A 144,179-nucleotide genomic window follows, 5' to 3' on the forward strand; every position below is an offset into this window, starting at 1 on the left:
AATGTGGGTGTTTATCAGGAATAAGGCTTCACCAAGAACTGAATCCACATTTTTTTCTTGGACTTTCCAACCTCCAGACCTGTGAGTAATAAATACCTTTTATTTAGGCCAGACAACATATGATATTTTGCTACAGCAGCCCACATACATTAAGATTGAACCCTTGACTTATTAAGCATAACTGTTTTAAAATTCTAGCCTAATTCCAACATCCCCACCATATCCGATTCTGATTCTGGTGCTTGTTTTGTCTATTCAAACTATTTAATTTTCTTGATTTTTTTAAAATCTTCTGGTGAATTTTCCCTGTAATTTTAAACTTGGTAAAAAGAATTGTGATGCATAGACTTCTAGCAATGTGGTGGTAAAGTATGAGTGGAGAGGAAGCATCAACAGCTTCATAATTAATGTTAGTGTTTTGGCAAATCTCTTTTTATGAATAATGACTTTCACACATGTTTCTCATTTTCTTTTCCCTGCTTAGCACAGGATGGCCAACATGGGCTAGGGTTGAGTATTTTCCATCCACTGGGGCTGGTTAGGCTCTGAGAATCCTCAGTCGTTTAGCATCTGGTGAAATATATTCATAGTTTCTCTTGAGGGGAAGTTCCTGGTAAGTACATGATTTTCTGATGTACTCCAAAGTAGTTATTTTATCTCAGTCCTTGGGGAAGCATGAGGAAATTTTCCACAAATATTTACTGTAATAAACTAGTTGAATTTTTGGAGTTAAAAGTTAGAAATGGCAAACTGTTGAAATCTTTACTTAATATATACTAAATTGATATTCTGTATATAAAGAGAATTGAAAATGAATCTTTTTTGTTTGTTTGTTTTGTATGGTGGAAAAACATATATTTAGAATTAGCCAGCTGGATTCAGTTCAGATGATCCCAATTTTGTTGGCAACGTCCAGAGCATCATAGTCAGGAGCCAGCCGCACATAGGCCTTCTTCTCTCCGTCAGGTCTGATCAGGGTGTTGACTTTGGCCACATCAATGTCATAGAGTTTCTTCACAGCTTGTTTGATCTGGTGCTTGTTGGCCTTGACATCCACAATGAACACCAGGGTGTTGTTGTCTTCTATCTTGTTCATAGCAGACTCCGTGGTCAAGGGGAACTTGATGATGGCATAGTGGTCAAGCTTGTTTCTCCTGGGGGTGCTCTTCCGAGGGTATTTGGGCTGCCGTCGGAGGCGTAGTGTCTAGGGCCTCTGGAAGGTGGGGGATGTGCGGATCTTCTTCTTCTTGTGGCTGTGGACGCCTTTCAGCACCGCCTTCTTGGCCTTTAAGGCCTTTGCTTTGGCTTCGACTTTAGGAGGGGCAGGAGCTTCCTTCTTCGCCTTCAGCGCCATCTTGGTGAAAAGGTGAAAATGAATCTTGATGTGTATGGAAGGGGAGAGGGAGTGGGAAAGGGGAGGGTTGTGGGTAGGAGGGAAGTTATGGGGGGGGGGCATTGTAATCCATAAGCTGTACTTTGGAAATTTATATTCATTAAATAAAAGTTTAAAAAAAAAAGTTAGAAATGGGGGCTGGCACTGTGGCATAAATGGTAAAGTCTCCACCCAAAACAGCCGTGTCCCATATGGGTGCTGGCTCTCCTGGCTGCTCTACTTCCAATCCAGCTTTCTGCTAATGTCCTGGGGATGGCAGCAGTAGATGGCCCAAGTACTTGGCTCCTGCTACCCACATGGGAGACCTAGATGAAGCTTCTGGCTCCTGGCTTCAGCCTGGCCCATCCCTGGCCATCTGGGGAGCAAACTAGCATTTGGGAAACTCTCTCTCTCTCTCTCTCTCTCTCTCTCTCTCTCTCTACCTATCTCTCCATCTTCCCCACAACTGAATATCAAATAAATAAGCAAGTCTGTAAAAAAAAAAGTCAAAAATGATTGTGAGCCCCTTAATCACTAGAAATTCTCTCTTGATGTTTTTCACTTTCATTCATTCAGAGTTGTTCACACTGAGCCTCCAGAAATTCATCAATTAGAGTTCAGGATTTCCTACTCTGGCAATGGTTCACATGGAACCTTATTTTTGGTTACTGGTGATCCTCTTTACACACCAGCCTATCTCTTCATTTATAGGGGCAATCATTTGTCCTGTGATCCCCTTCTCTTATGAATCTTCAAAAATTTTCTGCTCTTTCAGTTAGTTCTGCTTTTCACTTGCTAGATTTGGAGTGATGATTTTCAAGCTTACATGTTAAACTAGAAAGCAGATATTAAGCACATGTACTTTATTTTTAAGATTTATTTATTTGAAAGGCAAAGTCACACACACACACACACAGAGAGAGAGAGAGAGAGAGAGAGAGAGAGAGATCTTTCGTTCATTGGTTCACTCTCAAAGTGGCTACAACATCCAGAACTTGACCAGGCTAAAGCCTTCAGCCAGGTACTCCATCCTGTTTCCCACATGGTTGGCAGGGTCCCAAGTACCTGGCATGTCATCTTCTGCTGCCTTTGCAGATGGATTAGTAGGAAAGCTGAATTTAAAGCAATGCATCCAGGACTCTAATAAGAGATGCCAGAGTCACAGGCAGTGGCTTCACCTGCTGTGTCACAACCGTGGCTGGGGCACATGTACTTTTAATACTTAAAAACTCATTTTAGAAAGTATAAGAAGAAACATACATATTATGTACAAAACCAAAATGGATTAATGAAAAGGAATGCAAAAATGCTTTAAAGTCACAAAAGAAAGCAAAAGAGGAACTGATAGATGACAGCTCATGAATAAACAGAAAACAAATAATATGATATTCCTAAACCCAATTCTATCAACAACCACAGCCAATCCTCCGTCTGCGGCGCCAGCACCCAGGGTTCTAGTCCCGGTCGGGGCGCCGGATCCTGTCCCAGTTGCTCCTTTTCCTGTCCTTTTCTCTGCTGTGGCCCGGGAGTGCAGTGGAGGATGGCCCAGGTCCTTGGGCCTGCACCCGCATGGGAGACCAGGAGAAGCACCTGGCTCCTAGCTTCGGATCAGCATGGTGTGCCGGCTGTAGCTCACAGGCCACAGCAGCCATTTGGGGAGTGAACCAACGGAAAAGGATGACCTTTCTCTCTGTCTCTCTCTCTCACTATCCACTCTGCCTGTCAAAAAAATGTGTAAAATAAAACAAAACAAAAAGTGGAAAAACAAGGAACCAAAGCTGAGCCTGTGAGAAGGTTGCCATATATTATATATTATATATATATATATATATATATATATATATATACCCCACATTATAGGAATATAGAGAGAGAAAAAGAGAGAAAGAGAGAGAGAGTGAAAGAGATAGAGGAGAAGAGAGATAGAAATTACTAATACAAGGAATGAAGAGGCCAGTGTTGTGGGACAGCAGGTTGAGCTGCTGCTTACAACACCAGCAACCAATTGCAGAGTGCCATTTGGAGTCCTGGCTGCTCTGATTCCTATCCAGTTTCCTGCTAATGAGTTTGGAAGGCAGTGGAAGATGGCTTAAACGTTTAGGTCTCTGTCACTCATGTGACCAGAATGGAGTTCCTGACTCCAGGTTTCTACATGATACAGAACTATTATTGTGCATTTATAGGGAGTGAACCAGAAAATTGAAGGTCTCTCCCTCTCTCTCTCTCTCCCTCTCTCACTATCTCTATTCCTCCCTCCTTCCCTCCCTCCCTCCCTGTGTGTGTGTATGTGTGTCTCCCTCTCTGTAACTTCCTTTCAAATAAATAAATATTTAAAGTATTTTTTAAAAGATTTTATTTATTTGAGAAGCAGAGTTACGGACAGAGAGGGAGAGACAAGGAGAAAGGTTTTCTATCCACTGGTTCACTCCCCAAATGGCCTCAACACCCAGAGCTGAGCCAGCCCAAAGCCAGGAGCCAGGAGCTTTTTCTGGGTCTCACACATAGGTGAAGGGACTCAAGCACTTGAGCCATCCTCCACTGCTTTCCATGCCATAGCAGAGAGCTAGATAGGAATAAGGGCAGCCGGGACATAAATCGGTGCCCTATGGCACTCTGGCACCAGAAGCAGAGGCTAGGCCTATTATGCTACTGCACGGACCCGCAAATAAATAAATAAATAAATAAAGCTTTGAAAAGAGAAATAAAAGGAAATATCACCATGAGCTCTATAGATATTAAAAAGATAACAAAGCAATACCATGAGCAAACTGTTTGTGTTATTTAAATGTGATGCATTCAGACTGGAAAACTATGAACTCTCACTCAGTTGAAATATTTCACTTGAATTATTCTAAGATAGAAGAAATGTAATTAAATAATCTTTGCACAGAAATCTATAGGCCCATGTATATATACTAGTGAATTCTACAAACCATTTAAAGAAGAAACAGGCTTTGTTCTACACAATATAGCCTAGAAAATCAAAGACAACTTCCCAAATCCTCTTAATGAAGCCATTATTATTTTAATAGTAAAACTAGAAATCCTCAACAAAATGTTGGCAAATTTAGACTAGTGATACACACAAAACAGAAGCAGGAACAAACATCAAAACTCTACAGCTAAATGGAATATATATGAGGAATGTGAGGCTGATTATACCTTCAAAAATCAATAATCCATGACATGATTATATTAATAATGCTTTTAATAAAATTAAGTATCCACTCATGATGGAAATTCTCAACATATTTGAAATAAAAGATGAATATGTCTTTTATCTGATTAAAGCCATTTGAAAAAACTGCATACTTAACATCATTTTAATGTTGAAAGATTAAATGCTTTTTATGTAGGATCAGGAAAAAGGCAAGGATATGTATTCTCACTTTTCTTAATTAACAGTATTCTAGATGTTCTTTCCAGGTTGTAAAATTAAAAAAGGAAAAGACATATAGATTGAAAAAGAAAGAATATGTCTTCTATTATTAAATAATATGATTTTCTAGCTGGAAAATATTCCCAAGTCTGGGATGTTTGTTTTATATGTAAGTTTAGCTATCTAGTATTCAGTGACCCATTCAAACATTTTTTTCAGTGAAGATATTTGTTATACATGTCTAATACCTGTAATCAGTTGACTTTAAATACAGGAAATTATTCTTGATGATATAAATTGGCTTCCTCCAAGCAGCTGAAAGACCTTAAAAGCAAAACTAAGATTTCCCTGGAGAAGAAGAAATTCTGCCTCAAGCCTACATCACCAACTCCTGCCCAAGAGTTTTCATCTTGCTGGACTGCCCTACAAAGTTTTGACTTGCTTGCTTCCACAGTCTCATGAGTCAATTCCTTAAAATAAATGCAACTTGTTTTGTTTCTCTGGATATCCATGACTAACACTGAATCTAAAAATAAACAACAAACTCATTCAGAAATGAATGAATTTAGCAATGACACAGTATACAAGGTCAAAACACTCAAATCCAACATTTGGAGTCTAAAATTTGACACTCAGTATCATTTTAATAGCTATAAGAAGTGAAATATAAAAATATAAATCTAATAAAAATCTTTTGAAGCATCCACACTTGGAAACTAGTAAAGATGAAGCCAAAGAAAAACCTAAATACAAGGGAGAGACATACTCTCCTCTTTGGATTGAACTGTTCAATTGAACATATTAAGTAAGTTTAATTGAACATATTAAGTAAGTCAAATTTCTCCAAAGTGAGCCTAGAATACAATGCTATTATATTAACTAGGTAACTAGATGTTTTTGTTAATATAACCAACCTAAATCTAAAATTTATATGAGTAAGCAAAGAAAAATATTTAGTGGGAATGCTAAATGACAAAGTCAGAAAGTTAGTTTAGCAGTATCTTGTAAGTTGAAGAATAAACTTGCAACATAACCATAACCCAGCAATTTTATTCTCACAAATGAAACCTGTTTATCAAAGAATTGACTGTATTTCTAGGTAGTCTATCCATAATTGCCAAAATCTGGAAATAATTCAGCAGATGAATGAATAAGCAGACTGTGGTAGCTTTCACACAACGGGATACTGCTCAGAACTATGAAGGAATAGAACCTTGCTGAACGCAACCATATGAATGGCTCTCAGAGGCATTATTTGGAGAGAGGGAAACCAGCTTTAAAAGGATACTTCATCTCTGATTCCATTTAATTGACTGCCCTGAAAACACACAACTATAGAGATGGAGAACTGATAACTGTTGTTCAGGGTTAGGATCAGGAGGAAGATCTGACTTGAATCACGAGAGTTTTGTGATCGATAGAACTGTTCTAATCTCAATGGTAGATGTGGTTATACAAGTGTATGCATGTGTCAAAACTCATAAAAGTGTGAATCAATAAAGGTCAATTTCAATGTACATCAACTTAAAGCATAAAAATAATAAAAATCATTTTAACAATGATATATCCTGAAAAACATAGTCACCTTCATTCCAATCTCCACATAGTTCTGTGTTCTAACACATGGTATAATATAATTGCTTTACATATTTTTTCTTTATTATCTATCTTTCCCATTAAAATTTGAATTCCTTTGTCTAAAGACAGGCATTATTTCCCTTCTTGCTGCTGACATAGTTCCAGTACCTTAAAAGAGCATTGCAAACAGTAGGTTCTCAATGGATATTCACTTAATGAATGAATGAAGGCACATTCAAATATATTAAACGGTTGTTAACATCTTCATTTTAATTAAAAAATAGATGGATAATGGTAGTTCATTGGAGACTGGGGCTTTCTTTTCAAATATGTTACTCAATCATAATAGCAATAAAATAGATAATAGAGGAGAAAGTTGTTATTGTACTTTGATCTTCTTATCACAGTGAACTTTGTGTTGCTAATGTACTTGTATTCTGTATTTATTTCTTAATGGGAAGTTAGTTATAAAAAGTATGATTATCTTGTTATGTTCCATTTTATCAGTTTGTGTGAACTTAAATTATTTAAATGGAACATGGTGTACCAAAATTTGCTATACTAGTTTTTTTTCCTAAAAACCCATATTAGTAGTCTTGGCACTGGCATACCATATGGGTGCCAGCTTGTGTTATGGATGTTCCTCATCTGATCCAGCTCTCTGCTTCAAATTTCTCATGTATTTGCAATTAGGTTATATTTTTTATTATTATTTCATCTTTATATTTAATTTAATAGCTTTATTAAGTTTAATTGATTTTTAATAAATTTAATATATTTAAAATATACAATTTGATAAATTTTGACATTTGCATATACCTATGAAAATATCACCACCCAATGTGTTCAGCACCCTCAAAAGATTCTTTTTATCTTTATGTAAGTTTTCAGTTCAGCTCCTGCCCTTCTCCTTAGTACCCTTTGATCCAGTGACAATTGATCTACTTTCTATCGCTATTGATTTGCTTTTATTTGATAGAATTCTATGTAAAATAGAAACATACTCTATATACTCACTTTTATTTCCTCCATGCAGTTAAACGTATAGAAGAAGGAAAAGTGTTTCCTCTCTACCTATTTTGGATCTTTAAGGTACTGTAAATTTGACTGACAAAAGGTTACCAAGAGAAAGGCAAGTTTATTAACATGTGCATCATGCTTATACACAGAAGCACTGCAAGCTGAGTAATTCAAAAGAGTGACTAGGACCTTCATAACATCTTAACAAGAGAAAAATACGCTTAGAAGAGAGAAGAAAAACGATTAGAATGTCCAGTCTTCTGAGAGCAACTGAGGTAAACATGTGGGGAACACTAATGGCAGATAAGTGTTCATCTTGTGCCCAATGCCAGGCTGTGAATCTTCCCTGCACAGTGCTCATTTCTGTTAGGTAAAGGGAGTTCTGAGAAACTTTCTGCATCTTTTGCTCATTTGACTCCAGCTCAAAACAATTACTTCAAAGTTGAAAATTATGGAGTGGCATATTTTGAGCCCCTACCAGTGCATTCATATTTCATTCCTTTTTTTTTGTTAATTAGTATTCCAATATCTGAATATAGCACAATTTATTTTGTTATTCATCATTGATAATATTTATATTGTTTCCAGGATTTGGATATTACTAACAATGCTGCTGTGAACACAGATCTACAAACCTTTGTAGATCACAAGTTGTAGACACAAGTTGCTGTCCACAAGCTTTTATTTGCTTTGAAGACATATTTATGAGTGGAATGGTTGGATCATGTGGTATATGCATACTGAAATTTCTCAGAAATTTCTACACTCTTTCCTCAAGTTATTGTACCAGAATTCCAGTTGCTCCATATTTTCACTACCCTGAGTGTGGTGATATTGCTCAGTATTAGAAATTCTATTAGGTTTGTATTTGTATCTCATTGCAATTTTAATTGACATTTTACTGATGATGTGTGATTTCATTACTCTTCCTTGTACTAATTATAAAGTACAAAGCATTTTAGAAACTCGTAATTATTCTTCATCAGTATATTCTTAGCTTAAATAAAGTCATTATTCAGTTTGAGAAACTGACTTGTACACTGCTCTCTAATTTCAAGGGTAAATGAAGTAAATTCTATAGTAGAGATTTTTTTTTAAAGAACACTTTTGGTAACAAGGGACCAGCGTTGTGGTATAGCAGGTTAAGGTTCAGCTGTTGCCTGCATGGGCATACCATATAGGCTCCTGTTGATGTACTGGCTGCTCCATTTCTGCGGCAACTCCTTACTAATCTGCCTGGGAAAACAGTAAAAAATGGCCCAAGTCTCAGTGTCTCTGTAGGAAACCCAGATGAAGCTTCTGGCTCCTGGCTTTGGTCTGGTATATCCCTGGCTATTGTGACCATTTGGGGAGTGAACCAACGGATGGAAGATCACTCTGCTACCCTGTCCTCCAAATAAAGTATATAATTCAACAAAGGTAATATATTAAAAATTTAAGCTACCTTTAAAAAAGCTAAGATATCAAATCATGCAATAACTTAAATGTAAAAGATGATAGGTAGATCTTGAAAATGTTTACTACAGAAATAAATGGTGACACTAAAGGATCACAATGCATGTTAGAAAACGGTTGAAAGAAAGCGTGTTGAATTCAATTTCAGAAAAAGTGGCTTTGAATGATGGAACTACATTCAAGTAAAAATGTGCCACATATATAAGTACATTTTAGTTTTAGGAAAAAGAAACTAAGGAAAATGTAGAGTATCAAGTTAGGCATATTGTAGTTTAGGTGAGAAGAAAAAACAAGAAAAGAAAATTTAGGAATTTTCAACATAGAAATGGCAATTGAGGAATGAATTATCTGAGGGATAGAATTTTGAGAGAGAACAGAGGTCCAAAGTAATTTTAAAAGTCAATAAAACATATTATTTCACTGTTCCATTTTTAAAGATCTAGCTCCACATTCCCTCGACTATCATAAGCAATATGAAAAAGAGTCCACTGTCCGAAAGCCAATGTTTTCTCCTTAAAAAATTGTGGAAAATAGACACAAATCTAATTTAATTTTCACTAATATACTGGTACAAAGAAATACTTAACTTACAGGTCAATTAACTACATTTTTCCATTAACAAATTTTTCCCCAAATATTTTATCCCTTTAATTCTTGGGGGCTTGGGAAATAATTTTTATCTTGCAGTGGTATATACTCTAAAAAGTCCAAGGCAAACGTGCACTGTGGACACAAGTTGCTGTCCACAAACCTTCACTATAATTGTTAATGAACTCTCAAATTTTGTATTACCAAATTTTCATTACCAAATTTCAATAAAATATGCTATCTGATACAGATAATTCCATCTTAGAAATTCTTGTTCAACTGTAAATTATAATTAGGAACAGCTATGATTGTCTCTTTGGACAAGTGCTTTCATTTTTGGATCAGTTGTGCCCTTGTGATGTGACTATTGTGAAGATTGCTATAATAAAATGCACTATTTGTGATTGATTGCTGGTTTTAAAGTACCTAAATAATTGAAAGTTAAGTTGCACACCTTCAATTACATAATTTAAAATCAATTTTATAACCAATACAAATAGTACAATTTCCCCATTCAATAGGATGCTGGCCATGTGTTTTTAATAAATTGCTTTGATTGTATTGAGGAATGTTTCTTCTATACCCAATTTGCTTAGAGTTTTCATCATGAAAGGGTGTTGCATTTTTTCAAAGGCTTTCTCTGAATCTATGGAGGCAATCATATGGTTTTTCTTCTACAATTTGTTAATGTGGTGTATCACATTGATCAATTTGTGAACGTTGAGCGATCCCTGCATACCAGGGATAAATCCCACTTGGTCTGGATGGATGATCTTTCTGATGAGTTATTGCATTCTATTGCCCAGAATTTTATTGAGGATTTTTGTGTCTATGTTCATCAGGGATGTTGGTCTGTAATTTTCTTTCAATGCTGCATCTTTTTCCAGCTTAGGGATTTAGATGGTGCTGGATTCATAGAAATAATTTGGGAGGATTCTCTCTTTTTTAATTGTTCTGAATAGTTTGAGAAGAATTGGAGTTAGTTCTTCTTTAAATGTCTGGTAGAATTCAGAAGTGAATCCATCCAGTCCTGGGCTTTTCTTGGTTGGGAGGTACTTTATTACTGATTCAATTTCTGTCTCAGTTATGGGTCTATTTAGGTTTTCTATGTCTTCATGCCTCAATTTAGGTAGATTGCATGTGTCCAGGAATCTATCCATTTCTGATAGATTTCCCTGTTTGCTGGCATACGTCTCTTTGAGGTAATTTCTGATGACTCTTTTTATTTCTGTGGTATCTGTTGTTACATTTCCTTTTTCATCTCTGATTTTATTGATTTGGGTCTTTTCCTTCCTTTTTATAGTTAGTTGGGCCAATGGTGTGTCCATTTTATTCATTTTTTCAAAAAACTAGCTCTTTATTTGGCTGATCTTTTGTAATTTTTTTTTTTGGATTCAATCCTGTTGATTTCTTCTCTGATTTTAATTATTTCTCTTCTCCTACTAGATTTAGGTCTGATTTGTTGCAGTTTTTCTAGATCCTTGAGATGCATTGAAAGCTCATTTATTTGGTGCCTTTCCAATTTCTTGATGTAGGCACCTATTGCTATAAATTTTCCTCTTAACATTGCTTTTGCTGTATCCCATAAATTTTGATATGTTGTGCTGTTGTCCTCATTTACTTCCAGAAAGTTTTTGATTTCTCTTTTGATTTCTTCTATGACCCACTGTTCATTCAGGAGCATGTTGTTCAGTCCCCATGTGTTTGCATATGCTCTAGGGATTCCTGAGTTGCTAATTTCCGGCTTCATTCCACTGTGGTCCAAGAAGCTGCATTGTATGATTCCAATTGTTTTGAATTTGCTCATACTTGCTTTATGGCCTAGTATGTGGTCAATCCTAGAATAGGTATTGTTGCATGTGAATTTTATAAACTTCAACTTTGTCAACATTGTCTCTTTGGTATTTTGGGGCTATATTTAGAGACAGTAGAAATGACAAAGCAATGAAATACATGGTCTTACATAGTCTAACAAGGCGACACATTGTTGATTGCTTTCCTGTGCTTTCTGAGCACACACACACACAAACACAAATAGGATAAATACATTGACAGTCTCATTACAAGGAAGCAATGAAACTTTCTGGACTATTTGTTGGATTTTACCTAACAAATACCAAGGCTTACATAAGTGATTATGGATTTTACTTGAAATAGGTTGCAGGAAAGTTTAGATTAATTTTGTGGTTAATGTTCTACATATTCAGGAATTTGTGTTGTCAATTTCTGTATTATCAAAGCCTGATTTATTTTGAGCATATTTCATATTTATTCTCAACTCTTTGTCTCCTCTGCTTTTCTCATGCACTAATTTCAAATGTTATTATATCTTATTGTGTTTATCCATTTATGCATGCTTTTAGGGAATAAGTAAATAAAATTACTTGCTACATATTGTGTGATATTTAATGACTTTTCTATTTGATAAACTCTGAGGGTATGAGAGAAGTGACTAGGAACACTGAACCAATCTTGGTAAGATGAGTGGAAAAATTATCAAATACTAATATAACTGATTGGAAAAGGAAGATATAAGGAGCAATATGATATACCATGTTGGGTAGAGATAAGTTAAATTGTTTATTGTTAGTGTATAACAATTGATTTGGGATAGTTTAAAAATGTCTTCATGATAGGATTGAATGTGTTCTCTCTGTATTAACACGAAAAAATAAAGTATCAGACGGTTAAAAAAAAAAACCATGATAGTGAGGGAATCACTATTGGCACACTGATCTGCAAAGAGTGGTAGCATTTAAATATCAGCACTGTGCTATATGCGATATTCTTCTTATAAACCTGGTGAGGTTTCAAGTGAATTTACTTGTATAATATTTTTAAAACACTCTGTACAAATATTTTAATTAAATAAAAGAAATACATTTGTTTTTCTTCACAGATTTTGCAGGGTAAGCTTCCTAATAACATCAGATAAAATAAATGATTTTCTTTATTGGGATTGTTATAGTAGGATTAGTTAGTTTATGAATTAATTTGGTCTGACATTTATTAATTTTTTCTATCTACTGGATATGCAGCAGACTATGATGTTTGCAAATACAATAAAATATAGAGAAATTAAAAATAAAACAGCAAATTATATGCTATTGAACAAACATTACCTTAAAGAAATACTTCAATTTGTGCCGGTGTTTTGGTATAGCGGGTAAAGCCACATCGTGCACTGCTGGCATTCCATATGGGCACTGGTTTGAGTACCAGCTACTCCACTTCCTATCCAGCTCTCTGCTACAGCTTAGGAGAGCAGAGGAAGATGGCCCAAGTCCTTGGGCCCCTGCACCTGTGTGGGAGTCCTGGAGGAAGCTCCTGGCTCCTGGATTCAGATCAGCACAGCTCCAGTCCTTGTGGCCATTTAGGGAGTGAACCAACAGAAGGAAGACCTCTCTCTCTCCCTCTCTCTACTTCTCCTTTTCTGTGTCACTCTGTCTTTAATAAATAAATAAATCTTTTTTAAAAAAGAAATACCCAATTACAATTGTTTAATAAATGAAACACAAATTAACAGAATAAACATACACATGATAAAAATTCTTCATAGTATCATTCCATTATATTATTATAAAACTACAAACTATAAAAAAATACAAAAGTATTAGTTTCTTTTTATTTTTTAATAAATGATTATTGCACCCTGGAAATTAAGACAATAAAGTGTTGAAACAATACTAAACCAAATGGAAACAAAAAGCAAAAAAAATCATCTACAAAAGTGATGATTTTCATACTGGAAATCTACAATATTATGATGGACAATAACAACCAAACTCTATCCTACTCGATTAAGTAGTTCAGTTCTTAAAATACGTTGTCATAGGTTTTGTCAAGAATAATTTTTACATTTTTATTCTTGTTTTGTAAATTTTCTCCTTTTTATTGCTTTTCATAAAAAATCAGAATTTTTTTATAATTGATTAATCAAATAATCTTAGCCATTTTAGCTTAATTTCATAGTGCACTACAATCAACTATGGATCTTTTGAAAATTATTTTAATGTTAAATTTTTGGAAAAGAAACAATTGAACCTGGTTAGAACATTTTTCTAATTTTTCACTCCTTTTATTTTTTAATTGAAAATAGCACTATATTTGTACTTATAATTTAAAAGCTTCTGCATTTTCAAATTATATGTTCTTCTTGTGTTTATTATTATTACTTCCCAGTAAAAAGGATACTTTTGTAGTGTCTTATAGTAAAAAATAATTTATTTCAATATTAACAAAATTGGAGTGAGGAAAATAAGTCTGTTGTGTGTTAAAACATCATATAAATAAAGGTATTTCTTTAGGCCTTTGAATAATAACACACACACACACAAAACATGCAACTACATCTGTAATACTTTAAAATCTTATTTCAAAACAATTTAATTTTAAATTGGATTTCTTAAAGAAAAAAATCATGAGTTGCATTTAGTGGTGGGACTTGATTCTTAGCATCCTACTAGTGTGCATCCTATAAGGTAGCAGTCATAACTCTGATGCTTGGGATTCATTATCCTATGAAAAACAAAGCAGCCAGAATCTTTACATCTTGAAGTATGATTAAAACAGATTATGTTTTGAGAAATTATATTGATGAAATTGACATATCAGGAATTCTTTTTTTCTTTTCTTTTTTTAACCTAGAAATCTTTTATTTAAGGTATACAAACTTGATGTATTAAGTATATGTGAATTTAGGAACATAGTGATTCTTCCCACCTTACCCTATCCCCCCCACACGCTCCCAACATTCTTCCTCCTCCTTCTACTATTCCTGTTCTTATTTTTTACAAATAATTACTTTCAGTTAACTTTATGCTCATAAGATTAGCCCTACACTGTTATTTAACAAAGAAAATGAAGGAAAAAAATACTGTTCCTCAATAGTAGAGACAAGGGTTGTTCAAAATCACTGCATCTCAAAGTGTCAATTTCATTTCTACAGATTATCTTTTTGGTGCTCTATTAGTTGCCATAGATCAGGTAGAACATATGGTATTTGTCTTTTGGGGACTGGCTTATTTAACTAAGTATAATGGTTTCCAGTTGTATCTATTTTGTTGCGAATGAAAGGATTTCCTTTTTTATTGCTGTGTAGTATTCCATGGTATACATATACCATAATTTCTTTTCCAGTCTTCATTTGATGGACATCTGGGTTGATTCCATATCTTGGCTATTATGTATTGAGATGCAATAAACATGTGGGTACAGATAACCGTTTCTTATGCTGATTTAATTTCCTTTGGTTAAATTCCTAGGAGTGGGACAGCTGGGTCATATTATAGGTCTAGGGGCCAACAACCTAGTGTCTGTTGAAAGCACTGTGGTAGATGGTTCCTGAGTTCCTCTCCCTGGTAGCTGGGAAGGAGTACAAGTCATCAGATATATGTATTATGAGTGGCATACAACATATGAACTTTCCTTGATCAGGATTTCTTTTAGTAAAGCAGGGCTGGCATTGTGGTGTGGTGGGGAAAACTGCGGCCTGCAGTGCCCGCATCCCATATGATCACCAGTTTGTATCCCAGCTACTACCCTTCCAATCCAGCTTCCTACTAATACCCTAAGAAAGAATCAGAAGATGGCCCATGTGCTCGGGCCACTGCCACCCATGTGGAACACCCAGAGGTAGCTACTGGCTCCTGCTGCAGACTGGCCCAGCCCTGGCTGTAGCAATCATTCTGGGGGTGATTGAGGGTGGAAAATCTCTCTGTCTCTCTGTCTCTCTCTCTCCAACTCTGACATTCAAATAAATAAGTATATCTTTTTTTAACTTTTATTTAATAAATATAAACTTCTAAAGTACAACTTTTGGATTATAGTGGCTTCCCCTCCCCCCATAACCACCCTCCCCCATGCAGCCATCCCATCTCCCGCTCCTTCTCCCATTCCATTCACATCAAGATTCATTTTCAATTATCTTTATATACAGAAGATCAATTTAGTATATATTAAGTAAAGATTTCAACAGTTTGCCCTCACACAGAAACACAAAGTATAAAGTATAAAGTATAAAGAAATAGTTTGAGTATTAGTTATACTGTTAATTCACATAGTACAACACATGAAGGACAGAAGGGAGTAAGTGCACAGTGACTCCTGTTGTTGATTGAACAATTGACACTCTTATTTATGACGTCAGTAATCACCCGAGACTCTTGTCATGAGCTGCCAAGGCTATGGAAACCTCTTGAGTTCGCCAACTCTGATCTTATTAAGACAAGGTCATAGTCAATGTAGAAGTTCTCTCCTCCCTTCAAAGAAAGGTACCCCCTTCTCTTATGGCCCATTCTTTCCGCTGGGATCTCATTCACAGAGATCTTTCATTTAGGACATGTTTTTTTTTTGTTTTGTTTTTTTTTTTTTGTCACAGTGTCTTGGCTTTCCAAAATATAATTCATTTAATGGTCTAAACCTAAAATGAATCCCAACTATTAATTTGAATTATATGGTAGCTATGGATTCTCAGAGATTCTGGCAAAAATTATTAAAATGATAGCATTGTAAACTTTGCTTTGTATATTTCTGATGAACATCAGTGAGGTTTACTGACAGCGTAAAAGATCTTCAAGTTATTGTTGTGTCAAGGGTTTGATAACCCGAGACTTTTGCACCCAGTACAAAGTTTCATATACTTTATGAGGCAGGGATTATGGACACGAGAATATCATTCACCCATTTATCTTCCTTAATGCAGAGTTGACATTTGGTAACATATCAGTAGGTTACAGTGGTCATAAAATCTCAACATGTGGTGAATATATTAGAACTTAACAGGATTTCTTGGTCCAATAGTTCTTCACTGGCTTGGAAAACATATGAGTCAAATGAGCCTTTGAGGCCATATAGTCATCCTAAAATATTCGTTTCTTAGAACTACTGCTAATATGGGTGGATACCAAAAAGGTATCTTTGGAAACATTTGATAAAATCTTGACTGATTACTTAGGTCATGTTTTTGAGATGTTTACTTATAAAGGCTGTTACACTGCTTCAAATAATTTATACTCATTTATTTAAATTAATTTTTAGTAATTGTCATTAATAAAAGTTTTGTCAACTCATTCACAGATGTGAAAGATTAAGAAACTAATGATTAGTTCATGTATCATGAGAACGAATCACTTATTATTCAAACATTTACAGAATTAGAATTCAAAATTATTTTTACAGAGTGCTAGGAGCATTGAGTCTTATATAGTTTTTACTAATTATGTTTAACAATGTAAAAGCAAAGTCTTTTTTTTTTTTAAATTTATTTGACAGGTAGAGTTATAAACAGTGAGAGAGAGAGAGACACCCCCAAAATAGCTGCCACGGCCAGAGCTACACTGATCCGAAACCAGGAGCCAGGTGCTTCTTCTGGTCTCCCACGTGGTGCAGTGGCCCAAGCACTTGGGCCATCCTCCACTGCCCTCGTGGGCCACAGCAGAGAGATGGACTGGAAGAGGAGCAACCAGGACTAGAACCCAGCGCCCATATGGGATGCCGGCACTGCAGGCGGAGGATTAACCAAGTGAGCCACGGCGCTGCCCCAGAAAGCAAAGTCTTTAAGCTGGTTCTTAGGTTCTTGAAGTATTTGCCAAAGAAATATGACTTTATTTTTTATTAAATATTTGTTAAAAATAGGTAAATATCACATTTTCCTGGAATCAAATTAATTTCAAGGTAATGTTTAATCATTATATATTTATATTGTCATTTGTGAAACTGCTATTTCAGGAACATATATGTTAAATAGCCATTCTAGAGAAGTCAAGGTGTGTTTAAATTCCTTACTAATCTTTTTTTTTTTGTTACTTACAATATGTCAATATGTATTTCAAATTCCCAAAGTAAAAACATTATTAACAAACTGGAAATTTTGGTACTATTTTCATGGATGAGATATATTTGAAATTATACTTACAACATTTATAATTATTAAAATTTTTTCAGACATTCATTTTGACTAGCTGTTCTACTTTACATAAATTTTATATTACTGATAAATTTTTGTAGTCAAAATTAAATTTGTTACATATCACATGACTGAAATTTACTAGGCGGCAATCTTATCCAGGAAAGAATAAAAGACAGTTTTCAAATATAACTTGTAAGAGTTTCAAATATAACTTGTAAGAGTTAGAAATGAAACAGCTCTCTCCATGTATCTTAGGCTGTCCAGACGGCTATAACAAAATACTGTAAACTCAGTGACTTATAAACAGACATCTATTTCTCAAAATTCTGGAGAGTCGTACATGTAAGATCGAGGTACTCACATATTCAGTGTGGTAAGACTCCATTTCATAATTCATGTGCATGATGCCTTCACCTTGTGTCTTCACAAGATGCAAGGGGCAAGGGCTCCTGCTCAGGCCTCTTTTATGAAGGCTATAATCCCATTCATGAGGCCTCTATTATCCCCTAATCATCGTCCAGCAACCTCATATTGTGATATCATCACCTTGGGGTTTAGAATTCCAAGAAGATTTTTGGTTAGGACCACAACCTTTCAGGCCATAGCACATACAAGTACAGAGTTCATATTTCAATCCTATAGATTTGAGAAAAAAAAAAGAAATAAAATGTTTCTCATGAAAAAATAGAGTACAGACACCCTTTTTATTTATATTCCATTTTATAATTATGGTGATTCTATTACTCATTTTAAAATATCTTTATTGTTTGTACTTAATTTTATAGGCTTATGTAGTGTATCTATGTATATCATTACCTGAATTGTGAAAATATTTGACAATTTACATAATGAAAGGCTAAAAAGGAAATAGATAATGTACCTAATCCAAAGAGCAATCTCTTGATCTACAGTAGACATACTGAAAATTTCAACATTGGAATTCTAATTCTGTAGCCAATAACTATTATGACCATCTGAGTATAGAAAAAAAAAAAAACTATCCCTAATTAGGAAAATCAAATGTTCACTGGTGGAATGAAGAAAGGTCATTTCTCTTTCATTTAATATTCGAAGAAAGATGAATGGCCCCAGGTGGAAAGGTAGCTATACTAGAGGTGTCCAGAAAACTGAGACCCTCTAACTCGTTACTCCACTATCTTCCAGGAGAGTATTTGCTAAAAAGCTGTCTTAGAGAAGCACAAGTATGTTTGATTTACAGACACAATTCAATAGTGGGGAGGAAGAAGTTTCTTCTTAACAATGTAATGTGGAAGTTGTATGTATGAATTCTGGTTTCATTCTCTTGATTAGAATTTAGTTACATAGACAAAAATAACAGCAATCTAGATTGGAAATGTAGCTTGTAGATGGACCGAGCTGCACCTACTTAAATTGGGGTGATGCTATCATTTAGGAAAAGAAAAAAGAAAATAGAAAATGAAAAATTGTCTCTGCTGTGGTTCAGAGACAAGCAGTGTTTTTCCAAGCCCATACTGTTGCTGTAAAAGTCGACTTCTGAGTGTGTTTTTGCTTTATTCCTAATGATATGCCCAGCTTGACTTTGCTCTTCCAATTCCTGAGCCAGGATTATGATACCTGGCAAATTCATTGCTGAATTGCCCTCGACTCTGGACATTATCCAGTCCTGAGCTAGTCCTCCTTCCTCTATTCTCTCTTTTATAATCACACAACATAGGAACAAATCCTTTAATAAACCTCTTCCACCTTCCTTTTACTAAGACACCCTGCTCTTCTTTTTCTGAATACAGTTGTATTCACGATGGGTTTTGGTTGGTGGAATTTCACAACAGAGAATTACTGTAGAGTTACAATTGCCAGACACTGCTGTATCTGGCTGCATACAATTCATCCTGTGAGGTATTGTGAAATAAATAAAAGGAGGGAGCCACTGTCCTGGTACTTTACATGTTTCCCTTCATGTAAAGGGTAAACAGAAGCAAATGTAGCTTTGATCTGAGACAAGCTGAACTCCACAGTTTAAAATATATTGTTGTGGAGAGAAAGCAAGAGAAGAAATTAATGATCTTGAAGGCAAGAAAATGAATTTGAGTTGTCCCTTTAGAAGAAAAATGATGTCAACTGAGTTTCAAAATATGGATACAATTTATATTAGAAAAGAAAGCAATCAACTTTACAAAATAAGTACAGGTAGTAGTTTAAGTGAAAAAGTGCTTGGTGGATGGGTATATTAGGAAACCAATTGATAATGGGATTTAAGATGAAATGGAAAAACAGATTTTACAGAGCTTTAAATATAAGGTTAAGAAATTTCTTTTTCTACTTCTAGACAATAAATACCACTGGAATATTGCACAATGATTTTCATGAATTGAATTATTTTTTCAGGGAGTCCTAGGTAGATCTACTTTAGGGGAAATAGAGATATTTCAAATAAGTATCATCTGCAAGATCAATTAGTAAACAACTACAGTCATGTAGACCTGAGGTTATACATTATAGCAGCAGAAGAAAAAAGGGAACAGAAAAGGTTGCATGTGAGACAATGAAGAAGAGCATTTGCAGAGTTGATTATGTATAATGCTGAACAGAAAGAGCTGACAATTTGAGCCTGTCTGACATGAGGAAGAGACATTATTGAGGAAGAAGAGCTAGATAAAGAATGGCCTTGATGGGGAGGGTTAGTTCTGTTTTAGATCTGCTGAGGATGAATTGTACAGAAACCAGGACCCAATTCTTTTAAGAATAGTCAAATTTAGAGTTTTTTTTTTTTTTAATGGGGAGTCAGTGTTACCGTTTCTCAGTGAATGATAACCCTGGAAAACCCAGTATCTGTGCATGGTCTGTTATCTGTAAGTTCTTCATATAGCCCTCCATCCTTTAGCCTTTGTAATGATTATCCTTCCTTTGTATTATGCTTTCATTGAATTCCTTTGTATCCAGTGTTTTTTACTAGGCTTCAGGCAGGACACTTGATAACTTGGCTTCTCTTTTTAGGCTTATGTTCCTGACTTCTAGAAGTAATAACTCAAGCAAGCTCAATAACTCCTAGGGCATCCTTCCATTCCTCATCTTATCTCTATGTGGCCACTTTCTTTTTCATAGGTATGAAAAGAAAAGTAAAAATGTTGGTGATTTAGTGTTTTGAAGTACCTCTACATCATCACTGTAAAAATCAGATTTTCATCTTCTGCTGCATTCTAGATGCAAAGAAATATATGCAAATAGCATACAAAATCACATATCTTTTAACCTAAAGAGCATGTTTGATATGCATCATTTAACCACCGTATGTTTGAAATTCCAGACTACGTATGAAGAATTTAAAATACATCACAGCCCATAAAGTGTGCTAATCTTTTCTGATTACACTAGATGTCAATCACCAGCTATCACTCAATTTCAGTCTTGGTGTTCATAATTTTTTTTTGTTTATATTTTTTCTTTTTTTGGAATTTTAAACTTTTAATTTTATTATTCATCAGATTAAATGTGATTTGTAGATACAATTCTAAGAACACAATGATACTCCCTTCCTCCCTACCTCCTATCTTCCCCTCTTTCCCTCCTACACTCCTTCCTTCTCCTTTCCTCCCTCTTTCTCTCCTTCTCTTTTTCACTTCTTTCTTTCTGTGTCTGTCTTTTTTTCTTTCTTTTCTTTTTAGTTTTTGATAAAACATAGTTTAAAATTACACTACGAGGGCCGGTTCTTTGGTGTATCAGGTAAAGCCTCTGCCTGCAGTGCCGGCATCCCATATGGGCACCGGTTTGAGTCCTAGCTGCTCCACTTCCAGTTCAGCTCTCTGCCACAGCCTGAGAAAGCAGTACAATATGGCCCAAGTCCTTGGGCTCCTGCACCTGCATGGGAGACCTGGAGGAAGCTCCTGGCCCCTGGCTTCAGATTAGTGCAGCTCAGAGCATTGCAGTTAACTGGGTAGTGTACCAGCGGATGGAAGACCTCTCTCTGCGCCTCTCTTCTCTCTGTGTAACTTGACTTTCAAATAAATAAATAAATCTTTAAAAAAATTATATCACAGTAAAAAGGCTGAATACTTCACAGAATAAGTACCTTCACAAGTAAAAATCAAAAAGTCCCTAGTTTATTGGAAATATATACAACTACAATAAATAATAATTGAATGGAAAAATGACAATTTCACCCATATATGGTAAATTTTTAAGTAATCATGGAGAAAAAGTATGATAGTATAAAATTCTTAACCATTGGTTTGTCAAAGGTATCAAATGAAGTCTTACAACACTGTATTTGCACACTCTGACCTTTTTTGTTTGTTTTTTTTTTTTAAATGTTAGCTCCCATATGTAAGGGAGAATGTGTGGTATTTGTCTTTCTGGGTCCAGCTTATTTCACTGAACTTGATGTCCTCCTCCAGTTGCATCCATTTGGCTACAAATGGCAGAATTTCATTCTTTTTTATAACAATAATATTTCATTGTGTATATATACCACATTTTCTTTATCAATTCATAATTTTTGTTTATTTGAACTTTTTCTACATGAGCACTAAAATTGAGGTAAGTTTCCTTCAACAGGCTTGGTAACTTTGTAAAATTAATATTGTAATTAAAAGATTTAATTTATATGTTTTCTTTGAAATGAAAATTATTTATTTTAAGTGAAATGTCTTTTCTATTCTTGTATATCATTTCCTTATGTTTACAGTTGTGTATTGTGATTCTAAATATCCATGATCAGATTGCTCTTTTATTTTCTGAGGTGCATTGACAGAATCAGAGAGAAAGGAAGTATACAACAATGGAAAAAATAAACTTTTTATGCAAAAGTCCAGGTCATGGCAAAAGACAAGTGGATTAGGATAAACATCAGGAATTACAAAACTTTTTAAATCACACAAACTTTTCAATTGGAGAGGACAAAAAGTATAAGTTAAAAATATTTTCCAATGTAATGGAAAATACTAAGAATTAACTAAAACATGTGAATGATGTACAATTTTAGTTTAAAAATATGGGAATCAGGAAAAAGATGCTTACTCTTCAAAAAAAAAAGATGGACAAACTCCTAATTATTTCTTGGAACTCATCACAGAACTGCAATTGAAATGATAACAGTCTGAAATTAAAAATTCACTCATTTCAAGTTAGTCAATACTTGGTAATCTTTCAATGCTGTGCAGTTTGTATGGATATGTCAGATGTTAACAGACCCTTGAGTTGTGTCTAGCCTGGGAAAATTGTGAATAGAGTAGTATAATTTTGAATACAAAATTTTCAATCAACTTGTGTGTATCTGCTGGGATGTGTTGCTTCAGATTACATGAAATAAATAGACTGAACCTAATAATTTTATAATATATATAAATTTATATTTATATATAAATAGACGACCTAACAATTTTGAGCCTTCCATTGCACAATATGGTGTTTGTTTCCAGTCATTCGGATCTTCTTTGGCTCCTTTCATTAATATATTGAAGTTTTCATTACATACACATACATAAGTACATATGTGTACATATGCAGATAAATACCGCTTAATATTGTTAGATTTATGCACAATTACTCTATGTTGGTTCTATTGTGAATGATTATCTATCTATCCATTTATAACTATAACCATGTCTATATTCTAGTTTTAGTTTCCAGCTGTTCATTGCTGTTATGTAGGCACTTGACTGCCCTCTGTATGTCGATCTCATATCCTGTGACCTTACCATAGTCACATTGCAGTTCTAGGAGATTTGCCTAAATATAACAGAATTTTTCATATATTTAATTATGTGGTCTATAAATAGAGAATATTCACTCATATATTCTATCACACTGAATTTACATCTCCCCACAGAGGACATTCTGGAATGATCTCATCTTATTGCCATGTAACTTTTCTTTATATATTAGATGTTCTCTTTTATATGCCCCCTGAATCTCACAGTAATTTACACATACACTTCTTTTTCTGTTTAAACTCATATGCTGAGTTGCCTTAAAAGTAGCTAATATAATTTGTGTGACTACTGTATTTTAATATGCATTTCTTTGAAAAGATAGTACCCAGATAATGTGCAGAACTCTGATATTTCAGAGTGAAATTAGACTTTGTCATGATAAAGCTACAATAATGTACATATTAGCTCATATAATTTTCAAAATGTTAAGTATTTTTTAATATATTGTCTAGAGACTTAGACTTTAAAAATTACCAAATTTGCCCATGGTTTCTCATGTATATGTAGTGCACCTGCCAGTTATACCCATATCTTTTACATAAAATCTTTTGTTCTTATTTATTTATTTGACAGGTAGAGTTTACAGACAGTGAGAGAGAGAGAGAGAGAGACAGAAAGGTCTTCCTTCCATTGGTTCACTCCCCAAATGGCTCCTATGGCCAGCACTGTGCTGATTCGAAGCCAGGAGCCAGGTGCTCTCCTGGTCTCCCATACAGGTGCAGGGGCCCAAGCACTTGGGCCATCCTCCACTGCCCCCTCTGGCCACAGCAGAGAACTGGACTGGAAAAGGAGCAACTGGGACTAGAAACCAGAGCCCATATGGGATGCTGGCGCTGTAGGTGGAGGATTAACCAAGTGAGCCACAGCGCTGGACCAAATCCTTTGTTCTTAAAAACTACCTTAAACAAGCAGTATAACTGATTCTATAAATATTACTTTATAAAATAGAAATATTAACAATACATATATTTAAAATTTACTTTTTGTTTATTTGCAAGACACACAGAGAGAAAGGAAGAGAGAGAGAAAGCACTCCCATCTATTGCCTCACTCTCTAAATGGCCTACAATGACCTGGACTGGGTCACATTGAAGCTGAAAGCTGAGAATGCAGTCTAGATCTCCAACATGAATGGCAGTGACCCAACCTTATGAGATATTCATTTTGGTGCCTCCAAGGCTGTCGCTTAGCTAGAAGCTTGACTTGGCTCCAGAACTGGAACTTCAGCTCTGGCACTCTGATATGGGATGTAGTCATCCCAATGGGCACCTTAACTACTGGACCAAATAACCATCCTATAATAAAATTTTGATAATTAAGTTAGTACTATCAATAAGAAATAAATGAAATGTGGACTTTGAAGTACTTAACTATATATCTGTTCTTATGGTTTTGTTAGTCCTTCAAGTTTGATGTTAATAATTGACATAGGGATAACATATATTTAATAATTTCTTTTCATAAAATATTATCTTTTGAATGTTAAATCTTATAAATGTTTTCACATTTTATATTTCAAAGATGTTTCTACCCTGCAGTAAGAATTTAAATTACATACAATGAAATAAAACTGATTTTAATAACATTCAAATAATGAAACACAGTTATGAAAACACAGCATGAATAACTATTTTTATGTTAAGATAGTTCAAAGCTTCTAGAACTCAAAGACTCCAAGGCAGCACAGTTATTAATTAACACAAATTTCTAGGGAGAAATATTTATGTAAACTGCATTCAGGTTAGGACTTACCAATCTCAGAATCACACACTGAACAGAAGTTTATTAAATACTGAAGGTTGATGGGGTGTAATAAAATTTTATGAGTAGGTCAATATATACCTAAGCAATCTACTGTGAGCATTACTTTGGCAACATCACTCAATCTGGAACCACACAGAAACAGAACAGGCTATGAAATAAGGTAAGTCTAAGGATCCAATTACTTTGCTCATGTTTCTAAATATTTATATTTTATTTATGTTAATAATTTTCCATAAATCTGCAATGTTTAGAATAGCAAAATAATGTACTATACATTGTCATTTTAAATATACAATTCCTTGTACTAAAACTGGAAATATATTTAAAAATTTTTAAATATATGAGATTTTTCTTTACATGGCTCTTCATTTGAAATTTTGTCAGATTAAGGTGGAAATATTATAGGTATTATTTAATGGATCTATATAGAAGGAAATAAGTATTGAGAAATATTTTGAAAAGCAGAGGCAATAGCTTTAAGTGTTGGGTAAATCTATATGGGCAGAGTGGTATGCTCCACTAATAAAACATTTAATATTTTCTAACTGATGTTTTAAGTATCAGTCATCACACTATTATCTAATAAAGTCTTAAACATCTTGATAGTAAATATGCAAAAAACAATATTATATTAACATTATATAATTCTCCAAAAATTGCTTAAAATTACTGCAACTATAAATGCAATCACTGCAATCACCACATACAGAATATCAACGATTTAATATTGATTATTTATGAGTGCTCATGGGAATGATGTAATTTTCGTACATTACTTTTTTCTGATAATTCTAAATGAAAGAGTTTGTTTCATGATAAAATGCATATTTTCCCATATAAAAACAAAAAATGTAAATCTTATTACTGGCTTCTTAACATCAAAGTGGGATATTGTTTTGGTGATACTTACACTTACTTAGAGCAAAACAGTAAATGTGATAATGTCATTTCTCACATAACCTGAAGCAACTGATTTTCATTATATATATATATACATATATCTATATATCAATATATCACTTGTTGCTTTGAATAAGTATAGCTTATATACTAAACTTAGTTTCTTTGATGATTACTTTTGTAATATTTGTAGCAACTAAAATGTAATCCCAATCTTTAATTATCCATTCAAATGTTGTATTAAAAATTAGGCTTATTCTTACTTGATGTCAGAACTATTATGATTTTTGTGATAAGATTACAACAATCTAACGAAGAAAATTGATATGTGCATAAATACTAGATTAGATATGTTGTATGCTACGATCAAATGAAGAAAAATTGGTACATCTTGTCTTCAAGAGTAAGAGTGGATTCAAAGAGCATATGATACATGAACTGGGCATTAGCTGCAATACTTAAAAGGGTAGATGGAGAGGTATTGAAAATTGAACAGCAGGTAAGATAGAGACATTATCTAAAATAGATGTTGAAGGGTTGGAGATAGGATGAGAGAATAATTCTGAAAATATTTTGATGGTAAAATCAACTGAAAATATTTTGATGGTAAAATCAACGTGACATGTTGAATGAATGAATGTGGTAGAAAAACATGGGACAACTAGGTGCATACATTGACATAACCACAAGATAAAGGACTACTGTGAAACAAAAGATGTCATATTTTAAAATCATTTATTTGTTAAATAATTTACGTGTAACATTCTAAATGGTACTTTAGTTTATGCTTCTGAATTAAGAATTATGGACTAAATGGAATTAAGGATTTCACAATATTCTTAATTGAAGAGCAGGAAGCATAAGAGATACACAGTCAAAATTAACACATTGTGCTTTAAGATAGTCATTGAATAAAGGTTCTTTTCAATTTAAATTTAGGTATTTTCAGGGGGTGGGTACCATGGCTCACTTGGTTAATCCTCAGCCTTCAGTGCCAGCATCCCATAAGGGCGCTGGGTTCTAGTTCCGATGGCTCCTTTTTCAGTTCAGCTCTCTGCTGTGGCCTGGGAGGGCAGTGGAGGATGGCCCACTTGGGACCCTGCACCTGCATAGGATACCAGAAGAAGCACGTGGCTCTTGGCTTTGGATTGGGGTAGCTGCGGCTGTAGCAGCCATTTAGGGGGTGAACCAACGGAAGGAAAACCTTTCTCTTTGTCTCTCTCTCTCTCTCACTATCTAACTCTGTCAAAAAAAAAATTAGGTACCTTCTATGCTAACTCAGATGTAGAATGTTGTCTTAATAAGTACGCACTTTTGATAGTGTATATTTTATTTGTTTTGGTATATTTTTATTTGTTAACTCATGAAGGAACTTGGAAATCATATACTTCAAACATTTAAACAGAGCAACAACTCCTAAATGTACTGCCCTACATAATTTTTTTCTTTTGTATTCTTTTCTACCATACTGTTGTATAAAAGTAGAGTTGGAATTATATAAATTTTTGGCCTTGAAATCTAAATTATTCTAACTTTGAAGTCAGTAAAATGTGAGTAACATCATCTCCTTCAAGGAATTAAAAATGGTGAGAATTAAGAAATATCTCCTCTTGCAAGTAGAAGGATTTCTTGATTTTAAAAATGCTCTAAAATGTGTGGTGATATTTTTTCACTGCATGTTTTATGTTTTCGTCTTAGTGTACTACATAGTGTGTGTCACCAATTCACTCCTTTACTTGAAATTGCAAATTGTGAATGTGTACTATTTTAGATTATAAACTGACATAACAGTGTGTAGCTTTGTTTTGCAATAAAAGTGTACATAACATCACAATAATTAATCATGGTTTATTGTAATATTTTTGTTTTTACATTTAAAATATATTTTCCTTTTTTCTTTTCTTCAGATGGCCAAGAGGAAATTTTCTGGCTTAGAAATCACTCTGATTGTCCTCTTTGTGATAGTTTTTATAATAGCTATTGCTCTAATTGCTGTGTTAGCAACTAAGACACCTGCAGTTGAAGGTAATTGATATTAAAAACACTTGCACATAATAAAGTTAAGAGAAAGCTACTCCATAATAGCCAGGGATTTAAGAAGACAATCTATATACAATGGGACATGTGAAGTAAATTCTAGACAAAGTGACACAATTACTTCAACTTTTTATTATTTTGCAGTTATTTCAATGAAAAACCATTGTAAGTAAGGAATAAATGTGTTGAGACATTAATGTTCTTCCCTACCTAATGTTGCTTGAGGAAAAGCAAAGAGGCCACAGAAGGAAGTTGTTAATCCAAAGAGGAATAATTGGTTCTGTTGGAAGTGAGATTCTTTTCAATAGTGGGAAATCTAGGTTTTTGCTCTCTCCTTCAAAAGAAGATGGGAAATTTGGTGAATATTCTGTGTCTTGGCTCCCATCGCCTTTTCCTTCACCCTTTTTTAATGAGAGAAGTTTTATTAAAAAAAAAAAAAGGCAGGTAAAGAGAAGGTGAAAAGTGGCTTGTGATATTTAACTATCATTTTCTGAATATTTGTATTCTAACTTAGAGGGGCTGCATATCACACATAATCTACAACCTTTATTTTTATCATTCTCTCTATTCAAATCAGATCTGTAAAATATGTTGCACATTACTTTCTTGTCTAACTGAAGTTCATTTTTCCTCTACCTATTGGTCTTTTGTTTTACCTTCTTTAGTATCTGAGAGCTTACTATGTTGTGAAGCTATCAATTTTATCTTATATAAACTTCCAGACTTCCAGAATAATCTTTATACAGAGTTGGAATTTTTTTCTTGTTATTTCATTTTTCCCCCCATCCAATTACATTATCCTTCCAAAATATTTTCTTCTTCTTTTTTTTGTTGTTGTTAATTTATTTTCTCATTCTCTGCATCCATTTTCCATTCCATGTTTCTCTGTATTCTTTTTTCTTCTATAAATAAGAAATTGCAAATATGGTGTAAATATATAATTTGTTTACTTTTTATTCTGTACTAAGAATTTTTGTGAGCTTTTTTTTCAAAATACAAGGATCTACAGTTTCATTTTAAAATATTATTTGGATTTTTTTTCTTTTGATGCCTGAGGCTTGAAATTGTGAATTGTTTTCTAACACAAAATTAGTTTTAAAGTTTCATTACATAAGAATTCATGTAATCTCTCATGTAAACATAATTTAATTTATATTTTTATTGAATATTTTTCTCCTCCAGAGGTTAATCCTTCCAGTTCAACTCCAACTACGACTTCAACTACGACTTCAACTACGACTTCAACTACAACTTCAACTTCTGGTTCAGTAAGCTGTCCCAGTGAGCTAAATGACGTTGTCAATGAGAGAATAAACTGCATTCCAGAGCAATCTCCAACACAGGTCAGCAGCCAAAGATCTTTATCTTTTAAAGAAATATGTAAATCATTGTATTAATGTAATTGCTCAAATTGTTTCAATTTGATATGACTAAAGATGTAGAAATAAATTAGGCTGCACTTATCTTTTATAGTAATTCAATTCAATTACTAAGCTAATAGTCATCTATGATTAATGTGTTTTTCTTTTGTGTTTTTTAATAATAATTAAAAAAATTTAAGGTGAACAGATTTCATGTATTTCATATATACAGATTTAGGAGCATAGTTGTACTTCCCATCCTACACTCCTTCCCACACATACTCCCACTCTCTCTGCTTTCCGCTCTTTCTTTTAATTTTACAATGATCTACTTTCAGTTTATTTTATACTCATAAGATTAATCTTAAAGTAAGTAAAGTGTTCAAGAAATACTATGAAGAAAGAAACACTGTTCCTCATTGGTAGGAAATGGACTGTAAACAATAATAAGTATTTATTAATTTTATAAGACCTCATGGAATTCTGTCTTCTCAAATCTACTTCAGAAGTATAACATTTGGTAACATGGGATATTTCAGTGAAAAATATCAATGCTACATAAATTATTTGTAATTAGGAAACTAACTATATCATTGGAATATAAAATAACATTTGTTGAAAATCTTTATTTTTAAATTGGGAGCAAAGAGAATTGAGAAAAAAAGAGATACTAAAAACTGTGTGGGGATAAAAGTCATTGAGTATATGTGTGTGTACATATTTTCTCTAAAACATAATTTGCACACCTAAATCATCTTTCTCACTCTAGCAACCACATACAAAATGATTAAATAAATCATAAAAATTCTATTATCCATATTCTAAGTACATTTCTCACTTGTCTAAGTGTCTTTTTACATTTTTAATAAGTAAAATTAAAAATTAGCAAAGTTATTTTAATAATCTTCTAATTTTAAATAGAGTTGTGGACTCTTATGGGAATTAGTTTGTCAAGGATAAATGCATCTTTCCTGCACTTTTCTCTGCCAGTTAAGATAACAATGGGGATTCACAAAATTCAATGTGAGCACAAGTTTCATGAACATGTACATTAACTATAATTCTCTTTAAGCAGATTTTATAAGGTAATAATTTTCTATCACAGAAAACGTGCTAAAATATATACGGAATGAATTTTTTAAAGGCTAACTGGTTTATAAAAAGGGCTAATTTTTTTATTTTTTTTCTCCTTGTGGCAAATTTCAAATGAAATTCTTGTTCAAACTTTGTCATTCATAAGACTTTTTAAAATATTATTTATAATTCACACTTTCAGTAATATTATCTCATGAAGCCCATGAATATTATTTAATAAACTTCAAAAGGTTAATTTTCCATAATGTCATGTCATCATCTGAATCAATGAGTCATCACCTTAAATAAAAATACTTAACTTTTTAAATATGAGAAGCATACAATCTAAATATTATTTGCTACAAACAAGGTTGTTAGGATAAAATTTACCAAATCTTTTCCTTAAGTGGTCTTTAAAAAAAGATCTTTTATTTTCATGTGTATAAGAATGAAATGTAATTACAAAATATTTGTGACTAAAGAATTGGTGGCCGGCCCCATGGCTCACTTGGCTAATCCTCTGCCTGCGGCGCCAGCACCCCAGATTCTAGTCGCAGTCCGGGTGCCGAATTCTGTCCCGGTTGCCCCTCTTCCAGGCCAGCTCTCTGCTATGGCCCGGGAAAGCAGTGGAGGATGGCCCAGGTCCTTGGGCCCTGCACCCACATGGGAGACCAGGAGGAAGCACCTGGCTCCTGGCTTCGGATCAGCACAGTGCGCTGGACACAGCACACCAGCCACAGCGGCCATTTTGGGGGGTGAACCAACAGAAAAGGAAGACCTTTCTCTCTGTCTCTCTCTCTCTCACTGTCCACTCTGCCTGTCAAAAAAAAAAAAAAATGATTGTATTAAACTTGTTTTTTTTTTTAAACTTTTATATAATAAATATAAACTTCCAAAGTACAGCTTATGGATTACAATGGCTTTTTCCCCTCCATAACTTCCCTGTCACCCACAACCCTCCCATCTCCCGCTCCCTCTCCCAGCCCATTCTTCATCAAAATTCATTTTCAATTATCTTTATACAGAAAATCGATTTAGAGTATATTAAATAAAGATTTCAACAGTTTGCACCCACACAGAAATACAAAGTATAAAGTACTGTTTGAGTACTTGTTATAGCTTTAATTCACATTATACAACATATTAAGGACAGAGATCCTACATGAGGAGTAAGTGCCCAGTGACTCCTGTTGTTGACGTAACAAATTGACACTCTTGTTTATGGCGTCATAATCACCCTAGGCTCTTGTTATAAGTTGCCAAGGCTATGGAAGCCTTTTGAATTCACCGACTCCGATCTTTTTTAGACAAGGTCATAATTAAAGTGGAAGTTCTCTCCTCCCTTCAGAGAAAGGCATCTCCTTCTTTGATGGCTGCAGGGGGGAGGGTGGTTATGGGGGAAAAAGCCAGTATAATCCAAAGGTTGTATTTTGGAAATTTATATTTATTAAATAAAATTTAAAAATACAAATCAATAAATATAAGGAAATATACTTCTAAAAAAAAAAAGACCTACATTCTTATTGCACAATCATGAGAAAATGTGGAGACAGTCCAGATGATAATTATAAAATCTGTGGTAATTCTATCTAAAGTGTAATAATTGGCTTTGGGTGATAAAAGAAAATATTGAGCCTGAATAGGTTAAACAATAGCATTATTTTCTCACAATTCTGGAGGTAGAATCAGAATGAGTTTGCGATAAGTTCTCTCTTCCTTCTTGTAGATAATTCTTTTCCTCCAAATCCCAGTTTAAAGCACAAATTTCTAATAGGGTGTAATTAATTCAACTCACTAAATACCTGAATTTGTCTTTCAGTTGAAAGAATAAAAAGTTCATTTCAAAACATTTATTTATTGTAGAAATAGAAAGTTGCAGATCTTGTAATATTATTATATTGTTAATCATCGTTCCTTTTAAAAAATATTTTATCAGACGATTTGTGCACAACGAAACTGCTGTTGGAGACCATGGAACAGCTCAGATATCCCATGGTGCTTCTTTGTAGACAATCATGGCTACAATGTTGAAGGAATGACAACAACAAGTACTGGTGAGAAGTGCTCTCTCATATAAGCCAGTGTGATATATTCTAAATGGAAGAAATGCATTTTAAATTTTACTTGAGAAAAATATCTTAAATAGGATAAAATGAGTAGTATGTATATAAGAATAATCGAATTATAATAATTTATGTTTTACATAATCATATTTTCAAATAAAAAAACTCTCCTTATTTGTAGTAAATTATAAAATTATAATAATACAGAAAATATTTAACAATTATTGGTCTTTATAGTCATGTATATGAACTTTTTCCCTTGCTTAAGGACTTGAAGCCAGGTTAAACAGGAAATCAACACCTACACTGTTCGGAAATGATATTAACAACGTCCTCCTCACCACTGAAAGTCAGACAGCCAATCGTTTCCGGTTCAAGGTTTGTTTGTGTGTGTGTTTTTTTTTTTTTTTTGATGATGATTGTAAAGATTTAAGAATCAAAGACATCTGTCATCATACCTTGCACCTAGAAATACATGTTCCCTTTTGACAAATATTTATACCAAAGAACTAGACATTTGTTCAACTTCTCTGAGCTTGCTTGCTCAAATGTCACATAAGAATAATAGTTTCTCCAGAAACTATTTTTGGATTATATAAACAATGTAACCTGTGTAAAATATTTAGTACAGTATCTTGTAAATAAACACTCAATAAATGTTAGGAATTTTTATTATTTTAACTACAGAATATGATGAAGGATTAGTCTAAAATTTAATTTGAGAAATACGTAATTACAGCTATGTAAATGGAACTTACATTCACTTATATTATTACTGTTATCAATTGTCAGTGTACTAGATAGGTATAATTTGAATTTGGAAGTGAAAACAACACTATATTCTTTGTGTTTTACTTTTTTGGCAACATTTTGCAGGAGTTGTGTTTATTTTAAACAAAATTAAAAATCCCTTTGCAGCTATCTAAGGGATGAAAATTAAAATGCACAGAGAATAATTAAGTCCCAAAAATCTAGTATTCAATAACCAATATTTAGCAATACAGTCATTTATTTTATGTCAGTGAATGTTAACTATTGATGTGATTTTATTTAAGTATTTTTATAACATGCCATTTTGTGTTCCTTAAAAATGTATTCAGGTATCTGTGCACAGCAGTTCAATAATGTTAAAATTAGGTTTGTGACTAGATTAATAGCTCTTCTATAAAACTACTACATATTATTTTGAGCATAAAAATTAGTTTGAACATAAAAATTCAGATTTGTAAAATTGAATAATATTGAACAAGTAACATAAATTTGTTTAAATCTTTGCAGCTTACTGATCCAAATAATAAAAGATATGAAGTTCCTCATCAATTTGTGACAGAATTTACTGGACCTGCAGCTACTGAGACATTATATGATGTACAAGTTACAGAAAATCCTTTTAGCATCAAAGTTATCAGGAAAAGTAACAACAGGATTTTGTAAGCAATTATCTTGTTTTACATTGATATAAATTTAAATAACTAGTCAATTTTATTTTATTGTTATGGAATATGAATATCTTTAAATCAAGACATTTTCAGAAAGAATAAATTTGTCTTAAAAAGGGGATGGGTATACATCTTTGTAATGATTGTAATGATAAGGAGATTTGTTTCCTATATGAATAATATTAGAATAGAAAAATTGGGCCCACCCAAAGGTGAGTGTGGAGAGCCTCTCTAATGTAATTATATTTTTGGATAGCTAGAACTTCTATTTAATTCTGTGTTAGTAACTTATAGGACCAAATTGTTACCATTCATAGATGCATTAATTCCAACAATAATATTACGAAAATGTTTCTATCTATATTAAATTAAATATATATGAATACATTCATTATGAATGTATTTGGGGGATATTGGTATAAGGAATTTAGTACTTTATGAGAATATTTTCAGAAATGCTCTTGTGTCTTCAAGACATGTATGTTAGCAATTAAGAAAATTGATCGTAGCACTTGCATTCATTAAACATATTTAATACTTTTGCAGTTGAATTGCATTAAATCACAAAATACTATGTATAAGTCAGACAAAGAAAGGTAAATTCTGCATAATCTCACTTTTGTGAAATTTTAAATGGCATAACTATAGAAGAAGACTGTAGCATTGTGTTTACCAAAGGCGAGAGGCATAGTGGAGAATGGGGAGATGTTGATGAAAGGGTTAGGTAGGAAGAAAAACTCTTCAAAATCTATCTCACAGCATTGTGACTGTAGTTAATAATAATATAATGTATTTTTTCAAAATTGATGAGAGTAGGTTATATATGTTTGTACCACATAAACACACACATACACACTCATGCTCATATTTACACAGGTAAGGAAGTGGATTGGCTTATTTAATTAGGTTGAATTAATCCATCAGTATATGTCAAAATATCATAAATGTACATGATCATTATTTACTATATATTAAATGCCATTTAACATTTCTTGGAGTACATAGTTTACTCTGAATTTAATCCAAAGTTCTTTCCTTTTTTGTACATAAATTTGATTTTGGACTTAATGTTAGCTTTAAACATTAGATGTGTGGAAGTCGGTACAATATTGTATTTTCAAAACTAAGACCCGGGGCCATCTCTGTGGTGCAACAGGTTAACGCCCTCTTCTGAGGTGCCAGCATCCCATATGGGCGCCGGATCCAGTGCCGGTTGCTCCTTTTCCGATCCAGCTCTGTGCTATGGCCTTGGAAAGCAGTAGATGATGGCCCAAGATCTTGGGCCCCTGCACCCATGTGGGAAACCCAGAAGAATTTCCTGGCTCCTGGCTTTGGATGGGCGCAGTTCCGGCCATTGTGGCCAACTGGGGAGTGAGCCATTGGATGGAAGACCTCTCTCTCTCTCTGCCTTTCCTCTCTTTGTGTAACTCTGACTTTCAAATAAATAAATAAATCTTTAAAACAAACAAACAAACAAAAAAACCAAAAAAACAAAAAAAACAAGACCCTGGAACAGGCCAAACTAACTCTGCTACCTATCAGTTTCTGACTTTCAAAAACATGAATTAATTTCCCCAGTATGTGTCATTTGTGAAATAGAATTGATAATGGTAGTTATACTTTATAGTTTTGTTTTAAGGTTGAGGAGAGAATTTATGTGGAAAAACATAAAAGATGATGAAATGAATTAAGTTGGTTCAATGAACAAGTTCTTTCATGTGATAATTTATACATTCCTAAGGAGTAAACACAGGTAAAAACAGTAATTTCTAAATTGAAATATTCTAGATGATGTTCATATCAAGTCATATTTAGTGGAATTTTAAAATACATGTTTTTAACAGTTTGTTTATTTCTTTCATGACCCAGGTTTGACAGCAGCATTGGTCCCCTGGTGTACTCTGACCAATATTTACAGATCTCAACCAGACTTCCCAGTGAATACATGTATGGTTTTGGAGAACATGTTCATAAGAGATTTCGTCATGATTTATATTGGAAAACATGGCCGATCTTTACTCGGGATCAACATACTGGTGACGTAAGAAACTATCTTTTTATAAATAAAATAAATATATTGGAGCAGATGATAATGCTAACTATTTGAGGCGATCATATATTTGAAAATGCCAATTAAATAATTTGGACATAGTGATTCCAAATTTAGAAGCTTGCCTACCTTAGAGGTGAGGTTTGATAGTTAAATCCTAAATTAGATCAGTGACTGAAAGATTTTATGGACTTTTGAACAGGCATTTCTAGCTTATGAATTATTTTTTTGAACTTTTTTTTGTATATTTCATCCTTTCTTTCTCAATCATCCTAGTACTTTAGCCATCTATAGCTATCCATTATAATTTCAACCACCATGTTCTACATGTCTTTATAGAATACTGTGTCTGCCTTATTGGACATCATCTAGTGAATTTTGTCCTTTTCTTCCTGTTCCATTGCATGCAATAATCTTCCATAACTTCAAACCCTTGCACAGGAGTTTAGTCCTTTTTATTATTACTAAATCTTGAAATTCTTTATAATTTTTACAATATGTTATTGAGGGTTCATTTGAAGTTTCATCTACAGGTACTTCTCCCAAACTCTCATATGCGGTATTCTTTATTTTCTAATTACTTACATATATTTTAGTATGACAATCATCACATTGTATTATTTATGCATTTATTTTCTCTCTTTCTAGAATGAGAGTCTTGATGACAAAAACTATAACACTGAAAATTATTTTGGTTGATGTTTGTAATTTCTTTCTTCAAGTCATTGCTTTTTAATGTCCCTAACTCAGTAAGTGAGTGATTGTTTGAAAGAGGTTCCCTCGTGACAGAACTCACCTATTCTATAAACCTCTGCTTATAGCATCATTATATATATAAAACACCATGTTACAGATCTCCTAGCTATTTTCCATACATTCTTTCCTTTAAACCCCCCTATTCAATCAATTAGGAAATATTTTTCCTGTTCTGTTGTCAGTATCTTTCTATTTTGTCTCTGCCCTTTCAATTCCTCATCAACTTTCACCAAATATACTGCAAGACTTTTATGAGAGTAGACATTATCTTGAAATTGCCTGCAGTGGCTTCGGCACACATGGGGCATAATAGATAAAAGTATCATTAACTTATAATAAGCTTCTAATTAAAATATATTTTTCATAATACAATATAAAGTTAAGTTCTTTATTTAAATAAAGCATATATGTTATAAATAAAGCTTATATGTTATAAAATCATTAGTGTGTAAGTTAGATATGTTTTGTACTACAATGTTTCAGACAGTACATACAATGAAGAAAATTAGTATATACATATGGAGAATAAAATACAGAAACAAGTGAGTGTGTAAAGACCACTTTAATGTATACAATCTTTGTTTTAAATGCACTTCAGAGCTTAATTTTCACATGTTTTTCCTTTTAGCATAATGATAATTTATATGGCCATCAGACATTCTTCATGTGTATTGAAGACACTACTGGAAAGTCATTTGGTGTTTTTTTAATGAACAGCAATGCAATGGGTAAGAACAGTTTATAGGATAATATGTCTAATTAAGGTTTAACTTAACATGTTTAATCTGCACTCTATTCCAGTCAGAGACTCTGTATGTCAGAACCAACTCTGTTAACGATTTTAACAGTGCATTTATTATAAGCAGGTTTTGAAGTTAGTGAGACAATAGGTTTTGCATATCACTGCTTCTCTTTTGAGGAGAGTATGCTATTCTAAGGGTTATAGATACTTTCTTTTCCCTTCAGATCAATACCAAAATACATTCATACAGATGTGCGTTCCATTTCTCATAAATTTCACTTATCAAGAGAAATTAGCGTGCTTCTACAAATTGACATGAGATAGGTCTTTATGGGACTATAAATAAAAATGATTTTTTAGGCTATCAAATGAAAGTAATTTAGAATCTTTTAAAAATAGACTGTCTATTGACCAATTAAATAAATTATAATAAAAATAGCTAAGGTTACAGCAGGAGCTATATATTACATGGAGAGAAATTCAATTACCATTTCTTACAAATAAAAAATTTAAATAAAAATAGTGATTGTAGAAATTAATATGTGATAAAATATTCAGAGAATGTGTAATTTAATTGATTAATTGAACTGCAATTTTGGAATTTTTTTGCTATAAGAAGACTAATTCTCACCTTTTGTTGTACAGTTTCTAAGGAAGCAGGGGAACATTTGCCACTATTTATTAAAGGAGTACATGTGATATCCCCTTACAAGTTTTATCCATAATGAAATTATACATTTCTCCTATCTTATTTATATGTTTAATATATTTTTTCTTAATTACTTAGAGTTAAATAATATTATTAAATAGTTTAAATAGATATTAATTTTTGGTATATAACATGTTACTATTTACATAATCTGTTCTAATTTTTATTTTGTAGAAATTTTCATCCAGCCTACTCCAATAGTAACCTATAGAGTTATCGGTGGCATCCTAGACTTTTACATCTTTTTAGGAGATACACCAGAACAGGTGGTTCAACAGTATCAAGAGGTGTGTTCAGGTTTATTTTATAAAACTATTTTCTGCCATCATTTCATTTAGTGTCTACATACTTCAATAACTAGAAATTCATGACCTATTGCTGAATATATTTAAAATCTTGCCTTCTTTTAATATATGAGTAAATGACTTATCTTATGATTATCTTATACAAGATGCTATTGTATGTCTCTTTTTATTTCAAAATGGCTTCTAGGCATCCATATTCCGAGTACAACTGCATTGAGATTCTACATATTAAGCATTTATTCTTGATCTACTTTTATGTAGTTAAAAAAGGATCTAAGCAGGGTAAAGAATGTATAGGTCATACATCATTTTGATTAAAATCCTGTGAACCTGTGTACAATAGGTAACCAAGCTCTGATCTTCAGAGCTAGAGCAAGTTGAGTTTGAATCATAGTCTGAGCTCATAGATCTTAAAGTTACAATCTAAACAAATCTCACTTGTTAAATAACACTGCAGTTTATCTGAATCTGAGATGAGCTTAGAGAGGTGAGGAATACAATACTTAAATTTTACTTAAATATAAAAATCATGCAACTGTTCACATATATAATTCTTGGTGTTAAGAGAAATGATTTTATTGGTATAAGATTCAAATACCAAGTTTTTTTAAAAATATACTTTTTATTTTAAAGGATTTTTATTAATACATTATATTTCAGGATCACAGCAATTGCATGATAACTTCTATAACACAATTCTCATTAAGTGTCATATTAATGTGATATTAATACAAAGAGAACAGATTCAATGTAGTTCATATATATAATTCTAATAGGATATTTCCCTCCTTCTTTCTCACCTTTTTCTTCCTCCCTTCTATCATTCCTTCCTTCCTTGGAGCTAAAACTTCAAAAAAATGAAAAACCAGAAACTTTAAAAAGAAACAAATGTTGGTGCTTATCAGTATTGCTGCAAATACAGTTTTGTCAAACTTTGTTTTATATTTTTGTTGAATCAATGGTTAAGAATGTTATACTACTATAGAAGACCTCTCTCTCTCTCTCTCTGCCTCTCCTCAATCTGTGTAACTGTGACTTTCAAATAAATAAATAAATCTTTAAAAAAAAGACAAGAAAAAAAAAGGAACATGACTATTAGTTACTCATGCTAAATGTATTTATATTTAAGTGTGAAGTTTTCTTACCAAATGTCCATTTACTTTTAGCTCATTGGACGACCAGCAATGCCAGCATACTGGAGTCTTGGATTCCAACTGAGTCGCTGGAATTACAATTCTCTAGATGTAGTCAAAGAGGTGGTACGAAGAAACAGGGAAGCTCTCATACCATTTGTAAGTAGAATGAAGGATTTCTGGGAATATATGTCTTAAGTCAACTATTGTCACATAAATGTAAATATGGAAATCTGTTAGGGATGTTATGTACATAAGATATATACTGTATATCTGGTATAGTTGAATGTATTGGAGTTTCATAACACATATGATTATGAAACAGATTTTTTTAGTGGTAAAGTATACTTTATTTCCATAGTTAATATCAGCACCTACCTGAAATTTACATAATATTCTGTAGGTTGATTAGGATTTATACTAGAACAGAATACTGTTAACTGTGAACAGAATCACATTCAGTTTTTAAATACACATTTTTATAGACATATATTTTAAAAATATTGTTTAGAAATTCAGAGGTTTTTGTTTTCATTATGATGAATCCCATGGGAATAAAAAACATAATGAATATTTACTCATTATCCCTGAAAAAATGTAAATACTCTTTTAACGTTTTTGTACTTAAGCATTAGGAAAAAATGACTCATAACCAGTATCATTGCTTCTTTCATGAAATAAAGGGGCATAAATTGTTTTATTTTTAATCATTGTACTTATAATGTGAGTTCATGGGACTTAAAAATTCATGCTATTAGTTCTTGCAGTGCTATTTATTGAAAAATTCTCTGATATAATTTTCAGGATACACAAGTCAGTGATATTGACTATATGGAAGATAAGAAAGACTTCACTTATGATAGAGTGGCATATAATGGGCTCCCTGACTTTGTTCAAGATTTGCATGACCATGGACAGAAATATGTCATTATCTTGGTAATGAATGACTTTAAATCAGTAAGATATAGCATTCATACATTTGTAACTTAAAATATTTTTCTAAAGCTTCTTCTTTATATCATTAGGACCCTGCAATTTCTATAAATCGGCGTGTCAGTGGAGAAGCATATGAATCCTATGACAGAGGAAATGCCCAAAATGTGTGGGTAAATGAGTCAGATGGGACTACACCAATAGTTGGAGAGGTAAATTATGATATTCATTAAAGTTATGTAAATTAGATTTTCTATTCTGCAATAACAAAGTTTTGATAAATTATGCATGTGCATATAGGTGTTTGTATATTTCTATGTACTTTCAACTGTCAATTTCATATTCTAATTGTGAAGAGAGGAATTCTAATTTTAGAGAGGACCCACTAAAATAGTTCTTAAATAAATCACAAAACAATTAATAGATGATAACATAATTTTCAGTATTATAAATAAAACTGATATAAACAAAATATACATAACTTACATCATTGCAACAATTCTGAGAAGTCTATGCTGAAAGAAAATGATCTAAAAAGACTTGGATACTCATACACACAAATTTTATGTTTTATATTAACTCTTTACAATAAAATAATGAGATTGTAATGACTAAAATTTTTACTTTGCAGGTGAACAATCTGAACCGTAGATTTTCTAAGATTACAGAGCTAATAAGGAGCAGAGTGAGAAAAGTTCCTAGCTATTGAATGCACATTTAGCCAGTGCAAACATTCTTTGGGGGACAACTTTGTAGGATATATCAAAACCACAGTAATATCTAGGCACATTTAGTTGGCAGTTACACTTCTGTGATTAAGTTGAAAATAATTGTACAAGAAGGAAAAAATAACACTTTACAGAAACATATTTATTATAGCATTATTTACAACAATGAAGAATATCTTAACAATTTCTCATTAGATTCATAAAGCTAAATTTCTTAGTGAAAGAATATTTAATTATTATGAGCTCCATTAGTGTCACATGTTCTCTTAGCTATAGAATCCATCAATATATCTATTTCAATCCATCTATCAATGTATCTTCTCTCTATATACCACAGAATATAATTTTAAGACCTATTCTTTTTGATATATACAGATTAGAATGCCAATATGGATTACTTGGATATAAAACAATATAATTTATTGTAATTTATTTGAAGTTGAAGTTCTTTTCTATTAATTTTATTGTAATTTAATTAAAATATTATAAAATAATTTGAAGAAGCATAAAGAGGCATCAGAGAATATACAGTGTTTACAGCATGGACTCAAGCATAAGATTGCCCTGGTTCACATCACTACCATTGCAGTTGTTAGCGGTGTGATGTTCAACAACTTATTTACTTTCCCTGTGTATTAATTCTTTTATCTGTATGATGGGGATCATTTTAGTACGTACCTCATTTGTATACTTGTGATAGAAATAACACCCACCTTCCGAAGTTACAAAGATTAAATGAGAATAATTATAAAAGCACTTGGATCAATGCCAAGTATATAGTGTGCATTATTTGTTAATTAAAATTAGAAAATATTTTTTCTTGACCTTCTTGGAAACAAATTTCTTTTTATATAAAATAATGTGATTTTTTTATCAGACCAAGACTATTTGGGGTTTCTATCAATTTTTTTTGTTTGTTTGTTAACCTAACCTACATGGATACTCAGAAATAAATTTAGTTGATGCCAAAATACTGGCCTTATCTCATGTTCTTATATTTCTCCAATCCTAAATACTTTATAATCTTTCTTTACTTATACTCTTCTTTCCCAAATGCATCTTAAAGTATGACTGAGGGTATTGTGAATATGGATGGTGCCTGAGTCACATAGACCTTAAAGAAGTGCAATTTTGTAACTTTAATATTTTACTATTCTTAAAGAAAGTAGTTTGAAATTCCCGTTATTTATTTTTACTTTTATTTATATGTATATGTGAATGATTTATTCTAGGTCTGGCCAGGATATACAGTATTTCCTGATTTCACCAGTCCAAACTGCATAGAATGGTGGGCAAATGAATGCAATATTTTCCATCAAGAAGTGAATTATGATGGACTTTGGATTGTAAGTAGTTATTTTAAACCAGTGATTTTGGTCAACGAATGTTTACCCATGAAAATTATTATCAGATATTTTTCTAGGATGTATGGTATCACACTATCATGTTTTAAGGTTAGAAAAAAGCAAAACTAAAACTGCAAATTGAAAATTTCTTCTCTAATAATACATAGTACAAAACAAATTACTTTTCTTTAACTAAGGTGTTACATCTTTGTGACTAAATGTTTATCTGTAAGTCAGTTAATGAGATTTGGAGAAATTTGTATCAGTACACTCCAAAAATTAAGGTCTACAATAGTCAAATGATATGAGTCTGAAAAATCCCTTATATTTTCAAATTTTCTTTTTAATTAACTATGTATAAAATAATCAAAATTGCCAATAGGTTTAGTGTTTTCTTATGAAATAACGGAAACAAACAAAACTCCAGGTTTTTTGAAACATGAAACAAAAATGCTAGTATTTATTAGGCCCTTTGAATGATGTTTTGTATTTGTATTGATTGATAGCCTGCCTTTAAACTCATGATATAAAATAATACTGGAAGGCATTCAAGATTTCGTGTCTTTTTTATGGGACTTATTGCCACATTTAGGGGATGAAGCTATCTGATGATCCAAGAATTCTGTATTATAGAAAAAAAATGTCAGAGAAGTCTGAACATAGAGAGGACAATGGGAATTCTTTTTTTCAAAAATTTTACAACTCTACAGAGTTTTGGAAGGAAGCATAATAAACTTTGTATTGCTGCCTGTATTTCCTCTGGTTGTTTTGATTCATAGGATCCATTGTACTTTCCTGTAACAATGCGAGGCATATCAATATTGAAAAATAATGTTTTATTGTGGTGTCATGGAAGTCATAACTGGTTAGCAACATTTTAAAGATTTCTATAAATGTCGAAATGGAATGAAGATGGTGAGGTTTTAGTTATTGGTATAAAATCAGTGAGATCCCATAGGTAATATATAGTTACTGATAAGAAAAAAAAAAAAACAATTCACACTCTAAACTTGAAATTTATTTTTCATTCAAGCTCTTATTTAATTTATATATTTTCAGCCTTTTTAAAAATCCCAGTTAAGAAACAGTTACATTTTTTAGACAAGAATAACAATTGTAAAGGCACTTTATACATTAAGATTGTTCTGTAGAAGAGAATTCCTTCATCCTTTGAAGACTGAAATACCTTTTCATATTCAAAGACAGAAAGGGATGGGAGAGAAAAAAGCAGCTGAGAAAGGAAGAATTTTTTTTTAACAATACTAACACAGAGCATTTTGACAATCCTTAAAAAACACTACAGGAAAATCTATATATTTTCAAAGTTCACTCAACATTAGCAAATGTATATTCAATATTAGCATTGGATATTCTGTTTGCTATCATTGAATAATTGCTAAATCCTACTTCTTAGTAGTTTCTCTAAATTTTCACTTTCTTTATTTTTCCTGATAGAATGATTACTCAGTGAACAGAAATTTTGTCCTTTAACTCTTGAGCTTTTATTTTTACATCAAATTTGAAAGCAGTTTTATAATTTACTAGATATGTAGTTTTCATGCCAATGTTTTCAAGTTTAAATATTAAAATCATTGCAATATATGATATAAAATTGTTATTGGAAAATAGAGTTTTGCATATAAAGTGCTATACACTAGAATTCTTTTTTCAAAATTTTAGAGATAATCTAATGTTTGAGAAATAAAAACCTACAGACTTGATATCATTAACAGAGGCTGTGATTTCAAAATAAAAAAGTATTAGCCAATATTTTTTAAAATTCAAAAGTCACTTATGTTATTAGAATTTGAAGGCATTTTTGGTAATCATGTTGTTGCTATGGCTTCATACTTAAAAGAATCTAATAAGCAGAATTCTCCAAAGAAATATAAAAATTTAATATATCATTTTTAGAAACTTAGAATTCATTGAGAAAATGTATCCAAATAAATTTATATATACAAATAACTGGACACTAATAAGGCTATACTCTCTCCATATTTTATATGATTCCTAGTAACATTAAATTCCTTTACAAATTCTTTTAACATTGGTACTGTGTTTATATAGGTTTCGTTTAAGTGGGAAAGTATGAAATGCCACCAGATTACTAAACATATTTTTCAGTGGATTTTAAGAATAGTGATCTTGAGAAACATCACTACAAATGGTGTCAACAATTCCTAGATGAAGTTACTAGGAGAACAAGATGATCAGAATAAGATTTTATTTTTGCATTTAAGCATTTCTTTTTTTAAAATTTATTTTTTAAGGAATAAAAATTTCATAAGTACAACTTTAGGAATATTGTTATTCTTCCCACTATATCAGCCCTCCCACCCACACTCCTACCCTTCCTCCTCCACCTTCTTCCCCTTGCCAGTCCCATCCTTCATTAAGATTCATTTTCAATTAACACAGAAGACCAACTCTATACTAAATAAAGATTTCAACAATTTGCACACATACCTACAGAAACACAGAGTTTGAGAACTAGTTTTACAGTTAACTCTCAATACAAATCATTGAGGACAGAGGTCCTGCATGGGGAGTTAGTACACAGTGACTCTTGTTAACTCAACAAGTAACACTCTTATGTATGATGTCAGTGACCACCTGAGGTTCTTGAAATGAGCTGCCTAGGTTTGGAAGCCTTTTGAATCCACAAACTCCGTCAGTATTTGGACAAGGCCATAAACAAAGTGGAAGTTCTCTCCTCCCTTTAGAGAAAGATACATCCATTTTTTATGGCTACTTCTTTCTACTGGGGTCTCACTCACAGAGATCCTTCATGTAGGGTATTTTTTGCCACAATGTCTTGGCTTTCCATGCCTGAAATGCTCTCATCAGCTTTTCAGCCAGACCAGGAAGCTTTAACTTTAAAGGCTGATTCTGAGGTCAGAGTGTTACTTAAAGTGATTGTCATTCAATGAGTCTGCTATGTGGACTCTGTCTCATGTTGGATATTCTCTTCTTTTTAATTATGTGTATTATTATTATCAGGTACTTAATCCTATTTGTAAGATCTGTTTAACACTTAATCCTATATATATGTTCCTTTAACACTTAATATGAACACTTTAACAATTAAGATGGTGTTTTTATCACAAAGTTTAATGGGATTTGGAGTCCCATGACAAGTTTTTAAACTGTACCCTTAGAAATATGTCCATAGGAATGTATGCAGAACTATACAGCTTTACAGTTACAAATTTCCTCCTCCTTCTCTTATTCTCACTCTTATTTTTTACTGAAATATATTTTAATTGACTTTATACACACATGATTAACTCTATGCTAAGTAAATAATTCAACACATAGTATGAAGAAAAAAAAACGACAAAAAAACAAAGAAAATGAAACTGTTCCTTCTTAGTCAAGACAAAGGCGCTCAAATCATCCCTTCTCAAAGTCAATTTCACTTCTACAGATTCTATTTTAGGTACTCTATTAGTTCTCACAGATCAGGGAGAACATATGGTATCTGTCCAATATGGGACTGGCCTATTTCACTCTTTTTACTGCTGTGTAGTATTCCATAGTGTACATATCCCATAATTTCTTTACGCAGTCTTCAGTTAATGGGCATTTATGTTGATTCCATGTCTTAGCTATTGTTATTGAACTGCAATAAACATGGAGGTGTTTTGTTTACTGATTTCATATCCCTTGGGTAAATTCCCAGGAGTGGGTTGGCTGGGTCATATGGTAGGTCTTTATTCAGATTTTTGATGTATCTCCATACTGTCTTCCATAGTGGTTTTACTGAATAAGATTTGAATACCTTTAGGTACAGTGTACTATCAAAGCACTGATGCTTAGAATGTTTTTAATCTATTGGTTGTAATACTGAAAATGCTAATTGAATTCACTTTTACATAATATTAAATAATTATAATGTCATTTAAATTGTTTGGATAAGTTAGAGAAAGGTACTGTGGAATTTTCTAGAGACCAAACTTAGTCAAATTTATATATTTTAGACATATTAATGAAAGGTAATAATATATAAAAGCTACATCTGAAATAAAATGTACCAAAAATAAATAAAAGTGTTTTTCTGTTAGTAGGTTAATAATTTATCTTCATGATTGTCGAAGAAGACTTATTTTGTGAGCTGATAAATGACCATGTTCTGACAATCATATTAACAGGGTTCTATGAAAAGTATTGCTATTTTTTTAAAAGATTTACTTTATTTAGAAAGGCAGAGTTACAGAAAGAGGGAGAGCGAGTGAGAAACAGAGAGAGAGAGGGATCATCCATCCTCTGGATCACTCCCTAGGTGGCCCCAGTGATCAGGAATGAGCAGGAACCAAGAGGTTCATCTAGGTCAACCACATGGGTAGCAGGAACCTAATCACTTGGCCACTCTCAACTCTTTACTACAAAACAAATCAATTTTTCACTAAGTGATTACTGGAAGATCTTCAAACTTTTATGGCAAGTTTGCATAAATATAACACAAACAGGAATAGCAATTATTTCATATATTGCCTGTGTAACTGTTATGTCCCTTTATTAACTTTAGTGACTGTTAGTGAGGCATCACCATTACCTCCCAGAGTTTGCATTAGTGGAAGTTGGAGTCAGAAATTGAACCCAGTCACTCCTATTTGCGATGTAAGTGTCTTAACCAATAAACCTAACACCTTCCCTTCATTTTAATTCTCTGAGTATGGGAAAGTGCATAAGGCAAATATGTTGTTAAATATGTGCTTAGCATATCATAGAAAGTAGATAAATGCTATCAGGGACAGTATATGTTTAATGAATAAATATATGTTTGACATTAGACTCACAATGAGAAGACTGACAAAAATTCAAAACAGAGCAGATTAAGGGACCCATGTTTTGGCATGGTGGGTGAAGCCACAGCCTGGCCCACAGCTGGCATCCTATATGGGCATCAGTTAATGTCATAGCTGCTCCCTTTCCTATCCAGCTAACCCTTGATGGCCTGGGGAAAGCAGTGGAGGATGGTACAGTGTTTGGGCCTCTGCCACCCATGGGGAAAACCTGGAAGAAATTCCTGAATCTTGGCTATGGCTTGCCCCAGCGCTGGAAATTGTGGCCATTTGGGGGAGTGAACCAGCGGATGGAAGATCTTTCTCTCTGTGTATCTCTGCTTCTCTCTCTTTTTGCCTTTAAAATAAATGGGTAAATCTTAAAAATATAAGAAAATAGTAGTTTAATATTTACAATGAACATGTTTTATATATAAATGAATAAGTAAGAATAAGTAAATGAATATATTATGCTTCTTTAAAGTCTCTCAATTCTAGGATATCTGTTTTCTAAAAGATATATCCTTTTTATTTTTAGATTGTTAGCTTGTATTTGTCTTTGAATGAAAGAACATCATGGTTGCCTTAAATAAAAACATTTTTAATTGATCAGAGAGTTTCTGTTTACATGATTTATAATTATTTAAAATTTTCTATTCTTCATTTTAAATCCACTCAGGACATGAATGAAGTGTCCAGCTTTGTTCAAGGCTCAAATAAGGGCTGTAATGACAACACACTGAATTATCCACCTTACGTTCCTGGTAAATAAATTTCATTTGCATATCAAATTATCATTAACTGAGGATAAGTTTCTTAGCTTGTAAATTACATCTTTTTTTAATTTTTTTAAAATTTATTTTACTTGAGAGGTAGAGTTACAGACAGAGAAACAGAAAGATCGTTCATCTGTTGGTTCACGCCCCAAATGGTCGCAAAGGCCAAAGCTGGGCCGATCCAAACCCAGGAGCCAGGAGCTTCTTCCCTGCTCCCACGCGGGTGCAGGTGCCCAAGGACTTGGGCCATCTTCTACTGCTTTCCCAGTCCATAGCAGAGAGCTGGATCCGAAGAGGAGCAGCCGGGAGTAGAACTGGTGCATATTTGTGATGCTGGTACTGCAGGTGAAAGCTTAACCAACTGCACCACAGTGCCAGCCCCCATCATATATTTATAAGTCACAATCTATGGTATAATTTTGAAATCCTGAAACCAATGTTTCTATTCTAGTAAACCAAAACTTTTTCTCCCTTGGATTTTTCTTAAATGTGGTTCTATTATAATGGTTTAAAATGAGTTTATAAATTTATGATGTAATATAGATATGTATTTTTGTATACTTGATAGAATTATTTTTCTAGAAATTCAGTAATCAGAGATAAGAAGAAGAGTATTTACTGAGTTAATATGCATCTAGTAGTTATTCCACGTTCAAAAGGAATGGATAGTGGAACTTAATTAGAACTTAATGAAAGTGCCATCTCTCAATGTGTTTTAAGCTACATAGCACATCATACATAGAGATAAAAGACTAACACGGTAAGATAACATTTATGTTATGTTTTTATATTTTCTGTAAGATATTGTTGACAAACTCATGTATTCCAAAACACTTTGCATGGATGCTGTGCAGTACTGGGGAAAACAGTATGATGTTCATAGCCTATATGGATATAGCATGGCTATAGCCACTGAAAGGTAAGTTAACTTTCATTCAAAAACTTATTTTATATTTATTGTTTAGAAATGTTTTTGTTAATTTATTGATGTAGTAAGACAGTAGCAAGAGTAAGAAAGAAAATAAAGTTAATACAAATATTTTGATGCTAAAATCTTAGGGCTTTGAAAATATCCGTTTCTTTACCAATATACATGAATTTGGAACTCAATTATCGGGAACATCAAGATATGTAATTAACCAGGAATCTTTCTTAATTTGTACATTTAAATTATCCTTCAAAATTTTGATTATGCTTGCAATCTGAGGACATAATTATTTCCTAAGGATGAAGTTTATAATAAGAAGTTTGTGGAAAACTGTATCCCTAGAACATACTCTTAACTCTTTTTCCAAAAAAAAGTTTCCATTAAAGCATAGCATTCTAAGGAGTATTCATCCAAGGAACTTTCTAATGCATTATGAAAATACTTGCATATAAAGGAACATGAGGTATCATTCTTGGATGCTTCGTTAAAGTTCATTAAGTTTCTAATAAAAAAGAAATGAAATTATCTTCAAGATGCAATGACTTTAAACAGCTCTTGTCTCAACAGTTTTTTTTTTGTGTGTGCAAATCATTGAACTCTGAGTATAGAGTTAGTCTTCTTGTGTATAATTAATCTGAATGGATCTTAGTAGAGAATAGACTGAGAATGGGAGAGGCAAGAAGTGGAGGGATTGAAAAGTGGGTGGGAGGGTGGGTACGGTGAAGAATCACTGCATTCCTAAAATTGTACTTATGAAATGTATGGAGTTTGTATTCCTTAAATAATAGGTTTCTTTGGTGAAAAATACAATAACAGAACAAACATTTATTGATTACTTATTTTCTAGCATTGTGTAAATATCCTATAATGCAATTGTTGTTGAAATACAGGTCTTGATATAAATACGAAGGTCAAATAAAAAATGTTGATAGCTAAATACAAACATGACAAAATATCTAAAAATACCTTGGTTTTGCTTTGGAATTATAAACAGAGATTGAAAATGAATATGTTACAACTTATATATAGCAATTTTATTTTAAAAAGAAATATTTTTTCTTAATTTGATTATTTTTTCTAATTTTTTTTTGTTTGTTTGATTTTTTTTTTTTTAGAGCTGTAGAAAGAGTTTTCCCTAACAAGAGAGGCTTCATCCTTACTCGGTCAACTTTTGCTGGAAGTGGAAGACATGCTGCACATTGGCTAGGAGATAATACGGCTACTTGGGAACAAATGGAATGGTCTATCACTGGGATGCTAGAGTTCGGTTTGTTTGGAATGCCTTTGGTAAGTCTATTTCATACAGCACATATAGGGCAACAAATTAAATTAATTGTTTAATAACAATTTTTTTTGGTGAAAAGATTAAAAGGTATATCAAAAAAATCTCAGTGTGCTTTAAAAATTTATGGGAAAATGAGAATATGGATAATTCTTTAATATTCAAAACCTTAGTGTGAGACAGTGGAATTAACAAATTTACTTATTTGAGTAAATTCAGAAAACAAACATAAATATAAACAAAGCACTGAAAAAGCTTTTATGATAAAACAAAGTACCAGATAAGATGATATGGATAAATCCAAATATTTTTGTTATAAAACTAAATGTCAAATGTGTTTATTTAAAAAAAACTATAAAATACTACATTATCAGATTAGAATTAGAAAGATAATAAAGATATTTCCTATACCTAGAAGATAAAAAGATGAGAACAGAGACATATTGAAAGTGAACAAAATAGAAAATTCTAAATGTATGAATTCTGGAAAGTCTCTGATTATATCAAATAAAAAAGTGTAAGATTGATGCCCAAGACTAAACATAAAAAACACATAACAAAAATATAAAATATTTAGGAAATTATAATGATTCATGTATTCTTTCTTTCATAGCTTGCACAAGTAAGATGAACACCAAAAGCTAACCAACCAAACAGAACAGTTGACAGGCACAGACACAGAGAACACATGGACAAACACATGCAATTGTGCATCAGGAAACTAAAAAAAAAGTATCAAATTATCCTTGAGTCAAAAACTAAACTGAATATTAATGGAAAAAGAAAATGAGTCTATAACTAAATGTTAACAATTTTACTTCTTACTACCACCAGTGAAAATGAGCTAAATTAATATTTAGAAAAAATGAAAGCTTAAATTAGAAGCAGAGACTTGTTATTAATGAGTGAAATGCATGAATTTGAATGGAAAGAGATAAAAGAACAAACCTTATGAAAGATTCAGGTAATGAAAATAGGATAATAAATTAATGAACAAAAGAAAGTCTCTGGAGAAAATATTTAAAAAGACATATACAAAGATGATTTTGAAAATTTAACAAAACATATCAACTTATAGGATGTTTTATCAAAAAGAAAATAGGTATTCAATATTATAATGCATTTTAATATAAAATATTTATTACAACCAATCAATAAAACAAAGCAGATTATTCTAGACTTCAGGTGGAAGACAATGCATTTTTTTTAAAAGTACAAAAAAATGAAGATTTGACATACCTGATAAAGTTATAGTAATCAACAAAATGATACTGGATGGTTGATATGTAAATAGAATGGTAAGGTTAAAAAAAGACAGGCCCATGCTTATGTGGGAATTTGTTAAAGCACCAACGCTGTAGTTAAGTGAGGAAATGTATCAGCTATTCACATAGGCAATTGAGTACCCATTTAAAGTGAAAAATAAAATGTGTCCGTTTCTCATACCATATACACAGAAATTGACTCTTGGTATCATGTGTGAAATTTGTTTTGAAATTGAATTTTGTCCATTTTAGAAGATAGTGAATTTATGATGTTAGGTTAGAGGTATAATTAAGTAGAACACAAAGGGCACAAATCATATGGGAAACATAAACTTGACCTCAAGAAAATTAAAACTTTTGTTCATCAAAAAGTATTTTACAAAGCTAAAAAATAAAAAGCATCATATATAGGGAAGTATTTTCCAGGCATATTGCCAATAAATTATTAATGCTCAAGAAAACGTGCATACTGCAAATCTATATAAAACAAGAAAAATTATAAAATTAGTAAGGATGCATAGCAGGTGATTTTATAGATGCAACAAAAATATAAAAATATTCCCAATTTCTCTAATAATGAGAAATGCAAATAAACTTTGGTGATGTAATTAAATTAAAATGAGTTGTCTCAAAAATAAAAATTTGCATTTTGTATAAACAAGTGATAAAAATTAAATGTCAAAAGACATAGCGGTTGGTATTGTGGCACAGTAGATTAAGCCACTACCTGTGACACTAGCATTCCATTTGGGTGCTGTTTCTAGTCTTGGCTGCTTCACTTCCTATCCAGCTCCCTGCTAATGTGCCTTGGAAAGCAATAAAAGATGGCCCACATGCTTGGGTCCCTCACTCATGAGGGAGACTTGGAAGACACTCCTATCTCCTGACTTCAGCACACCACAGTCCTGGACATTGTGGCCATTTGGAGTGTGAGCTGATGAAGGATCTCATTCTCTTGCTGAATCTTCTCTCTCTCTCTCTCTCTCTCTCTCTCTTTTTCTGTGACCTTGCATTTCAAATATATATAATTTTTAAAAGAAATTATAAATAAAGCCATAAACTATTTGGAAAGGTAATGAGTAGTAGGAACTTTCATGTTTTGCCATAGTGCTTGTAAATGATAGCAGTTATCTCATAAAAAGCATATTTCTGATTAATTAGAAATATAATCCTATATATATATATATATATATATCTCATAGAATTTGTAAGGATTTTTTTTTCATTTTATATATTAACTTCAAAGAAGTATTGTAAAGTCATGTAACACTATACAATACAGCACCAAAATAATATTGATAAGATTAACAACATTGCCTTTTAAGAAAAAAACATATTGCAATGCATAAAATGTACCATTTACATAAAGTTAATTAATATGTAACATGATCCTATATATTGTTTATAAGTGCATATGTTTTCATGTAAAAAATAAAGAAAACTTTCTAAAAGTTAAATATTAAATTTATGATAGTGTTTCCTAGTGAGTCCTTTGGTATAGAGTGGGAATATCAGAATGTTATTTGAAATAATTTCTTAAACTCAATACAAATTCACACTTTTTATCTATTTTATATCTTCAAAAATATAAATGAGAAAAATCAATAAGGACATTTTGTTTTAAGAACCAACATATATTAATAACGTAATTTGATCTTTGTATAGTGAATTGATGATTAGGTCACAAGAGAAAATAAATTATATACGTGAGGCTAGGAAAATATATACAGAGACACTGAAGAAAAAAGTATGTGATATAGTGTAATCAGGGCAAGGCTGATGCAAAGATAAAAAAGAAAACTGGTTTATGAAAGAGTATATAAAGACAATAAAGGAGATTTTAAATAATACAAATTAGCTTAGGCATAAAATGTGACATTTTACACAAATGTGATAACCCTAACAGTATGAATAATGGATATATTGTTATTTAGGTTGGTGCAGATATCTGTGGATTTCAGGCTGAAACCACAGAAGAGCTTTGCAGAAGGTGGATGCAACTTGGGGCCTTTTATCCGTTTTCCAGAAATCATAATGCTGATGGATTTGAGGTAAGTATGTTTTGCTGTACTTCTCCACATTTTAAAATAGAGCAAGTCACATTTTTAAGAATACATTAAATTTATATATATGATATATTTTGAAACTTGATATCATAATTCATAAATAGTTGTAAGTCATTTTCTGAAGGCCATAGCTACATTGTATGTTCTTTTTGTATTAATATCACATTAACTTGAGAATTAATGAGAACTGTATTATGGTAATTATGCATTTGTTGTGACCCTGAGAACCTAATATACTGAGAAGCTCCTTTAATTCTTTTTAAATAGTCGAATAAGGAACACATAGTACAAAATGCACACATAACATCAATAACATCAATATTTAATTTAAGTCTAACCATATACAACTATAATAAATCAGCACTACTGTGTTTAATAACACTTTTTATTTAATAAGAGCCAAATCTTTTTGAGTATCGGTATGTAGGTTCAAGGCAATTTTTCTCCCATAAAAATATAATACACTATCAAGAATTTCCAGTTTCAATTTTTCTAAAGAGAAACGACAAATTAGAGACAATTTCAAAGCTATTTGAGTCCAGAGTATTTCAATAATAAATAAATTTGGGATAAAGCTGTTGAGTAAAGCAAAGCTAACACTTACAAAACATTAGTCTTAACAGGTGAGGTAAAAAGTACAAGGAATAGACAGTTCTCCTTTCAACCTGAAGATTCAGCATATTATCATTTCTCACAGTGAATTTAAAAAAAAAAGATATTGGTGTAGTTTACTTAACTCATGAGTCAACTAACACATTTTGGTTAATAACTTTTTTAATGTTCAAACATTGATTGCATACAGAGCATTATCTGAGATGAGTGACAGTTGCTCAGCTCAGTTTCGAAGAGGCATCACAGCCAGAAATGAAGTCCCAAAATGGATATCAGTGACCGCATGATCCACCCTAAAGATATGTTCAAGGAATGTGTGTCCGCAGAGGATCACCATATTAATTACTTTATACTCTATTCATTTCTATTCTCCACATAAAGCAGATGACAAGATGGTATGAGACATACTAGAGATTGCAAGTTGAAATTCTTGTGGAGCGTAAAGGGGAGGGAGCAGAAGAGAGTGGAGAGAACCTTTAGAACAGAGTTCACGCCTGAAATTGTTAAAGATGAAAAGGGGGCCAGTGCTGCAGCTCAAATAGGCTAATCTTCTGCCTGTGGCACCTGCACCCCGGGTTCTAGCCCTGGTCAGGGTGCTGGATTATGTCCCGGTTGCCCCTCTTCCAGTCTAGCTCTCTGCTGTGGCCCGGGAAGGCAGTGGAGGATGGCCCAAGTGCTTGGGCCCTGCCACCCCATGGGAGATCAGGATAAGCACCTGGCTCCTGGCTTCGGATCAGCGCGGTGCAGCCGGCCACATCGGCCACTGGGGGGTGAACCAACGGCAAAAAGGAAGACCTTTCTCTCTGTCTCTCACAGTGTCCACTCTGCCTTAAAAAAATAAAATAAAATAAAAGACAAAAGGGAAAAGGCGGTTTGGTAGGGAGTGTCATATACTTCAGCCCAGTTCCAACAATGTTTTAGTCAGGTCAATAGGAAAAAAATTGACCCATAAAATAATCCTGTATTTCCCAGAAAAGGCCTACATAGTATTGCCATCATGCTTGTTCAATGGTCAGCAGCAGCCAAAGGAAAACATGACTTCAAAATAACATAATACATTCTGGATCTAGAAAGGTAGTAATTTTCTTACCTATGGCAGCAGATCTAAACTTGTGAGGGAGTAAGTTGATATAGCATGGACACAGCACACATATTGGGCTTCATGTTGGAAGTCTGCAGGCAGGCCCAGCAACTTTGTTCCTTGTGTTCCTGAGTCAGAAAACTGACTGTGATTATTCTTTTAATGCTGATGGCAAGGCAGCAGACAGCATGTCCTTAGGAAAACACATTTCAAGCCTTTGCTTTCATGTGTCATGGGTCCTAACATCTCGTCGGCCAGAGAATGTCACTTGGCTGATTATAAACTCAGACTGCCAGTAAGGTACCCTCCACCTTTAGTAGTGAATTCTGCAGTTACCAAGAGAAGATAGGTGCAAGGAAGCATGAAGAAACTTAGAGCCAAGAATTCATCCTACCACTATTAACCACTAAAAACCTATCCATTTCTTCATTACTTCTGTGTATTTAAATGAGAAATTTCCACATTAAAGTGAAACTCAATAAAAGATACAAAGAATTTTAATGAGTTCATGGAAAATGTATATTTTGAAGAAACTTTTCATGGATTTAAAACATTTTTAAACCAAAATCAATTTAGTTTTTAATTATATTATATAATGTGCTTTTTGAAGTACCCTCATGTAACTTAATGAAAACACAAACACTGAAATATTTAGACATTTTGATGATAAACTAAGACTAATGTTAATATTTTATAAACAAGTTAAAAGTTAGGCAACTTGATTTTTAAAAGTAGATTAAAATATTTCTATTTTTATTTCCTTTCTTGTATCAATTTTTTTTTAAATTTTAATCTTTGTTTTTATCACACAGCATCAGGATCCTGCATTTTTTGGACAAGACTCACTTTTGGTTAAGTCATCTCGGCACTACTTAAATATCCGCTATACCTTATTGCCTTTCCTCTATACTCTATTTTACAAAGCCCATGCGTTTGGAGAAACAGTAGCAAGGCCAGTTCTTCATGAGTAAGTACTAAGGATAAGATTCATATCTTCTAAAATGTATTCAAACTTATGTATATATAAAAGAGAAATAAGCCATCAATTTATTTTCTGCTGCTTGCTTTTAAATTTGTATAAACAATTTGATGAATTATGTAATGACAGTACTCAATATAATTAATTTTGTGTTGATTATACAGGATAAAGCTAGACTTGTGAGAACTAGATAGAACTTACAAGGAAAAAAGATAGATAATGTATATACTTGCTAAAGCACACCACATTTACATTGTGAAAATCATCCAAAATATTCATCAAGAGTGTAGAACAGTAGAGAACAAAAGTAAACTCTGATTATCCTAGTACATTGCATCAAAGTAGGGCCTTTTCTCTGGAAATGACTTCAAGACCCATTGAAATACAGGATAAAACTGGAGCTTATAATGAAAAATTTACAAAGAAAAAAGAATATGAGTTATTTCTGATATTGATGAACCTATAAGAGAAAAATAAACACAAGAGTTGTTTATTACAGATAAAATGTAATCATGTTATCTGTGATAGATTTTATTGAACACCAGATGAACGTGTTTCCTGCCTCTCTTCCTTCTTCCCTTCCTTCTTTTCTTCTTCCTTTCTCCCTGCTTCCTACCTCTCTTCCTTCTTGACTATCAGGTGAATCATAAAGGAAGTACAAACTGTCTACTTCAAATGACATATCAACAAGTAAAACCACCGCTAATAGCAGTTATGAGAAAAAACAGAAATGTTAATTGAACAGAGAATTTTGCTAAACAAGTTGTATTGTTGTCTCTTAAATACCTGAATTATTACTAGGTTTTATGAGGATACAAACAGCTGGATTGAGGACAGAGAGTTTTTATGGGGCCCCGCTTTACTCATTACTCCTGTTTTGACACAGGTAGGTTTTAAAACTTTAATAAACACATTGCTTAAAGGGAAGTTTATATAACCAAATTCATACCACATTACAAAATATATGAGTAACAAATGCTACTAATTGGGCTACTTCAAGTTAATACACAACTAATTGAATTTTAAAATGCTGAAAATACTTCAAAAACATAAAAATATTAAGTAGATCCATTCTTATCAAGTAGGTGACATCGAGCTGGGGGTAAGGGAATTTTATAAAATTAGTGTTCTCCAAAAAAAAAAAAAAAAGCTTTATTTATTTAACCCAAGTCAAACTTAGAGTGAACAAAATGAAGTCTCACTAAAATAAAAAAAAAAAAAACTGAAATTTGCTAAATTATAAGCAAAAGAGAACTTTAAAATCAGCGGATAAAAAAAACTCTTGAAAAAATAATGGAATTAATCATGTGGGTCCTATTTAAAATTAATTTTAAATAGAGGAATGGACTTATTCACATTCTCAGTTAGCATTTTATTTATGGTCATACAAACACATGCATGCATTATTTTAGTTAACACCTAAACTAATGTTATCTGTATTTCTTTGATTTTTATTTGTTTATATTATGTTATTATCAAAACCTGATAAAATAGTTCTTTGACTCCAATCCCTGGGAAATACTCAAGGTGAACACATAAAAAGTTTTCTCCCTCCCTAACTATAGAAACCCAACATATCATTTGTGAAGTGTGTATTTATTAAGAATTATAACTTTAAAAAACAATAACATATGCATTATCTTGTTTTAATTTAGGGAGCAGAGACAGTGAGTGCATACATTCCTGATGCTGTTTGGTATGATTATGAAACAGTAAGTACTTTTATATACTGATGGGCTCACAAGCATTACATTTTCAAACATAGATACATGGAAAATTAAGATTTCTGCTATTATAAATAATTTAAAATTTGAAAATTCTGCAAAAAACTATGTAAATACATTTTACATGAGCTAATCTTTAATATGAACTTATATTTCTTTGTATAAAGAGATAGGCATTTTAAAATTGTGGAAAAAAGGGAGTAATTGTAGAAAGAGTAGTGACATACTTGAATACATTTATCTTGTTTTCTGTATCTATCTTAATGCTAGAATAGAGTAGTGAGAAAATATTCTATATTGCATAATATGATAGTTTCAACCATGTGTAAAACTTTTGCTTTTCAACCTTGGATAGGGAAAATAGCAGCATTCATTCACCCTATCTCTTTTTATTATTTGACCAAGACCTCTTGAGCATTCATCCTAAAAAACATTACTTTGCATGCACTTATACTTGCTAGAAATATATTCATTTATTCATATATATCAATATATATCAAATAAATATCATATATTTTTCTAGAAATAATGCTTAAGAAAATACTTCTCCTTAAATATGATTAGATTAAAACAACTCAAGTGGGGTGGGTGAAGAATATTTGAGAAATATTGTAGTAAGGAATAAGTTTGTTTATGTTAATGTTTTGTATTTTTGATAGTGTGAACTTATCTATACTTTATTCAATAAACTGAAAGGAATAATTTTATCTGAAAGTCAGAAAACAATATATTAATATTCATTTAGATGATGTCAATTACTCATGATAAGAATTGTTTCTGTATGTAAATTTTAATTCTCATGAGATGGAGTTCAAGTTCCTCTCTAATAGTAAAAATTGTTTTATCTTTTACAAATTAGGGTGCAAAAAGGCCATGGAGAAAGCAACGGGTGGAAATGAGTCTTCCAGCAGACAAAATAGGACTGCATCTTAGAGGAGGTTACATTATCCCCATTCAACAACCTGCTGTAACAACAACAGCAAGGTACATTGAAAGATTATTAGCTAGAACCTAACACAGAGTTTGTGATCATATTTAACATTTTTACTCAGAATCAAATATCAATTTTAGTTTTCTTACCAGAAAATACTGGACACACAGAGGTAATTATTTATTATTGTTATAAAAAGTATCAAATTATGTGTATATAAAGAGAAATTTGTCTCCTACACTGAAAATTGATTCATATTCTCTATAAAGTATGCAGAATTAAAGACAATCTCTCATTCTTAATAAAATGTTAAATGTTAATACTTGCTACACAATTGATAAAATTATGTCACTTGCTAATATATTTAAATTTTCAATACACGGATATCATAATTTTTAAATTATATTAAAATGTTTTACTTTTAAGCTGATAAAAAAGGTGGATATTTCATTTTAGGTAAAGAACAAGAGATACTCTAAGTTGCTTAGTGATAGAAAAATCTCAAAAACACTTAGGAAAAAAGAGACACTTGAAAGTTCTGATGCTCTATTTTGTAGTTCACTCTGAGTACAAGCGAACAGAGGTGCCATTGAATTTATAGTTTCCCCATGCTCCGCATTACCCGACTTGATAGTCACTTCGCTCTTTACACTACTGTATTGGTGACATTAGCATTACCATATATATATATATATATATATATATATATATTTACATTTTCTTATATGCAATGTGTCTATTCACCTAAACTGTAAGTCTTATGAAACAAGTACGTGACTTTGTACAATTTGATCTCACACCTGTAATGGTGTCTGGATCGATAATGGGTTCTCTAATTCTCATAAATATTTCTGGAGGGTTCAAATTAATGAGGGAATGCGCTTCTGTGAGTAATTATTTTGAGATTCTAGAATTGACTATTCTGAATTTAACTGTTTCATGGCTATGTCCTCATACACTCAGTTATATTACAGTACTGAACCATAGAAACATGCACTTTGACAGCTGCATTCTGGAAGAGAATACTTTTTGTAGAGAACAATTGCCTGGAACATATAGCCTCAGGGATACTAGTTTATGGTAATATGAAACTAAGAAAAATAGTTTATGGAGCATATATCAAATTTATCCTATTATAATTAGCTTCATTTATAAAGATCTCATTATACATTTTAAATTGTTTATGCTGCATTTATAATTATTCTTCATATAAAATGTAGAATGTACGGTAATTTAGGATTATACAAGTTTAATTGTATATTCATAAGGCCCATTTAATTTTTCCTATTTGAATTGGAATATTACAGTATTCCAATTTTGCACCTGTCTAGGCTTTCAAAAAATCAGTATTGAATTTAGTATATTTCTATACTTTATTTTTAAGTATTTAAATACTTTTGCTTTCGTGTAAGAATATTGATAACAAAAAATTCCTAATGAATTTTCAAATACCAATTTATTAATATACATGTTCGTATTTCAATGCATCATTGAAAAACTGTTACATTTAAATTGACTTATTTATAGAATATTTCACTATTATACATTTATTTTTAATCACATATATATCTAATTCTGCTTAACAGTCGTATGAATCCTCTAGGACTTATAATTGCATTAAATGATGATAACACAGCAATAGGAGACTTTTTCTGGGATGATGGAGAAACTAAAGGTAAGTCTCGAGTTGATATACTTTTAAATTTCTATTTTTGTTGATGAAAATTTGAGCTTTGTTGATTATACTTTCTTTCATTTAAAAATGTCTTACATTTTCATTTTTAATTCCTAAATTTTTATATCTGTTTTAGGCTTTTAAGTTCCTTTATGAAATTTATATTGCTATATTAGTTATATATAATTAAACTAATTTTGCCTCTTGATTTGTTGTAAAAATTTGACAAGTACATATATATATATATATATATAACACATTATTTGTCTATTAAATTGAATTTTTAAAATTGGAGCCAACTATTCTCTCTCAAATTTAAGGAATTTCTCTTGGTTCTGTCTTGCTCTGAATCTACTCAGTAGCTCCACCACTGTCCTTATTATATTTAACATTAATTATTGCAGTAGCTCTCTGGCTGTCCCATACGTCCATAGTTCTTGTCAGTCCAGGCTTTTAATTTTTTTTTTATTCACAATTCAGCAGGAAACATAATACCTTCTAATTATATTCAAATTATTACACCTCTGTTCAAATACTCCCATGAATTTTCCATTAACAATTAAAATCCACAGTCGTTATCACGGTCTAGTTGATTTATCAGTCTGTACTTTAACACACACACACACACACACACACACACCTCCCTACTGTTCTATATTTCCTATTCTATTCCAGCACACAGTCCTCAAAGCTCTTTTTTAAAGACCGTGGGACATAAACACACCAAGAGTAAGCTCTCCCAGGATAAAGCACTTGCTACCTAGCAGCTGAGTAAAAGTGGATTTCATCTAAACCTAAAATATTCGTAGTCAGCAAACAAATACCATTACTGTAACACAATTGATAGCATATGGTAAACAACACTGAGGTTACTTTTGTTTGTCAAATTACAATGTATCTCCATATACATTTATTTGTTTATATCAGAAAATTTATATTGACGATTGGCTGTCATAAAGCCAAGCCATTAAAATCTAAAGAATATAATTTAATCAGTCAACTGATATGATACCCATATGTTTTGCACATTTTTATTTAAAGAGTTAAATAAATCACAAATTTCTGTTAATGAAATTTGTTAGTAAACATGGAAAATGTAAAGTTATCTTCAATTCCAGTCTGATTCCAATTTTATTTATTAGGATTGATAAGGATTTTTAAAATTAATATTATTGAAATTGTGTATAAATTCGTAGGGTTCCTTTTCTATTTTGCACACTCTATGTTCTCCAAATTATTTTAACCTTAATCTTCTGTTTCTATTAAACATGTTGATAAAATTTTATTATTTATTTGATGCAGAAAATTATTTTCTTCCTTGTTCCTCATCAATTACAGTTTAATATTTATTTAACTTTTACATGACTTCAGATTCATTCTTTTCTGCCAAAATAAAGAAAAACATAAGTAAAAAGATACAAAATTAAATTGCAGTATGATATATCTTCCTAGCGAAAACTTGATGTTGCAAAGTTTGCTAAAGATATTGACATTGTTCCAAAAAATATATTTACAATGATAAGTGTTTTCCATCTTTGGATTTCTAAAAGTATTATAGCACTTTGAAAAATTAACCAGTAAAATGTTTTCATTAACTTTTCTTAATCAGAAAGAAAAATTCCAAGATTTTACAAATAATTTAAAATTTACTTTAAAAATAATGTGCTTAGAACTAATTAATAAATAGTACTTAATTTTTACATTTCCTAAGTGTTGAAAACCATAAAAAGGCAAAATATTAACATTGTATTTTCATTTAATATTATTTTTCTTTAATTTCAGATACCGTACAAAGTGGCAGCTATATACTATACACATTTGCAGTTTCTAATGTAAGCATTCTCCTTTGTTACAGTGAAATATATATTTTATTAATATCTTGATTTTTTATAATGAGTTTTTGAGGATATTCTCAATTACCTCAGATTTCAGTGGACCAGAATGAAATAAATTGTTAAAGGAAAAAGCTAAGCTTAAATTATGCAATTTAAAAACAAATCGTGCTATTGTAATTTTGTATTTAACTGTAATAGATATGAATTTATGATGATGCAATTTATGTTTAGAAGGCTTTAGATTTCTTAAATTATTATATCTGCTTTTAAGTCACATGTCTTAGGAAAATAATTTCAACATACATGAAAATGTTGTATATGTCACTGCATATTTTGAATGAAGGTGAAATCATATGCATAAAATTAATTTTTGCATAAATAATATAAATAATTTTAAATGTTGAATTTCTTTATATATTCTTTTTGCCAAAGATATTATTCTTCATAAATATTAAGACTAGAATAAGAAGAGGGGTATGTAAGTTGCATCATAAACAACAAGGCATTTCTGGAAAAGAAAATTTATGGCATTTATTCCAAAAAAGGCAGAGTTACTAGTGATTGTTTCAATATATCTTACTTGGATGGTGTGGGAGATATGGAGAGGTAGACAATTGGTTCTTTTCCTATTTCATATCTCTGTTGCTATTTTAAGTTTTGTGTCTAAAGACCTGATAGATAATACTCTGTGCTCCTTTTTTTTTTTTTCCAGAACAATTTAAATATCACATGCACACATGCATCATACCCAGAAGGAACAACTTTAGCATTTCAGACTATAAAAATTCTCGGGTTGACAGAGACCGTTACACAGGTTACAGTGGCGGAAGATAATCAGGCAATGAGTGCGCACTCTAATTTCACATATGATCCCTCCAACCAGGTAAATACAGTCTTTTAAAAATATTTTAACAGTCATATATTCTTATTTTTAACATTATCTAACCATTCAGATGCTTCTTTGCCCCCTCACTTTGATCACGGTTCCCTCCGCCCTCCTTCCCTCTATCCATCCTTCCATTTCTACTTCTGTTAATTCCTCCCTCCCTCTTCTTTCTCTCTCTTCACTTTTTCTGCCAATATTCCACTATGTTAATTATTTATATTAAAGGGACTATAATCTATATCTCTCCTCCTATGTCATTTTGTCTTTGATACCGTTCCTAATACATTTATTACTCCATTCTTCATCTGGGTATTCAAACTTACTAACCTATTCCATACAATAAAAATTCAAAATATTTTGGATTCTTATTCAAGATTCTTTAAGATACTATTTTTATCCATTTACTTAGTCATTCTCCCTGCTTCTCATTTTATGAACTCTGATTGAACCATCAATGTTTCTTTATTTTTCTGACTCAAGTTTTTGCTCAGTTCTTTCCTGTCCTGTAAGAGGCCTTCCTTTAGTCACTTCTAACAGGTATAATAGAGGGGGGAAATGAATCACAGAATTGCCTCTAATTCCCACCTTGCTATTTGTGCTTTTATACATATTAATCTGTCATTAGCTCAGCTCACTTACCTGTGAAATGTAATATGTAAATCATAATTTTTCACTGTATAACAAATTAAGGTATTTGAATGTTAGAGGCAATAATATTACAGAACATGAGAGTAATTTGTTTGCATTTATTTTTCCAGAATTTATACAATTCTAAGTTATTAATAATGTTAGCAAAAATGAATTCTAAATTGTTTGAAAATCAGAACATTGTTTCGTTTTTATTTAAGTCCTAAGCCATCTGGTCCAGTGTTTTCTACTTGATAACTTTTATAATAAGATGCGTTGGTAAAGTATTTTTAATATAGTAAGAATACTATAATTTGTATCATAGTGAATAAGAATAATTCAATATAAATTAAATAATACAAGCCTGAGAAATGTATGAATCTAGCAAAGTACTAAGAGGGTATAATACAAAAATCATTTTTTGATTATATATGTGATATCAATACATATGTTTGCATTTTTATACTTATCTAAATATAAACACAAACATTTGTATAAACAGTAGAAGATATACCTAATTCTACTGTTCTTAGACTGATCTTATATAAATCTCATTCATCAATGTAGAATTATAAAGAAGCTATGAAGATGAAAATACAGTAGGGATATATCTTTATCATATTATCCCCAAAGCAATAATAAAAATAACTTTCCAATGTGTCAATAATAAAAATAATTACATATATATGATTTTAATAACAATAATGTGTATGATCTCCTTTTTTAAAGATTGATTTATTTATTTGAAATTCTGAGTTACACAGAGAGAGGAGAGACAGAGATAGAGATAGAGAGAGAGAGGTCTTCCATCCGCGGTTCACTCCCAATTGACCACAACAGCCAGAGCTGCGCCAATCCAAAGCCAGGAGCCAGGAGCCTCCTCCAGATCTCCCATGTAGGTGCAGGGGCCCAGGACTTGGGCCATCCTCCACTGCTTTCCTAGGCCGGAGCAGAGAGCTGTGATCTCTTATTTTGTATAATGTCATATTACCTCCTTCCAACTTGTCCCTCAAACATTGTAAGCAGTGATAAAATTAGGGACAGAATTAAAGAAAGACAATGTATATTTTTCCCATTCTTTGAATATAGGACCTACTGCATCAAACATAGTGACCACGTTTTTCTTCCCTGTGAATTTTTTGAGGGAACTCACCTATATTTTGTGGACTATGCCTCATACATTATATTAAGTATTTTTTAAATTTATTTTTTCTTTGACAGGCAGAGTTAGACAGTGAGAGAGAGACAGAGAGAAAGGTCTTCCTTTTTCTGTTGGTTCACCCCCTAAATGGCCGCTACAGCCGGCGTGCTGCGCCGATCCAAAGACAAGAGCCAGGTGCTTCTCCTGGTCTCCCATGCGGGTGCAGGGCCAAGGACCTGGGCCATCCTCCACTGCACTCCCGGGCCACAGCAGAGAGCTGGACTGGAAGAGGAGCAACATGGAAGAATCCTGTGCCCGGACTGGGACTAGAACCCGGGGTGCCGACACCGCAGGCGGAGGATTAGTCTAGTGAGCCGCAGCGCAGGCCAATATTAAGTGCTTTAATTTCCACATATTATTCCTTCTCTCTAGCCAGCCCTTTTATGGTGTTATTATCTCCATTTTACAGGGGAAAAAACTGAGAATAATTCAAAACATACAATTTCCACAAATACTCTTGAGGATTAAGTGGCAGAACTGAGAATGACACTCTGGTGTAGATTTAGAAATAATGTCGTTTATCAATCTTTCACTCTCTCATTATTTTCCCACTTTAAGTTCTAGTCAGTTCAGCTAGAAAATGACATTTTCATCCCCTCTGTTTCATTCCTCAAGTACAAGTAAGAATTATTAATGATTTGTGTTGAAAAGTAGTTGTGTCACATTTTGTAAAATACTGAATATTTCAAAAATTGTCCAGTAGTCAGAAATAATCATTAATTTTCTTTTGTTTTTGAAGGTTCTCTTAATTGAGAATCTCAACTTTAACCTTGGAGGAAGCTTCAGAGTTCAATGGAATCAAATTTTCTTAGAAAGTGAAAAGATTACTTGCTATCCAGATGCAGACATTGCAACTGAAGAAAAGTGCGTTCAACGTGGATGCATATGGGCAACGGTAATGAGAATTTTAATTTTAGCTCACAATGTGTTTTCACCTTGGCATTTCAAAGTGGACTTTACATTTTGATTGTGCATATGATCACGAGGAATTCAAAAGCAGTATCTTTGATAGTCAATTCATATTTTTCATTAATTCTTATAATACACAGCCTAGTGAACACTAAGCAAAATGGATATGGAGGTTGCTATCCAAGCCCTTTAAATAGTTTAACTTTATTTGATGAAATAGAACTGTATTTGTTGTACTTTTTTGGGTGTTGGCTGTGGCTGACTAGTCAGCTCCATAATGCGCTATGCCAGTGGTGGACAGTCTTATGGAAGTACTGTCTCATAATAATCAGTTAGAGTGGTGGGTAGTTCTGCTCCACTAAGGAGCAGTTATTTTAGCCATCTTTCCAGCGGAAAGACATTGACTGTGCTTGACAAATGTTATTTTAGCAATGTTACATGAAAGGCTATGGGAAATACCCTTTACTGCTATTTTTACTTTTCAAATTCTGGGTTTTTGGTTACACCATTTTGTCAGCAAAACATTTATTTTATGTAATGTGGAAATTAAATGCATGTCTTAACCACTAAGAAGAATCAGGACATATCTGAGAGCAATGTCCCACAAATGTCTGAATTTACATGAAGAGATATGCCCCATTCTTCTTCATTGCTTGATAAAGCAGTATAATATTTAGCATTAAAAAAGATTAAGTAATTATTGAAGAAAATAAGAAATGAGGAGGAAAAATGTTTCTGGGATCAAGAAGCCAAGTAGTGAAGTATTTTTTTCATTTCTCCAGTATCTTCCTTTTAAATGCTAGGACTTCAATTAAATCAATTATTTACTGCTTTGACTACATATTCATGTACTTCCAATATGTAAATGAATTTACAGAATATTCAGAATATTTTTTTCAACTTTTATTTAGTATATATAAATTTCCAAAGTATAACTTTTGAATTATAGCAGCTTTTCTCCCCATAACCTCCCTCCCACCCGCAACCATCCCATCCCCCACTCCCTCTCCCATCCCATTCTTCATCACGATTTATTTTCAATTATCTTTATATACAGAAGATCAACTTAGTATATACTAAGTAAATATTTCAACAGACTGCACCCACAAAGACACACAAAGTATAGAGTGCTGTTTGAGTAGTAGTTTTATCATTAATTCTCATAGTACAACACATAAGGGCAGAGGTCCTACAGGGGAAGCAGGTGCACAGTGACTCCCGTTGAGCGACTTCCATTGTTGATTTAACAATTGACACTCTTATTTATGATGTCAGTAATCACCCAAAGCCTTGTCATGAGCTGCCAAGGCTATGGAAACCTCTTGAGTTCCCCAACTCCGATCTTATTTAGACAAGGCCATATTCAAAGTTGAAGTTCTCTCCTCCCTTCAGTGAAAGGTACTGCCTTCTTTGATGGCCTGTTCTTTCTGCTGGGATCTCACTCACAGAAATGTTTCATTTAGGTCTTTTTTTTTTTTTTCTTGCCACAATGTCTTGGCTTTCCATGCCTGTGAAACTCTCATGGGCTGAATCTGAGGCCAGAGTGCTATTTAGGGCTTTTACTATTCTATGATTCTGCTGTGTATCCTGCTTTCCATTTTGGATCATTCTCTCCGTTTTAATTCTATCAATTATTTGCAGACACTGGTCTTATTTATGTAATCCCTTTGACATTTAATCCTATCTTTTTGATCAATTATGAACTTAAACTGATCACTTTGACTAGTGAGATGGCATTGATACATGCCACCTTGATGGGATTGAATTGGAATCCCCTGGCACAATTCCAGCTCTACCATTATGGGTAAGTCCAAATGAGCAAGTGCCAAACTGTACATCTCCTCCCTATCTTATTCCAATTCTTATATGTAACAGGGATCACTTTTCAGTTAAACACCTAAGAATAATTTTGTGTTAATTAAAGAGTTCAACTAATGCTATTAAGTAGAACAACAACAACAACAACAACAAAAAAAAACACTAAAAGGAATAAAATAGTAAGTGTTCCTCAGTGGTGAGGACATGGGCTGATCAACTCATTGTTTCTCATAGTGTCCATTTCACTTCTACAGTTTTCTTTTAAGTGCTCAGTTAGTTGTCACCGATCAGGGAGAACATATGATATTTGTCCCTTTGGGACTGGCTTATTTCACTCAGCATGATGTTTTGCAGATTCCTCCATTTTGTTGCAAATGACCGGATTTCATTGTTTTTTACTGCTGTGTAGTATTCTATAGAGTACATGTCCCATAATTTCTTTATCCAATCTTCTGTTGATAGACATTTACGTTGATTCCATGTTAGCTATTGTGAATTTAGCTGCAATAAACATTGAAGTGCAGACAGCTGTTTTATTTGCCAATTTAATTTCCTTTAGGTAAATTTCAAGGAGTGGGATGGCTGGGTCATGTGGTAGGGCTATATTCAGGTTTCTGAGCAATCTCCAAACTGACTTCCATAGTGGCTTTACCAGTTTGCATTCCCACTGACAGTGGATTAGTGAGCCTTTTCCCCCACATCCTCTCCAGCATCTGTTGTTAGTTGATTTCTGTATGTAAGCCATTCTAACTGGGGTGAGGTGAAACCTCATTGTGGTTTTGATTTGCATTTCCCTGATGGCTAGTGATCTTGAATGTTTTTTCATGTGTCTGTTGGCCATTTGGATTTCCTCTTTTGAAAAATGTCTGGTGAGGTCCTTGGCCCATCTCTTAAGTGAGTTGTTTGTTTTCCAGTTGTGGAGTTTCTTAATCTCTTTGTAGATTCTGGTTATTAAACTTTATGGGTTGCATAATTTGCAAATATTTTTTCCCATTCTGTCGGTTGCCTCTTCACTTTCCTGACTGTTTCTTTTGTAGTACAGAAACTCCTCAATTTGATGTAATCCCAATTGTTAATTTTGGCCTTGACAGCCTGTGCCTCTGGGATTTTCCCAAGAATTCTTTGCCTGTGCCTATATCTTGCAGGGTTTCTCCAATGTTCTCTAATAATTTGATGGTGTCGGGTCGTAGATTTAGGTCTTTAATCCATGTTGAGTGGATTTTTGTATAAGGTATAATGTATGGGTCTTACTTCATCTTTCTTCATGTGGAGATCCAGTTTTCCCAGCACCATTTGTTAAATAGAGTGTCCTTGCTCCAGGAATTGGTCTTAGATCCTTGATCAAATATAAGTTGGCTGTAGATGTTCGGATTGATTTCTGGTGTTTCTATTCTGTTCCATTGGTCTATCCATATTACAGAATAATTTAAAACAATTCATCTTAAACTTACAAATAACATTTTTTAAAAGTACTTATTTACTAGAGAGAGAAAGGCAGTGAACCATCTTCTGATTCACTCTCCAAATCTCTGCTATTGCCAGTGGTGGGCCCTGCTGTAGCTGGGAACTGGGATGTCAGTCCAGGTCTACTATGTGGATGGAAGCAATTCAGCTATTTCAGTAATCACCTGTGGCCTATCATGTTGTACATAGCAGAAAGTTGATAGGAACTATCATTAAGAAAATAAACAGGATGACTTATGGTATTATAGAGGAAATGAAAATGGCCAGTGATTTATCTCTGAGGGAGTCACAGACTTTCCAATTGTCTATAGTGAAAAATATCCCTGTTTCTATTTTCTATCATTTTATGCGCTGTGGTGTTTTTTTCCTCTTAGTTACAGGGGGAGAGAGAGAAATATATATATATATATATATATATATATATATATATATATATAGAGAGAGAGAGAGAGAGAGAGAGAGAGAGAGAGAGAAGAGAGAGAGTGTGAGCTATGTACCATATGGTGGTTCACTCCCTGGAAGAACTCAATGGCCAAGGTTGGGCAAAAATGAAACTAGGAGCCAGAAGCTTCATTCAAGTCTCCCAAACATCAGGCAGGTGTGCAAACACTTGAGCCGTCATCTGCTGGTTTTCCCAAACCATTACCAGAGAGCTGGATTGGAAATAGAGAAGCCAGGCTCCTGAACCAGCTCCTGTATAGGATGCTGGTGATATAGGCAATGGCTTAACTCACCATAACACAACACTGGCCATTTGAATGCTGCATTTGGAATGAGCACAATAGTAATTTTTTTAAGGTTTATTTTTTGAAAAAGAGGAGAAATGGAGGTGGGGATAGGGAAAGTTCTTCCAACCACTAGCTTACACCCTAGATGGTTACAACGGCCAGACCGTGATGATGCCAGGAGTTGGAAGTGGAGAAGTTGGTACTCAAATTGATGCCCACATAGGATGCTGGCATTGCAGGCAGCAGAGTTACTGTGCTACAATGCCTGCCCCATCATTTCAGTTAAGAATTCCTTTAAACTGAGAGTGTGAGTATCAGACACTTAGAAACTGAGTAAGCTAAGTGCAATAGAATTTTGTTTTTCCTTGAAAAAAAAAAAAAAGAATCCAAGGCCTAATGCACTCACATTTCAATATCATAATGCTCCAAATGCATCTATATTTTATATTTGGTTTCCATTTTCAAGGAAAAATCATATTTTATGTCATTATGTTTGCACTCTATGCACAACACTGAAGTTGGGAGATCAAAGAACATCCCAATTTAATCAGATTGTATCTCTTTTTCTGAATAACTTTTAGAAATGTGGGGCTGGGATTGTGGCATAGTAGGTTGAGCCTCTGTCTGTGACACTGCCATCCCACATGGTTCTTGTAGAGTCCTGGATGTGGAGTTTCAACTTATCCAGCTTCCTGCCAATGTGCCTGTGAAAGCAGTGGAGGATAGTCCAAATGCTTGGGCCCCTGCATTCATATGGGGGACCTGAAGGAATTTCTTGGGTCCTGGCCCAGGATCTGTCCAGCCTCTCTCAGTGTGGTCATTTAAGAGTGAACCAGCAAATGAATGATCTCTCTCTCTATCTCTGTACATCTCTCCTCCTCCCTCTGTAACTCTTTCAAATAAACAGAAAATAAATCTTAAAAAAAAATTGTCAGAGAGGCACAGGGAAAGAGAGAAAGACAGACAAAAAGCTCCTGTCCAGAGGTCCATGATTCAGTTGCCTACAATAGCCGACAACCGTCCAGGTCAAAGCCAGGTTATGGGAACTCAATTTAAGTATCACATATGGGTGGTAGGGGCTTCAGTACCTGAGCCATGATCTGAAATAGCAATAGCAGGCATCTGGGAGAGAGAACAGAGGGAGGACTCAAACCCAGTCACTGACATGATGTGTCCTGCCTCGAATGTTGACTAAATAGTGATGCCAAACATCTGGCCTTAAGGTCCTTTGAGTGTCTTATATAACTTCCATGAAGGACACTGGGGAATGTAAACAGGAATAATGCTTCTCTCAACAATATAATGATTTTAGGAAGATGTGGAGAATAAAGTTTTTAAAGCAATCCGTCTTCAATGCCATAGTTTACCATTCTTTTCCATAGTTATCAGTTGCTGTCTCTAATCAGATCTGGTTTGGGGACATGTTCTTATTTTAAAATTGGTCAGCATATAATTGGTATGAGGGCTAGTCACAAAAGAAAGATTGATATGGTATCATTATAAGCGGATAAAAAGGACTCTAAGCATGTACCCTTCTCTTTTTTTAAAAAAAAGATTTTATTTATTTATTTGAGAGGTAGAGTTACAGACAGTGAGAGGGAGAGACAGAGAGAAAGGTCTTCGTTCCATTGGTTCACTATCTAAATGGCCGCAATGTCCAGAGTTAGGCCAATCTAAAGCCAGAAACCAAGAGCTTCTTCCAGGTCTCCTATGCAGGTACAGGAGCCCAAGTACTTTGGCCATCTACTGCTTTCCAGGCCATAGTAGCGAGCTTGATTGGAAGAGGAGAATCAAGGACTAGAACCAGTGCCCATATGGGATGCTGGTGCCATAGGCAGAGGATCAATCAATTGTGCCATCGGGCCAGCTCCAAGCATGTGCCCTTCTGAGGCTTGTTATAAGGCCATTTTTGTAGTCAAGACGTAAAGTTTATATAAAGAGTAAAAACAGGCAAAGGATAAAAGTTTATGAGTTATAGACTTAATTTTTGGAAAGTCAGTATGATATATTTCTGTTATTTGAGTTGAAAAAATTGTGCTTTATCACTTTGATGTTTATTTATAGTCAAAATATAAATGTTCAATGTAACATTTTAATGTACAGTGTCTAATTGCATAACAGATGTTTCATGTTGTGATTGTTGTCCCATCCTAGTCTTAAACTATAACGTTTATAACTTCATACCGTGTAAGTAAACATATGTATACCATATTTTTTGGAGTTAAATATTATAATCATACAAATCCTGGCAATTAGTGTGTACTGTCTTTTTAGAATACTGTGAACCCTCGAGCACCAGAATGTTACTTCCCTAAAACTGACAACCCTTATTCAGTTAGCTCAACTCAGTATTCACCGACGGGTATAACAGCTGACCTTCAGTTGAATCCTACAAGAACCAGAATAACTTTACCTTCAGAACCCATTACAAATCTTCGTGTGGAGGTGAAATATCACAAAAATGATATGGTACAATTTAAGGTATGCTTAATATTCCAATGCTTCATTCATTTTTTGAGACAAAAAATTTTAGATGCTTGGATTAGATACATGGATTTTCATTGCTGTACTAGAGTTAATAATTGCCTTAATTAATTTCGATTCTATAACATTTTTTACACAGCTCATAGCTAGGTGTTCAATAAATGAAGTTTTTTTTATTTTTTGCTAAATTTGAATAAATGCACAGTTGTAATTTTAAAAAAATAAATTTAAATTCCTGTTAAACAGAAAGTCACTTAGATTACATTATAGCGGTCTGAATTTTCTGGCTAAACACACAAAGGAATACAACTTAAATACTCTGTTTCAGATTTGCAATTAGCAATTTTTCTGTTTGTTTCAATAACGAATTCCAATGAATCCATTAAGAAACCTATTGGCAATGAAGACAAAGATGAGCAAAATGACCAAATGTAAATACCTCAAAAATACTTTCTTGTATACTACTATTCACCATTTACAAGCTGAAAAGGTGGCAAATCCCACTAGCAAAATCAAATGAACAAAAAATTAAACAAAAAGCATTAAAAATAAAAAGTATAGGAATCTGTGAACCGTCCAAAAGGGAAAAAAAAGGATCAAAAGTGCTGATGGGTTTTAAATAAAAAATAAAAGTTCTAAAAAATCTTAAATAAGGCTAAATGCTATTTTAGAAGCTAATGTTCTTTACATTAATGTATGCTCTTAAAGTATTTCCATTGAAATTACCTGAAATAGTTTTTGAGACTTTGCAAAGTTCATCTGGTAAAATAAATGTAATGTAATGATGAATATTTAAAAATGAGCAATGAGGATGATAAGAAAAAAATTAGTGCAATTGTAGTATTAAGCTGGAATTAGAATTGCCCAAGTATTGACATTAGATGTCACACAAACTTAACAGATGCATGATGGTACTTCAAAAAAATTATAGAAAAAATGAATTGAAAACTAAATTCCTCTTGATGTAAATCATTTTTGGATATATGTATATTTTTTCATAATATTTATTTTTCATGAACTTTTTGAAAGGTCTCTTGAGTGTGTATATATGCTCATACATAAAAGCATTACAATATGTATAATTATATATATAACATATGTGTACATATATATAAAGAATTAGTGGAAATATTGTAAGCTTCAGAAGTTAATACTAAAAGTATAGATTATAGAATAATTCATATAGAAAAGCGTCTACCTCAAATTATATGCTGAATCAAAATTTATTCAGTCACATGAAAAAACAAATGAAACACAAGTTCTGAAACAAGATTTAGAAGCATATTTATTTTATATTTTGATAGTAAGAGTCTTTCAGACCCCAGTTACAAAAGCATAAATGTCATAGATAAAGCTATATACATTTTCTCACATAAAAATTAAACATGCTGCCACATTAAAAAGCATGATTAAAAAAAGGAAAATGAGTAAATATCTAACAGATTGGACATAAGAAAATCAATTTCAACTCAGTCAAGAAAATTATTAAGATTTCATAAACATTCAACAGAAGAAATAAAAACTTTACATTCATTAGAGACCAAAGAAGAAAGGAAAAATTCAAATACGGGAAAACATAGGTATTGTATGATCATTTCTCATCAGCAAGAAAATATACTCATGCTTGTCTTAAAGATGAGGATACATCCTTGGAAATGCACCCTTAGGCAATGCTGTCACTGTGTAAACAGTGTAGATTGTACTTAGAGTATGTGTAAGAAATCACTGGGCAATGTAATTTGATTCTCCACCATCAAAAATGTGATCTGCTATTGACAAAACTTCATTATGTGAGAATAAATGTAATTAATAATTTAAAAAACTTCTTTTAGTTTAATATAAATTAATATTAGAACATATATTTGTGAGAATATCAATTAGTACATTAAGTCTGGAAAATGATTTTCTAAGAGATATCAAGAGCTTTAAAATATTAGTGCATTCTGACCCATATACCATCACTATAAAAAATTTTCTGATGAAAGAAAGACATGAATCAACATAAGTTAACAATAACATTTTTTGCAGGATAATATATATGGTAAAAATACTGAAATAACTTTCATGTCTGTGAAATGAGAAATAGTTATAGTGTATCTGCATAATAGAATATTTACCTATAAAAGTTTTTATGGTTTCTTATTGTATGGAAAATGAATCACAAAGCATTTTTCAGTAGGCACAAAAAAGGAAAAGTCAGTATGTATGACCCTATTATAAATGTGTACGTGGAATTCTATATAAATATATGGGATATTTAGTAATTACATGGACAGCAATTCTAAATATTCTTGTTTGAACCATTATTCATGTGATTTTCATAGTTGCATGTTATTTTAGCTATAAGAGAAAATCATATTTATTTTGATCATTTCTGTGCAATAGATTTTTGATCCCCAAAACAAGAGATATGAAGTTCCAGTACCACTAGACATTCCAGCCACTCCAACAAGCACACATGAAAACAGACTTTATGATGTTGAAATCAAGGAAAACCCTTTTGGTATCCAGATTCGACGGAGAAGCACTGGAAAAGTTATGTAAGTAATTGAATTCTCTGATGTGTACTTTTTAATTTTAGCTTTAAAAGAGAAAAAAATTCAATTGTTGTCAAAGCTTTAACTGTGCTAGATTAGCCTGACACTAAAAATTAATAACTTTTGTGTTAAATAATTGCCAATTTAAAAATTTCTAAGTTAATATTTTCTGCACCAGATAGTGATGAAAAAATTAACTCATAAATCTAGTCTTACATTTTATATTGCAATAAATAAATTTAAAAGACATTGCATCTTTATTTTCACCAAATCATATTAAAATAGGCTTTATTCTTTTTATTTTAAAATTTTATTTTGTTTTTAACAGATTCATTATAGTTCATAAATACAATTCTAAGAATATGATATTCCCTTCTCTTCTACGTATCTCTTCTCTCCCCCTCTCCCTCATACCTTTCTCCCTTAGTTCCTTCCTACCTACCTTCCTTCCTTCCTTCCATCTTTCCTTCTCTTTTTTCTTCACTTTTGAGATAACATATTTTAACTTTATGTTTGCTCCACCAGACAATAAGTTTAACAAGTTAAGAAGTAGAAAGCAAAATGATCCTAATTTAATGGAAATAAAAGCAACAGCTATAAGCAAATAATTGTATGGAAAAATGATTATTTCACCCATATACAGTACATTTAAGTAATCACAGATCATTGACACTATAGTAGTATAATATTCTTAACCGTTAGTTTGACAAATATATAAAACAATGTTTTATGAAACTATATTTGCAGAAATACTGAACACACAGGTAATTGTTTTTTCTTGTCTTTTTGTTTTTGCTTTTTTCTTTCTTTCTTTTTTTTTATTTTAGCTCCCACATATAAGGGAGAATATGTTCAGCTTATTTCACTTAATATGATGGCTTCTAGTAGCATACATTTTGATACAAATGGTAGAATTTCAATCTTTTTTATAGCTGAATAATTTTCCATTGTGTGTGTATATATATTTATATATATATACACCACATTTTCTTTCTGATTTCATTTACCAGAATAATCTTTACTGTTTTAATAATTTTGTTAATATGATTTTTGTTCAAAAATGAAACATTAAGTGATTTTGTAAAAAACACATTACTGGTGACTGGCTTTATATATTGTTATTTGGATAGCCTTATTCTCTATCAAATAATTTTCCAAAATAATTAATATAAAGGCTCAGTATGTTTCAGATGATTTGAAATACCTACATTTCTTATCCCTGCCAACTTTATTTTCTTTTTCTTCCTTTTTATTTTCTTTTTGCAAAAACTTCAGTAAAAATATATTCTATGTGTAAAGCAATTCTTCACAAACAAAATTTTTATAAATACAAAAATGAAGAAAACAAATGTAAGCAATAATTTGAGAGAATTTGAGATTAAAATTAACTTACAGTTCATTGTAGAATTAATTTATTTTTATACCACTCATATAGAAGTTTATAGCAATTATCTCAAGGGAGCAGGAAAATGAAGATCTTTAATTTCTGGGTCATACATTATTGAGCCAATTATAATTTTATAGTAGTTTTATTTTTTATGTTTTATTTTATTTATTTGAAAGGCAAAATGATAAAGAGAGATGGAGAGACAGAGAGAGAAAGAGACATTCCATTTGCAGGTTCACTCACCAAATGGTTGCAATGGCTGGAGCTGGGCTGGGTCAAAACCAAGAGTTTGGAACTCCATCTGTGTCTCTCACATGATTGGCATAGTCCCAGGTACCTGGCCCATTTCCTGCTGCCTTCCCAGGAACATTAGCCAAGAGCTTGACTGGAAGTGGAACAACCAGATTCAACATGCACTCATATGGGATGTGGGTGTCACAGGCAGTAGTTTATGCTTTCTGTACCACAACACAGGTCCCTAGTTTTATTTCTAAAAGCAATACTTGTCAAACGAAAAACATATTATCATATTATTCATATTATGATTCAAAATGTGGGTACATAAAACATCTTTAATATAGTCCTTAACTTAGCTAAAAGAAAAATGTATTGGGGTATTTTTTAATTTTAATTTGGTATCTTTGTATAATTAGATACGTAGGGAAGATTATTGATTTTTAGATCAGCTACAAAAGAATTACCAGTATTATTTATGATACTACAACCTATATTTTTATAGTAATGTGATTGTCTTGCTTTGTTTTTCAGTTGGGATTCTTGTCTACCTGGTTTTGCTTTTAATGATCAGTTCATTCAAATATCTACTCGCCTGCCATCAAAATATATATATGGTTTTGGAGAAGCAGAGCACACAGCATTTAAGCGAGATCTGAACTGGCATACTTGGGGGATGTTCACAAGAGACCAACCCCCTGGTGTAGGTATCAATATTTGACTACCCCATTAAGCCACTAAGACTGTGATTGAGACCCAAGTCTCCCTGTGCAGAAGTGTTGAAGTGTATAATTACAAAGCAGTTAGAGATCTCCAGAACTGCTATGAAAATCTATTGGACTCCAGTGAGAAACAAGATTATGATCCAGTTGCTCCACTCTTCTGGCTGCAATATTCTCTGTCATGTCTATGTTTCTTCCTATGTTTTAGAAAATAATTGCCTAGGGCCGGCGCCGCAGCTCAATAGGCTAATCCTCTGCCTGTGGTGCCGGCACACCGGGTTCTAGTCCCGGTCGGGGTGCCGGGTTCTAGTCCTGGTCACTCCTCTCCCAGTCCAGCTCTCTGCTGTGGCCCAGGAGTGCAGTGGAAGATGGCCCAAGTCCTTGGGCCCTGCACCCCCATGGGAGACCAGGAAAAGCACCTGGCTCCTGGCTTTGGATAAGCACTGTGCACCCGCCACAGCATGCTGGCAGCAGTGGCCATTGGGGGTGAACCAACGGTAAAGGAAGACCTTTCTCTCTGTCTCTCTCTCTCAGTGTCCACTCTGCCTGTAAAAAAAAAAAAAGAAAGAAAGAAAAGAAAAAGAAAATAACTGCCTAGAATTCTCTTATTTTTACTTCTTGCTTAGTCCCAACTTTTTCCTTTGTAACCCACAGCTAAAGTTTTGTGTTTGAGTCCAAACTGCAAGTTACATCTTTAAAAGATGTTTTTATATACTCATGACATTTTTTTTCAAAGTTCTGTCTCATTAATGAAACAAATCATGTATATTTAATGCATTGGGCAATAAATAATATTAACTATAATAATTTCAGATATATTCTAGAAATACATTTTTATAAAATCATTAGCTAATTTCTATATTTCACTTATACTATATTCTTAAAAGATTTATTCAGTAACTAACTTTAAACATGGGTCCTACCATACCCATTTTATAGTTTTTGGTCCTAACGTAACTTTTACCTGTATCATAATAATCCAAACTTAAGACATCTTATTAAATGCTGTTTTCATTTAGACCAACTTGAACGAATATGTTTTATGAAGTTGACTTTTAAAAACTCACCAACATTGAGATTTCATCAAGTTAATATAATCTTGATTTTTAAGATAAAGATTTAATTTCATATGTTAATTAACTAGATGGAACCAAATGTCAGATAATAGTCTCAATGTTTTATCAATAAAAATTATTTTTATAAATATTCATAATCTGAAGGTATTTTCTGGAAGTTTGATCACATTAACAACTTTGAGAAGATTCTATTATGGAAAAATAAGTGTCAATTTATACATAAATTAAGACATATAACCTCTGGAAAATAACTCAGTTATAAGAATGCTAATGCCTTTTTATAATACTTAATGCATCGACATCTGTCTTACATATATTTTTTTTAAATTTCAGTACAAACTTAATTCCTATGGATTTCATCCTTATTACATGGCTTTGGAAGATGAAGGCAATGCCCATGGAGTTTTGTTACTGAACAGCAATGCAATGGGTAAAACGATCATTTGTTGAATATATCATATTGTATGACATTTGACATTCTAATAAATTGTTACCTTATATACTAATAGAAATGGAATCATATTTTGAATTTCCAGATGTTACATTCATGCCAACTCCAGCTCTAACTTATCGTGTAATTGGAGGAATCTTGGATTTTTATATGTTCTTAGGCCCAACTCCAGAAGTTGCAACCCAGCAATATCATGAAGTATGTCAGCATATTTCTTTTTTTAAAACATAAAGTTTTCTTTATGATGTAAAGTAATTCTTTCAATTAACAAATAAATATTTTTTAAAGGTAATTGGCCATCCAGTCATGCCACCTTATTGGGCTTTAGGATTCCAATTATGTCGGTATGGATACAGAAATACTTCAGAGATTGTACAACTGTATGAGGGGATGGTGGCTGCTGACATACCCTATGTATGTATAAACTTTTAAAAACTATTAATTTGAGTTCATAAAAATAAGAACGATTATATTATGAAATTGGTAATGATGTTTAGTTTTTTATTAGCACTTTATGTATTGGGTATGAGATTTTCATACAAGGCTTTAATAAACTTTTAAGGACAAGTTGCAATAAAATTCCTTTCTTTTTTTCTTCTAAGGTCTATGACCTTGATTTGTCCTCAGAAAGTCATCATACTTGCTTCTCCTAATAAATTTTGAGTTCTATAAGTGGTCAGGCATATTCTGTATATTCTTTTTAAGTTAGAGAATAATCCACAGTAAATTATGTGAATTGATATGATGAATTACAGCAATGAGTTTAAAACAAAACTGGGTACTTTTGCCCTGGAATAGGTAATAGTCATAACCTGAAATGCAAAACGAGCAACTTTGCAAAATGTTCTCTTCATTCAATGTTCAGAAAAACAACAATTCCATGGTATACACAAATAATCAGAGCCTGTGATTTTCTTTTTAGTAAAATTAAGAAATAATACAGATTATCATGATAACACTAAAACATTGAAATATAGAATTCTTGGTATATAAGAGCCAATTCTAAGAAGAATCAGAGGGATTTAATCATAATACATTGTTACTTATAGTAGAATTCAATTTATTGTTAATGAATGCATTGTTATGAGAAAATTAATTGCATAAGTTGATGACCTAGAAATATGTAATGTCAACTAACAAAAGATATTACTAATTTATTTTTATGAGATTTATGAGATTAAAACTTCAAACATTTGTTAGGCTAATGTATTTATAGTATCTATCTATAAGCAATACTTTGCTTATTTAAACAATGTTATTCCAAAAATGATGAAAATACAAGCAGAATCATAATAACTGAAAGATTTGCTAATATTCATTTTTGCCCATATTAGGTTTATGTGAAAATATCTTATATATATTTTATATTTCCTCAAGTAGAAAATGCCTATTCCTATAAAAACAAATTGCCAATTAACATAATTATTATAAATCTTTTTTATCCTTTTTTGTTTTGTATCCTTTGGAAATGAGTAAAAAACATTGACTATTTTAAAAGAATTTTCATTTCCAAATCAAAAGTGCTAAATGAACTACTAAGATAACAAAGCATTTATATGAAATTATTCTTAGAATATTTTATGTCTACATACTGCTTTTACTCTTTGAGCACCAAATTACTTGGTTGCTAATTTTTAGGATCAAGTGAAGAGGAACTGATATTTTAATATTGCTGCCACTTTTAAAAGCATGACATAATATAATATGCTCACTTTTTGATGTTTCTCACCCACTGCCACAATTCTTATATATTCCAGGATGTTCAATACACAGATATTGATTACATGGAAAGGCAACTAGACTTTACAATTGATGATGAACACTTTCGTGATCTTCCTGAGTTTGTTGATAGAATAAGAGGAGAAGGAATGAGATACATTATTATTCTGGTCAGTAGTTATATTTTGTCTGAGTCATATTATCTTGATTTTATTAATTCTTCTATAATGGACCATGAGGTATTTCAAGATGGCAAATACATAACTTTGGATTCTACTCACAAATCTAAAATTTTCTTTCTTTACTGTTTTGTTTTATTTGCGTGGACCACTGCCAGCTACCTTTGTTCTTGACCATGTACTTAGAAATCTATCTAAAGCTGGATGTCAAAGGCATGCTTTCTAGTTATCAAAAACTGCCATCCATCTGAAGACATGATCACAAATTGTTGATAGATTTTCTATTCCAAAGCAATTCTCAGGGATCACCACTGCTGCTTTTCATATTTAAAAAAACTTCCCTCTAGTAAGAGAGACTAATTTATCAATGAATTATAGAAAGTAAGCTAGGCAGCCAGAACTCACATCGGAGAATTGAAAACAAAACAAAATAAAAAACAATAATGTTATTTGAAATTGCAGCTAATGCATTTTTTCAAAATTCGTAGAATTTCTTTTTTTTTTAAGCAAGGAAGAATACAATCTAGCCACAATACTTTATATCATTTCTCAGTTCCTGTGATAACACTATTGATGTGTAAAAATGGAAAGTCATGTTTCATAATTGCAACCGAAATGTCTATATTTTTTTACAAATAATGTTTTATATTTCATTTTAATTTTAGGACCCAGCAATTTCAGGAAATGAAACACAGCCTTACCCTGCATTTGACAGAGGGGAAGTTAAAGATGTCTTCGTCAAATGGCCTAATACCAATGATATTTGTTGGGCAAAGGTACTAAATTGATATTTTGAAACAGAATACATCTTAAAATGAGGTTTTGTTGAAAGTATTAATTTCATTAGAAAATATTGGAAATATATTTGGAAAGACAAACAAAATTGCAATTATTTGATAACAAAAAATATGCTCTCTTTGGATTCAGTACAAATTGCTAGCCATAAAGAAAATAATTCATACAAATCATACTTTTATATATCATGTATTTTATTCTTAAATTGTATTATATTTTAGTTTTTTGTTGTGTTACAAAATTCCTATTAGTAATATAGCTACTTGTTATTCTATACTGCAAGAATCATTTAATCAATTTTACTTCTCTAAGGCATTTAATTAATAAAATAACAACTTTTTTTAAGAATTGTTCTTATATTCTTAACTTGAGCAAAAAATGTATTTCAATGCAGTTTATATAAGCAATAATATTTAGGTCAGAGCACATGAATATATTTTAAAATATCTTGATTTGATTTTCATAAAAATAATCAAGGAAAAAATTGAATAGAATGAAAAAAAATCCCACAAAATTCCAAACTGGTAGATATAATTAAATACATAGACATTCTTATTGGATCTTGGATCAAAATTAAGACATTAGTTATAAATGTGGTGAAATTCAACATAGTTTATACATCTTTAAATTAGTCACTCATGGAATCAATGTTTTTATAATTATATTATAATATAATTATTATATATATTTTTATAATATTATAATTATATGTTATATTATAAATATATAATTATATTATAATATATAATTATATTATGCTAACATTGAGATAAGCTGGGTGAAACTTATGGATAAATTCTAGGTACAATTTTCACAGATTTTCTGTTAAATCTAAGAATACCAAGTAAAATGATAAAAATACAATAGAAAGCTACCATGATAAAATTAGTGAGATATAATATTTTAGGAAACATGTATGTATAGAATACAGCATTTTGGCATAAAGGACACACTTTTTTTTTCATCTTACCAATGCCTTGTTCCATATTTCTAAATACTTTCTCAGATTTCTGCCTCCTTTTCTGTTTCTTTACAGCACTTTTCCCTAAGAGCAATTAAGCCTTTGTAAATCTTTAGTGTATGGGTAATTATTTGTTTACTTTCTGACTTCTACCATTGAGACCCAAATTCACAGATCTATCAGCATGATTGAATTTAAGCTCTATTTGATTTTTTTTCTGATTAGATGAGAAATAACACATTGATAGATATGAAGAAGAGGTGGTGAGTTGGTAGAGAAATGAGGGTTTAGTGCTGAGAAACAGTGGGATATTTGCCCAGCATGACATTTTCAAATCATATCTTCAATATCCTACAAATAAAAGATACTTGTTTGTAGTTCTAAATCCTGGAGTTATTTTAGAAACAATTCCAACATAGAATATTGCATTATATTTCATATTAGAACTTTTTTTATAAGATTAGTTTTTAAAATCAATAGCTACCAAAAAATTTGGTGATTTGTTTTCCAATATGTCATATTAAAGAGTAGGGTTAGTATAAAGAATGGAAAATAGTCTGCAAATGGTACATATGCATAAACACAAAGTGAAATAAATAATTGAAAGGACTAAGATCTGAGTATCTTGATTCCATAATATGGCTCAAATGCATCTTTATATTTTATTTACATCACAAGCACTTCATAATTAATTTATTCTAAACTATTTTTTTTCTGATTTTTCTTTCTTCTAGGTTTGGCCAGACTTGCCCAATATAACAATAGATGAAAGTCTAACTGAAGATGAAGCTGTTAACGTATGTTTTATGTTGCTTAATTATGTAACTGAAAGAAATTCAAAACTGAGATTTAATGATCATTTTGACCAAGAATTCAACTTGAATATTTTCCTTAAAAAAGTAGATGGCATATTCTAAATGCTCTATATCAGAAAATATTCAGATCAAATTTAACTACTTTTTAAATAACAAACCGTGTCATCACTCTGTTACTTGATTATATATTTTATGTCATTTAGTTTAAGCAATATTTCATGTTTTTTATTGAGGCAGTAACACTTAACATGAGATCCACTCTCTTAATAAATTTTTATGTGTACAATATAGTTTTATAAACTAATAGAGACAATGTTGTATAGCAGATTGTTAGAATTTATTCATCTTGAAGCATTAAGTTTTTGATTAGTGACTCCCATTTTTGCCCTACACATAGTCTTGGGTAACCATCACTTTGCCCTCTGTTTCTATGAGTTTGGAATCATGCAGTATTTGTCATTAGCAGCTGGCATATTTCATTCTGTTTAATATCTTCAAGGTTAATTTAAAAAAGCAAAAAGTAATGAAAAAGATATTCTGTGTAAATGAGCAGAAAAGTAGAAGACAAGATCTGGCGCAATCCTTATTTCTAATTATTATTGTGTTCTGGAAACTCTAGATAGAAAATATTCATTGAATATAATCCCACTAAACCTTCCCTCCTTGTGAGAGAACTATAATCATTGGATAAGATGGTAAAATTAAGTCTCCTTTTAGTTAAAAAATATCCATGTAATATATTCCTAAATCTCCATATTTCCTACTCTTTGTACTTTCTCTATACATATTGGTGTTTCATAGCCCATTCATAGAGAAGACGATTCTTGTTTTTACTATGTAGTCTTAAAATGGACCAAGCAAGCATTCAGTTTATACCATATTTTGGTGGCATCACCTATTGATTTATCTACATAAAGATCAATATTTTGCTAACTCACCCTTTGAAACATGCATGCATTGACTGGCAAGTAGGCAATTTTCATGGTAGTGAGTATAATAAACATCTCTTATTTGCTGAAACGGAAGGGTTGGAGGTGACAGAGAAAGTGAAGCAGTTTATTAAGAAGGAATGATATATTGATTCAGAGAGTCAGAAAGCTGGGTAAACACATTTAAAATTTATTTGTGTTTTGATTGAGAGAGAGAGAGAGAGACGTCATCCACTGGTTCACTCCCCAAATGCCTGCGCGTGGAGCCAGGACCTCAATGCAGATCTCCCATGTTCATAATAGGAATTGGACTACTTCAGCTAGCACCTGTTGCCCGCCAAGTTAAACATTAGCAGGAAGCTAGAATTGGGAGCAAAGCCAGTGCTTGAACCCAGGCACTCCGATATTGGATGTACGTGCCCAAGGTAGTGTCTTTACTGCTGCACCAAATGCCCAAACATCGTAAATGCATTTTTAATCAGGAAAAAGTGACTCAAATATAGGCTTTCTCCTCCCTCGCCATGCTTCACAAAGGCAAATGTACACTATGGGGCTCAACAGATACCAAGCTAGAACTTCCAGGAAGCAATGGAAATATATTGGTGTGCGATCTGAACTGCTTCTTGATTGTCCTCACAGGAGCATGAGGCTGTTCTGTCCTCTCTGAATATTGTCTGTGTGTTTTGAGCCCTCGCTGCAGCTTAGGGTGGTTAGCAGAAAACCACATGCATGTACGTAATGAAAGTTGAGATCAAATGGCCTTGATTTTAGTTCACACAAGACTTGTTCATCTGAAGTATTTATATGTTTCTTTTTTAGACAGGTATGATTTCCCTTAGGATTTTTCTATATATTAACCTGAATTTTGGGTTTACAGGCTTCCCGAGCTCATGCAGCTTTTCCAGATTTCTTCAGGAATTCCACAGCAGAGTGGTGGACGAGAGAAATTTTAGATTTCTACAATAACTATATGAAGTTTGATGGCTTGTGGATTGTAAGTAAGCTTCAAAAACCTGATCTCTTAAGTTATTTATCATGTAGTGATTATGTAAAAATTTATTTGACTTTAAAAGTATCAACAAAATTTTTTTCTGTGAAAATGAGCCTACTCCTTTGTTTTTTCCATCAAACTTTATTATACTAAAGATTGCTAAACTACAGTTTCAACAGTTCAATTTCTGCATGTAGATGCTCTTTTTTGGATATTTTCAACTTGAGCAAGGAACCAAAATACTATTTAAGCTAACAATAAATATCTATAAACCATTTATTTTATTTTAATTCAAACAAAAAAAATCTCACACTAAAATAGGTTTTGTATAAAAAATAACAAACTTTTATAAATTTAACAACATTGGCTCTCAAACAATTTCCTTATTTTAGTTTAACTTTAAAATTTGGTAGTGTAATTTTGGTAATATAGAGATAGCATTAAAAAGAGATAGAATTTAATGAATTTAGTTTATCACAAGTATTTAATATATGAGATTTTATAAAATACTTCTCTGGCTGTGTGGAGGTGACATTTCTTACTCTTGTTTTTTCCATAATATATTTATTTACTTTTTATTTTAAATTGAAGAAAGAGTGCATAAACCACAGTTTTTTCAAAAAAAAAATAGACATGAGTTTTTTGATGTATGTATTTACATACTTTAAGAAATTATTTTAAAAATATCCCTGAGAATATATTGATCCAGTGAAGATAAACTTTCAAGGTGGAGGAAACTACCTTTACATGGTTACTAGTTTATGTATCTAGATTATTGTCCCTTATGTATGACTACTGAGATCCCAAGTTATATACATCATAGAGATAGATACTCTGGAGTTTTCTGTGTTTGTAAAATCCATTTTGTGGTTTTTAAAACAAAAATAATTGATTTCAGGCTCTAGCAGGAATGGAAGGGAAGGTGGTGTTAAAACCTGCGCACCACAACATGAGTTTAATTTTTTCTTGGAAATTCAGAAATAAATTGCTTTTATATCTACAGTTCACAATACAGGGGATAGATGACATTTTATATTCCTCAAAGGGAGGAACTGATTATAAAATTATAAAATATGTATTATAAAATTATAAAATTGTAAAATTATAAAATATGTATTGTAAATTTAAGTGTTTGATTACTTTTCTCTGTTTTAAGGATATGAATGAACCATCAAGTTTTGTGAATGGAACAACTACTAACGTATGCAGAAATACAGAGCTAAATTATCCACCTTATTTCCCAGGTACAATATTGTTGTTATGCCTTTGACATTATCACATTACTATTACTATTAATATATACATACCTATGATGTATAGATTATGAATAACATTCCTAACTTTCACCACCTACCCGCACACTAGACTATACCTTGACCCATCTCCAATTATATTTAACACTATATTGAGAGAAAAATAAATACAGGGACATGCTTTAATCTATATGAAAATATTTTATATTTATTTGAAATTGTTAGTTTGATTTTCTTAAAATTTGTCACAGTTTGAATTAATTTTTGTAGGAGTGAGTGTTTGGCACAGTGCTTAGGTACATCCCATACAGAGTGCCTGGTTCAAGTCCCAGTTCTAGCCTTTACAATCTAACTTCCTGCTAGTGTGTACTCTAGGGGACAGCAGGCAATGACTAATGTACTTGGTCCCTGCCACTCACTTCAGGGACCCACATGGAGTTCTGGTCTCCTGGCTTTGGCCTGACCCAGCCCCGACTTTTACTGGCATTTAGGGAATGATCCAACACATGGAAGATCTTTCCGTCTTCTCTTTGTCTCTCTGCCTATGAAATAGAAAATGAAAATGAATAAGTACAAATAAAAAAATTAGTTGTCTTTAGTCAGAATGAATGAAAGTAAAGTAACAACTTCCTGAACTATGAGAGAAAGGGCTGGTCCACCAGCGTTCATGTTCATTCTCTAAAGTAGGCAGAAAACCTAATTTGTTATTAACATGGAAAATGACAGCAAAGTTCCAAAAAATAAAAATGAGAGATTTTAAAGTGAGAAAAAATGAATCAGAAGACAGGGTTATGTCATTTGTCTTGTTCTTAATCTCAAAGCTTTATATTGCCAGATGCAGTTTTTATAAAAATCTGTTTTGTTAAAAAATTTATTTAAGGTATCAAATTTCATGTATTTCATATAAACAAATTTAGGAACACCTATCCTCCCTCTCGCCCTCACTCCCACCCTCCTTCCTCCTCCCTCTTCTATTCCCACTCTTAATTTTTACAAAGATATATTTTCAATTTAACACTACACTAAGTCAAGAGTTCAGCAAATTGCTCTTTTCCACCCAGTGCATAGACATTTAAGAGTATACTTACTTTAGGTCTTTGTTAATTCATAAGACTAACTTACATTTGCAGATCAGCTTTGCATTTATAATTAGTATGAACAAAGTGTCCAAAATATTCAATAATTATTTTAAAACAATTATTAATGTTGTGTCAAAATTATATGTAGTGGGGCTGGCACCATATGGGCACCGGTTCGAGTCCCGGCTGCTCCACTTCTGATCCAGCTCTCTGCTATGGCCTGGGAAAGCTGTAGATAGATGGCCCAAGTCCTTGGGCCCCTGCACCCACACAGGAGACCTGGAAGAAACTCCTGGCTCCTGGCTTCAGATGGGCGCAGCCCCAGCCCTTACGGCCAATAGGGTGTGAACCAGCAGATGGAAGACCTCTCTCTCTGTGTGCCTTTCCTTCTCTCTTTGTGTAACTCTGACTTTCAAATATCTTTGAAAAATCTTAAAAGATTATATGTAGTTACAAGTTTCCATTTCAATATAAGGCATTTTATAATACATTAATTTTTTTCATTGATTCTCCCCAGAACTTACAAAACGGACAGATGGATTGCATTTCAGAACTATGTGCATGGAAACTGAGCATATTCTTAGTGATGGATCATCAGTTTTACATTATGACGTTCACAATCTTTATGGATGGTCACAAGCAAAGCCTACTTATGAGTAAGCAATGTTTGTAATTATCCTCTCTGAAACTTTTTTGTTCTTGTGCTTTTACATTTAATGCTATGTATTTTAAAAGTCAGTGATCTTATCTGGTAGCCCTTTTCCCCTAATTGTTCTCTGAAATTTACTTTTTCATAGAAGTTAGAAATATTTTTGGGAGCAAGCATTTTGGCATAGCAGGTTAAGCCCCAGCCAGCGACCTCGGCATCCCATATGGGAGAGAGTTTGTGACCCAGCTGCTCCACTTCAATCCAGCTCTCTTCTAATGGTCTAGGAAAGCAATGGAAGATGGTCTGGGTGCTTGGGCCCCTGCCACCTATGTTGGAGACCCAGAGGAAGCTCCTGGCTTCAGTCTGGACCTGAGTACTGATAATTGTAGCCATTTGGGCAGTGAACCAGTGGGTGGATAATCTTCTATCTCTCTCCCTGTCTATCCTTTCTCTCTGTAATTCTGCCTTTCATATACATAAATGGATATTAAAAAAGAAGCATTGATAATATCAACTGATATATTATCTGTATAATTTTTGTATCCATCCATTTATCTATTATTATTATTATTAATTTTCATCCTATTTTAAAAAGAATCCTGGGCAATTTTTATTTTGTTCCCTGTCATGTAGCCAGTAGAGTATATTTAAAACAGTAGTTGCTCAATAAATAGTGTTGAATAGATGAATGAACAAATAAAATATAATTTGACGTCATTAAGACATTAAAGCTTGGTTAATTCTATTTAAATCAGCTAGCAAATGACAGTCTTTCTGAATGATCTGGTGGTTCTAAACTTTATTGTTCATATTAATCATCAACATGTTTTTTTATTTATTTCAAGTTTTATTTATTTATTTGAAAGGCAGAATTACGAAGAGGGAGAAGAAGAGACAGAGAGATCTTCCCTCTGCTGGTTCAATTCCCAAATGTCCAAAATGGCCAGGGCTGAGCCAGGCCATACGCAGGTGTCGGAGGCTTCATCCAGGTCTCCCACATAGGTGACAATGGCTCCACCACTTTGATCACCTTCTGCTGCTTTTCCCAGGCCATTACCTGGGAGCTGGATTGGCAGTGGAGCAGGCAGGACACAATCAGTGCCCATATCGGATGGTGGTGTTGTAAGACTAGACTTTTCTTGCTACATCACTAGTGTGGCCCTTCACATCATTTTTAAGAAACTCACATGAGGCCAATGATGATTAAATATACACCATTGTTTGTGTATCTAGTCTTTATTATTGCTGTCAAAGAAAACTTCCTTCAATGATAGAAATGTTCTATAATTCTGGATGTAGCCAGATATGTCTATCGAGCAATGCTGTTAGTATGACTCAGGAATCAAATTTTAAAGTTTATTTAATTTTGGTTAAATCATTAATTATGAAATAAAAGGTGACTAGTGGCCACCACATAAGTCAGAGTAAATCTAAACCACTAGCTATCGATTGCACATTGTTCACCTGGAGATAGTTTTTCCTTCTCCTCTGCTTCTCCTCCACCCACCTCCTCCTCCTCCTTCTTTCTCCTTCTTCTTCCCACCTTCTCCTTTCTCCTTCCTCCTACTTCTCCACTTCCTCCTTTATTTATTTATTTGAAAGGCTGAGTCACAGAGAGAGAAGGAGAGACAGAGAGTGCTCTTCCATCCATTGGTTCACTCCCTAAATGTCCACAATGGCCGTGGCTGGGCGAAGCCAAAGCAGGAGCCAAGAGCTTCATCTGGGTCTCCTACATGGGTGCAGAGGCCCAAACACTTGGGTCATGTTGCCCAGCTTTCCCAGGCACATTAGCAGAGTTGGATCATAGTGGAGCAGCCAGGGTTCTAATCATGCCTATATGGGATGCTGCCATTGTAGGCCAGTGACTTCACCCCAGTCCCCACCTGGAGATTCATAATAAACGCGGATTTATTTGGTCTATTCTATTGTGTCAAAATCTGGATTTTAAAAATTTCTCATGGTTCTAATTAGCATCCAGGGTTAAAAGACAACATTGAAGTATATGATTGAAGTTGGTAAAAGATTGGAAAGCATTTTGGAGGAAAAAGTATGGATAAAGTTTCTCACATTATTGCACATGCTAATCTTATCTTGTACATGCTTATCGTCCCTACTACCTAACTTTTAAACAACCCAGAATAGATGCATTGAAAAAGTGTTTCGTGAATATATGACTACAGACTTGTCAACCAAATCCCACAGTAGGGACCCCAAGCTGAATCAGAGTGGAAGGGTCAGGATAAGAACCACTTTGATCCATGCTCCTATTAATGCACCTGGGAAGGCAACGAAGGCTCAACAACTTGGGCCCGTGACACGTATGTGGGAGAACTGGATGAATTTCTAGGTTCCTGGCTTGAGTCTGAGCCAGCCCTAGGTGTTATTGCAGCTACTTTGGGGGTGAACCACTGGATGAAGATCTTCATCTCTCCCCCTCTGTCTGTTGCTCTGCCTTTCAAATAAATAAACAATTTGGAAGATAATTATAATATATTTAAAGGATTAGACTTTAAAGTTACATTGTTGATAATGGTAAATGATTTTTCAAATAAATATTCTGTATAAAAATTTACAGAGGAGATTCTTCCAATAGGCACTTAGATTTTCCTTAGCAGAAATTGATTATGAAAATGCTTTCTGCAGAATTCTATTTAATAAGAAATCTGAGGAGGCGTATGTTCACTTATTAGTTCTCAGCATTGGAAAAGAGTTTTTGTAAGCCTAAGAAGCCAGAAAAAAATCCTTCATGAATATATATTTCTTGTGAGTGAACATATTGAGAATTTGAGATGGTCTTGCTTTTGTAAAAAATTTATGTTAATTAAAACAAGTTATGCTTACAAACTCGAAATTTATTTTCATAGTTTTCATATAGGTTTTAGATCATTGATTATTTTATTTTTTATAGAAGTACACATTTATTTCTTGTTAAATGTCAGTAAATATTTGAGGTATATATTGAAATAGTTATACTCTTAAGTAGGCTGGTCCCTTTAAATTTGTTGCAGAAAAATTAAACAATGAAGATAGTTTTCTCACATGATCTTTTCAAAGATGCAAGTAGGAAATTTTAAGTTAATGAGTATAATGTTGTCTCTGTTGAATATATCATCTATGTCTCTTTAGACTGATATTTTCAGTCTCTTGTATCTTTATTTTGAGATATTCATTAGTTTTAAAAAATCTTTGAACTGAAATTACATGCCAAAGTTCTATTTGGCTAATTAGTTAAGTTTACACTATATATCGAGTTAGCTTGTATTCATTGAAAAAATGCATTAAAGCCATTTAATATCTGCATAATACTCTGGAAAATGTTCAAGAGAATCATATTTTTTCATGCCCAAGATGTTTTCATAGTATAGCAGACAAAACTCACATATAAAGTATTAATTGTAATAAGATTCAATATAAACACCATAAATCAAACACTTTCTCCATGCAGTGGTTATGAGTAGACATATTTGGTGAAAATACCGTATTGGAAGGGGAGAGGGAGCAGGAAAGGGGAGGGTTGCGGGTGGGAGGGAAGTTATGGGAGGGGGGAAGCTATTGTAACCCATAAGCTGTACTTTGGAAATTTATATTCATTAAATAAAAGTTTAATAAAGAAAAAAAATATGTGGAAAAAAATACCGTATAGGTTAACAAAAACTCAGAATACTTTTTCATATACATCAGTGCCTTGCAGAAGACAACTGGCAAAAGAGGGATAGTTATTTCTCGTTCTACATATCCTACTGCTGGGCGATGGGCAGGACACTGGCTTGGAGACAACTATGCACGGTGGGACAATATGGACAAATCGATCATTGGTATGTGAGAGTCTTCATCTCCATTTTTAGTCTTTTGAATTTTTCCTTTGATAACCACTTATGCTGTTGCTAGTTCATGTAACTTATACATTTTCAAAATTATGTGCTTCTGTTCTTGAGTTTTACAAATCACAGAATTATGAAAAAACACTGGCCCAAGAAATAAGATCAAAGATGTTGTGCAGAAACTATGCTACTGGTTTATTTTAAAAATAATTTTATTGTTTTTTTCAGTTTCTTGATGGAAAGGGCAAGAGCTAGAAAAGAGAACATCTAGAACTACAAATTAGAAGGGAATAGAAATGATGGATTCTACAAAATAATCATTGAGAGATGCTAAAGAATATTTCAAACTAAATATTTAAAGAGATGTTGTACAATGGTAGAATAAATTATAAGTAAGGCACTATGAATATGAGTGAAATTGACACTTTGGGCCGGCGCCGCGGCTCACTAGGCTAATCCTCCGCCTTGCGGCGCCGGCACACCGGGTTCTAGTCCCGGTCGGGGCACCGATCCTGTCCCGGTTGCCCCTTTCCAGGCCAGCTCTCTGCTGTGGCCAGGGAGTGCAGGGGAGGATGGCCCAAGTGCTTGGGCCCTGCACCCCATGGGAGACCAGGAGAAGCACCTGGCTCCTGCCATCGGAACAGCGTGGTGTGCCGGCCGCAGCGCGCTACCGCGGCGGCCATTGGAGGGTGAACCAACGGCAAAAGGAAGACCTTTCTCTCTGTCTCTCTCTTTCTCTCACTGTCCACTCTGCCTGTCAAAAATTTAAAAAAAAAAATTAAAAAAAAGAAAAGAAAAGAAATTGACACTTTGAGATGATTATTATTTAAAGTCCTTGTCTTTGCTCCTGAGGAATAGTGGCTTTTCTGCTTGCTACTTGTTGAATTGTTTATTTAGTGGAGGATTAATCTATGATTACAAAGTAAATTGAAAGCATATAATTGTGAAAAATAAAAGAAAAATAAGACAGGAAAGAAGAGAGATGATGTGAGCCAGGGAGGAGGGAAGTATATTTATGTTCTTAAAACTGTATATATAAAATACATGAAATTTGTTCCCTTTATATAAATAAAAAAATTTAAAATATACTATCATTTTAAAGAAGTAGGTAAATTTCTGTTTCATCTTTAGTATTAAAAATCTTATAATGAATAGATTTGGGACTGGCGTCATGGCTTACTTGCTTAATCCTCTGCCTGCGGCGCTGGCATCCCATATGGGCGCAGGGTTCTAGTCCCGGTTGCTCCTCTTCCAGTCCAGCTCTCTGCTGTGGCCCGGGAAAGCAGTGGAGGATGGCCCAAGTGCTTGGACCTCTGCACCCGTGTGGGAAACCAAGAGGAAGCACCTGCCTCCTGGTTTCTGATCAGCACAGCACTGACCATAGCGGTCATTTGGGGAGTGAACTAAGGGAAGGAAGACTTTTCTCTCTGTCTTTCTCTCTCACTGTCTATAACTCTACCTGTCAAATAAATACAAAAAATAATGAATAGATTCAAGATAAACAAAGTTTATAAATATTGTTTAAAAAAAGAACCAGGAAATCAAATGTATTCTATTTTATTGAAGTGATTGTTTCCTAGAGAATTTAATGAATAAGAATAGTTAAGTTTATTTCAAATAATAATGAGTTATTGTTAAATAACTACACAAGCAATTTCTTTATTTTAAAAATGAAACTGGGAAAATCCACTACCGATACATTGTGCCAGTACGTTTTCATAACAGACTGTGCTCCTAGTATATCATCATGCAAGTGTCAAGGCAGCTGACTGTGTTCTGTTTTTATAAACATTATTGACACTATACAGAAAATAATATACAATAAGTAAGAAAAATGTACTAACAGTTTTAAAAATACCTCACTTAATTGGAGGTGATATTAAAAAAGTTTTTTTCATTACTAGAAATAAAAAAAATATATGAAATAGTAGTTTTTAAATTTTTTCCTGTTTTTTAGGTATGATGGAATTTAGTCTCTTTGGAATATCATATGTAAGTAAATTTGTTTCCTTTATCTTCACAACATATAATATAAACCATTGAACATGTATTAAATGTAACAATATCTTTTAGACTGGAGCAGACATCTGTGGTTTCTTCAATGATTCCGAATATCATCTCTGTACACGCTGGACACAACTTGGAGCATTTTATCCATTTTCAAGAAATCACAACATTCAATTTACTAGAGTATGTAATATCTACATTTGATTTCTTTTTTCTATCCAAATTTAGAAATTTTGGAATAGAATGTGCTTTAACCTTCTGATTTCCAGATCAATATTTTGAATCTGCATATTCACAGAAGATATCTAAATCCATTACTTTGAGATTTTCTGATTGGAAGCATAAACTCCATTATATATTAGGGTCCATGACTGTATGTTTACTGCTGTCCTATATAATTTTGAAATAGTAAAGGAAAAAACTTATGTCCTGGAACTTTATTCAAATGGTAAAGAACAAGAAAGAAGTCAGATTCAACTAAATCTTGAGAGTTAAAATAATTTGCATGAATGAATGTAATAGGAAGATTTACAAGACAAATCATAAAACAATTTGTTGAAATGCTGAGAAAATACAAAAGGAAAAGAGATGAGAACAAATTTCTGTGTGGTGGCACATCTATGCACTTTATTAAATTGTCTAAAGAATTTTTAGAGGTAACACTGAAAATCAGGGAAGGTATAAATAATTAGAAACAATATCTAAAAAAATCTATTCTTTGTGACACTGAATTTCAGTGGAGGGCAGATAAAAGACAAATTAGCAACATGCACATCATAGAAGAATTGAAAGTAGAACTGATCTATGAAGAGTGGGTTCTAAAATAGTTACTGAAATGTCTGCCACCTCTAGGAAATTTTAGTTAAAATAAAAGGAGGATATAGAAGGACAGAGGAAAGAAGGCAGGATGGAACACTTTTTGGAAGAGTTTGGGAGTTTGGCAATAGAGATAGATATAATTTGATGGAATAAAAATACTTTAGTAGGAAAAAATACTGTCAACAGTGCAATATAGAAGGCTGTAATATCAGGGAGTAAGGCAGGAATCTGTAAAAGCGTGGAATGGCATTAATTCAGCATGTGTTTATTGAAAGTCTACTACTTAGTACTTATAGTCTGTGTCCTAGTTATTCATATAGTCTAAGGATGATAAAAGATGATATACAATTTTATATATACCTACAGCCACACACGCACGCACACACACACACACATACATTTACATTTAGATAGGTAGATAGATAGATAGATAGTATGTTGCATACAAATAAATGATGTATAAGAAGGAAGAATAGAGTGGCTAAGGATGTAGAGACTGATGAGAGTCTTGTTTTAGAAGGAGGGGTTTGGGAGGTCTAGGATGAATTGACAGTTGAGCAGAGAAAATTAAGATAAATAAACACAAGAGTAAAATTCAGGTGGGAAAAATATGAAAACCCTGAGATACTAATGTGGTTGGAGTTTCTGAGAAAAATAAAAAGAAGGATAGGGCCCAACGTTGTGGCATTGCACGTTAAATGTCCTGACTGCTCCATTCCTGACTCAGCTCACTGCAAATGGCCCAGGAAAGCAGCAGAAGATGGCCCCTGCCATCCACATGGGAGAAGAGGAAGAAGCTCCTAGCTCCTTCCTTTGGCCATTGCAGCCATCTGAGAAGTGGATCAGCTTATGGACGATCTCTCTCTCTCTCTCTCTTCATAACTCTAATTTTCAAATAAATAAGTAAAATCTTAAAAAAGAAAAAAGTAAGAGAATTAGAGATTTTTTAAATAAAAATCTATAGATCATAAATTTACCTATCAGTTTAAATATGTTAATATTATTACATTTATGAATGTATGGCTTAGAAGTCAATTATCATGCATCAAAATGTTTAAGCAAAATAATAATAATGAAGTCAATAAGCCACAAATATGGTTTTTGCTGCTTTCTTCTTACTTGACTTTGAATTTAGTAAGAATTAAATCACATAATATTTCTTGAACCACTTTTACTTTCAAGGTTTTGCCTATTCTAACACTACATATACCAGTATTAACAGTCAATCATCATTAAAACTTCCTTATTCCTGAAATTGATAAAAATTGGAAATTTCAGAAATATTATTATTATTCTTTTTATTTTATTTATTTATTTATTTATTGACAGGCAGAGTGGACAGTGAGAGAAAGAGAGAGACAGAGAGAAAGGTCTTCCTTTTGCCGTTGGTTCACCCAACAATGGCCGCCATGGCTGGTGTGCTGCAGCTGGCGCACTGCGCTATTCCGAAGGCAGGAGCCAGGTGCTTCTCCTGGTCTCCCATGGGGTGCAGAGCCCAAGCACTTGGGCCATCCTCCCCTGCACTCCCTGGCCACAGCAGAGAGCTGGCCTGGAAGAGGGGCAACCGGGACAGAATCCTGCACCGAAATACAATATAGATCTAAAGAGCCTCAGTCCTGTTGACAGCAACAAAAAGTATTTCTCATTAGAATTATATGATAGCCTTGTTTAGGCCTCTGGAACAAATTAATGTATTAAGTACTAATCACTTTCTGTGACTATTATTTTCTAATATGTGCTGCAATGTTTTACAGACTCAAACACGTTCTCTATTTTATTCAATATTCAATCTCTTCTTCTTTCTTTATTATTAATTCTTCAGTGCCTGAAGAATTTTTTTCCTGAGCACATAAAATGTGCCAGATCACTATGATAAGCTCTGAGTGTTTGCTTATTTCAATACACTTTTATAGAATGCAGCTTTCTTTTCTTTCTTATACTTCTCACCTCCAAAACTGAGTATTGCCAACACTGATGATATAATTGCCATCTATTAAGATGTGGACTCTATTTTGCATATTCATCCACAGTAAATCAAATCCATAGGCTTAATTTTCATTATTCTCATTAAATCCTGTGCCTTCTTTCTCTCTTTGTTTTAAAGGGTAGGGTATCATTGCTTAAGATTTTTCTGAATAAAGTTTGCACTGTATGACAATGAATTAATATAATTTCCTACTTTTTCCTTTAAATATCTATATGCTTGTATATTATGATTAAATAAAAAAAGGAATTTATGACTATTTTATTTTTCTTTGTTTCAGAGACAAGACCCTGTTTCTTGGAATGAAACTTTTGTTGAAATGACAAGGAATGTTCTAAATATTAGATATACTCTATTGCCTTATTTCTATACACAACTGCATGAAATTCATGCTCATGGTGGCACTGTTATCCGACCCCTGATGCATGAGTGAGTACAAATTTTTTTTCTACCACAAAGAGATAGCTTTCATTTATTTGAGTCTTATAATGTTTCACAGTCCAACATAGAACTTTTTAGATTGGAAATTTTTTGTTGTTATTAGCATTCATTTTGAATTAATAAAAACTGGTTACAAAAATAAACCTACTAATAGAATAATATATGCCTTTAATAAATGAAATAATTTATTATTGAAATTAATAATTTCTTAAAAAATAGCTACTGTATACCAGCCTTGAATCAGAAAATTACATATATAACTACATGGAGTATTTTTAAACATTTCTGGGGATAAGTCATGATATTCATCACAATTTACTTAATTGAAGTTTACTACAGTTATGTAAATCTACAAAATATTGATGCCTTACTGTAGAAGTTCTTCCCACCTCTTACTAAAGGTATGGAAATAGGTTCCCTAGACCAGTTTCAGCATTATTCTTGGAAATTTGTTTTAGATTTATCCCTTACAACTTAAAGTGAGGGAGCAGATGTTCATATCAGCAGTTAAATCCTACATCACATGTCTGGATTGGATTTCCGGCTCTGGCTCCTAACTTCAGCTTCCTGCTAATGCAAACCCTGGAAAGAAACTAGTAATAGCTCAAGCAGTCAGGTACTTCCCACCAATGTGAGAAGATTGGATCATGTTCCTAGTTCCTGGCTCTGATCCTGGCCCAGCCCCAGCCACTACACATTAAAAGTTAACAAGTTGATGAGAGCTTCAAATTATTAACTTATCTAGTGTAATCCTTTCTTTATTTCTGATAGCATTTGATTGATCTCCTTTCTCTTTCACTTATAGACTTTCCTCCTTTTCTTAAGTTCCTTTAAATGTCCCAGGAGAGCTATGGCATTGACTCTGGACTGAGTCTTCAATTGGAAGCATTATTATTAACTATGCAGATTCTTGCTCTATTGAGAATGGCTAGAACTTTGCTTTTTGGGTTGTTGATAAAGTAGTAAGCTGAGCAGTCCAGTTCAGCATTAGTGTCAGATTTTAATACAATAGAATTTTAAATAAAATCATTTAAAAATAAACTTTGTACTTTTATTTCAATTGAAGAAGAAATGTGAACATTTCATTGTGACTATTCTCAAATGATACAAGAGATTTTATGTTTTCTAGCCATTTATATATAATATTTGAACACCTGATAACATATGGAAGCAACTTTAAGGCCATGAAAACCACTATGAGAGAGCTCTAACCTGAGGAGGATAGACAAACTCTAAAGTTAACAAATCGAATTCTTACAAGTTTCGTAATTCCTTTTCAAAATGTTCAGTTTGTGTTTCCTAGTTTTTGTTCATATACTAGGCGAAGTTAACATTTGCACTTCTATATTGTCTCTTCCAAGGCTATTTCTTTTAGTTACCCTGTGTTCTATCATAATTATTTGCATTTTTCAGGAATATTTATTCAGTTATATGTAGCTATACTCATAAATTATTACACTGTGCATTGAAATCCAAATGATGAGATTATTCTCATGATTTGGTTTTCATTTTTAAATATCCATTTATTTATGTGAAATGCAGTGCTACCGGGGTGGGGTAAGGGAGAGAGAATAACAGAGAGAGAAGAGAGAAAGAGAAAGAGCAAGTTTCCATCTGCGGGTTCATTCCCCAGATGACTCCAGCGGCCAGGATTGGGCCAGGTTGAAAAAAAAAAAATAGAGGAGTCTGGGGCTCCATCTGGATTGCCCACATGGGTGGCAAGGGTCCAAGTACTTGGGCCATCTTCCACTGCCTTCTCATCTGCATTATCAGAGAGGTGGATCAAAAATGGACCAATCAGGACTTGAGCCAGAACCATACTGGATGCCAGCATCTTAGGTGGTGGCTTAAACCACTGTGCACAACATTGGCCTCTGTTTTTCATTTGCTTCAAATTTATTTATTTCTTCAAAAGGTAGAGTGACTAGAGCGGGGGGAGGGAGAGAAAGAGAGAGAGAATCTCCACCTGGATCACCTATGTGGGTGTCAGGGGCCCACGGGTTTGAGCTATTATCTACTGGCTTCCTAAGCACATTAACAGGAATCTGGATAAGAAATGGAGAAGCTAAGACTTGAACCCAAACTCTAATATGGGATGCCAGTATTGCAAGTGATGGCTTGACCTACAGAGTCACAACTAGCCCCTATAATTTGGTTTTCATTTTAATCCAAAAACATAGCATCAAATTTAAGTTGAATAGTGTTTTATGGTATCCAGATGAGATAATATTATTTGATTTATTTTTTTCTAATTTTTTCAAGGTTCTTTGATGACAGAACAACCTGGGACATATTCCTACAGTTTCTGTGGGGTCCAGCATTTATGGTTACCCCTGTGTTGGAACCTGTAAGTCCTACTATTATTTTGCTCACAAAATTGTTTGTTTGTATTTATGTTTTTAATTATTGTATCTTTAATTTTCAGTATATGACTGTTGTACGTGGCTATGTCCCTAATGCTCGATGGTTTGACTATCATACGGTAAGTATTTAGGGAAGTCTGGGGACTGACTGATCAGAAAGAGGTAACAGTTTGGATGCCCATTGGTAGTAACCAATGCTATATTTGATCTACTTGCTATTTGAAAACAATAAAATATGTCTTGCTAATTAGAGCTGAATCAAGTTAACACACATTGAGAGTTAATTTATTCTGCTATAGTATGTTATCAGGTCATTGATTCATTTTTTAGAAATAAAATGCAAGTGCACATTGTATACAGAAAGGTCATTCCCCTTTACTGGATATGCAAAGTGATCATTAAAACTAAAGCACTCCCTCTGAGAATAATGTGCATGACAACTCTAGAACAGCTTTTGTGACCTTTCAAAAATCCATACACATTCTGCCTATGAGTTCCACAGAAACAAATAGCTATAAATCACTTTCAGAGATAGCATAAGGACCTAGATTGAACTAGCATGACTTAAGGATATGCTTTAAACAGCATGTTTTCCAGAATATGTTTGCATATTTAATATTTCATAAATCACAAAGTGTGTCATTTGATCTTATAAATGTGCCACCTCAAGTATCAATGTTACTTATGACTCCATTTCTGGCCCTCCTGATTTTGTTTCCATTTCTCATTTTCAGGGAGAAGATATTGGAATCAGAGGACAATTTCAAGATTTTAACACTCCTTATGATGCCATAAATCTACATGTTCGTGGTGGTCACATCCTACCATGTCAGGAACCTGCTCGAACCACATTTTTAAGGTAAGTGAACTGTTGTTGAGATCATATTGAACCATTATCAAGATGATATTAAAATCTGTGATGCACCATACTGGAAATGTCAGGAATTAGGAATGGTCTGAGATTTGACCTGCTTGTAAGCTATTAAGTTAGCCTGTGGCATAGCACAAAGCAGCAACTTTCCGTGAATTTCAACATTCCTCGGTCCCAAAAGTCCCATGGCAATGAGATGGAGTAGCCCAAGTAGATGCTGCACGGGCAGCAGGTTTTGTCACAGCCAAGGAACCCCAAGTTTAGGGAAGCTTTGTATAATGTATAGTTTATTAGTTAACATTCAATGACTCTAACTAAAATAACAGGAATTACTAAGGAGGAAATAAGGTTTATATCAGCTTAGAGTTTTGGAGAGTCACAGTTCAAGATCTTACAGCCCCATGAGTCTGGTGTCTGATGGAGAATGGCAGTGGTGGAGCCCATTTGGTTAACCAGAGCCAGAAAACTGCTGGACCACACTTGGCTTGCATAATCAACTCTCTTATAAGGATTGCCTTCTTAGGACAAGCCCCTAGTGACCCTAAATATTTTCTAAAAGGTCTGCTGTCCAAACAAGACGGTTAGTAAGTCTCTATCCTTAAACCTTTATGTGGATGGATAACATGCAGAAGCAATGACAAATGAGTAACTTGTGCCTTGAATGACTGCCTCCGTTAACCCATCTTTTTTCTGCCTGTGATATGTGAAAAAAACCGTGATTTACTTCATGAAAATATAGTATTTTATAAACCTCTTTTTCTTTTTTAAGATTTATTTATTTATTTAAAAGGCAGAGTTACAGAGAGAGGTGAGGAGAAACAGAGAGAGGGAGATCTTTCATCCATTTAGTTTACTCTGCAAATGGCCACAATGGCCAAGGTTGGGCCAGGCCAAAGCCAGGAATGGTGGCAGGGCCCAAATACTTGGGCCATCTTACACTGCTTACCCAGGAGCATCATCAGAGAGCTCTATGGAGCTCTATGGGAAATGAAACAGACAGCTTACCCCTCTGCTGGCCCCTGATCCTCTTCTTCAATACTTTACTTTTAGAGCACTTTTAGATTCACTGCAAATGTGAGAAGAAAGTCCATAAAACCCCTATCCCATCTGGCACATTCAGTTTCCTCCAGTATTAGCATACCCCAGAAGCATAGTACATTTGTTACAAGCGATCAGCCTACATTGACACTGTTACATAAGGTCTGCAGTTCATATTAGGGTTTACTCTCAGTGTTACCTATTCTGTGGGTTTGGGAAAGTGTACCATCACAGATGTACAGTTTCACTGCCCTACACTTCTCCTGTATTCCATTTATTTATTGTCCTTTAATCCATTGTATCTATTGATCTTATTACTATCTCTATAATTTTGCCTTTCCAGAATATCACATAATTGGAACTGTACAGTTTGGAGCCTTTTGCTTTCTTTTTTTTTTTTCCACTTAGTAATAAAATTTAAAATTTCCTGCATGTGTTTTCATGGCTCAGTTTTTAGCACTGGATAGTTCCTTTTTAAATCTCTTTATAAACATTCAGTACTGTTCCTTTCCACCTCTTTTCTGTTTCTTTTTCTCTGCTTCCATTTACCTGTCCTGTGATATATTTCTTTGCTCATTCTAATCCATGAAAATATAGCTATCTATTGATAGTATCACCATTCTTTTAAGTTAGTAAGTCTCCTGGTGTTTACAGAGGAAGCTGACCTGTTTCTTAGAGGACTTGTCCCATAGTAAGATAAAGAGTAACCCAGATGTCGTATTTATCACCAGTCTTAAGTAACCACCTGGCCAGTAGTTTCTTTTTTGCATGAAGACAGTCCAACCTGCTGTACCACAGCACCAGTCCTGAGACAACTTTTTATTTGTTACAGTGGATAATTTCTTGAGATCAAAAGACATATAAGATATATTCTATCAAATAAGAAATAAATTATAGTTCATATCATTCTTATTAATGTTTTTAAAAGTAGAACTTTTGATTTTCTTTATCTAAATCGGTTTGCATTTTTTGTAATTATGTTTATTTATGTTCCTCTGGTTACTTGCATATATGAAAATACCTAGCTAGACATATGCTGTCATACAAACATAAGTAAAATTATATATTTCTTTTTTAAAGTCGACAAAAGTACATGAAGCTCATTGTTGCTGCAGATGATAATCACATGGCACAAGGATCTCTCTTCTGGGACGATGGGGACACTATAGGTAAGTGTTCTTTTTGGCAGATAAATGTAATTGATGCCATACATATTCTTTCACATCCTATTTTTGTACTTTTGAAGTTTAGTACAAAGCTATTAATAACATTCAAAGCCAAAAATATCTAATAATTAGTTGGATCAATTTAAATTGATAAACAGTGCCACAAGCATTTAAAGACTCCCTCATCATCCTAAATATAACTAAACTCTATGGTAGATATATAAATGATTAAGAGATTTATGCAGGCAGGGATAATAAATTCATTGGTGTTTTCCTTCCAGAAGCTAGCACTGTGCTTTTCATATCACTGATATTTGATGCGTGTAAGTTCCACTCAGACGGACCCCCACTTTTTTTATTTTTTTTCTTGGACAGGCAGAGTTAGACAGTGAGAGAGAGAGAGACAAAGAGAAAGGTCTTCCTTCCGTTGGTTCACCCCTGAAATGGCTGCTACCGCTGACGGCCAGCGCGCTGCACGGATCCAAAACCTGGAGCCAGGTGCTTCCTCCTGGTCTCCATGCAGTGCAAAGCCCAAGCACTTGGGCCATCCTCCACTGCTTTCCCGGGCCACAGCAGAGAGCTGGACTGGAAGAGGAGCAACCGGGACAGAACCTGGCACCCCAACCGGGACTAGAATCTGGGGTGCCGGCACCGCAGGCGGAGGGTTAGCCTAGTGAGCCATGACGCCGGCCCAGGACCCCCACTTTCCATGTGCACGTATCCATGCACAAGGGATTCCTCTAATACAAGGAGGTTGCTCAGAAACCAAACTCAAGAGAGTATTTCTCCATATTTTGTAGCTATTGATTTTGCTTATATGTTTATTTTGGTGTTAATATTAAGGATTATTTTTACATGAGAATGTACCCTTGAAACTATGTTTACTCCATCCATGACTATTTCTAAAGACCTGTCAGAACTGCTAAAGTCCTAGCCCTAGCTGTGTATGCTCATTTGTCCACTGGCATTAGAAGTATCTGGGATAGTTTGTTAATAATACAGACTCATGGGGTGGGGCAGCATCCAAATTTCATTAGTTGGAGAAGAAACCCGGGAAACTACCTTTGAGCAAAATACCCTGGGAGATTCTTATGTTGCATGCAAACACTAGTAGTGAGTTAAGATTACTGACTACTATTACCAATGCCATGTCTACTAGGACTTTGAACCAGGATTTTGAATATTTTCATGACAAAAATCTTAGTCATTAAGACTAACATCTGTGCACAGCTGAAATTCTTAAGAGTGGGTCACTATATTTTAAGTAAATTATATATCCAAGATAACAGAATTTTCATTAATGCTACAGACATGTATATATCTCATTTTTTCAGATAAATATCCTGCAAGCATAAAAAATAAGAATCTATTAGTAACTGATCTCACTAATATATGGAGTGTAAAAAAACTTCTCATGGAAGTTGAGAGCAGAATAGTGGTTACTGGAGGCTGGGGGAAAGTTAAGGGGGAATGCACAAAAATTATCAAAGGTACTAAAATATTGTTAGATATAAGAAAGTGGTTCTTATATTCTATTGCACAGTACACTAACTGCAATTAGCAATAATATGCTGTGCATTGCAGAGAAATTGGAAGAGGTCATATTGAATGCTTACACAATGATAAAATGATAAATATTTGAGAAGATAGATAAGTTTACTCTGACTGGAATATTACAGGACAATTATTTGTGTCAATTAAATATCAAATCAATAAAAAAGCATATATTAGTATAGAGTATACATCAGCAATTTGACATAAGAATCACATACTATTGAGCAAGTTCCTTGGAAAAAGTACAATCTTCTTCATATTTTGTGATTCATAAGGAAAGAATCAACTTCTATTCTTAGAAATGCTTGTCTTTAGAGCTCAGACCTTCACTTACACATTAAGTGAGGTTCTACAGACTTTGGATGTAGCCTTTCTGTCTCACCTGGGCCCAATATTCAGCATTCACATTAAATTTGTTGGAGATGAGTTTTCAGAGCTATAAACTTGAGATACGCATAATTTGCATCCTTGTTTTTGATCTTTGACTCTTGCTATTCACCAAATTGGATTAGTTCATTCTAACAACTAGGGAGACACAGCTTTCCTTAAAATACTTGCTACAGCTCTTCCTATTAAACCAAGATACCTGTGAAAGAACTTGATACTTGCCCTTATTCTATTAAAAAATCACAGCAAATTTATTTCTTTAAATCACTGCAAAGTGATGGGAAAATTAAGATATTCCTCAATTACCTCTTCATGCAAGCATACAGAATTTTCTGGGCAATTATCTCTGTTTATTTTGTTATATATCAATATCTCAGTGTGTTTTATATATGTGTGATGATTTCAAATAATTCCTTGAAATCTTGAGGAAACAGCAACAACCATGCACAATTGATTGGTTGTTTAATTTATTAGAATCTTGTAAGAGATTCTGAGATTTCTCTCAGAGAAAGCATGCTAATCTAGGTGAAGGCACATATATAAATTGATTCTTCCTTTTAAACAAATACATTCAAATATTGTAGCATAATAATAATTTGCTGACAATTTATTTCAAAGAAAATCCAACTATAGCTCAAAATGAAGTTGTCTTAAATGTATTCAGTAAGTAAATTTTGAGCATTCCAGCTTGCAAATTGTAGCCCAGTAAAATGTTAATTTGTCTTATTTATTCTAATGAAGTAGAAAAGTGTGTGTCCTTGACTAAGATTATATCTGGTGTCTTCCTCTTATTCATTAAAAGTAACAACAAAACTGATTATAATTTTTGGTAACTCCCATTTTTCTTTTTATCCTATAATTCTAAACTTAGAAATCTGTTCTTAATAAATTTATGCTAAAATTGTGTATTTAAAAATTGAAACTATAATAGTTAAGGCATGTTAATGGCAATAAGCCCTGTAATGTATGTTAAATTAACCACCCATGGATTAATATATTCATGGAAGGAGTTTTGGGGCAAAATATCAACTTTAGTATAAGAGAAATCAATTACAAATATTTTCAGTAGATTAATTAGTACAGTACAAGCATATATATGTGAAGATGGGCATTAAAATATGCTGCCTTTTCGGTGTTACCCCAATTACTTGTTTCAGGTATTCATTTTACTCCACTTTTCCCTTTCTATTTATACACACTTATTGGTTCTTTTCAATATAAATGCAGTTACAGAAATCAAGGAAACTTGAACTTGATTCCAATCATTGGCAGTTATAAGTTATTTTCTTTTTGGCAATTTCTTTGATCGCTTTGGGAGTCATTTGACTCCTCCATAATTGGAATAATAATATTATTAAAGCAGTTGTGACATCCTTAGAATTTGATAAATAAAAAGTGCTTAGTTTTTGCTAATATGTTTTATTAAAATTGACTTTAAATACAGCAAGATTATACTTTAAAGAGTTAAGGAGGGGTGGCGCTGTGGCGCAGTAGGTTGATCCTCTGCCTGTGGTGCTGGCATCCCATATGATGCGGCTTCTAGTTCCAGCTGCCCATCTTCCAATCCAGCTCTCTGTTGTGGCATGAGAAAGCAGTAGAAGATGGCCCAGATGCTTGGGCCCCTGCACTCACGTAGGAGACCAGGAAGAAGCAACTGGCTCCTGGCTTCAGATCCGTGCAGCTCTGGCCTTTGCAGCCAACTGGGGGATGAACCAATGGAAGGGACACTTTCTCTCTGCCTTTCCCTCTCACTGTCTATAACTCTACCTTAAATAAAAGCAAACTACACTAATATTTCATCTTGTTCTTTGGAAATAAAAAGGTACTGCCTTTTCTCTTTCTACAGATACCTATGAAAGAGACCTGTATTTATCAGTACAATTTAATTTAAATAAGGTATGTATAAGTATTTAGATGTAATTGTATTAATATTTGAAATTTATTTCATGTTTGCTGTATAAAATGCCACATTTGAAGTATGAGTAAACAATTTGCTTAAATTGTTAAAGTATACTTTTACATATTTTATATGTATTAAAATATTTTAAATATATTTGAATTGACAGAAATACATATATTTAAAATATCTTTGCAAATGAAGGGTTTAAACATTTCTTTTTATTTTTATAGACAACTTTGACAAGCACGCTATTGAAAACTGGTTACATAAATAAAAGTGAAATAAGACTTGGATATGTCCATGTATGGGGCATAGGAAACACTTTGATCAATGCAGTTAATTTAATGTATAATGAAATAAATTATCCACTTGTATTTAACCAAACCCAAGGCCAAGAGGTAAGTGACATAATGTCTTTTAATAAGGCTATTGAAAACATCTACATAGACTGATATTTCTCAGCCCTAAATATAAATAATTATGAAATATGATCATACACATAAATTCATTTTCTTTAAACTTCTATATTTATCTCCATGATATTATCCTTAACAACTTGTTATACGAATCAATCTAATGATATCTATTTTATAATTATCTTTATATCATCAAAGTAAGATTAAATGACATGATACCTCTAAATCACCTCATTGTTATCCATATTTGCTAACTGTCAAAAATATTTTTGAAAGTAAAATATCTACATTTAAACATTAAGCAGTTTCAAAGTAAAGGGGTTACTGTTTAAATCAAGTGATCTTATATAACAGATAAAGAAACTGAGTCTCTGAAAATGGAAATTAATTCTTTAAAAATAAAGAACAATCATTATTAATTAGAAATTATTTAAAATTAGAAATCAATTTTGTTATGTTACTCATTGTTGAATCAGAACAATAAAATGAGAGTTTCTTTTATATATTCCTTGTTCTTCATTTACTATTAGAGTGATGTAAAATAAAACATAACTTAATAGTAAATATAGCTGAACAAGTCAAATAAAATATTTTAAAATGTCACTTTATTTCATATTCATTTTGATAAAATATGTAACATAAAAGAAATTTTTTTCAAAGTTTATTCCAGGGATTTTAAACATATTCACACACACACAAAAATTAAGATTAATTTATTTGAAAGGCAAAGTGAAATGGGAGAGACACAGAAGGAAAAATCTTCCATCTTCTGATTCACTCCCCAAATGTACCCCAACAGGAGAAGCTAAGCCAGTCCAGAGCCAATAGCCCAGAACACCATCTGGGTCCCCCCCTTGGGTGGCAAGAGCCTAAGTACTTCCACTGCCTTAGCAGGCACGTTACAGGCAGCTAGATCAGAAGTGGGGTAGCCAGAACTCAAACCCAGGTAGTCTCATATGAGGGATGCAGGCATCTGCAGTTGCAGCCTGAGTCCACTGTGTCATGTTGCCCACCTCGCCCAGCCTACACACACAGAATGCATTATAAGAAAAAAGCATTTGATGAAATTTCATTGCTGCAATGGTTTCAAAAGATTTTACTTCAACCTATACGAATATGCAGTTTCTTCTAGTGCCATAAAATGAATATTTATGAGCCCCTGCAGTTTTTAAGCCTTCACGGATATGTAGGGAGAGGAATGAATGGTCAGTTTATTTTTCTATCCTGATTTCCCTTCTACATATAGTTGTGGGGACTTTATACAATGATTTAAGTGCTCTATCACTAAAATTTTAAAGACATTTTCCTAGCAAAGATTATGCCTACTTGATTTTTATACAAGGCATTATATACAAGAGCTATGCGTTTTAAGTGTTGCTTTTTATTTTTTTAAAGTTATTTATTTATGTATTTAAAAGCCAGAATTATACAGAGAAGAAGGCTGCACTAGCTGATGCTGGGCCAAGCTGAAACCAGGAGCCTTGTTTCTGGGTTTCCTTTGTGTGTGGCAGGAGCCCAACCACGTGGGCCATCTCCTGCTTTCCAGATCATTAGCAGGGAGCTTGATGGAAAATGGATCAGTGGGACTTGAACAAGCACCCACTTGGGATGCTGGCATTGCAGATTGCAGCTTAACCTGTCATACCGCAGTGCTGTGTCCTGCTTCAAACAGTTGATAAAGGAGCTAGCTTAAGTTTTGATGTAGAATGGATCAATTTTAAACCTTGCTAATAGTAATTAAGACAATCATTTAACTTCTACCTTTTAAACTCACCACTGTAAATGTGGTAAGTTGATTCAAAATTTCTGGGCATTAGTGAAAATTAATTTTATAAAGCATTCAGGAGACTTGCTGATGTGTGCCAGGCAACAACAACCAAAAAAGGTCAATTCTCTTCCTCCTTGTTTTGCATGTTTGATGATGGAATCCAAATGTTCTGTGCTAAAACATAGAAAATCATATAGGTGATTGGGATTATCAAAAGTGACATCTCATGAAATCATCATATCATAAAATTATAACAGATTTTTGAGTAAGGATGCTTACTTGATTATCTCCATGCTTAACCATTATAAAGTCTGAGATTATCTACAGGGAAAGAATGTAGCACATGCAAAATTAAAATCTTGGGAAGGGAATTAAGTTCGCCGAAGCTGTTTTGAATTAGGAATGAGAAAATACAGTTCTAAACCTAAACTTTGAGTACAAATGACTGAATTCAAATAGAAGATAAGAAAACAGAGATTTATGTAGTATAGTTATAAATAATTCCATATTTAGGAGTTATATGGAAAAAGTAATGAAATCAAAATAATTGGTTTACCGTCTGTTGGTAGCTACTGTACCTCCCTGGATTTCATTTCCATCACCTCTAAAATGGAGAGTTTAGGATGAGAATGTTGCTGGAACAGTTGCGAACTCTCCAGAATAAAAATTTCATTACAATAGAAAGAAAAATGAAGCATACCTTATTTACTTAGACAATATATTTAATGGAAATATTATTAGTTATAACAACAACAGGAAATGTGTTTTTGATTAAATAATTAATTATCATTTTCCTTTTCTGTAGATATTAAATATTGATCTGACGGCACATACTGTTACCCTAGATGACCCAATAGAAATCTCCTGGTCCTGAAGATCACTATGAAGTTCAGCTGTCAAGAGGAAATTAATACCTAGATTTAAGTTTCATAGCACTTATAATTTGTCCAGGTTTCTTATAGTCTATAAAATATAATTTTGTAACATTTATCTAAATGTTTTTGAACAGTATACATCAATAGTAATGCTAATTTTAGTATACTAAGTTGCCAATTATTCTCTATTTAAATATGTTAATTTAAATAATTATATCTGTCCATTAAGTATCTGCTAAAAGTGTAAACTAGTTATTGAATATGTATGTGTGTGACTAGGATAAAATTAAAACCGCTGATTTTTAAATTAAGTGAAATTGTATGTAATTGTAAATTGTATACAACATTTTCCTTAAAACTTAGTAGATTTAAGTTATGTAACAGCTGTTGTCACAAGATTGAATTATTTCTTGGTATGTGCACATAATGAGAAAACAGAAAATAAATGTATTTAAATATATAAAAGATGCATTTTTAATTTTTCTAAAGGAATTTGTTCTATTTGGTTTAGAACACTTTTATGTATTGCTGAAGACTGCCAGCTTAAAAAAGAAACATTTATTTCTCAGAGTTCATTAGGCTGAAAAAACCAAGATCAAGGCACCTGAATATCTGGTGTCTGGTTAGCCCATCTTCCTAGTTAAATATCCTCACATGGCATCAAGAAAGATAGGAAGCAACTTTGCTTCTTATTCATGACCTAATCATCTGCACAAGGCACTATCTCTAGAAACCAGCACATTGGAGATCTAATTTCAACAAAGGAGTTTAGTGAGGACACAAACATCACTTCAAATTTTTCTACAGCAGAAACCAAATTTTGTTTTTTTAGCTTTGTTTTACAAACTGGACAAAGATATTACTATTTATTCTAGTTAATTGAATAGATCATCCTAAGTCATTCATTCAGCTTGGAAGACTCTCTAACTTATGGTCTAGAATAATTTTTATTGGCATTTTTGGCACATAGTTTGCTTAGAATTTACTTAATCAATTTGTGCCTTTATATAATTCTTCTCTAATTAGAAAATTAGATTATAATGGAATACAAGACAATTCATAACTTGGAATAAAATGATCTGGCAAAATAATAAAAATGATAATAAAAATCAAGAACACAAATAATAACAGTAAATTTAAGTTATTTCTGAGAAATTCTGTAGTAATTGAAGGAATTGACAAATAGAGTATTAAAAACTAGGTGCTGATAAGGAATCCACAATTACTGCATGTTGGATTATAAATAAGTCATAGTCATTTTCACAATCTGTAAAATTTAATTTGTGTGTTTATATTCATTCATCCAAAGTTCCATTTGAGATGTTCCCAGAGTCATACAAAGAAATATGAACAGACTTATTCATTTCTTGTTATCGAGTATTAAAATTATTAATGACTTGACTGCAGTCAGTCTTGGCTTTAATTGCTGGACCATGCTGTTTTTCTGTAGCATGTAAATACTTGTCAACACAACACCATCAGACAAGGTCATCTTGCAACTTCCACAGAGCAAGAGAAAAATAATTAGACCACACTTTAATCACAACTGAGCAGAAAACAAGACACAAAAATACTAATCATTAATTACTCTGTTGGTTTATGAGAATCCTTTTTAAATATCATTAAAAAAATTATATCTGTAAGCAGATGTAATCCTTCCCACCTCCTTGAAAAGAATACACAAAAATATCCAAATCAAAATTCGAGCTGATTGCTGAGACCATGAAACCCAGAGCAAAGCTGTGCTTTTTTAAACAGTCCCCCAGTCAGCTGGCACAGGCCCAGCTCTTCTGAGACACCTCCTAGCATTCTCTCACTGAGGCACTCCATGTTTTCCCAGGGTTTTCTCTCTCTTCACAGTCGATAAATAACAACTTCACAACTTCTGATAGTTTTTGAGGGATAAACTCTTTTTTAACATTTTATTTATTTGCATCATTTGAAAGTGAGAGCAATAGTGAGCAGGGGAGTATTGGGGGTGGGGAATCTTTTATCTGCTGGTTCACTCCACAAAATACCTGCTACAGGCAGGGCTTGACCAGGGCAAAGCCAGGAGCCTGAATCTGCATCTGGGTTTCTCACATGAGTGGCCCAAACCTGTGAGCAGCCTCCCAGATACGTTAGCAGGAAGCTGCATGGAAGTAGAGTAGCCTGGACTTGAACAGTCATTCTGATAAGGCATGCTGGCATCCCCAGCAGTGACTTAACCTGCTGAGCCACAATGCCTGACTGTGGAAGCAAAGAAGTAAAAATTAATAAATTATCTTTCCTGTTAGATTACTAACAATAGTATCACTTATGGGGTCCTAAACAACTTTGTAACAAAATATGTTGGTTCTTGTGATTAAATTCATTAAAATATGTTAGTTTAGGCCGGCGCCGCAGCTCACTAGGCTAATCCTCTGCCTGCGGCACCAGCACTCCGGGTTCTAGTCCCGGTCAGGGCACCGGATTCTGTCCTGGTTGCTCCTCTTCCAGTCCAGCTCTCTGCTGTGGCCCGGGAAGGCAGTGGAGGATGATCCAAGTGCTTGGGCCCTGCACCTGCATGGGAGACCAGGAGGAAGCATCTAGCTCCTGGCTTCAGATCTGTGCAGCGCGCAGCTGGAGCAGCCATTGGGGGGTGAACCAATGGAAAAGGAAGACCTTTCTCTCTATTTCTCTCTCTCACACTGTCCACTCTGCCTGTCAAAAATTAAAAAAAAAATTATTAGTTTAGATAGCTAATTGGCACTATACCATTATTAATACAGCAATTGTAGTAGTTTCAATGTCATATTTCAGACATAGATTATGGAGAATTCCAAGCTCATTTCATTAAGAGGGGGTAGATTACATGTGCTTGAGAAGCTGTCAACATAGAAATGAGATTCTTACACTTGTCTCTCTCAAACAACCTGAAGAAATTCCTATTTCAGTTTGGTGCTAGTGTATCACTATGTAATATCCCTAACAGACATACTTTATTTTCTCTTGGTAAGGAAGGACTGGCTTATCTTGGGAAGATTAAAGCAATCTGTAGAAACTTCCTTCTGCACTAGTATTTTTATTTCTGTGGGACAAATCATCACAAGTTTAGCAACTTAAAATTATTTCACAATTTCAAGGGATCTGGATTCTGAGAATAGCTGGGTTGATTCCTCTGTTCAGGGTCTCAGAAAGCTGTAAACAAGGGCTGAGTTGGATTATGTTCTTATTTTTGGAGAATGAACTGGGCAAGAGTTCACTTTCAAAGTCACTTACATTGTTGGCAAAAGTCATTTCTTTGTAATTGTGGAATTTAAGGCTTTTCTTCTTGCTGGTATTTATATGGAGACTGCGCTTGGTGGATACTGCTCTCACCTCCTCAAGGCTACCCACAATTCCTTGCCACATGTACTTCCTTACCCTAAGGAGTAAGGTGAACCTTCAGTGAGTCTGCTAGTAGAAGAGAGCCATTTATAATGTAACATAATCATGAAAATTACCTCCCATCAACTTAGGCATCTGTTAATTAGAATAAGTCTTAAGGTATTGTCCACATTTAAGGAAAGTGGATTATAGAAAGGCATGAATGCCAGCAGATGAGGAACTTGGAGATCATCTTAAATTCTGTTTATCACAACCCCAAACTTATACATGCACCAGTTCTTGTTGCAGTCATAAAGCAATTTTTCCCATTGGTTATAAACTCTTTGTTTTTTTTTTTTCTTCCTTGCAAGTTAAGTGAATGGGCAGCAGTTGGATAGTTTATGGTTTTAGTCTCATCTATGACATCTATATATGATTATCTTACAGAGAATACAAGAATCTTCTTCTAGTTGACACAGCTGGCTATAGAAGAAGGTTTGAGCATAAAACCTTATTGTCCCATAAAATACCCATTACCTAACAAAGAGATGAGTCAAATGTATGCATATTATAGACTACCGTTCATCAATTTGAAACAACAGTAAGATTTTATACATTGTAACCTAGGCTTCACAATCATCCTCTTAAATTAAAAATAATGTAATACTGATGGATTTTTTGCTTAATATTTTTATATCATTTTAACTCCCTCATGCAAAATAATAACACAATTTTTACATATACTCACCAGTGAAAAAAATCTAAGAAAGCAGAACTGAAAATACTTAGCTTTGAGAAGATGTGCCTGACTGCAGAGAAGAATGATTTTGAGGAGGAAAATTAAAGGAATAATATGAAAAGATTTATGAAACACACAAACTTGCACAAACAATATTGTAAATAATGTGAATTACAGAACATTTCCTTAGTCCATTTCAATTGCTACAACAAAATAGCCTAAGTTTTATGACTTATAAACAAGAGAAAGTGTTCTTTCACCCCTCTAATGGCTGAAAGAGAAAGAGAGAGAGAGAGGAAGAGAGAGAGAGAGAAGGATAGAGTGATGCTCCCATCCTCTGGTTCATCACCCAGTCGCCTCCAATGGCTAGGGCTGGGTTTGGCCCAACCAGGAGTCAAGAATTCAGCCCAGGTCCTCCACGTGATTGGAAAAAATCTAGTCACTTGAGTCATCACCACTGCTTCCTGTGATCCACATTGGCAGGTAGCTCCTGCTGGGAGCCAGAGTTGATAATCAAAAGCCAATACTCTTTTATGCAATGTGGTTATCTCATTAACTAGGCTAAAGGTCTACACCTTACAAAATTCTCAATTTTGAATGTGCACATTGAAAAGTGGAAATGTAAGGTGGATGTTGCGGCAGCACAGGTTAAACCACTCCTTAGGACACCTGCCTCTACTTTCAGAGTGAATTTTTGAATTCTGGCTGCTCCACTTCAAATTCAACTCTTGGTTAATATGATGGAGCTGATGACAGCTTAAGTACCTGAGACCCTGATACCCACTTGATAGACCTAGGTGCAGCTCCTGATTTGGCTTCGACCTGGCCCAGTCCCAGCTTTTGGAGCCTTTTTGGAGTGATCCAGTGGATAAAAGATCTGTTTCCCACTTTGTACGCTGTTCGAATCAACCAATCAACCTTTCAAAAATGTAAAAAATAATAGGTAAAATTAATTTACTGAAAGTCAAAGAACTTTATATATCCTGTTTTTATATAATATGTAATCAAAAAAAAAAAAGGGGGCCAGCGCTGTGACTCACTTGGCTAATCCTCCACCTGCGGCACTGGCATCCCATATGGGCGCCGGGTTCTAGTCCTGGCTGCTCCTCTTCCAGCCCAGCTCTCTGCTGTGGCCCAGGAAGGCAGTGGAGGATGCTTGGGTCCTGGAACCCACATAGGAGACAGGAAGAAGCACCTGGCTCCTGGCTTCAGATCAGTGTAGCTCTGGCCATGGCAGCCATTTGGGGGGTGAACCAACAGAGGGAATACCTTTTTCTGTGTCTATCTCACTGTCTATAACTACAATGATTATCACGTTGGACAGTGAAGGTAGAAGAAGAAAAAAATTTGGTTTCTTATTATTTTGTTTTTTCTATGGCTTACTCTTAAAAAGAGGATTTTTTTTTTCTTAACAACTTCTCCAATGGCTTTAATTTATTTCCCATTATCCATGATTGGGTTAAATGTTTATGTGGTGCAGATCCAAGATGATGGAATAGTGAGGACGCACACTGATAGTCCGGGAAAAGATAGGTTAATGAAAGTGGAGTTACAGTAGTCTCAGGGGGAGGCTCGGGGAAAAAATTCCAGAGGAAACTCTTTCAGATCTAGTGGATGTGACACGGATGACCTGCAGGGAGAGCAAGGATGCCTACGGCTCCGGAACCCAGCAGCAGAGTCTATGCATCTGCGCTGGAAGGGGAGGTGAGCTCAGTAACCCGAGACATTGGCGGGGAATTGGTTGAAGCCCCACTGGGGAAAGTTCACCAGGCTAACTACAGGAGAGAGGGAAAAAAAAAAAAAAAGGACCGTTATAGTCTCTCTCTGCCCACCTCACAAAGGCGAGCAAGAGACAAAGAGCAGGCACCATTTTGCACATATGTAAAAAGTGCGCGACCTCAGGGCTATGCATGACCTCAGAGCTGTACCTGCCCTCAGTCAAACAGAAAAACCTGACTCTGGGCAGGTGAAATAACAGAAGGTTAGGACTTAGTGAATGGGTGGAGCTAATGAACTGAAGCGGTGAAAAAAGAGACAGTGGTCGAGAGAACTCATGGAGTTCACGTGAACACTCTCCAGAGATGCTACAATTCGGTAACCTTGGCAACCCTGTGGGAGACTGAAGGAGAATTTGAGCCCACACTGAGGGCAGCACAGATTCTTTGTGTGGTCCTTGGGGAAAAAGCAGACGAATGATACACCCACAGAAGCCAGAGATCGGAAGCTGACTATCTTCAGTCCCACTCAGCTGTGCAGTATTACTTCCCTCCTGAATCAAAAAATGAATAAATAAATAAAGAGAGAGAGAGAGAGATTTACCACGCCTAACCCGAGTGTGTCACTTTTGGCACACCATTAACCCTGAAGAACCAAGCAGTGCTCTCTGGCCACACCCATGTCAAGTCTCAAGCCTCTAAGGTTCCTCAAAAGCAGACAATCCACTTAACACAGTTATAGTATAAGGGAAGAAGAATTCAAAGAATATCTACACAATGCCAAGCAACAAACACAGAAACTGAGGGAACAAGAACAAGGAAGACATTATGACACCCCCAAAAGAACAAGACACCCAAGCAAAGATTGTGAAGATGATATGGAAGAAATGCAAGATACGGACTTCAAAAAAATCATGATAAGAACATTTAGAAATTTTCAAAAACAAATTCTTGAACTACAGAAATCCTTACTGGACAGGATAAAAAATCTCTCTCATGAAAATGAAATCTTAAGGAGGAATCAAAATGAAATGCAGAAACTAATAGAACAGGAAAGTATGATAGTGAAGATAAATCAAAATGAAATGAAGAACTCAATAGATCAAATGACAAACACATTAGAGAGCCTTAAAAACAGAGTCAGTGAGACAGAAGAGAGAATATCGGACTTAGAATATAGAGCACAGGAAATTATACAGTCAAACCAAAGAAAAGAAGAGGAAACTAGAAATCTAAATAATATTGTTGGGAATCTACAGTATACTATTAAAAAAACCAACATTTGGGTGCTAGGAGTTCCTGAAGGCATGGAGAGAGAGAAAGGATTAGAAGGCCTTTTTAGTGAGACACTAGCATAGAACTTTCTGGGTTTGGAGAAGGACAGAGACATCCTAGTACAGGAAGCTCATAGAACCGCTAGTAAACATGACCAAAAGAGATAATCACCACGAAACGTTGTAATGAATCTCACCACAGTGAAACAGAAAGAAAAGATCCTAAGATGTACAAAAGAGAAATGTCAGATTACTCTCAGAGGATCTCCAATTAGACTCACAGCAGACTTCTCAGCAGAAACCCTACAGGCTAGGAGGGAATGGTGAGACCAGCCCAGGTGCTAAGAAAGAAAAACTGCCAGCCCAGAATATTATATCCTGCAAAGCTCTCAGCTGTGAATGAAGGTGAAATAAAGACCTTTCATAGCAAACAGAAATTGAAAGAATGTGTCTCCACTCATCCAGCCCTGCAACAGATGCTTGAAGATGTGTTACACACAGAAACACAGAAACACGGTTATCAATATGAAAGAAGGTAAAGGAAGGAAACCTCACAGCAAAAGATCACAGGAAGTTCAAAGCATATGTTAGAAAATATCTTCGTGAAAGTTGCAGGGCAACATTAGTACTTATCAATAGTCACATTGAATATTAATGGCCTCAACTCTCCAGTTTAAAGGCACAGATTGGCAGAATGGGTTAAGGTACAAAACCCATCTATTTGCTGCTTACAAGAAATACATCTTTTCAACAAAGATGCATGCAGACTGAAAGTGAATGTCTGGAAAAGATATTCCATGCCAACAGAAATGAGAAAAAAGCAGACGTAACCATCTTAATATCAGACAAAATAAACTTTAACACAAAAACTGTTAAGAGAGACAAAGAGAGGCACTATATAATGATTAAAGGATCAATTCAACAGGAAGAAATAACATTATCAGCAGGCACCATGGCTCAATAGGCTAATCCTCCACCTTGCGGCGCCGGCACACCGGGTTTTAGTCCCCGTCGGGGCGCTGGATTCTGTCCCAGTTGCCCCTCTTCCAGGCCAGCTCTCTGCTATGGCCCGGGAGTGCAGTGGAGGATGGCCCAAGTGCTTGGGCCCTGTACCCCATGGGAGACCAGGAAAAGCACCTGGCTCCTGGCTTCGGATCAGCGTGGTGCGCTGGCCGCAGCATGCCAGCCGCGGCAGCCATTGGAGGGTGAACCAATGGCAAAGGAAGACCTTTCTCTCTGTCTTTCTCACTGTCCACTCTGCCTGTCCAAAAAAAAAAAAAAAAAAAAGAAAAAAAAAAAGAAATAACATTATCAATGTGTATGCACCTAATTACAGGACACCGGGTTTATTTAAAAGATTTGTTAAGGGACTTAAATGGAGACTTATATTCCAATATAATAGTACTGGGGGACTTCAATACTCCACTCTCAGAAATAGACAAATCAAACAGACAGAAGATCAACAAGGAAACAGCAGATTTAATCAACACTATTGCCCAAATGGATCTAACAGATATCTAGAGAACTTTTTATCCTACACATAAAGAATTTATGTTCTTCACAGCAGTACATGGAACCTTCTCTAGGATTGACCACATACTAGGCCGTAAAGCAAGTCTCAACAAATTAAAAAAAAAAATTAGAATCATACCATGCAGTTTCTCAGACCATAAAGGGATAAAGTTGGAAATTAGCAACTCAGGAAGCCCTAGAACATATGCAAACACATGGAGATTGAACAACATGCTCCTGAATGAACAATGGGTCATAGAAGAAATCAAAAGAGAAACCAAAAACTTTCTGGAAGTAAATGAGGACAACAGCACAACATATCAAAACTTATGGGATACAGCAAAAGCAATGTTAAGAGGAAAATTTATAGCAATAGGTGCCTACATCAAGAAATTGGAAAGGCACCAAATAAATGAGCTTTCAATGCATCTCAAGGATCTAGAAAATCTGCAGCAAACCAGACCCAAATGTAGTAGGAGAAGAGAAATAATTAAAATCAGAGAAGAAATCAACAGGATTGAATCCAAAAAAATATTACAAAAAATCAGCCAAATGAGGAGCTGGTTTTTTGAAAAAATAAACAAAATTGACACTCCATTGGCCCAACTAACTAAAAAAAGAAGAGAAAAGACTCAAATCAATAAAATAAGACATGAAAAAGTAAATATAACAACAGACACTACAGAAATAAAAAGAATCATTAGAAATTACTACAAGGACTTGTATGCCAGCAAACAGGGAAAACTATTAGAAATGGATAGATTCCTGGACACATACAACCTACCTAAAATGAACCAGGAAGACATAGAAAACCTAAACAGACCCATAACTGAGTCAGAAATTGAAACACTAATAAAGGCCCTCCCAACAAAGAAAAGCCCATGACCAGATGGATTCACTGCTGAGTTCTACCAGACATTTAAAGAAGAACTAACTACAATTCTTCTCAAACTATTCAGAAAAATTGAAAAAGAGGAATCTACCCAAATTCTTTCTATGAAGCCAGCATCACCTTAATTCCTAAGTCGGAAAAATATGAGTATTGAAAAAAATTACAGACCAATATCCCTGATTTACATAGACGCAAAAATATTCAATAAAATACTGGCCAATAGAATTCAACAACACATCAGAAAGATCATCCACCCAGACCAAGTGGGATTTATCTCTAGTATGCAGGGATGGTTCAATGTTCACAAATCAATCAATGTGATACACCACAATAATATACTGCAGAAGAAAAACCATATAATTATCTCAATAGATGCAGAGAAAGCATTTGATAAAATATAACACCCTTTCTTGATGAAAACCCTAAGCAACTGGGTATAGAAGGAACATTTCTCAATACAATCATAGCAATTTATGAAAATCCCATGGCCAGCATCCTATTTAATGGGGAAAAGTTGGAAGCATTTCCACTGAGATCTGGTACCAGACAGGGATGCCCACTCTCACCACTGCTATTCAATATAGTTCTGGATGTTTTAGCCAGAGCCATCAGGCAAAAAAAGAAATTAAAGGGATAAAAATTGGGAAGGAAACAGATGGATAGACCAATGGAACAGAATAGAAACACCAGAAATCAATCCAAACATCTACAGCCAACTTATATTTGATCAAGGATCTAAAACTAATCCCTGGATTAAGGACAGTCTATTCAATAAATGGTGCTGGGAAATCTGGATTTCCACATGCAGAAGCATGAACAAGAACCCTACCTTTCCCCTTACACAAAAATCCACTCAACATGGATTAAAGACCTAAATATATGACCCTACACCATCAAATTTTTAGAGAACATTGGAGAAACCCTGTAAGATATAGGCACAGGCAAAGACTTCTTGGAAAATACCCCGGAAACAAAGGCAGTCGAAGCCAAAATTAATACTTGTGATTGCATCAAATTGAGAAGTTTCTGAACTGCAAAAGAAGCAGTCAGGAAAGTGAAGAGGCAACTTACAGAATGGGAAAAAATATTCGCAAACTATGCAACAGATAAAGGATTAATAACCAGAATCTACAAAGAGATTAAGAAACTCTACAACATCAAAACAAACAACCTACTCTTCAGTTGGGCCAGGACCTCAATAGACATTTTTCAAAAGAGGAAATCCAAATGGCTAACAGACACATGAAAAAATGTTCAGGATCACTAGCAATCATGGAAGTGCTTATCAAAACCACAATGAGGTTTCACCTCACCCCAGTTAGAATGGCTCACATTCAGAAATCTATCAACAAGAGATGCTGGAGAGGATGTGGGAAAAAAGGGACACTAACCCACTGTTGGTGGGAATGGAAACTGATTGGCCCACTATGGAAGTCAGTCTGGAGATTCCCCAGAAACCTGAATATAACCCTACCATTCAACCCAGCCATCCCACTCCTTGGAATTTACCCAAAGGAAATTAAATTGGCAAACACAGAAGCTTTCTGCACCTTAATGTTTATTGCAGCTCAATTCACAATAGCTAAGACCTGGAATCAACCCAAATGCCCATCAACAGAAGGCTGGATAAAGAAATTTTCGGACACGTACTTTATAGAATACTATACAGCAGTAAAAAAAAAATGAAATCCAGTCATATGCAACAAAATGGAGGAACCTGGAAAACATCATGCTGAGTTAAATAAGCCAGTCCCATAGGGACAAATATCATATGTTCTCCCTGATTTGTGACAACTAACCGAGCATCAAAAAGGAAAGCTGTAGAAGTGAAATGGGCACTATGAGAAACAATGACTTGATCAGCCCTTATCATCACTGTTGATGTACAATTTAATGCTATATACCTTTTAGTATTTTTGTTTGTTCTACTTAATACAATTGGTTGAGCTATTTAATTAACATACAATTATTCTTAGGTGTTTAAAGTTAACTGAAAAATGATTTCTGTTAAATATAAGAGGGGAAAGAGAGGAGGGGATGTACAATTTGGGACATGCTCAAGCTGTATTGCCCCAAGTGGTGGAGTTAGAGATGTGCCAGGGGATGCCAATACAATCCCATCAAGGTTGCAAGTACCAATGCCACCTCACTAGTCCAAGTGATCAATTTAAGTTCACAATAGACCATAATGGTAGGTCTAAGAGTCAAAGGGATCACATAAACAAGACTAGTGTCTGCTAATACTAACTCATAGAATCAAAAAGGGAGAGAATGATCCAACATGGGAAGTAGGATACACAGCAGACTCATAGAATGGCAGATGTCCTAAACAGCACTCTGGCCTCAGAATCAGCCCTTCAGGCATTTGGATCTGGCTGAAGAGCCCATGAGAGTATTTTAGGCATGGAAAGCAAGACACTCTGAAAAAAAAAAAAAAAAGACCTAAATGAAAGATCTCTGCAAGTGAGATCCCAGTAGAAAGAAAGAGCCATCAAAGAAGGAGGTGCCTTTCTCTGAAGGGAGGAGAGTACTTCTACTTTGACTGTGGCCTTGTCGAAATAAAATCAAAGTCGGCAAGCTCAGGGAGCTTCCATGGCCTTGGCAACTCATGACTAGAGCCTGGGGAGATTGCTGATGCCTTAAACAAGAGTATCAATTTGTTAAGTCAACAACAGGAGTCACTGTGCACTTACTCCCCATGTAGGATCTCTGTCCTTAATGTGTAGTTCAATGTGAATTAATGATATGACTAGTTCTCAAACAGTATTTGGCACTTTGTGTTCTATGTGTTAGCAAACTGATGAAATCTTGACTTAATACGTACTAAATGGATCTTCTGTATATAAAGATAATCGAAAATGAAAAAAAAATTATGTGTTTTTTTTTTTTTTTTTTTGTGGGTTAACATCACACAAATCAGGAAGTCACCACCATGTAAGTGAAGACAGCAACTAACTTCATGGGAAATAAGGCAATCTATGAAAGCTTACGAAGAAATCAGAGGAGACTGCTTACTGGGTATGTAAGTCCATTGTCTCCTGTAATAGTTGATGAGTCTGAACATCTACCTCTCTCCCTATCAATCATACGGCTTATTTTTTCATTGCATTTCTCATAATTTTTCAATCTAAAAATCCTTATTTTTTATGTCTTCCTGGAAGTATTTGCATTTTTTTCTTTTCAACAGAAAATACTAATTTCTTAAATACCTTCACTGTATATACTATGTTATTTTATTTTTGTCAGTTAAAACTCCTTGAACATTACATATATTTTAACTTTTTCTACTAGAATATGGACTGATAGGAAATTTCATTTTTGCTTTTTAAAATTTTTATCAGTAGATCTTAGAATATGTTTCAGCACAGAGTAAATGATAAATAAATATTGGCAAATAAATTAATGATTCATAAGACATAAAACAATATAGAATTAAATGACAGTTGTGTTTGGATCCATGCTAGTGTTTTATAGATATTAAATTTTGCAATTTTGGAAACAATGGCTGCAATGGATAGCATTTGAGGCTGCTTTGATGTAGACCTACCAGCAGAAACATGCTCATTGTTATACGCAGTTGCATTTTACATCAGATAAAATTAATCACTGATGGTTATAAAAAATTTCCATTTATGCTTCGCTACCTAGTTACCTTATGTCAGTGTATTTTATTTATTCTTATTTATTTTGAGTTGGTATTTACTCCTTCATTTCAGTCTCATTGATAATCTTTTTTTAATGATTTATTTATTTACCTGAAAGAATTACAGATAGAGAGAGACATCTTTAATTTTCTGATTCACTCCCCAAATGGCTGCAATGGCCAGAGCTGGGCCAAGCTGGAGCCAGAAGCCTGAAACTACATCCAGGTCTCCCATGTGGGAGGCAGGTCCCCAAGTACTTAGATCATATTCCACAGCTTTCCCATACTCATTAACAGGGTGCTGGATCAGAAGTGGAGTGACCAGGACTTGAACTGGCGCTCATATGGGATGTCAGCATCACAGGCAGCAGCAGCCTAAGCCCCTGAACTGCAATGCCAGAACCTGATTAATAATATTTAATATTTCTTATAAAAATGTAAATTTCAACACATTCTTTCTGTTTCTGTTTGTCTAGAAATGCATTAAATTCATCTATACTTCTGAAAACTTTGTTGCATGTAAAATTGTTATTGATGGCCTTTTTCTTTAGACTTGAAGAAACCTTTTGGCCTTTATGTTTTCTAACGATAAACTAGTAATTCATCTGATTAAAAATTTATTCTCGTGATGAGTAAGTTTCCTTTCATTGTTTTCAACATTGTTCTTTGTCTTTCCTTTTGTTTTTTTTATTTTTATTTTAATTTTAATTAGTTTTTTTTAAACTTTTATTTAATGAATATAAATTTCCAAAGTACAGCTTATGGATTACAATGGCTCCCCCCCCCATAACTTCCCTCCCACCCGCAACCCTCCCCTAACCTGCTCCCTCTCCCCTTCCATTCACATGGAGATTCATTTTCAATTCTCTTTATATACAGAAGATCAATTTAGTATATATTAAGTAAAAATTTCAATAGTTTGCACCCACATAGCAACACAAAGTGAAAAATACTGTTTGAGTACTAGTTATAGCATTAAATCACAATGTACAGCACATTAAGGACAGAGATCCTACATGATATTTTTTAAAAATTAATTTTCTATGCAATTTCCAATTTAAAACCAAGTTGTTTTTCTTTCATTTTCAATTATCTTTATATACAGAAGATTGATATTTTAATTAATTTTAACAGATTCAGTATGATTTCTAGCTACAAGTCTAAGCCAGAGCGGTGCCAATCCAAAGCCAGGAGTCAGAATCTTCTTCTGGGTTTCCCACACAAGCACAGGGGCCCAAGGACTTGGGCCATCTTCTACTGCTCTCCCAGGCCATATCAGAGAGCTGGATAGGAAGTGGAGCAGCCAGGACTCGAACCAGCACCCATATGGGATGCCAGCATTGCAGGCGGCAGCTTTACCAGCTATGCCACAGTGCTGGCCCCACATTATTTTGCAATTTACTATATTTATGCTGATTTAGAGTTTAGACTCCTTAAGATTTCAGTGAATTCCTAGAACCCGAATGTTTGGTTTTTTAATAGTATCCTGTAGATTCCCGACAATATTTTTTAGATTTCTAATTTCTTCTTCTTTTCTTTGGTTTGCCTGTTTCCTTTCCTGTTCTCTGTCTTCTAAGTCTGATATTCTCTCTTCTGCTTCGCCCATTCTGTTTTTAAGGCTCTCTAATGTGTTTGTCATTTGATCTATTTTATTCTTCATTTCATTGTGGTTTTTTGTCACTATCACAGTTTCATGTTCTACTAGTTGTTTCATTTCATTTTGATTCCTCCTTAATATTTCATTTTCATGAGAGAGATTTTCTATCTTGTCCATTAAGGATTTCTGTAGTTCAAGAATTTGTTTTTGAGAACTTCTTAATGTTCTTATCAATTTTTTGAGATCCGCTTCTTGCATTGCTTCTATCTCATCATCTTCATAATCTTGAATTGGGGTATCTTTTTCATTTGGGGGCATCATAGTGTCTTCCTTGTTCTTGTTACCTCGGTTTTTGCGTTTGTTGTTTGGCATGTTGGAGATATTTGGTTTCTTCACTGTGGCGTTTTTTCTTGTTACACTATGGCTCTATATTAAGTGGACTGTCTGCTTTCAGTGGAGCCTTAGAGGCTTGAGATGAGTGTGGCCTGAGAGCTGTGTTTGGTTCCTCAGGGTTGAGGGTGTGTCAAAGATGACACTCCCAGGTTAGGCGTGGTAAATCTCTCTTTCTTTTTTTGATTCAAAAGGGAAGTAATTCCGCACAGCTGAACGTAATTGGAGGTAGTTAGCAGGGGAATGATATACCCACAGGAGCCAGAGATTGGAAGCTCTTTCCCAAGGACCACACAGGGAATCTCTGCTGCCCTCAGTGTGGGCTCCAATTCTCCTGCAGTCTCCCACTTGATTGCCAAGTTAGATCCTAATCTCCTGTTATTTCACCCCTCCCCCCAGAGTCAGGTTTTTCTGCTAGGCTGAGGGCCGGTGCAGACCTGAGGTCGCCCTGCTTATGACGTATTTCCAAAATGGCGCCTGCTCTGTCTTGCTCGCCTTTGAGGGGTGAGCAGAGTTCCTGAAGGCATGGAGAGGAAGAAAGGATTAGAAGGCATTTTCAGTGAGATACTAGCAGAAAATTTCCCAGGTTTGGAGAAGGACAGAGGCATCTTAGTACAGGAAGCTTATAGAACCCCTAATAAACATGACCAAAAGAGATCCTCACCACGACATGTTGTAATCAAACTCACTAGAGTGAAACATAAAGAAAAGATACTAAAAGGTGCAAGAGAGAAACGTCAGATTACTCTCAGAGGATCTCCAATTAGACTCACAGCAGACTTCTCATCAGAAACCCTACAAGCTAGAAGGGAATGGCGAGACATAGCCCAGGTACTAAGAGAGAAAAACTGCCAGCCCAGAATATTATATCCTGCAAAGCTCTCATTTGTGAATGAAGGTGAAATTAAGACTTTTCATAGCAAACAGAAACTGAAAGAATTTATTGCCACTCATCCTGCCCTGCAAAAGATGCTTAAAGATGTGTTACACACAGAAACATGGTCACCAATATGAAAGAAGGTAAAGGAAGGAAACCTCACAACAAAAGATCACAGGAAGCTCAATTTCTCTTTGACATAGAATTAAACTCAGATGCTCTGTTAAAGCAATGTGTTAAAGTACTCTAAAAACAAAAAGCAATTCAAATCAATTGGCAATCTACAAAAAGAGTTAAAGATTTTAAAAGCTATTATTAAAATTGCTATATTGGTCTATTATGCTATGTTATATGTGTGTACATATTGTATGTCCACATAGGATATTTTATTAAGAGTTTTATTTTAAATGTCTTATAGATAAGATTGTCCATAAATTTAAGCTGCTAAAATCAATCAAAGATATATTTTAATTTGTGTGACCTGAACCTGTGTATCATATGTTTTAAACTTGTTGGTAGAAAGAAACTAAAAACATTTTCTATGGTTGTGCTTAAGTTTACTGGCTAAACAAACTACACCATGTTAGATATTTAAGAGGTGTTTTCAAATACATGATTCTTAAAATTTATAGAAGGCATTGGACCTTCTGGTAAATGTTTTCTTAAGTTGTTATCTAATGGTTGAAACGGTTTGCTAAGTATTCATGTAATATTGCTATTGTCAGCAAGCGATCTAGGACTTGCTCCCTCATTTCTCTATTCTAAGCCCAACTTGTTCTTTCATTTCTCTATTCTCTTCAAGGTAGGAAACTAATTCTATTATGAAGGAATCTGTAGGATGCACAATTTAATCTTTAGACCTTATAAAAGAGATGGCTAACATTATTCTGTAATAGCATAGCCAAAATAAGAACTTAAATAATAATCTCATAGCTAGATTCACTTCGCCATCAGCGAAGTATACAGTAAGTAGAAAAAAGCTCCCTTTCAGACCAAAGGGAAAGAAAGTTTTAAAGTGAGAATATAATTTTCCTCATGGGCATTGTCTACCTTAGAAAAACTACTACAGAACATGCCTGTGACTATAGACTTGTAGTTCAGGCCACCGAAGATTAGAGATGGGACTTCGGCACTCCCTTGACTTGCATCCTCTGGTCTGTTCTAACACAAACCAGGAGGAAAAGAAAGCTAGGCATCAGAAGCAATGGGTGGCAGGCCTATTGCTGGCTGATCTCTACAGTGATCTGCCCTCAAGGAGACCCAACAGGCCAGTCCACTGCAGTGCTTTCAATGTGGTAAGCCTGGGCTTCAGCAAAGTCAGCTTGTGAAGAGCCCTGGCAGCTCTGCCAAGAGTTGGATCACTGGAAATGGACCTGCCCTGGATTCGAAGGATGCCCAGGTCAGAGCCACAGATCTTATTGGCTCTAAGCTGAAAAGCCCTTCACTCAGCCCAACTTCCAAAGTGACCACTGCAGCTGAGGGTATGGTCAAGTAGGGTCAGCAACATTGCAGGCAGAACTGTCAATTTCTTGTTAGAGATGCCCCCTGCCTTTACCTGGCCAGCTCTCCTCCCAGGCCAGCCAAGTAATGAAAGTCAACAGAGTGCCTTCCCCTAGGAGGTTCACACCTCCCTTAGGATATACCCCATGCGAAGAGATAGATAGGTCTGGGCCTCTTAACTTACAAGGCCTAAAGCCCACCAGATTATTATCAAGCCCCTTCTATCAGGTTCTATTTGCCTCTCAATCAGAAAACTTAATTGTAGCTTAGACAGCACCTTTCTTAGCTCCTCTAATAATGACTCTGTCCTTTGTTCTAGACCCTGTCTAGCACACTTGGGCCTCATTCCTTTGTAATCATAACCTCTACTCTACCACCAATGGCTCTACTCCCAACCTGTGTGTACCGATGGTCCTCTTCCCCACTTAATACTGTATAATTGTTCAAACCTGGTAAATGCCACTCGTAGGATCATTGGTTACTATCCTCACTCTGTCTTTTATGACCTTGTCTAAATATGATCAGAGTCGGCAAACTTGGAAGGCTTCCATAGCCTTGGCAACTCATGATGAGAGCCTAGGGTGGTTACTGGCGCCATAAACTAGAGTGTCAATTTGTTGGGTCAACAACAAGAGCCACTGTGCACTTGCTCCTCATGTGGGATCTCTGTCCTTAATGTGCTGTACATTTTGATTTAATGCTATAACTAGTACTCAAACAGTATGTTTCACTTTGTGTTTCTATGTGGGTGCAAACTGTTGAAATCTTTATACTAAATTGATCTTCTGTATATAAAGAGAATTGCAAATGAATCTTGATGTGAATGGAAGGGGAGAGGGAGCGGGAGAGGGGAGGGTTGTGGGTGGGAGGGAAGTTATGGGAGGGGGAAGCCATTGTAATCCATAAGCTGTACACTGGAAATTTATATTCATTAAATAAAAGTTTAAAAAAAAAGATATCAGTGAATTAATATTAATTATTTTTACATATTCATTTAGGAAATCCAGCATTGGTTCTTTTGGAGAGTCATTTTTCACTAAATACATTTTTACCTCTCTGTATGAGCATACTTTCAAATTTCTTGTCTTTTTTTTTCATTTATTAAACTTTTATACATTTTATACATTTATACATTAGGTAAAGATTTCAACAGTTTGCCCCCATATAGCAACACAAAGTGAAAAAAATACTGTTGCAGTACTAGTTATAGCATTAAATAAGAGTGTACAGCACATTAAAGACAGAGATCCTACATAATATTTTTTTAAAAAATTAATTAATTTTCTATGCCATTTCCAATTTAACACCAGGTTTTTTTTTTCATTTCCAATTCTCTTTATATACAGAAGATCGATTCAGTATATAATTAGTAAAGATCTCATCAGTTTGTACCCACACAGAAACACAAAGTGTAAAAATACTGTTTCAGTACTAGTTATAGCATCATTGCACATTAGACAACACATTAAGGACAGATCCCTCATGGGATGTAAGTACACAGTGACTCCTGTTGCTGACTTAACAATTTGACACTCTTGTTTATGGCGTCAATAATCTCCCTAGGCTCTAGTCCTGAGTTGCCAGGGCTATGGAAGCCTTTAGAGTTCGCTGACTTTGATCTTATTCTGATAGGGTCATAGTCAAAGTGGAAGTTCTCTCCTCCCTTCAGAGAAAGGTACCTCCTTCTTTGATGGCCCCATTCTTTCCACTGGGATCTCACTCACAGAGATCTTTCATTTAGGTCTTCTTTTTTTCTTTTCCATGGTATCTTGGCTTTCCATGCCTACAATACTCTCATGGGCTCTTCAGCCAGATCTGAATGCCTTAAGGGCTGATTCTGAGGCCAGAGTGTTGTTTAGGACATCTGCCATTCTATGAGTCTGCTGTATAGAGTTGTGCCGATTTTTAGCATTAGAATGTGAAAACTAGGGAAATCAGTTGATTCTCCCTTGTATTTGTTGTTGCTGGAAATCTGTTTCTTCATGTTGTATCATGATTGTTATTGACTTTCTTGTACTAAGTGTGTATTCTCTGTACGGTGTAACTACTGAATTGTCTGCTTGTTTAGCTTAACTGTATGATAATGATTGACCAGAAATATCCTTAAGTACTTTGCACCCTTTATCAAGAGTTTTTGTGTATGTTCTCAAGTACACCTTCAACACTGCAACAGTTTACCACTTTGATTTATCCCTTACTGGTTCAGAATCTCAAAGTGAGGCAGAGGTGAGAAATTAGGGCTTCTTCATGTCTTTTGGGGGCAGGCTCACAGCTGTGCACAAGCACAGTAGCATTGCACATGTGTGTTGATATCTGGGTATCTAGGAATATGTTGGAGTTTCTAAAAGTCCCATGTAGACATCCTATTCTCCAGCTCTTTTAAGCTTTTTTGTCATATATTTGTTCCAGTTGCTACTGCTATCTCATAAGATGTAATGTTAAACAATTGTCAGTGAGGCATTTTTGATGTATATCTTTGTTATAGTGTTTTTGTTACTAACAAAAACGAAAAACAAAACTCTGAACCAGGTGAAATTGTGCCAGACCCTGTGAATGTTCTCTTCTAGAGAACTGCGGAATGGTCAAACAGTATTATTTTCCTGAGGATTGGTTTTCTTGGGGATTTCCAAATCAGTATGTTCTTTAGTGGTTGCTGGGTTGCTGTTTTCCACAGCTAATTGCAGAAACACAGTGCTTTAAAAATTGAGTAAGAAGATATTGTATAGGAAAAGAAATGTATTTCATGACTTATTTTTTAATTTTTAAAGAAACACTAAATTTTCTCTTTGCTCTTCCTACAATGATTCCTAGTGCACAGAAATCAAAAAGCAGGCAAGACCAAGGAATGTTAACATATGACCAGGTTATTAGTTCCAACACTGAATTCATTTGTGAAAATGCACTCAATTCTACATTTAACTCATTTATGCATGTTTCTACATATATACGTCAATAGTTACTAAAAACTGAAGATTTTATTAAGATAAATAGAAAGATATTTGCTGGTTTATATTTAATTCCTATGTTTGTTCCTTGGAAAATCTCTTTCTCACTATGTGAAGAAATCCTAATAAATAAGTATAATATTCTAAAACAGTAAATGTTACATTAAGACAAAAATTATTCTACAATGATAACTGTAGTAATACATACTTACAATTTCTCCTCAAACTATACAATGGCGTATACGAAGATATTGATGAGCTTTCTTTTTATAAATCATTTTATTTCCATTATGTTGATTTTTCTGAAATTAAACTAATAGTTTTCTGCTGGTCTCTCTTCATGCTCCAGTGATGATCTCATTAATTCTGTCAGTTTCATGTATCCTTTCAATGAGATCGACTATCATTTCTGTATGTCCCATGCATTTTGGGAAGCTCAATTCCAAATTCATATTTTAATTTGCACATGAGATGTATTTCATATTTTTAAAGCATATTTTATATAATAATACTATATGACTCAAAGGGAAAATACAGTAAGTGGTGAAATTAATTCTTCAAATAATTGGCACTATTGTCTACCAAGCAATGTTTTATCTTCTTATAAATACTACTCTTAATTTTCTCATACATGAATTCAAATCTATTTGTAAACTCTTTGATTTGCCAGCACTCTTTAAGTTACTGAAATGGCTAGACTGGAATGTGTCAGCCTTCTCAAAGTCACTTAGTCATAAACTGTACATATAACATCTATTATTCATAATTCATAAAATTAATGTAACAGGAATTCCAAAGGTCACTGAGTATTTTCATTTTACCATTCCTCTGTATAAATTTATTTGATGGAATTGGTTAGATTTCTATAGACATATCCTTGAATATTGTGAGGCAATTTTCTTGTCTTATAGTCTCTTCCACCCCATCTATCTAGCCACATCTGTATTTTGGAATACAAAATACAATTTTAAACTTTTTTTCTTTTAGGGGCTTTTTTAAAAATAAGATTTATTCTATTTATTTGAAAGACAGAGTTAAAGAGAGAGGTAGAGACAGAGAAAGAGGTCTACCATCTGCTGGTTCACTCCCCAGATGGCTACAATGGCTGGAGCTATGCCAATTTGAAGCCAGGACCCAGGAGTTTCTTACAGCTCTCCCACATGGGTGTAGAGGCCCAAGGACTTGGGCCATCCTCTACTGCTTTCCCAGGCCATATCAGAGAGCTGGATCAGAAGAGGAGCAGTGGGGACTGGAACCCACGCCCATATGGGATGCCGGCGCTTCAGGCCGGGGCTTTAACCCATTGTACCACAGCACCAGCTCTTCCTTTGTGGGCTTTTAAAATTGATATAAAGAGAACAGATGTCATTGCATTATGTGCAATTTTAAGCACATAATGATACTTCCCACTCTCTCCTTCTTACTCTCTCCTTCTTCCTTCCTTTTTTCCTTTTAACGTTTCATTATAACATACTTTTAATATAATTTATCTTTTTTTAAAGATTTGTTAATTTATTTGAAAGCCTGAGTTACACAGAGAGAGAAAAGGCAGAGAGAGAGAGAGAGAGAGAGAGAGAGAGGTCTTGCATCTGATGGTTCACTCCCCAACTGGCCACAATGGCCGGAGCTGTGCCGATCCAAATCCAGGAGCCAGGAGCTTCTTCTGGGTTTCCCACGTGGGTGCAGGGACCCAAGGACTTGGGCCATCTTCCATTGCTTTCCCAGGCTACAGCAGAGAGCTGGATTGGTAGTGGAGCAGTCGGGTCTCTAACCAGTGACCATATGGGATCCCGGCACTTCAGGCCAGGGCATTAACCCGCTGTGCCACAGCTCTGGCCCCTTAATATACCTTATAATTACAGACTCAATCCTCCACTAAATAAAGAATTCAACAAGTAGAAAGTAGAGAGACCACTGTTCCACATTATGGATAAGGATTATTTCTTTGCAATAACTGTCAACTAATGAAAAAGTGTTTCTTAATTAACCTCTCTGCCTTCAGTATCCTCATCAAGTAAGTTACCACTACATTGAACATCACCTCCAGATCAACTATTCTTAAACCACAGTAACATCATTCACCATTTTCTCCAGAATATACTTGAAAGGCTTTCCATTTATTTCCAACATAATTAAAATCTAATACTGTTAGCCTTTAAGAATATTGTTCTGGGACTGACGTTGAGGTGGAACTGATAAAGCTGCCACTTGTCATGCTGGCACCCAATGTCGGCAACAGTTTGTCTCCCGGTTGCTCCACTTCTAATCCAGTTCCCTGCCTGGGAAAGCAGTGGAAGATGGCTCAAGTGTTTAGGCTCTTTATAACCACATGTGAGACCTAGAAGAAGCCCCTGGCTCCTGACTTCAGCCCTGCCCAGCCCCTCGCCTGGTCCAGCCATCTTGGGTGTGGACTAGCAGATGGAAGATCTCTCTCTCTCTGCTCTCCCTCTCTTTATGTGACTCTGAATTTCAAACAAATAAATAAATCATTTATTTTAAAAAAAGGAAGAAAATCATTATGCAATCTGTGAAGAAATTATGATATAGTGACCATCAGAATTTCAGCTTCTGAATCCATATTTTACCAACTACCGTATTTCTTGTTACAGATTACACTAATAATTAAAATATAAACTGTGATTTTTAAAATATTATCTCAAGTTATTTCATTAACGTTTAACTGGTATGTAATATCACCACTGTCATGCTATAAATGAAAAAATAATAAAGAGAAGGTAAAATAACTTGCCAAGGTTATATAATTAGAAAAAAAATATCGATCTGATTGTAAACACCACATATTTTATCCATACACTGTACCACCTTTGCTAAGATTATTAATCTTCAATTTCCATAAACGTATATGGGGATTAGACTGTTTACCCAGTTTATTAAGAGTATATGAGTCACTTTAAGTGTAGAAATAAAATGATACTCAATTATTGAAAGCTATCTTTTTATATCTGAACCTGCTCAGTCTTCTGAGCTTATTTTCAGGATACTCAGTTACCATCGTGTTTGGTGGGTTTTTATTTATCCTCTTTTTCTTCAACTTTTATATAATAAATATAAATTTCCAAAGTGCTACTTTCGGATTATAGCAGCTTTTCTCCACATAACCTCCCTCCCACCAGCAACCATCCTGTCTCCCACTCCATCTCCCATCCCATTCTTAAAGATTCATTTTCAATTACCTTTATATACAGGAGATCAACTTAGTATATATTTAGTAAAGATTTCAACAGACTGCACCCACACAGACGCACAAACTATAGAGTACTGTTTGAATAGTAGTTTTACCATTAGTTTGCATAGTATAACACATTAAGGACAGAGATCCTACATGGAGAGTAAGTACACAGTGACTCCAGTTGTTGATTTAACAATTGACTGTCTTATTTATGACATAGGTGATCACCTGAGGCTCTTGTCATGAGCTGCCAAGGCTATGGAAGCCTTTCGAGTTCACAAACTCCGATGTTATTTAGACAAGGCCATATTCAAAGTGGAAGTTCTCTCCCCCCATCAGAGAAAGAACCTCCTGCTTTGAGGGCCAGTTCTTCCCGCTGGGATCTCACTCACAGAGATCTTTCATTTAGGTCATTTTTTTTTTTTTTGCCAGAGTGTCTTGGCTTTCCATGCCTAAAATACTCTCATGGGCTCGTCAGCCAGATACAAATGCCTTAAGGACTGATTCTGAGGCCAGAGTGCTGTTTAGGACAACTGCCATTCTATGAGTCTGCTGTGTATCCTGCTTCCCATGTTGGATCGTTCTCTCCTTTTTAATTATATTAGTTAGTATTAGCAGACACTAGTCTTCTTTATGTGACCCCTTTGACACTTAATCCTATCCTTATGATCAATTACGAACTTTAATTGATCACTTGGACTAGTGAGGTGGCATTGGTACATGCCACCTTGATGGGATTGAATTGGAATCCCCTGGCATAATTCTAGCTCTACCATTAGGGGTAAGTCCAAACGAGCATGTGCCAAACTGTACATCTCCTCCCTCTCTTACTCCCACTCTTATATGTAACAGGGATCACTTTTCAGTTAAATTTAAATGCCTAAGAATAATTGTGTGTTAATTAAAGAATTCAACCAATGCTATTAAGTAGAACCAAAAAATACTAAAAGGAATAAAATAGTAAGTTGTTCCTCAGTAGTCAGGACATGGGCTGATCAAGTCATTGTTTCTCACAGTGTCCATTTCACTTCTACAGTTTTCCTTTTGGGTGCTCAGTTAGTTGTCACCAATCAGGGAGAACATATGATATTTGTCCCTATGGGACTGGCTTATTTCACTCAGCATGATGTTTTCCAGATTCCTACATTTTGTTGCAAATGACTGGATTTCATTTTTTTTACTGCTGTATAATATTCTATTGAGTACCTATTCCATAGTTTCTTTATCCAGCCTTCTGTTGATGGGCATTTAGGTTGATTCCTTGTCTTAGCTATTGTGAATTTAGCTGCAAGAAACATTGAAGTGCAGACAGCTCTTTTATTTGCCAATTTAAATTTCTCTGGGTAAATTCCAAGGAGTGGGATAGCTGGGTCATGTGGTAGGGCTATATTCAGGTTTCTGAGAAATCTCCAAACTGTCTTCCATAGTGGCTTTACCAGTTTGCATTCCCACCAACAGTGGATTAGTGTCCCTTTTTCCCCACATCCTCGCCAGCATCTGTTGTTAGTTGATTTCTGTATGTAAGCCATTTTTTTTTTTTTGACAGGCAGAGTGGACAGTGAGAGAGAGACAGAGAGAAAGGTCTTCCTTTTGCCGTTGGTTCACCCTCCAATGGCCACCGCGGTAACGGGGGTGAGGTGAAATCCCATTGTGGTTTTGATTTGCATTTTCCTGATGGTTAGTGATCCTGAATATTTTTTCATGTGTCTGTTGGCCATTTGGATTTCCTGTTTTGAAAAATGTCTATTGAGGTTCTGGCTCAGCTCTTAAGTGGATTGTTTTGTTATTGTGGAATTTCTTTTTTTTTTTTTTTTTTTTTTTTTTTGGACAGGCTGTTAGAAAGTGAGAGAGAGAGAGACAGAGAGAAACTTCTTCCTTTTCCGTTGTTTCACCCCACAAATGACTGCCAGTGCCGATGCTCTGCGCCGATCCGAAGCCAGGAGCCAGGTGCTTCATCCTGGTCTCCCATGCAGGTGCAGGGCCCAAGCACTTCGGCCATCCTCCACTGCCTTCCCTGGCCACAGCAGAGAGTTGGACTGGAAGAGGAGCAACCAGGACAGAATCTGGCGCCCCCACCAGGAATAGAACCCAGGGTGCTGGTGCCGTACATGGAGGATTAGCCAAATGAGCCGCAGCCCCGGCAAATTGTGGAACTTCTTGATTTCTTTGTAGATTCCGGTTATTATTCCTTTGTTGGTTACATTATTTGCAATTTTTTTTTGCATTCTGTAGGTTGCCTCTTCACTTTCCTAACTGTTACTTTTGCAGTACATCTCAATTTGATATAATCCCAATTGTTAATTTTGGCTTTGACTGCCTGTGCCTCTTGGGTCTTATCCAAGAAGTCTTTGTGCCTGTATCTTATAGGGTTTTCCAATGTTTGATGGTGTTGGGTCGTAGATTTAGATCTTTAATTCATGTTGAGTGGATTTTTGTATAAGGTGTAATGTAGGGAGGGATCTCATTTAAAACATATTTCAGGGCAAACATTGTAGCACAACTGTTAAGCCACTACATTGGATGCCCACAACCGTTATTGGAGGGCTTTTCAACTCTCAGCTCCACTTCTGATTCAGTTTCCTGCTAAAGTGCACCCTGGAAGCCAACATGTGATGGCTAATGTACGTGAGTCCCTGCTACCCCATTGGGAGACCAGAATGAAATTTCAGGTTCCTGGTTTCAGCCTGACCCAGTCTCAACTGCTGCAGGAATTTAGGAGAGAATTAAAAGATGTCTACCTCTCTCTCTTTCTCTCTCTCTCTCTCTTTGATACTTTGCTTTAAATAAAGCACACACACACATTTCAAATATTTCTCCTTCATTTTTTTTACAGTTTACATTAGAAATTCTCATATAATGGCATAATGAATGAAGTAATCCTTCTATTTAACTGATTTTTTTTTTACTTTCTACTTAAATACAATTATTCACAGAAACATGCTTTTTTTGAATTGTTTATATGGCATATTCTTAATGCTTTTTTGCAATTTCCAATGATCCCACAATATTTTTTTTTTTTTGACAGGCAGAGTTAGACAGCGAGAGAGAGAGACAGAGAGAAAGGTCTTCCTTTCCCATTGGTTCACCCCACCAAATGGCCGCTACAGCCGGCATGCTGCTGCCGGTGCACTTCACTGATCTGAAGCCAGGAGCCAGGTGCTTCTCCTGGTCTCCCATGTGGGTGCAGGGCCCAAGTACCTGGGCCATCCTCCACTGACTTCCCAGGCCACAGCAGAGAGTTGGACTGGGAGAGGAGCAACCGGGACACAGCAGATCTCTGAGTTTCATAACATTTTTCTTGTGACCTCTTTTTTCTGTTGCTCATTGTTGTCACTGAAAAACTTCATGGATTTCCTTATAATAATTTCAATTGGATTTATATTAGAAAAATTGTCTGTATATGTGAGAATGATAATTATACTGCTCAATTAATTTACATTCAATATATGTATGAATACTCCCTCTAAATAATTTTAGATTAAAGAGATTACAACAAAACAAAAATATAAAAAATAAAAGGGATAATTAATATATACATGTAATATTAATATGCAGTATGTAAATAATGTGGTTATTTCAGGTTTTTTTTTTAAATTTGTCCACATATACTACAAGAAATTAAATCCTATTCATGTCTCCTGATTAGTAGAGACTACATAATTAGAATTAGTGGATGGCTAGAAAATAAATTTGAAAACATGTAACAAAATAAGGAAAAATAGATTTGGGGGGAATTGAAAAAGTCATGTCAGATAAGTATTAATGACGCTCTTCTGGGAATAAAATATTGTATAATTTTTAATTACATCAATGTGGTGAGAGTAGCTACACACCGCCTACAAATGACTTTTTTCGGAAGATCATTCAGCTCAGCCAGGTGGGAGACACAGTGTGAACTTTATGAAAAGGTGAAGAGGAGACTGACAGGTTGTCTTCTTTGCTGCATAACAATTTTTAAGGATGTATGTTTCAACAGTAATGTAGGCTATATAACATTAGGGAAAGAATTTATTTTTTATTAACACATAATGTGTTTTATTTTTTCCTAGATATAATCTTAAATTCCAGAGATTTAATGAATTGATGACCTAATCAATAAATAAATTGTCTAACAATCACTCTGAAGAGTATGTGCAGTATCTTTTTGGGGGGAAGATTGATTTTATTTTTTTTAAATTTCAACAAACATTAAAAGTGTACATAGTTATTCAATATTATTGCTGTCTCAATACAGGTATCTGCTGTGCAATGCTAGTCAGGGTGAATATGTTTCTCTCAAGCATTTAACCTTTCTTTATGTTGAAAACACCCAAAATCCTATCTTTTACCTTTCTTTTTTTTGTATAAAAGATGAAATGCATCAAGATACTGTATAGAACCTTACTATGCAATAGAACCCCAGAACTTCTTATACCTATCTAGCTACAATTTAGCCCCATTGTTAATAATCTTTTTCCCTAACTATTCTTCTCCATTTCCTTTTCCAACCACTGGTAACCACCATTACACTTTTAACTTCGATGAGGATTCCTTTTTTTTTTTTTTTATTTACTCCACATATGAGTGATAGCATGCAATATTTGACTTTCTATGGTTGTTTTGTTTCACTTAAAATAATGACCTCCATTGCATTCATCCATGTTGGTGCAAATAAAGAGCTATCTTTTTTATGGCTAAGTAGTATTTCATTGTGCATATGTAGCATTTTCTATAAGTATTCATCAGTGGATGGACACAGGTTAGTTGCATTTTCTGCCTATTGTGAAGAGTAATGCAGTAAACATCTTAGCATCTTATGATTAGCATGTTTGCAGTTGCCTGTACATAGGCGCTTAAAAGTTTGTATATGCTCCAAATGTATCTTTCATTTTTTTCTCAAAATTTAAATACTTGTTTCTTTTGATATTTCCTTTTAAAGAAATTACTACAATTTCTCTTTCAGGCTTAATTAAGTTAAAAAAATTGTTCAAAGGCTATTCTTTCAAAAATATCTTCCCTTTTGTTCCTTGTCTGATTATCTTTATATGTTATTTTAGTTTGAATTACTTTTTAAAATAATCGTAGATTTCTCTAGATAGCTATATATAGGTTTTTCATTTAACTTGACATACTATGTAGGACTTGGAACTATCAACTTTTCAATCACATAATTATTCCATTAATCACTCAGGGCTTTCACATCTTTATACCTCGTTTTGCTCCTACCATCTGTCTGGTTAAGAATTTTCCCCTATGACTTCATATCGTGTTATTCATGCTCTTTTATGTTACCTTAGTAAATATTCTAAGGGTTTTTGTGTAACTTTCTATTCACTCTAGATACAAATATTGGCTTACTTGTAATGTGAATATTAACAACATCTATTGACCACTTAATTACATAATTTTACTTTAAAATGAGACTATAATAAAACAGATCAACTGGAAAAGAAAACATGTTTTATTATACTTTAGTATATTTATCAATGTGGACTTTGTACTTAACATCAACTGGTATCTCGCTTCTTAGTAAGTTTGGAAATAATGGTAGTTCACTTAGGTCAAATTCATACTTGAAATATACTAATAGGATATAACATAAAGCAAAATTATAATCACATTGGGGAGATAATTATCTAAAACTATTCATCTAATAAGATGTAATGATATTAACCACATGTATACTATTCAAGTTAATCTGCTACATTCAACTAAAACATAAAATTCATTACCAGTTCATACAAGTTACAGTAAGGAAAATCTTTAGAAATTGGAAATGAGATTATATCAGAAATCAACATGTAAAGGTTCAGAGCAAATTATTTTAAATTAAAGCCTTCATACGTCCTTTTTTCTGTCAAAGTTATTCCCTTCTCTTTTACCCTCCTCTGAGAATCAAAACCTTCTGGTTCCTTAGTCAGTGAATTCCTGTACCATCAACATCTCCTAGAAGTGACACTCCCATGCATTTTGTTGCCCTTAGTCAAAGCTAGGTTGGTCCCTGATGTCACTTCAAACTTCAGCAACTTTCAGGGCACGTCACTGCCATGGGCTTCCCATTCATGCATTCAACTCCCTCCTGGTCCTTGTCCTTATTATTTGGACACCTCAGAAGCACAACAAAAGTGATTTTTTTCCCCAAAACTGAGCTAATGATCTTGTTCTCTCTCTAGCTCAACTTTAATTGCTGAATTGGCTCCCCAGTGATACTTTTTTAAATTTTATTTTGGAATGTGATAGTCCCATTCTCCCAGTAGTTCACAACAAATTTGAGTAGTCATCTTTGACAATAGTTTCTCCTTTATCCACCAGATCTAACACATCACCAGATCTGGTCAATGCTAGGTCCTAGTCTTTCTAGGCTGCATCACCGAATATTCATCTCCATCACACCCATGGCTAACATGGACCAGCATGGCTAACATGGACCAAACTAATCACTCTGATTTCATCAGTTTCCTCAATACATGCTCTCTCCCTATCTTTTTTTCCTTAAAGAAGGCATTTTTTTTTTTCCCAGTAAGACATGGGCACAATGATGGTACTGCTATGCTTATCCTTCAATGGTTCTCCCTGTCTTGGGGAAATAAGTGACTTAACATGAGACTGAGAATCTTCTTGATCTGGCGCAAATCTAGCTCTTGACACTTACACATGTCACTCCTTCATTTGCTCTCCCTGCTTCAACACCTACTGCTTTGTATTCCAAGAAATACCATCCTTGTTTTCACTTTAAACATTTACACAATCACTTCTTTGACCAAATCTTGATCTACAGGTAAAAGCATATCTAGCTCCTTTAATGAATTCAGGTCTTTGCCAAGTGCCACTTTCTGAATTAATTGTTCTAGAAATACGTGAAGTCTGTATTTTGCCTCTATATTTAAAATGAAAATAAATAAATAAACTTTTAAAATCAGACAGCAAAAAATGGTAGAGCATAGATTAGAATCTCACATACCTGGCTATAAATATTATGGCTTGATGTCCTTATAAGCAACTGCATGAATTGGGAGCGGCGGAAGTATTTCCTAAAATAGAATGGCTGTTATTTTATTTAGATACTCCTGCAGCTCTCCATTTCTTAGTTTATTTTAAATGGTTTATTGTGGAAAAGAAATAGAAATCAGTATTATTTACCTTGGCACTGATGTATTTCTGAATTTTACTAGACATATATTTGGTAAAATTCAGCTAACCTGAGGAGCATTATCATTTCATTTGCCATATTGAAAATATGGATGCTTGCCTTTTCAGTTTAACACATACTAAGAGGTGTCAATTGGTTTAAAATGAGATTCAGAAATATATTTTATGTCTTTAAATATTTTTTAGCTTTTAAAATAGATTTTTTTTTCTTAAAAGGAAAAAAAATCTTTTTAGAAACAATGTTACAGAACCAAATCATTATAAATTACATTTACTTTTGCATATATAATAGTAAAATTACCACAAATATCCAGCATTACCACAGCTTCCATCATGATTGCAATAACAAAAACAGTTTTTATTTGTAAAAATCTTATATATTTACTCAAACAGAAGATCACAAGAATCATATTTAGCTATCAGGTTAGAAGTTGGTGATCTCTGGGGCTGGTACTGTGGCATAGCAAGTTCAGGTCTCGCTGCTCCACTTCCAATTCAGCTCCCTGCTGGTGCACCTCAGAATGCAGCAGAGGATGACCCAAATACTTGTTTCCCTGCACCCATGGGAGAGATCTGGATGAAGATCTTGGCTCCTTGCTTCAGTCTGACCAGCCATGGACATTGTGGCCATTTGCAGAGTAAGCCAGCAAACAGAAGAATTCTCTCTCTCTCTCTCTCTCTCTCTCCCTCTCTCTGTGACTCTTCCTTTCAAATAAATAAATAAATCTTTTAAAGAAGGATTCTATCCTTTAAAAATTTTGGTGATCTGAAACTTCAACATTTGGTTTATTATAATAATAAATTGTAGTAAGAAGAAAATACTCCCACATGGATATACATGCCCTAATCTTGGCAACCCATGGATATGTTAGGTTATCTGGCAATAGAAAACTTAAGTTGCAGAATAAATTAAATCAGCTGACTTTGAGGTGGGGAAATAATCATAAAATATTTGTGTAGTCTCAAGGTAATCACGGGGCTTCTTCCAGATGAATAGGAAGGCAAAAAAAAAAAAAAGTGTGAATGACGCAATTAACTGAGCATTTGTTGCTCTGTGAAAATATAAAGGAATATTGAACAAAAATATGTGAAACTCCTGGAACCTGGAAAAGGCAAGAATACAGATTCTCCCCTGAAGCCCCAGAAAAATATAGCTTTGCCTAACACCTTTATTTTGCAGGTGAGGTCCATTTAGGACTTCTGACATCCTGAAAAGTAATGCAAAACATTTATGTCACTATAAGCTACTATAAATGTGATATTTTATTATAGTAGAAATAGAAATCTAATATATTGATTTTTCAGGTTTAACCTGAAATGGCACTCAGAACTATTGTTGCCATTCTCACTATGGTATGATCTTTGGAATATATAAGTAATATTTTAGAGGTGAAATGTTAACAATGTATGTATCCAGAGTTAAGTCTGTAAATCTATCTCAGGAAGATGTTTGATCATTGCAAACAAAACCCTACATCTACCGTCTGAAAATGTCCAAATACCTATCTTTGAATAATAACTTTTATTCTGGATTTTGTATCAGACTTAAACTTCTTTGATAGAAATTCTTTAACAAGAAATTCTGGGAAATATTTACAGACTCAATTCCCGTTCTGTGAGAGCTTAGAAAAGCAGGCGTGGTATTTTCCACCAAACATCCTTACTGGGAACACTAGCTGTTCCAGTCAGGTCAAATTATCTAACTATTTTTATCATTACAAAAAAGATAACAGTAGAATCTGCTTGATAGGATTGCATGGATTATAGGAAATACTCCTTAAAAATAATTTAAGCATATTGGTCTTCAGAATGTTCACAGAAGGTGTATATTTGAAAAAACTATATATATATATATATATATATATATATATATATATATATATATATATGGGAGGACATTGTGGTGTAGTGGCTGAAGCTGTCAGCCGGGACACCTATACCACTCAATGAAGCAACTGGTTGGGATCCTATCTGCTTCTTACTTCTAATGCAGCTTGCTGATAATTTTCCTGAGAAGCAGGGGATGATAGCTTAAGTATTTGGGTTCCTGACCACCAAGTTGGAGACCCAGATGTAGTTCCTGATCCCTGGTTGTAGCCTTGCCTAGTGTGCATTTGGGAAGTGAACCAGAAGATGGAAGACATCCCCTCTCTGTATCTCCCTAGCTCTGTTTCACTATTTCTTTCAAATAAACTTTAAAAATCTTTTTAAACAAAACTATGCATAGATTTCAAAATATGTTGTACCAAAATAAACTTTATCTTTTAGTTCCATTTTTCATGAATTTGAAGTAGCATTATAAATCAGATATATTTTTTCAGAGTTTCCAAAGTTGCTTTTTATGAAATAGCTCCAATCATAATATGTGATCTTCAGACATGTTTTCGTGTACCAGAGTCTCTGCCCTCAGACTCATGAAAATATTTGCTATTTGGAGGCAGAAAATGGTTCTTGTAGTAACTGGTTCTGTTTCCCAATAATCAGATACATTTAAAGAGCTTAAGATGGCTATTTTTGTTTTAATTTCAGAAGATATTATTAAAATAATAAAACATGGAGATCAAAGGTGGCTGAATAAGGAGACCCTGCACTTGGATCTGCCAAAGAGAACAACCAGCACAGCAAAGGAAGGATGACATTTGCAGGAGACTGACTGAGGCAAGACTTCACTGACTTGGCAGGGACTCCTAAGAACAGAGACTCAGAAAGCCAGCAGAAAGAAAAAGTAGACTCCACTCCTACCTCAACTCCCCAGCTAAGGGAATGTCATCTTGATGGAAAAAGATAAATGTGAAACTATGCAGCTTTAACTACAGGAAAATGCTATAGTCCTTACCAGCTTTAAATACAGTCTAGAGAGCTGACTGGGGTCTGAGCCACCACTATATTCCAAAAGAGGAATCCACATTGCCTCCTCAAAAGCTGCAGACATGAGGGGTTGCAGCACAGCCGCTACTAAACTACATGCTGTGTTAGAAAAATCTGCATGTGCCTTGTGATACTTGGGTAAGCTGCAAGTGACTGGCCTGCAATTGTGACTCTTGGTTCTATAAGTCCCAGAGATACTTGTGCTCCCCTGTGAACTTAGGGGAGGCCCTATTTCATTTCTCAGGTTGAGAACTGCACTTGTTGGTGTATAATCCCCAGTATAACCTCCAATCACCCCATGGGACCTACATGGGTATTACCATACATGTCCTGCAGCAGTGGGACTATAAATGCTGAAGCTATAAGTCACAGTCACATGAGTTCTCTATCTGGGAATTAGGGGACATACTATCTGCATCCCACTGCTCCAGACCCAGGCCTGTCAGAATACAATCACTGGGATGTTATTTTGGGTAATTTAAAATTATGTTCTCATTGTAATATCTTTTATTTAAATACAGCAAGATACTAATTTTACTGGAATTGTAAAAATAACAAAACAACTTTCTAATATCTGAAGAATATTCTGGTAAGCATTATAAAAATGATTATTTAAAAAATTACAATGAGAACATAATTTTAAATCACCCAAAATAACATCATACAGAAATGACTATTATCTACATTTGGTTATCTTCATCCTAGAAATTTCATTATTTACATATTGAAAGAGAAACTAAAAATTGTTTTCCATAGTGGAATACTTAATTTTCAGTATTGGTGTCATTGTATAAAAATTTTTCAATAGCTTTTATACCCTTCTTTCTGTTCTTATATATTTATACCAAATACTATTTTAGAAAAATATATAGACCAATAATTATTAAGGTTGCTACATTACAGTTCAAATAAAAGTGTAATTTCATTATAATCTGCTTAGATTGCTGTTTAAAAAGTTTTAGAAATGGTAATTAAGATTTTATTCTTTCTCTATTATGACAAGGAA

The 144,179-nt window shown here is 34.0% G+C and overlaps 1 protein-coding gene and 1 pseudogene across 1 annotated transcript; one reads left to right on the forward strand and one right to left on the reverse strand.

Moving 5' to 3' along the window:
- Positions 1-850: 850 nt before the first annotated feature.
- Positions 851-1,354, reverse strand: LOC133749033 (large ribosomal subunit protein uL23-like; annotated as a pseudogene).
- Positions 1,355-27,562: 26,208 nt separating this feature from the next.
- SI (sucrase-isomaltase) lies at positions 27,563-109,575 on the forward strand. Its single transcript, XM_062178146.1, has 47 exons — positions 27,563-27,680; positions 28,875-29,035; positions 32,064-32,181; positions 32,459-32,568; positions 33,469-33,620; positions 35,499-35,670; positions 37,064-37,163; positions 38,061-38,173; positions 39,358-39,483; positions 40,129-40,260; positions 40,350-40,469; positions 42,218-42,331; positions 47,798-47,882; positions 48,696-48,813; positions 49,938-50,109; positions 53,304-53,420; positions 55,941-56,095; positions 56,909-56,993; positions 57,763-57,819; positions 58,691-58,815; positions 60,349-60,437; positions 62,220-62,269; positions 62,985-63,155; positions 65,726-65,881; positions 72,180-72,386; positions 74,775-74,929; positions 77,082-77,250; positions 78,679-78,775; positions 78,882-78,994; positions 79,085-79,210; positions 80,554-80,685; positions 81,360-81,470; positions 83,185-83,247; positions 85,072-85,188; positions 86,342-86,429; positions 88,035-88,173; positions 91,848-91,981; positions 93,945-93,979; positions 94,061-94,177; positions 97,078-97,226; positions 99,501-99,585; positions 99,664-99,720; positions 100,336-100,460; positions 102,591-102,679; positions 106,464-106,513; positions 106,748-106,915; positions 109,507-109,575. Exons 1-47 carry the CDS (start codon positions 27,563-27,565, stop codon positions 109,573-109,575), a joined length of 5,511 nt encoding a protein of 1,836 aa, XP_062034130.1.
- The last annotated feature ends 34,604 nt before the right edge of the window (positions 109,576-144,179 follow it).

Source organism: Lepus europaeus, chromosome 2 (assembly GCF_033115175.1).
Source record: "Lepus europaeus isolate LE1 chromosome 2, mLepTim1.pri, whole genome shotgun sequence".
NCBI lineage: Eukaryota > Metazoa > Chordata > Mammalia > Lagomorpha > Leporidae > Lepus > Lepus europaeus.

Bases quoted from the DNA above. Each gene is read 5' to 3' on its own strand.
- SI (XM_062178146.1), top strand. From the start codon at position 27,563: ATGGCCAAGAGGAAATTTTCTGGCTTAGAAATCACTCTGATTGTCCTC. The intron at 57,820-58,690 runs GTAAGTACTTTT...TTTACAAATTAG, and splicing joins TTTGGTATGATTATGAAACA to GGTGCAAAAAGGCCATGGAG. The intron at 72,387-74,774 runs GTATGCTTAATA...TCTGTGCAATAG, and splicing joins ATGATATGGTACAATTTAAG to ATTTTTGATCCCCAAAACAA.